This window comes from Cimex lectularius, unplaced genomic scaffold, assembly GCF_000648675.2.
Source record: "Cimex lectularius strain Harlan isolate CLEC.00 unplaced genomic scaffold, Clec_2.1 scaffold23, whole genome shotgun sequence".
Classification (NCBI taxonomy): Eukaryota; Metazoa; Arthropoda; class Insecta; order Hemiptera; family Cimicidae; genus Cimex; species Cimex lectularius.
In genome coordinates, this window is record NW_019392690.1 from 364,411 (window position 1) to 493,074 (window position 128,664).

At 36.5% G+C, this 128,664-nt stretch overlaps 2 protein-coding genes and 1 non-coding gene across 9 annotated transcripts in view; 1 reads left to right on the top strand and 2 right to left on the bottom strand.

Moving 5' to 3' along the window:
* The first annotated feature begins 29,711 nt into the window (after nucleotides 1–29,711).
* On the top strand, nucleotides 29,712–109,858 carry LOC106665949 (LIM/homeobox protein Awh). Of its 2 annotated transcripts, none has more exons than XM_014392778.2 (6): nucleotides 29,712–29,890; nucleotides 71,681–71,865; nucleotides 106,492–106,709; nucleotides 108,354–108,599; nucleotides 108,665–108,814; nucleotides 109,036–109,858. In XM_014392778.2, exons 1-6 carry the CDS (start codon nucleotides 29,846–29,848, stop codon nucleotides 109,110–109,112), a joined length of 921 nt encoding a protein of 306 aa, XP_014248264.1. In that variant the 5' UTR covers nucleotides 29,712–29,845; the 3' UTR covers nucleotides 109,113–109,858. The 2 variants fall into 2 exon arrangements, with proteins under 2 accessions (XP_014248264.1, XP_014248272.1); XM_014392786.2 differs by having other exon boundaries at nucleotides 108,665–108,802.
* LOC112126584 lies at nucleotides 68,493–68,630 on the bottom strand. The gene has a single exon (XR_002910090.1). It is a non-coding gene; the product is annotated as a U4 spliceosomal RNA (small nuclear RNA).
* A 3,928-nt stretch (nucleotides 109,859–113,786) lies between the features above and the next one.
* Nucleotides 113,787–128,664, bottom strand: part of LOC106670926 (puratrophin-1-like) — a 463,198-nt gene continuing 448,320 nt past the window's right edge. For all 6 annotated transcript variants that reach the window (XM_014401935.2, XM_014401713.2, XM_024225911.1 and 3 more), the window contains exons 13-23: nucleotides 117,166–117,348; nucleotides 116,706–116,903; nucleotides 116,297–116,637; nucleotides 116,023–116,233; nucleotides 115,785–115,958; nucleotides 115,487–115,576; nucleotides 115,198–115,410; nucleotides 114,979–115,125; nucleotides 114,693–114,906; nucleotides 114,508–114,624; nucleotides 113,787–114,450 (exon numbers count right to left, since the gene is read on the bottom strand). In XM_014401935.2, the coding sequence (XP_014257421.1) occupies nucleotides 114,140–114,450; nucleotides 114,508–114,624; nucleotides 114,693–114,906; nucleotides 114,979–115,125; nucleotides 115,198–115,410; nucleotides 115,487–115,576; nucleotides 115,785–115,958; nucleotides 116,023–116,233; nucleotides 116,297–116,637; nucleotides 116,706–116,903; nucleotides 117,166–117,348 (2,199 nt within the window). In that variant the 3' untranslated portion in view covers nucleotides 113,787–114,139. The remainder of the gene's footprint in view (nucleotides 114,451–114,507; nucleotides 114,625–114,692; nucleotides 114,907–114,978; nucleotides 115,126–115,197; nucleotides 115,411–115,486; nucleotides 115,577–115,784; nucleotides 115,959–116,022; nucleotides 116,234–116,296; nucleotides 116,638–116,705; nucleotides 116,904–117,165; nucleotides 117,349–128,664) is intronic.

Consider the following 128,664-nt stretch of genomic DNA (forward strand, 5'->3'; position numbering starts at 1 on the left):
TCTCTCTCTCTCTCTCTCTCTCTCTCTCTCTCTCTCTCTCTCTCTCTCTCTCTCTCTCTCTCTCTCTCTCTCTCTAATTCTGTCTATCTATGTATCTATCTATCTTCGGTCCGAAATCTATATTCTGTACTCTCTCTCTTTCTCTATGTATCTATCTATCTTAGGCCGTAAGTTTCTCTTCTATGCTCTTTTTTTCTCTCTCTCTATCTCTCTGTATCTATCTATCAATCTATCTCTGTCCGTAAGTCTATCTTTTGTGCTCTCCCTCTCTCAATCTATCTATCTATCAATCTATCTATCTATCAATCTATCTATCTATCTGTATTCTGCGAATATGAATATACAAAAAGCGATTATAGACGTTTACTCAATGCGAGTTGGCTATCTGAGTGGCAGGAATTTCAAATGGCGGATCACGTATCGGTCCAGATTCCCCGTGGTACCCAAGGCTCGTGGTTCAGAAGCAACCATGGCTTAAGGGGTGCTCATAAATATAAGATTGGCCTGAGAGAATCTGCCAATTGTGCTTCCTGTGATTGCACAGAGGACATGAACCATATAATTATGGAATGCCCAGAATACGAGGATATGAGACAGAATCTCATCAGTGGCATCGAATCCTTGGTTGGAGTGGCCAGACCTTTTTCATTGGAAACTTTAATAACATATACCATCTCATTTATTGTTTCATAAGGGAAAGTTGCATTCAGGTGTAATTCAAAGGTAGACATGTAACATGGGGCGCGTGCTTCGGCTCGGGTCTCTTCTCACCTGCCTCGCTAAGTGGCGGTGGTATCATGTTTAAAAAAAAATATATATATCTAAATATATATTTGAAACATGGGTAATATGTCATCATAAACCCCCCCCCAAAAAAATCTGTATATCTATCTATCTCTGCCCTTAATCTCTCGCCTATGCTCTTTTTTTTCTCTCACTCTATCTCTATCTATCTATCCATCTGTATATCTATCTATCTATCTATCTCGGTCCATAATCTCTCTTCTATGCTTGTTTTTCTCTCTCTATCTCTTTCTATCTATTTATCTATCTGTTTATGTATCTATCTCTGTCCGTAAGTCTCCCTTCTGTGCTCTCTCTTTCTTTCGTCATCTCTCTCTCAATCTATCGATCTATCTTAGGGTGTAAGTTTCTCTTCTAGGCTATTTTTTCTCTCTCTTTCTCTCTATCACTATTTATCTATCTATCCATCTATCCCGGTCCATAATCTCTCTTCTATGCTCTTTCTTTCTCTCGTCATCTCTCTCTCAATGTTTCTAACTATCTGTTTATCTATCTATGTTTGTCCGCAACTCTCTCTTCTGTTCTCTTACTTTCTCTCTCCTCTCTCTCTCTCTATCTCAGACCGTAAGTCTATCTTCTGTGCTCTCTCTTTCTTTCGTCATGTCTCTCTCAATGTATCTATCTATCTTAGGGTGTAAGTTTCTCTTCTAGGCTCTTTTTTCTCTCTCTTTCTCTCTATCACTATTTATCTATCTATCCATCTATCCCGGTCCATAATCTCTCTTCTATGCTCTTTCTTTCTCTCGTCATCTCTCTCTCAATGTTTCTAACTATCTGTTTATCTATCTATGTTTGTCCGCAACTCTCTCTTCTGTTCTCTTACTTTCTCTCTCCTCTCTCTCTCTCTATCTCAGACCGTAAGTCTATCTTCTGTGCTCTCTCTTTCTTTCGTCATGTCTCTCTCAATGTNCTCTCTCTCTCTCTCAATCTATCTATCTATTTATCTATCTATCTATCTCGGTTCGTAAGTCTATTTTCTGTGCTATCTCTCTGTATCATTCAATCAATTATTTCATAATTTCTTTCAGTTTCTGTATTTCTAGGTTCTTCATCTCACATGCTTATCTTTTAATTACTTAATTATTTAGGTTCAATGTGTATAAACGTTTTTGGTGCATTGCAACTGGGTAATTACCCATATGTAGACATTCTTTGACGCTCGATCGTTCATATTCAGCTAGTAAAGTTTCACATTTCCAAAACCTCATACAACCGTTGCAGTTGTTCTAAATTGAATCGGATCGACTTCTGGAATGATTACCATTGTGAATACGTCGTTTAAAACTCGAAGAAGAGAAGCATTAACTAGATTTCTTTTTGAAAATTGTCAACCTTTCGCTTTTCCACGGCCTCTGCCTGGAAGGCCCAGACGTGAAAATCTGCCAGGACAACAGTTTCTGCTGAAGGCTCGGATTTCTGCTAATAATTGGTTTAAGCCAGCAAGAGGGGCGGAGTGGATGGGAAATGGGAAGGGAAGCGGAATCGGCCGTAGCGGCCCCTAATGGAGCGATTCATTGTCCGCCTCCCGGGCCTTTGTCCCCCAGCCTCTGGCCACGGGTCGGGGGCTGCAGCTCCGGTGATTGAGGGCCTGCGGGGCGCAGAGGAGGTAATTGGTCTCCAATCAGCCGGCACTACGTCCTTCTCCGCCCTCTCAGCCCTTCTCCACAACACAAAGTCCAACACGCAACAAGTCATTCCCATTCGCTGTAATTTATGCCGAAATGTGTGTCGCCTCATGTTGATCGAAGTCGATTCCACCGAAAGAGTGAAGACGCAAGACTCTAAGAAGAACGGAATGGCGTAGGAGGTGGTTGCATAAAGTCAGCAGTTTTAATTAATAATATATAACAAATAAGGCTTCAAAAATAGCTAATCTTAACTGAACTAGTAATCTCATTTTCCTGATAGGTGATCTGGATTCATACAGTTCCACCAGACGAGGGATTCATTGCAGAATTTGCATGTTCGTTGGAATTAGTACAAAATTGAACTTGATTTTGTCTGGAGTGTAGAGAGGAAGATGATGCTGACGGTATAAGAGGTGGTTGCGTAAATACAACATTTTAATTAATTTCAATTANGTGGTTGAGATGGGAAGTTAGTGTCCGAGTGGATCGAAGTCACGATAGTTCAAGTGGTAGAGCAGCGGCGTATCTAGGTCGTGGGTTCGAATCCCGCTCGTGACACTGACTTTTTTATCTCAACTAAAAACCTTAATTAATTGAAAGATATTAATTGGCCAAGTGGACCACGAAAACTAGTGATTTTAATTAATAATAAATAACAAATAAGGCTTCGAAAATAGCTAGTCTGAACTGACTACTAACCTCATTTTGTTCATAGGTAATCGGGATTCATACAGTCCTACCAGACGAGGGATTCATTCTGGAATTTGCGTATTCGTTGGAATTAGTGCAAGGTCGACTCTAATGTGGTCTGGAGTGCAGAGACGAAGATGATGCCGAAGGCATAGGAGGTGGTTGAATAAAGACATCATATTTAATAACTAATCAATAACAAATAAAACTTCACTGAGGTCTTGCGGACCTCCTCTGGCCAGCGTGTCTTTTTCGTTACCCAAAATTCCTCTGTGCCTCGGCACCCAAGATATCAGGTTATTGTGTTAACCCAGGTTTTGGAGATTTTGGATGCATTCACTGATTTTTTGACATGCTAATGCTTTAATTGCTGCTTGGCTATCAGATATTATGAGGATTTTTTTGCCAGTGTAACTTCTTTTCAAATTTTCCAGGGAACAAGCGTTGATGGCATTTCTGCTTGAAAAGCCAAGTGACTTCCCAAATGAGTTTGACCGCTTATATCTTTGGCCTGTACAAAAAATACCCGATCTGGTTCCTTCGTCTGTTTTCGAGCTATCTGTATACCATATCATTGTATCTGATGCTCTCTTATGTTCTTCCTCTCCTTTGCAGTCCGTTGGGATGTTGTAAAATATGTATCCGGGATCATATAGTCAGTCTCCATTTTTAAGAATAGTGTCTGGTTTTGTTAATTCGCATTAGAAGATATGGGTGGCTGTTTCCTCCTCCTCATTACATAATCTGCAGATGGGATCATCGTTGTATACGCCCATGTTGTGTAGATGTTTTCTCAGATGCCAGTGACCGGTTAGTAGTCCTATCACTCCTCTAGCCATCTTCAACTATAGCAGTGAGTTTGTTTGGTTGAGGGTTGTTTTAACAAAATTTACTGTGTCTGCGCCGCTAGGGTTTATCTACTTCTCCTTTTGCTTTCTTTGGATTCATTCTTCGATGGAGGATTGTGTACTTGTTTTTGTTATCCCAAGTTTAGGTTCGCGGCCTATTTATGGTTTTTCAGATCCTCCTCTGTCCAGTGTGTCTGCTTTTTCGTTACCCAAAATTCCTCTCTGACCTGGCACCCCAGATATCATGAGGTTGTCGTGTTTCCCTAGGTTTTAAAGATTTTGGATGCATTCACTGACTAATTTTGATGTGATTTTTTTACTGCTGTTTTAATAGCTGGTTGGCTAATTTTTTGCCAGTGTAACTTCTTTTAGGATTTTCCAGGGCACAAGCGTTGATGGCATTTCTGCTTGAAAAGCCAAGTGTACTTCCCGAATGAGTTTGACTGCTTATATCTTTGGCCTGTACAAAAAATTCCCGGTCCGGTTCCTTCGTCTGTTTTCGAGCCGTCTGTATACCATATCATTGTATCTGATGCTCTCCTATGTTCTTCCTCTCCTTTTCAGTCCGTTGGGATGTTGTAAAAAATGTTTCCGGGATCATGTAGTCAGTCTCAAGAAAGGGTGTCTGATTTAGTTAATTATAATTGTATGCCCGAAGTGTTTAGTTCCCAATTTGAATATTTTTTAACCCTAAATGAGCTATTCCTAGCCTCTCCTTGTATAAATGTTTCCAGTGGAGGTAGCAGAGTTTTTAGTGCACTTGTACGGGTTGTTCTCATTGCTCCTGTGATAAATAGGTTTGCTAATCTTTGTATTCTGCCTTGATTGAGTAGCTAATTTTTTTTTGATCTTTGGTCCACCAGATTAATATCACACCGAGTAATTAGAGTTCATTCTAAATTTTCTAATAGTTGTACTTATGAAACCAATATAGTTAGACCTGTTCATTACAATATTTAAATGATTATCAAAATAAAATTATGTAAAATAAAATATTTTTTATTTTATCACGCTGAGATAGCACTGAACAACACTCGAGTTTGGTTTTCTTTTCATGGTTGATTATATTATATTCTAAATAAAATAATTTATTGTTGAAATGATTTTTTTTTATTGAATCAGTTCTGTGTGTTAAATTACACGGGGATTTTTGTTTCAAAAGGAAACTCCTAAAATCGTACTTTGTTCTTATCAAGTCCGAGTTTAATCGACTTGTATAAATAGGGTTGTTTTAAAGCCTCTGTGGTTTACGGAACGAGCAATTAAAAAAAAAAAGTTGAGAAAAAAAGGAAAAAGAGGCGCTGGTTATACAAAGGGAAATGGACGGCCCCTTATATCATATTGATATACTGCCGCCCCTTCACTAATTGGGGTAGTTTTCAATTTACTTTTGAATTCATTTGCTCGCTTTGTTTTTACCTCGTCCTCCCACAAGAACAGTTTGTTAAATAAGTTATTTCTGACGGGGCCGAGCAGGTGAGAAGTGAGCCCTTCGAGATAGCATCTGTTTGTTTTTCTGTAATACTTGTTAACGCCCGTTAATTGGGGATAAAACGGTTTAAAGAAAATAAGAGACACGAAACCTGTAAAACAGAAGAAGTGTTAGATGGTAGTTTAAGGTTCGATAAAGTATGACATGGTTCCATCGTTGTGATCCATTTCTTGGATGTGTTCTGATCATTGAGATTTTCATAAGGATATGGTATTTTAAAGTTCATCATAATTGTATTCACCTGTTGAAATCGAACTCAAACTGATTTTTACTATTTAAAGTAATAGTTATGAAGAATAATTATCGATGTTTACACCTAATAATCGCAAACCTATTGATATCTTGGATTCCAGGACATAAAGGAATTTTAGATAAGGAAAATGAAGACACACTTCCCAGAGGAGGATCTGCAAGACCATGTAAAAGACCCTGAACTTATTCTTGGGATAACAAAAACATAACAGATTCCACCATCTCAGAATGGATCCAAAAAAGCCAAAAGGAGACTTGATAAGGCGGATAGAGGCGCTACACACAGCAATTTTAAAAGAACCCTTTCCAAAACTGGCAAACTCTATGGAAAGTTCGAAAGGGGTAAATTCAGAAGGCTAAACCAGTCACTGGATTATTAGAAAACATCTACACAGCATGGACATATTCAATGATGATCTAATTTGTAAATTATGCATTAAAATTAATCTTTTTTTTGCACCGAATAACCTTTGTAACTTCAAATCAACCATTTCTGTCAAACTAACCCTTTTTAATTTTTAAACCATTTTTGCACCAAATTAACCCTTTATACATCCAAATTTATCATTTGTCTCAAATTAGCCCTTTTTTACACTCAAATTCACTTTTTATAACTTCATATAAATCATTTTTGTCGAACTAACCCTTTTTAATTTCAAATTAAACCTTTTTTGAACCAAATTAACCCTTTTTATTTTCAAAGTAGCGATTTTTGTTAAATTAACAGTTTTTTACTCTCAAATTAACTCTTTATAACTTCAAATAAACCAATTTTGTCAAACTAACCCATTTTAATTTCAAATTAAACGTTTTTGGCACCAAATTAACTCTTTTTATCTCCAAATTAACCATTTTTTCTAAATTAACCCTTTTTGACTTTCAAATTAACTCTTTAAAACTTCAAATACACGATGTTTGTCAAACTAATCCTTTTTAATTTCAAATTGAACCTTTTTGAACCGAATTAACCATTCTTCTCAAATTAACCCTTTTATACTTTCAAATTAACTTTTTATAACTTCAAATAAACCATGTTTGTCAAACTAATCTTTTATTATTTCAAAATAAACATTTTTTGCCTCGAATTTAACCATTTTTCTCAAATTAACCCTTTTTTACTATCAAATTAACTTTTTATAACTTCAAATAAACCATTTTTGTCAAACTAACCCATTTTAATTTCAAATTAAACGTTTTTAGCACCAAATTAACTCTTTTTATCTCCAAATTAACCATTTTTTCTAAATTAACCCTTTTTGACCTTCAAATTGACTCTTTATAACTTCAAATACACGATGTTTGTCAAACTAATCCTTTTTACTTTCAAATTAACTTTTTATAACCACAAATAAACCATTTTTGTCAGAATAACCTTTTTTACTTTCAAATTAAACCTTTTTGAACCAAATTAACCTTTTTTATTTTCAAATTAACCATTTAACCCTTTTTTAATATCAAATTAATTCTTTATAACATCAAATACACCATTGTTGTCAAACTAACACTTTTTAAATTCAAATTAATCCTTTTTAACATCAAATTAAACTTTTTTTGCTACAAATTAACTCTTTTTAATTTAAAATTTACAGTTTTTCTCAAATTAACCTTTTTTTACTTTCAAATCAACTCTTTTTAACTTCAAATTAACCATTTTTAATTTCAAATTAACCGTTTTTAACTTCAAAATAGCCATTTTTAATTTCAAATTAAACCTTTTGCACTTCAAATTTAATCATTGTTTTTGCACCAAATTGCGACCAATGAAGGGTTTTCGTTCGACCAAATTGCGAGGAGGTGGGAAGCATGCTAAATCTCTATGTATTATGTACTTTTATGTGTGTTTTTTGTTCTTTTATTAGTAATTTGACAATCCGATTGAACAACGAGAGGTTAAAGCGAGAGAAAAAAATACGAGCCAGTGAGAAAGAGGCACGTAAGGAAAATAAAATAATTTTCTAAGACTATAAGAATCTTTCGAGTGCGAAGCAACCGCCCAATGGAGACACAACCTGGTATACAAAAAACCGAGGGGGTAGCAAAGACTGTCAATGTGCTAGTACTCCTTAAAAGAAGGATCGAATTGACAGACTGAACTAAGGAACCAGTAAAATATAATAAACCAGAAGGCAACAGTAGTTAGGAACATAAACCCCCATTTCTTAGTTTCCTTTCATCATCATCATCAATGTCATTCTGGCCTGTCTTTTTTTGCTGTTTTGGTCTGACGCTTACATGTTCATCACTATCAACACCAGAAGAATAAATATCACAAAGTAAATTATGCAACAAAGATCAACATTGCTCCAAATCGTTATGTATCGGGGTCTGAGGAACCTTGTTGGGTCATCTCCGATCATCCTTGTCTGTCAATCCCCTTGGTTTTGTCTGTTCGTTTTGACCGTTTAGCCCTTCACGTTTTACAAACTTGTAATATGACAGGAATAATAAAAGAAGGCAGATGGCCCAATGATGGTGGCGAAAAGTCCGGACCCATCAATAGACAGGTGATAGGAAATAAGGATAACGATGATGATTGAGGAAACTAGAAAGTGGGAGTTTTACATTCTCCAAGCACTACAGCTTACAGGATTATAGTACTTTTCCTAGTTCCGTAGATCAGCTCAATTGAGTCTTTTTATACTTTAATGAAATAGTACGTTATTTTTTTTGTAACTTCTTCGTACTCTTCTCTTCGTATTCCAACAAAATTGTGGTGTCAGTTTTTCATTCATAACCAGGAGATCTCAATGTATCATCATTCAATCATTGAGTACACCCATGTTGTGTAGGTGTTTTCTCAGATTCCAGAGACCGGTATATAGCCCTAGCTTTATCTTCATCTTCAACAATTTTTGGGTGTTGGAATCAGGATTACGATTTGATGTTATGATACCGAAAAGTTCATTATAATCGTATTTACTGGCTGGAATCAATCTCAAACCGTTCTTTAATTTTTTTAAAATTCTTATAGTTATGGAGAGTTTTCATTGTTTTCACATAATAATCACAAACCTGTTACAACCCTCAATACATTTGTCATTGAAGGTTAGCAATTGTGGCGTCTGTTTGCTCGCTAACTGAATCCCCTATGGGTTTGTGATGTTTCCAACCCTCCCCCTATGGAAGTTGCGACTGCTTGGATACGGGGATTATCAGGCTCGCTGCTTGTCATTCCTCTCAGATCCTAGGCCTCGCGCATATACAATGCCGAATGTACGTGATGTGTTTCACCGAACAACGGTTCAAATCACCATCGATACACTTACGCGACTAGTTTGAAAAAAAGAGGGCTTAAAACAACTGGTTTTATGCTGTTCGGTTTCTTTTGGGTTTTTTTCTGTGTCGGATCTCAAATCGATTTTTAATTTATTTGATGTGTACCATGTTACGCTAGTTTTACGTTCGACGTTGAACTCCCAAGAATATTCACAGTAATTTTTTTAAAAAGAAATTCCTGTCAAGAGGGGCTGACTACCACGTCGTGGACCAGTCAGACAACGGTAAACCTACCAAATACGTAGATTTCACACAATTAAACACAAGAAACAAAAAAAAAGGGTATTGAGCATTCTTATATCAAAGTTATATTATAATCCTTAATTATTGAAATAAAGCTAAACTTTAAAACCGTCAAAATTTTCTTTGGCAGTTAATACTCGTTCATCTGCTCGCCAACCAGCTGCTGCTGAACATTTTACTGTAGCGCCCCTTACTACCTCTACCAAAACCACACCCAATTTAATTTGTCCAGCAATTTAGCTCTATGCCATCTAGCTAGATTGCCAGCTGGTAGGCTTTAAATTTCGAAAACGGAAAAGTGACTTTGTGCTTTCTTCTTCGAATGGGAAGCAACCACTCAATGGAGACATAACTTTGGATAAAGAGAAAACCCAGGGAAAGAGAATCGGAACAACGACAGTCAATGACCTACTATTTCTTAAAATCTTCTTCGGACATCTAACAGCCAAAATTTTTACAGCTCTTAAATATTGGTTCGTCCGGAAAAAATTCAGGTTTATGGTTATAAAATAAAAACAGTTAAATAAATGATTTTGAACATTTTTTATTAATTAATATAATAACACACCCTCCCATTACTCCCAATACAGTTTTCCAACGTGATGGCAACTTATCTATACACTCTGAAAATTTTGAATCTTTATTATTAACAATTCTGTAAATGCATTTTCTAACAACAATAAATATTTATTTTGTAAAACGTTGTACAGGCGTTTGAAGAAATGGTAGTCGGTAGGCGAGAGGTATGGACAAAAGGAAAAATCACATCTTAGGACTATACAGTGGACTGACGTTGAATCCCCATAAAAGTCTTAAGATACAAAAACTCAACAGAATACTTGGACAACTACGAAGACTTCTAGGACCAAAATCTGAAAAAACTAAGCTTATACTGCGACTATTTTGGATATGTGGAGTGGAACTGTGGGGTTCTGCCAAGCAATCCAACATCCAGCGTGTTCAATCAAAGTCCTTAGACAATTCGTCATACCTCGCCATCCACAACTCTCAACATTCCTTTTGTCAAAGATTTCCGATTCCAAAAGTTTCACACCAACCTTTCGATTCATCCTAACCCTACTGTTCAAGCCCTCTCTACTCATTCTCATCCCGAGAACCCATCAAGTCGTCTTAATCGACGATAGCCTCTGGACCTTCTAGCCCCTAATCCCTCACACTCTCTGCCATCATTGTCTGGTTTCTCGTGGCGTGTGTCATCCGGGTGCTGCGCTGGTATTGGCCGGTTTCTCGTGACATGTGTCATCCGGGTGCTGCGCTGGCATTGGCTGGTTTCTCGTGGCATGTGTCTTCCGAGTGCTGCGCTGGCATTGGCCGGTTTCTCTTGGCATGTGTCATCCGAGTGCTGCGCTGGTATTGGCTGGTTTCTCGTGGCATGTGTTATCCGGGTGCTGCGTTGGCATTGGCTTGTTTTTCGTGGCATGTGTCATCCGGGTGCTGCGTTGGCATTGGCTGGTTTTTCGTGGCATGTGTTATCCGGGTGATGCGTTGGCATTGGACGGTTTCTCGTGGCATGTGTTATCCGGGTGATGCGGTGGCATTGGACGGTTTCTCGTGGCATGCGTCATCCGAGTGCTGCGCTGGCATTCGACGGTTTCTCGTGGCATGTGTATCCGAGTGCTGCATTGGCATTGGCCGGTTTCTTGTGGAATGTATCATCCTGGTGCTGCGCTGGCATTGGCTGGGGTTTTTAATTATATTTGTTATACGTACGAATATGTATAGAGTACACATAAAATAGTGACTATTATTCCTAATAATAACTATTATTCAGTGTGATGGGAACAAATAATAGTTATTATTAATAACAGTTAATAATAGTTAATAATAACAATCAATACACTTGTCCAATACGTAATAGAATTTTGAATCTTTATTTTGAGCAAATTCTGTAAACGCATTTTCTAACAAATTTTGATAAATGAATTTTCATGTTGTAACATGTGAGACAAGGAGCCAAGTGTTGTTGTGTAAGAGAAACGGCCTTTTCCGATTGACCAATGAACTTCAATAATAACAATTTGTGGTACATTGCTTCAATTTCGTACATTTCGGCATTAATTGTTTCGCCAGGATTCAGCATGCTTCTTAGTCCAACGACTTGTATTATTTTTTTCTAAAGATCAGCTATAAATTTCTTGGTCTAGAATTCACCAGGCGTAACATATTGGAATTGGAAAGCCCGTTTGGAAGGAACAGTTGTCAAGGATTTACATGTTGGTTTAGAGCCTTTTAAGCACACAGAGACCTGGGAAGGGAAGGGAGACGACGACAGATGTAATCCCGGGATTAAGCCCGCCTCGGACAATTTACAATTGTAACCTAAGCGCTTCTTTAAACAGTTTTACATTTATTCCATCCTGTAATTGGTCTTATGGAACTTTCAAGGGTTGTTGGACATTTCGACAGACCCTTTCGACGGTTCATAATTTGCCACTCCTCGTTAAAACTGATCGAGGTACGATACTTCGCGACAGTACAAAAAGAGCAGATGCCGTTTTGAAAAGGGGCCACCTGATAGAGATAGTTTTGTCAATAGGTGAACACTTATTGGCCACCTGACATTATGTCAAATCTCGTTTTACGGTCGGATCAACTTTCTGTAAAAAAATTAAATACGCAAGGTTTACCGCAATTAATTAATCTCTGTCAAAAGAAATTGAATGAATTTATTTTTAAAAAAAGTTTTAATTTTCATCTAGTCTGCCGTGTATCGCAAGGGTGTGTCCATTTTATCCGAACTACAGAGTGCACATAGTAGCACGCGCTTGAGGTGATTCGAAACGTTGGCTTTCGTTGTCTGCACCGACACCCCAGCTGGGTTACTTCTGTCCGTGACGCTAAAAATGCAATAAAAAATGATTAAATTGAGTTGGAGGCGTCAGTGGGCCAGGGTCGGCAGAGAAGTTCTCACGGTTCAAGAGATCGTAGAAGAAAGGTGATGAGTGTCTACTGAGTGATGGCCCAGAAACCTACTGCGTCCTAGCGGCCTGCCACAAAAAAGGATACATCTTAAAATGGCTCCTTAATGAGTCCAAAACCTGGTGGAATGATACCATATGTATGAGGAACGCAAAGAGATTCATAGAAAGCACATCCGCAAAACCTACAAAAGAATTATTGGAAGGCAACCGCAACCGAGCCAGGATTCTGGTTCGACTCCTGATAGGACATTGCCACTTAAGAAATCAAATGCACCGGATAGGAGTACAGACAGAAGAAACACAGTGCAGCTACTACCAAGAAAAGGGGGAGACCCCTGAACACATTTTATGTTTACATGAAGGTCTATGTAGGTGCAGGTTCTTGCAACTAGGGTAAGAAAAGCCACAAGCAAGATCCTACACCAAGGAGCAAGGCAAAGCTGTGGAGGCTGGTTAATAACTTGAAGCTGGCCAGTGAGTTATAAAAAAACAGGGGAACAAATAGATCTACTCAGGTCGAGGTGTAGAATGCTTTGCGGTCGCTTCTTTTATCCCTATCCCTCTACTGATTGAGGATAGGCCATGCGATGTTACCCCGTGGCCTGTTGGGCCCCAGCGTATATGTGACCGACATGTATAGAAAGGTTGCTCAATGTGTCCTAGATAGTTGAAGGGTGCAACTTATTGGCTCTATATAGAGACCGTGTAGGATTACCACCCGAGGATATGACAACGAGTACCTGGGCCCTCTCCGATTTTTGGAGGAAACAGGGTTGTTTTATTGTACATAGCAATGATAATTTTGTGCTCCTAGCGTGAGTTGAGAGTCAATGTATTTATTGGCGGGAATGTGTAGTGTAAGAGGTTTGAGTACTCCATCGACCCAATTAGGTTAGTTTATATCATAAATAGGAAATAATTTATTTAAGAACATGTAAGACAGTGAAAGGCTTTGAATAATAGGCACGGATTAAGTGGTAGACTTTCTTCTACGGTTACATCCCAAAACACATTCCTGCGGGGAAACATTGTGCCACAGTTTGTTAGTAGGTATGTTGGCATGTCCCCTGTTGCAGAATCTACACGTTCCGGGTTTACTATACCAATCTTCTTCAGATGCCCATTCAGACTGCAGTGTACTGTCTAGAATTCTGTCAGGTTTCGAACTTTTTCCTAGCTTTCTTTGATTTGATTGTCTCTTTCTTTCCAATATTTGATAGAAGGTTTTTTAATTATTTATGTCTAATGAGTGATTTCAGCTGTTTTCTTATTTTCATTTTGTCGTTTGCTTTAGGCACTCATTGATAGTGCGCATCCGTATGCCAATTTTGTTTCTTGGTTGAGTCTTTTGCCTACCTTGATCCTACGGTGTTGTTCCACCAAATATGAATCTTTAACTTCATCTATTCGACACTTTTTTTTGGATAGTTAAATATTTAACAGAGTTTCCTATGGGTGTTGTTACTATATACTCCTTACATTTTTTCTTCACATGCAGTCTAAACACTTGATAGTATCGCGGCGCTTTGAAATCTGCTTCTCCTTCAACGTAGCTTCGCATCGCGGGCAGTTAACGTAAAAATAACCTGTTTACTCACAAATACCTTTTTCCACAATAGACGGTGTATGCATTGGCTCCATAAAGCGCGCAGAAATGCCACCCGATTTGAGAATTGTGCTTGAGCAGGGCGGCGAGTAATTTGGGTCCCTTGTTCCGATTCTTGGAAGAATCAGAATAGTTTTATTATATATATAGTAATAATAGTTGTGTATACTGTCACATACATGATTGACTCCCCACCATAGTGACGTCGTGGTAGGAAATGCAGGAAACAGAGGGATAAGATTTAGGGCATGCGACACGGCAAACAGGTCGGATCTCTCTGTACATTGGAAAAGATAACTTTTAAAAGGGAGCCGTAAGCTCAAAACAAAACGTTATTATTTCTGTTAACTTGGTGGTTGGGTATTTATGGGGGGCGGTAGGATATAAGGATATGTATGTATATATTGTAAATAAATTTTAATAAAATCTTATAGCAAAAGAATTTTTGTCTCTTCCATTGGGAACCATCCTGAATGTATTTATCAGCGCGAATGCGTGATGTGAGACAGTCGGTGGCAGAACATCGAGTACCCAATCGACCCTCAATTAGATTAGGTGTATAATATGTGTAAAGGTTGTGTTTAGAGTGAATGTATTTATCAGCGTGAATGTGTGATGTGAGAGAGTCGATGGCAGAACATCGAGTACCCAATCGACCCTCAATTAGATTAGGTGTATAATATGTGTAAAGGTTGTGTTGAGAGTGAATGTATTTATCAGTGCGAATGTGTGAAGTGAGACAGTCGGTGGCAGAACATCGAGTACCCAATCGACCCTCAATTAGGTTAGGTGTAAAATATGTGTAAAGGTTGTGTTTAGAGTAAATGTATTTATCAGCGTGAATGTGTGATGTGAGAGAGTCGATTGCGGCCCATCGACACTCACTTAGGTTGGTTGTATAATACGCGTAAAGTTTCTGCTGAAATGTATTTATTAACGTAAATGTGTAGTGGGGGGGGGTTGATGGCAAAATATCGAGTACCCCATCGACCCTCAATTAGGTTAGTTGTAGAATATGTGGAAAGAGTGATGGAGGAACATCGAGTTATCACGCCTTATTTAAATGAATGATATGTAAATATCAGTGAATGTATTTTAGAAGGACGTGAAATACATGCGTTGGGTGCTGAATTGACTTAGCTGTTGACAGCACCCCAACTTCAGTGGATGGACGGATAAAACAGAGGTCTGCCAACACCCGGGATAGGTGATTCTCGAGTCTGCCGGTAATTTACTATAAATAGCAAAAGCTGGACTTGCCAATGGACTACCAGAAACGAATTGGCTCAATACACAGGTCGGCACGTATCTGTATGTTCGTACGTACATGTGCGGCTTTGAGCCTATATAAATCCAAAACTCCAAATCCACAAGTTGAATATAAAATACACAACCGAAAATAAAGCGACAAGTTTATGTACATAATGTGGGGAATTTCGCGCCGACAAGCAACTCAGGTCATCACCAGCCCTCAGCGTGGTGTTACTTCTTTCACGCGTTTTTTAATTAAAAAATTAAATAAATTCTTTATACTGATGTAATTATTGTAATTACAAAAGCTGTAATTGCTCAACTCTGTACATGTGTGTTTACTTACATAATCTATATCCGAATCCAATCCAAATTTTTATCTAGCTTCTTGAAAAGTCTCTGGGTTTGAAATTATATTTCAAATCGGTCGGAGAGATGGAAGGAAGTGGTCGGAACGGTCAATATAAGCGATTACACTCTAATGATACGAGGAGTCGGAAAAGAAATAAATATAAATAGGAGAATCAGAAATAATTTAAAAAGTAACACGAAATTAGACGGGATTACGATAAATCGTGGGTCGGGCGTCCGATTATTTGTTCTTTGTAATTTATATCTATTATTCCTTTGCGGCCGGATGATTTATCTTTTAACATCCGTATGTCAAACATCGCTTGTTACCGTATCGGAAGCTTTGGCTTACATACAAAAATTATAATCCGACTATTTTGTATATTGCCTCGAGGCGCCAATTAGCTCGAGCAAACCACGTCCATAAATCAAACCGTAGCACGTACAATATAAATATCCTCAAACTAATTGTGCCCGTAAATAAAAGCAACAGTGGCTATTTGATTTTCTACTTCGTTTTTAAACTATCGTTCGTGGGCGATGATAATGGAGGCAGCTTGGACTCGGACTATTCCGATATGAGATTTACTAACGTCCACAACGTTAAAGAGGCTGAGAAGCTCTCGGGTATCAAGAGCACTGACGATCGGTGGCCCTAGAAGAAGGGATTCTCACACGATTAAGAATAGGCCATGCGAGGTAGACAAACGGGCAGTCCTTTGGTCCAAAGCCGCGTATGTGTCCGGCATATGCAGAAAGCGCGATATGTCTGTTGTGGAAGAGGCTTTTGTGAAAAAATTGAAATATTTTGAAACCACTGGTTCAAAGGTGGGTTTGCCGGACGCTACCAACAGATTAAATAACTGTCTTTACAGAAAATGAATTCTCCTCTATTTCCCTCCCTCTTTTACTCATCATTAACAAACCTCCTGTAGGGATTAAGAAGCCCACATAAAATTAAAATAAATAAAATAAAGTAAACCGCAAAATCATAAATTGCAAACAAAACTATTTTCGAATTTTCAATATAAAGAGCATGCACATGTATGAGGTGAAAAACATGGCCATTCAGTTTTCTTTGAAAGCAAAATATATATAATTATTTTTTTAAATTTAATAAACATAGAATAAATGAACTACTTTCTTGAATAAAAATAAAATAAAATATACTTTAATCCTTTTAAACGTACAGAAATTAAATAAAATTAATGTAATTTTATGAAGAAACAAAATGCATTGGAATACGTCTTCTTGTCCAAAAAACGATGGATCGAAGATGTCAATCCGATGAAGAAGAAGAAGAAGAGAAAAAATGAAGATAGGATGGTGAAGAACGATGTTGTCCGCGATGGTCCAAGATGTCAATCCAATGAAGAAAAAAAAAAGTTGGAGATGGGATGGTGAAGAATGATGTTGTCTGCGACGGTCCAAGATGTCCAATTCAATGAAGAAAAAGAATGGAGATGGGATGGTGAAAAACGATGTTGTTTGCGACGGTCCAAGATGTCCAATTCTATGAAGAAAAAAAAGAAAGAAAAAAGGAGATGCGGTGGTGAAGAACGATGTTGTCTGCGACGGTCCAAGATGTCCAATTCTATGAAGAAAAAGAATGGAGATGGGATGGTGAAAAACGATGTTGTTTGCGACGGTCCAAGATGTCCAATTCTATGAAGAAAAAAAAAGAAAGAAAAAAGGAGATGGGATGGTGAAAAACGATGTTGTCTGCGACGGTCCAAGATGTCCAATTCTATGAAGAAAAAAAAAGAAAGAAAAAAGGAGATGGGATGGTGAAAAACGATGTTGTTTGCGACGGTCCAAGATGTCCAATTCTATGAAGAAAAAAAAGAAAGAAAAAAGGAGATGCGATGGTGAAAAACGATGTTGTCTGCGACGGTCCAAGATGTCCAATTCTATGAAGAAAAAAAAGAAAGAAAAAAGGAGATGCGATGGTGAAGAACGATGTTGTCTGCGACGGTCCAAGATGGCCAATTCAATGAAGAAAAAAAAGAAAGAAAAATGAAGATGTGATGGTGAAAAACGATGTTGTTTGCGACGGTCCAAGATGTCCAATTCTATGAAGAAAAAAAAGAAAGAAAAAAGGAGATGGGTTGGTGAAAAACGAGGTTGTCTGCGACGGTCCAAGATGTCCAATTCAATGAAGAAAAAGAATGGAGATGGGATGGTGAAGAACGATGTTGTCTGCGACGACCCAAGATGTCAATCCAATGAAGGAAAAAAAAATGAAGATGTGATGGTGAAGAACGATGTTGTGTGCGATGACCCAAGATGTCCAATCCCATGAAGAAAAAATGGAGAAGGGATGGTGAAGAACGATGTTGTGTGCGATGACCCATGATGTCAATCCAATGAAGGAAAAAAATGAAGATGTGATGGTGAAGAACGATGTTGTCTGCGACGACCCAAGATGTCAATCCAATGGAAAAAAAAATGAAGATGTGATGGTGAAGAACGATATTGTCGGCGATGGTCCAAGATGACAATTCGATTACGCAAATTTACATATGAAGATGTAAAGGCAGCAACAACCACATGACGTCAAGTTAGGTCAAGTAGCGTCGTCAATTCTTCGGCGGTTGTCCCCGAAGGTGACGAGAACGATACAAAATCGATACAACGATCGATATGGCAAAGGACATGAAGCGGTGTCTCGTCGTCAAAGGTTGTACGAGGACTGAGACTCAATCGGTGCCAAGGGTCCAGTAATATAATCCCTAAGGTGTTTACCTTTTTTCAATCCATGATGGGTCGACGCATGATCGATAAATTAAATATTTATCACCTGATACATATGCAACTAATTAAACAAAAATGTAATGAAGGAGAAAGAGAAAAAAAGAAAAGATAAAAAATAGGAGAGTTTACACGAAAACAAACGCCGTTTTAACACCTATCTAATTGAAAAGTGCAACTCCTTGGCTCGTTGGAATAGTGTGAGAGGATCGATGGCGGAGTATTGAGTACATCATTGACCCTCAACTATGTGAGTCATATAATTGGTGTAAAGAGTGATGGAGGAATATCAATTGGGCATGCTGACAAGCGATGATTTGGTGTCACAGACCTCAACCACCTTAACTGAGTGAATGGCATGTAAATAACGTATTTAAAAGTGAGTGGATTTAGGGACTTGACCTAGCTGTTGACAGCAAGAGCCCAGTCTCTGCGGCTGGACGAGATCTGACCCCGGTCTTCCGACACACGGGTGATTCTCGATGCCTGCTGGTAATTTGTCTTAAATTACAAAGATGGAATTTCCGCTGGAATGAGAGAAGTGATAGGCTCAACTCTAAAGCTTGGAAGTATGTCCAGATTTGAGCTTATATAAATCAGTCAATTAATCAGATTGAGTAGTGGTTTTCAGAATTTCGATCAGTTATTTATATGAATACATTTTTGGGCCAATGAAATAAATAAAATGCATATAGCAGGATTTTTGACCTGAAATTTCTTTGAAATCACACCGAAACATAGGTACAGATCATAAAGTTGTACCGTAAAAAATGGTCGATATCGTCTTTCCTTAATAACCCCCTAAATATTAGCCTCAGAGACGTAAATCTGTGTCATTTTTTAGGTTGGTCAGTCAGCTCGCTAATAAGACCAAGATTCGCTCGACAGGTCGCATGGTGTTCATTGGCTCGGAACTCGGTGATTCGTGTGTTTTTGTGTAAAATTTGTAGCTATAAATCGATTTAAGAAATAATACTTGTATGTTGGACAAAATTTCTATTTTCAAAAAACTGTAGAAATTGAATAAGGTCGCCATATCAAAATATAAATTATGCTTATTGTCGAAAAGCGGAGGGTAGGTCACGCATAGGTACCTCCATTTTCGATGCTGAGCGAGCTACTTTTTAGTCTCTCTCTACCGGTGCTGATTCCGAACCAACGACATAACAAAGGAATCCACATACCACCCATACATCTGTTCGAGGCATCCCCTGATGATGGATATCAAATTCGGTTTATGGATACATGAGCATTGATGTACATGTCGTTCCCGAGTATTCGTCGTCACAAGACTAGAGAATGGTTAGCGTCCGCACCTGGCCTATTCGGCCTTGTCTTTTGATTCTCAAGATGAGAGCTGACGCACCTCCGCATATGACGGAATAGTGTTACCGCCGCAGCATTGGTGTAGAGGCGCCCCAGCCAGGGCCAAAACAACCTCGCTCTCCGCTTGTCCACTCCGAATGGTCGGGCCCGCATTGTGCATCGGGTCGTATGCCGCGCGCAAAGGGCTAACAAGCCGAAATACATCAGCCTGTTCTCGCGCATTCCCTAGATAGAGAAAGCCACTCTATCTCCCAGAGTATTGGGGGCTTCCCTAGCGTAGAAACTACCGGATCCGCCAGCATTGATGTACAGCGGACGAACGCTTCAAAACGCTAATCCATCGACTTTTGATCGACTCTGCTTCCAATCCTCAAAGTTATTAAATTATTTAAGTTAGCATACTCAAACATTCCGACTCCAAAATAGGATTGCGCGAACACTTTTCGAACTAAGTAAAAGTAAGCTTCAATAAATACAGATCGTCCGTCTATCTTGTCAAAACCGCTGCTGACGCGAGTTTCTACAACCGGTGTTCTGCAATCTACAGGAACCTACAGAGCGTCACGAACTACAGAAAGGGCAATTCTTGAGGGGAAGAAAAAAAAAGTCGGATATCAAACTTTATTTATCTTCGGTACAGTGTATACACATCACAATTGATAAGGTGTAGATGTAGATGTACTGGTCCAGTGTAGCATACTCCCCCCCAGAGCTATTACATCCCCCGTTCTTTGCCTATAGACCGGTGAGTCCTATTTCACCAAGGAACTTAATTAAGCCCGGTTTCAGTGGTTGAATCTCTTCTGCAGTACATCCCAAAACACTTTCACCTGCGGGCAAGTGTAGCACCACAGTTTGTTAATTGGTGTCTCCTCTGCTTCTTTGCAGAATTTGCATGTGCTCTTGGATTAAACCGATCTTCTTTAAATGTTTCGTTTGCGATGTCCTGTTAAGAATCCTGTTAGGATTCGCAGTTTTTTCCTACTTCTTTTGATACATTCTGTCACTTCTTCCCTTCCGAACTTAGTTAGGACTTGGATTCCAATGAGTGAATTCCATTGTTCCTTCATATTCTTTTTTGTCCTTCTGTTTGAGGTACTCATTGTGGGTTCCTATGCCACAGAAGAGCTAAGGGTCCCGATAATGTCAAGCTACATCTTAATCAATCGCTACAGCCATATTAAGCAAACTTGACAATACTAAATACAAATAAATATCACGTACCAGTCAGTTTGTACTAGTGTTTTATGTTAAAATAAAATTTAGTGTGTAGAGATTAGTGACCGTTAATCGAGAGTTATTCAGATATCGTGAGGTGCGGTCGGGTGTGATGTAGGTTTCAGAAAAACATTTTCTTTATCGTGCCAACGTTTCGATCTTTTATTGAGATCATCTTCAGGGCTCAATAAAAGATCGAAACGTTGGCACGATAAAGAAAATGTTTTTCTGAAACCTACATCACACCCGACCGCATCTCACGATATCTGAATAACAATAAAATTTAGTATGGATTTAATGTCTCGTTTTTATTTCAATTCAATGCTCTAAAGGCGACTCGCTAACATAAACGTCGGGGTTGAGGTCTTTTTTCTCCGGAAAATTAAACTATTGCTTTCTCTTGTTCGAGCTTTCGACCATCTATGCGGTCTTCCTCAGGAACCATAATTTATCGAACTGAGTGGAAAAAATTTGGAGATTAAGTGTGGGAATGTAATTTGGCCGGAGAAATGAAAGGGTGCATTCGTATTGCAATTGGATTGTGATCGATGTAAAAAGAGAGAAAGAACGAGAGAGAAAGTGAGTCGCCGGGCGTGGGTGCGAGTGCTAATGAGCCCTTTGATCTGCCGGAAAGAATTCAGGGTGCAGTCGGCTGCTGTGAGGGGCTGCACGGCTCGGGGGTGAAAGGGGAAAAGGGTGTCGATGGTGGTTGGAAAGGACAAAGGGAGGAGGGTGAAGGAATAAGCTGATTGCTATCCCCGCATCTGCATCGGAGGTAATCCAGTTTGGCGTCTACGATTTTATTATTTCTGTATCGATCCGTCGGCTCGACATAAAAAACCGACCCGGAATGAATTTGGATCTGTAAAAATTATAGAAATACAGCTCAATTTTTCTTTATTTTTACTCGTTAGAATTTAATTACCTTAGTTAGATTAGATATCTGGGAAGAAAGAGGAACCTGCCAATTTTCTTCGAGCACTTGTACATTGCCAGGTGATTCGGAGAGCCTGAGTTATGGAAGAGGTTGAACCGTTCCAACTCTGCCCTTTTTGAGACTATTTTCCACAACCTGAGATGACTCGAGTTGATGAGATGTCTCATTTATGTTGATTTCGTTATTGATGGCTAGCAAATTTACAAGATTTTAAAAGAAAATCATGTTTTCTACCAACTTGATACTTCGTTTCGTGAGGACGAAGATAATGAAGCAATGAAGAAAACGGTGAAAAAGAGGCCACACAAGTTGAAGAGTGATTTTGACCAATTAGGCGAAGAGAGCTCGCCGCTTGTTTATAGCGACTACGCCGGCAAATCTACCTCCTGGGCTCTCGATTCGCCCTCTCTTGCTCTTTCGCCGTTTCGCTCCTTCTTCCCCTTTATATAATACCGACGTTTTAATATCTTCCATTTTAATTGCAATGTTTAATTCTTTTCCTACAAAAAATCGGCGTTCAATAACAATCTCGTTCTGTTAACCATAAACAAAATTGCTAAAGTTGGCATTGCTCTGAATCAACTTAGTACAAGAAACAATTTAAATTATAAACTGTATATGACAAAGTTTATGTTTGGTAAATATAAAATCGATACAAAGTGCAGTTGTTGGAGATGAAAGATTAAGAGATGGAAATTTCAGATTGGCGCCTAAAAAATCAGTGTTGCCATTGCACGGGCATAAACAAAACAGTAACAACGCTGCGCCAGCCCTAACCTCACCGGATTTCCTGTTAACTTTAAACAAATTGCTAAAATTTACATTGAACTGAATCAACTTTGAGAAAGAAAGGGATAAATTATAAACAGCAGAAAAAGTTTATGTATGGCAAATATAAAATCAATACAAATTGCAGTTGTTTGTAAAAGAAGACTCCAAGATGGAAGTTTCAGATTGGCGCTAAAAAATCAGTGTTGCCATTGCACGGGCATAAACAAAACAGTAACAACGATGCGCCAGCCCTAACCTCACCGGATTTCCTGTTAACTTTAAACAAATTGCTAAAATTTACATTGAACTGAATCAACTTTGAGAAAGAAAGAGTTAAATTATAAACTATATACGAAAATTTAGAATCTTCTAAAAAAAAAGATAGAAGATTCCAAGATGGAAATTTCAGATTGGCGCTAAAAAAATCAGTGTTGCAAATACATGGGATAAAAACACTCCCGTCCTAAACTCACACGATTACTACGCTGTATCAAAATTTGCTCAATTGAGTGTTCCCCTTAGGAAAAGTTAAGAAATAAAATAAAGGTTAAGCCATACCTCAGACCTCAGACATATCGACATCAAGGATCGATTCGAAGATGGTACGGTTCCATAGGCTACGTACCTGAATAAACTGAAAAGTTCAGGAATTCAGCCACTTTTGAATACTTTTTAAAATTTATTCTTACTTAAGTACAATGCGAATCCAGAACCACCGAGGAAATTTCATATTGGACGCCAAAGGCACCGTGGTTGAAGATCACGCTAAGTAAAAAACACTAACTGTTATATTAAAAACTATACAGATCGGATGGATTAATCGATTTCCGTTAAGCCATGCGTGATGTGTTCAGCTTTATCAAGATCGGCCAAATTCACACGCGCGAAGGTTAATCGGAGAGGAGGAGAAATTGAGACCCATCTGGTAAAATGTTTCACACGTTAGGGTAAAAGCGTACATGGGGGTGAGTATCAAACGGTTCCTTTTTATTTTCACACTGTGATAGATATATTATGTAAATAGGGGTGAAGTCAAGTGAAGTCGGGAATAGCCTGCGGTGGGGGCACGTGGCACGGCGCGTGATTCCACTTTCCGTCTTTCACGTCCGGGGGTCGCGTGTCCATTTGAAGGAATTAGCCTCTTTTACTGTTCCGAGGCTCAATTGATTTCCCCCGAGCTCAATCCCGGATTAGTACTAACTCACTAAACTCAACCGAGAGAACAAAAGTCGTAGAACAGCATTTCCTCTACGACGGGCTCCCGTCGCTCCCTACAAGCCCTGGGGCAAGATTTCGTCAGCACCTTCCAACGGGCGTGACGTACAAAAGCTATTATTATAAAACTATAATATTATGGTACTAATCGAGTATTTATCATACTTATTCATATCTCGGAAGCAATTAGGATTATTATGAACCTATGGAACTTGTGAATTATTTAAAAAAAATCACATCTGTCTTAAGACAACCACACTCTTATTTTTGTATTTACCGAAGGTTTTATTTCTAACAAGAAAATTAATTCTGGTTTGTAAGATTTTTCTTTTCAACTAACAATTACTTTGAACTTTATAACTCTGGTTGTGAATATTGTAAAGAATCGTAATTGATAATTACATGCTATTAGGCCAGTGTTTTTTGTAAATATAATTGACCAGGGTCGAGACATGACCTCCTGAGGTTGTTAGGTAATTATAGTTAATAGGTTAATATGAAGCTATACAAGGGTATCATTTTTTTTCCGACTTTTTCAATTGGATTAATAAGGATTAGGCGTCAACTACAAGGTGGACGTTACTCGTGGATGGTCGATTGAACAATGAAATCATTAGCTTGATCGTCTCCGATTCTACACCGGTCTCGATGTAGTTATAATGAGTATCAATTAACTACATTGCGTTACTTATATTGCGCAATTAAAATTATATTGCACAATATTACGAATTGCGCAATATTTTTGACAGTTTAGGGCTAGTATTGAAGTTTGCTCAATGATTGAACAAAGATTTAAACGAGTTTAATTTTTATTGCGCAATATTTTTTCTTGCCAACAAGCGAAAACATTGACTCTAGCGGCCCATAGACGATCAATATTATTGCACAATATTTTGGGTTGTGCAATTTAATTGATCGTGTGTAGACGATATTGAAAGTTTTTGCAATACGTTGCTTGATTGACGAAAAATTGAAAATATATTGTACAACCTGGAAAATATTGCACTGTCTGTTGGCATTATTGCGCAATATCAGTCAGTTTGTGAAGTACCAACAAGTGCACAAAATATTGCACAAACTTCAATTTCGCCTTCAAACTATTCAAGTTCATTGCACAAACAAAATTTTGTACAATATTATTGAACGTTAAGAGGCAACCGTCAAATTTTTGTGCAATCTATATTGTACAATAATATTGACCGTCTATGGGCCGCTTTATATGTCGTCAATATTATTGCGTGATAAATTGGGATCAAGTTGTCATACAATACTATTGCACAATAAAGGTAATAATGCACTGTATTATTTTAGTTTGTCAAAAAATTATTAATTTAATCTAAAAACTTGTTTGTTTTTTTCACAATTTTTGACACTTTTCGTCCATTGTTTTCTTTGTAGGTTAGAGCACAATTAAAACAGATCCTCAGCATTTGTCAAACGATCGTCACCAATTAAGAGGAAATTCAGAAAATCCGATCACTGTGCTTTTGTTTATATGCTTGTAAGATAATTTTTTAAACTGAACTACTACAATCTCACCAGGAAACTTAGCGTAGTTATAATGAGTATCGATATGGTTAACGTATAATTAAAATTATATTGCACAATATTACGAATTGCGCAATGTTTTTGACAGTTTAGGGCTAGTATTGAAGTTTGCTCAATGATTGAACAAAGATTTGAACGAGTTTAATTTTTATTGCACAATATTTTTTCTTGCGCACAAGCGAAAACATTGACGCTTATATGTCGTCAATATTATTGCGTGATTAATTGGGATCAAGTTGTCATACAATACTATTGCACAATAAAAATATTGTGCAATGTTACCAATGAAACCTAGCGTTAGCGGCAAATTCCGTTATGCAAAAAGTCTTAAAAATAGCGTCAACGTTTGTTTAATAGCGAAAATGTTATGCAAAATCTCTCAACTGCCAGGCCGGTTTCTGCAATTTTTTAAATTGAGTGGTATGTGCCTCTTTTGGCGAAATGGTGAGACTGCAGACAACCTCGACCACAATATTTTCCAAACAATTGGATTATTATTTCAGCAGCAGCACCTTCACACCCATGGGATGCCCTGTATTATAACTTAGATTTATTAATATTAATGATAGTGATTGTGATTGATAATAGTGTGGGAAAGAAGATCCTATCGTTCCAGTTGATATTCTTTATTCATTTTGGTCCGATATTTGCGTTTTATTGACTATTGTCCGACTCCACTCAAATTCCAGTAATATTCTCGCAGTTTCCAGACACCTTTATCCATCTTATGGGCCTTTTTTCAAAAATACCCCCTGGAGGTCGATATGATCTCTGCTGTGATATGTTGATATGGCCTGCGAACGCCTGAAATAAAAGTAGTTGCATAGTATAGTTAGCTAAATCATCTCAGCAACTCCGAAACAGCGCCTGTATGAGATCTAATTACTGATTAGATTCTCAAGGAGTTGCCTAGAAAGAAGAAAAGCAGTCCAGATGACGAGAATCATCAATGCAGCCTTCGGTTTAAATATGTGCCAAAAATGCCATAAACATGGAAGATCGCTGAGGTCATCATGATATCTAAACCTGATAAACCACAGCATAGGCTTAGATCATGCAGGCCTGATCTACTGCCACAGTTTTCAAAATTATTCGAAAGACTACTTAAAAGACCAGTTATTGAGGGGAAAAAATAATACCCAGCCATCAAGGCTTTCGAGGAAAGCACTTATTGACCATACAAATGTTCGCAAGGGAGCATTCTAGGTGCCATTCTCTATATCATTTACAGGGTGTCCTACGAAAGATGAAAAAACGACAGGATTTGTGTTATAAAACAAACTTTCAGTACCGTCCGCTTAGGTTGAGTAGATCGTCGTGGGGTATGCTGGTTCTCAGATAGGACAGCAGTAAACAGCACGAGCGCGATTCTTCCAATCAAAAGTCCTACCAATTGTCAAAGCTCTTTACTATGCCACTAACTCCACTATCCACAACGACCTCAAAATTCATTCCATCCTAACACTACAGCTGGAAACGGCACAGACTGGTTTCTCGTAGCATGTGCCCGCGGGCTGTTGCGCTGGCCTTAGTGTTAGTGTGAAAAAAACATTGTGATCACATTTGTACTATGTAAATGTACAGGGTACGAATAAAAACATTAAAAAACAGATAGGATGATCTAAACCAGAGAGAATTGGCAACTGAACAATCAGGGTAATAAGATTTATTGTCCATTATTTTTTACGCTTCAAAATCCTCAATATATTGACATAATTATATTTTTGTTTTATTTCTAATACCTATTTTAATTCCAAATTAACCGTTTTTTACTTCAAATTAACCTTTTTTTAATTTCTACTAAATATTTTGTAACTTCAAATTTACCCTTATTAACTTTAAATTAACACTTTCTTTAAAGCATTAAAAAAGCATAGGAGATGGTCGGTAATACAGGCTTGAAAAATAAAAATCCTGCATGTTTGCTGAATTTTGATTTTTTTTTTTTTATGTATATAAAAGGGTGGGCTCTTTTTTAACTTGAAATTATCCTTTTCAATGTTAACGTTCAACTTAGGAGATGATATGAAATATAAGTATGTCAAGTAAATATTTGCTATTTTTGAATATAAAATAGTTTTAAAAAGTTTTAAATATAAAATAATTGCTCTCTTAAAACTGAATTATTATTTGGATCGTAATTGCACTGAAATTAAAATTAATTATAAAAAGAAACAGTTCTTCTATAATTGAAGATTTTTTAGAAATATAAAATAACTATTTGTACTCTATTTTATAGACCAATTATTTTATATTTTAACAAATGTCGAATCAATTATCTAAGAGCTCAATTATTTTTTATATAAAAAAATCAAAAATTTTCAAATCTTAAACAATATCAAAAGCATATAAAATTGATAAGAGGAATAGCCTTATCAGTCAAATTAACCCATTTTCCCACCCAATTACCCTTCGTACTTTCAAATTCACACTTTTTAATTTTAATTTAACCTATTATAATTTCAACTTAATATTTTATAACTACAATTTAACCTTTTTCCATTTTAACTTAATCTTTTGTAACTTCAAATTAACCTATTTTAATTCCAAATTAACCCTAAAACCTAAAAATTACAAATATGATTAATTAATCATATTATCAATTAATTCAATTAATCATGATCAATTAATTTCTGAGTAGTTCGCATGTGATGATCTGATTTAGCTCATCACTTGGCAAATACACTGACAGGCAAAAAATTCCAGCCAATTGATTTTTTTTTCCATTTTCTCGATAAAAGAAAATTCTGCACTTAATTTGTCTCATTGTTTTTACCGACAAATATTTGTTTATGCTATGTTTTAAATTGGGAATAGCAATTGGAGGTAAATGCGCTTAATCTCTAGTCCAAAACAAGGATAAAGGTGTTTTTGATGTTTACTTTTTAAGGAATTGAAAATGTTTATTTCATTTATTTTATTTCATTTGAATTCTGAAACAATAAACTGTTTAGTTTTCATATTTGTTTTCTTAATTTCAATTTTTAAACTTAAAAATGCAACTTAGTACTGAGGATGTTGCGCATGGTGTGGCACTTATTGATGATGTACGTTCCATCTGGTATGCGGCTATTGCCATCGGAGTTCCCTACGAAACTCTGCGAGACCCGATAGATATTTTCTAGCAACTGTGTGCTACCATAAAAGGCCCGGTTCTGGACGCCCTAGGGTAACAGAACCACAGGATGATCGTTTTTTGACAGAACTTTGCGAAACCCGCATCTTACTCAAGCGATTCATCAGCTCCAGGAAGTTCGAGTTGTCCAAATTTCTGAACGCACTGCTCGAAGAAGATTAAATCAGTATGATGGCTTTTCGCCCCGTAAGAAGACCAGAATTGACCAGAGCACGGCTCGCATTTGCTCGGGAACACAGCCATTGGACTTTGGACGATTGGTCTGCTGTACTTTCTACAGATGAGTGTAGATTTGATCGAGATATGAAGCCTGAAATTTTTCCCAGAGCCAACCTTTTCAACGTACTCACTGATGGTGAGGGCGGGAATTTCTATGGAGAGTCACAGTGGTTGTTATTCGTGGAGGGTCTTTGACGGCCACTCGCTATGTGGATGAAATTTTGGAACATCATGCGTCCTCGATGAAATCGGCGACAATCCTATTCTAATGCGCGATAATGCCCGTCCACATGTCGCTCGCATAGTACAAACGTACCTTGAAGAGCATAACATCAGGGTCTTAGCCTGGCCAGCCCGTTCTCCAGACTTGAACCCCATGGAACAAGGGATAACCTCAAAAGACGAATAAGAGCACGTCCTGATACACTCCACGATCCTGAAAGGACTCTTCGTGAAGAGTGGGCTAACCTCCAGCAAAGAGACATTTCCAGACTGGTAGAAAGTATGCTGAGGCGTCATCGAAATGTAATTACGGCAAGAGGAAGAAATATTGAAATGTTAATTAAAAATTTACAACAAAATTTTTAAAAAAATTTCCGTTTTTTATATATTTTTTTCATTTTTCTTAGCAATTTACATTTTTTTCTTTTTTAGAACAAGTGTCAATTATTAAACGTTGAAAAACTTGAAACTTTGATTAATAAATAAAAATATGTACAAATCAAGTTATATAACAAGTGGGTGGAATTTTTTGCTTGACAGTGTATAAACAACATTTTAACAATTTTTACAACAAATAATTTGTATAAAATGAGCAAGATAAAACAACAAAAAACAGAATGTTTTTTCTATTTTCTAACATAAGGGTGAGTTGGATCGGGGTGGTTGTTTAGTAAATGTAATTGTCGCTCTTTCCTCTTTTTTGTTGTAGAACGGAAGCCGATTCGAACCGTCGAGAGTCTGTAACAATGGAGGGTGTTTGAAATCAGTGTGCAGTGCAAACAAGGGTTGTTTACGTAGTGCGGGTTGCTGAGGAGGGTGAGGCGTTACTCGTGCAACCCCTTTTTCGACGCGGTGGATCGAGGCGGAGCGGGCGCCGTCCAATGGAGCGGCCCGGAATCCCCTCCAGGCGCCTCCAGGAACGCCTCCGACCCCCGGCGCCCCTCCGACCCACTGCGGATACCGATTCTCGGAAGTGGCCCAGGAGGAGCAGTCTTTTCCCACATCTCGCCCGTGGATGGTGTTGCCCGTTTTCCACCGGTTTTACACTCTTCCGGACTGGTTTCCAGGAGTCGAAACCTAGTTCTGTGCCCAGTCACCGAGACCCGACAAAGCCGACTCATGTTAGTTTCAGCCACGGCACCTTTACAATTGCTAGATATGAAGGTAATTAACTATTTTGTCAATAACTAATCTGCACTCGCATAATTTTTCATTTCATAACTTACTCATTCCCATAAGAACCGAATTAAGTCCAATGTTTATGTTTTCTGATCAAATTATCAACGCGCATATCCGGTATCTGACCACTGATCACATACCTTAAACAAGCTTTTGTCTTATTGTTAACTTGTGTAGATTTGTATGTATTTTGTATTTTATTTTGATAAAAATTTAAATTTTATAATGATATTGGTTTCATAAGTACAACTACACTGACAGGCAAAAAATTCCGCCCACTTGTAATATAACTGGATTTCTATATATTTTTATATATTAATCAAAGTTTCAAGTTTTCAACGTTTAATGATTGAGATTTTGTCTAAAAAAGTAAACAAAAATGTAAATTGCTAAGGAAAATGGAAAAAACATAAAAAATGGACAGATAAAATTTGTTTTAATTTTGTTGTAGATTTTTAATTAACATTTCAATAGCACGTATCTGCCTCTTGCCTCAATTACATTTCGATGACGCCTCAGCATACTTTCTACCAGTCTGGAAATGTCTCTTTGCTGGAGGTTTGCTCATTCTTCTCGAAAAGTCCTCTCAAGATCGTAGAATGTATCAGGAAGTGATGCTCTTATTCGTCTTTTGAGGTTATTTCATAAATGTTCGATGGGATTCAAGTCTGGAAAACGGGCTGGCCAGGCTAAGACCCTGATGTTATGCTGTTCAAGGTACGTTTGTACTATGCGAGCGACATGTGGACGGGCATTGTCGTGCATTAGAATAGGATTTTGTAGCTGATTTCGGGGATAGGCAACGCGTCATGTTCCAAAATTTCATCCACATAGCGAGTGGCCGTCAAAGACCCTCCACAACCAACTCTGTGCGACTCTTCATTCAAATTCCCACCCTCACCATCACTGAGCTACGTTGAAAAGGTTGGCTCCGAGGAAAATTACAGGCTTCGTACCTTTCATTTCGCCTTCTTCACACTCTTTCACGCTCATCTGTGGAGTTCGAAGTCGTTCGTTCAAAGTCCAATGGATGTATTCCAGAGCAAATGGGATCCGTGCAACTCAGGTCAATTCTGGTCTTCTTCCTCACCGGTTTGGCAAAATTCTCAGTCAAAAAACCGACATCCTGTGGTTCTCATACCCTAGGGCGTCCAGTCAGCCTTTTATGTTAGGACCCAGTTGCTAGAAAACGTCTAACAGCATTTTGCAGTGTTTTGTAAGGACCTGGCAATAGCCGCATATCTGATAGAACCATCATCAATAAGTGCCACACCATACGCAACATCTTCAGCACTAAGTGGCATTTTTAAATATAAAATTGAAATTAAGAAAACAAAAATTAAAACTAACAGTTTATTGCTTCACATTAATGAAAATGAATAAACATTTTCAATTCCGTAAAAAGTCAACATCAAAAACTCCTTCATCCTAGTTTTGGCTTAAGGATTAAGTCTGTTTACCTCTAATTGATATTCCCAATTTAAAACAGCATAAACAAATATATTTTGATAAAAACAATGAGACAAATTATGGCAGAATTTTCTTTTATCGAGAAAATGAAAAACATCAATTGGGTGGAATTTTTTGCCTGTCAGTGTATTAGAAAATTTAGAATGAACCGTAACTACTCGGTGTGATTAATCTGGTGGAACAAAGCTCAACAAGAAGTAGCTACTCAATCAATAGACAGAATATAAAGATTAGCAAACCTATGTATCACAGGGTCAAGGAGACCAAGTGCACTAGAAACTCTGCTAAACCTACCTCCACTGGAAACATTTATACAAGGAGAGGCTAGGAATAGCTCATTTAGGGTCCAAAAATATTCAAATTGGATAGTAACTAAACAATTCGGGCATACAATTATAATTAACTAAATCAGACACCCTTTCTTGAGACTGACTATATGATCCCGGAAACATTTTTTACAACATCCCAACGGACTGCAAAGGAGAGGAAGAACATAAGAGAGCATCAGATACAATGATATGATATACAGATGGCTCGAAAACAGACGAAGGAACCGGATCGGGTATTTTTTGTACAGGCCAAAGGTATAAGCAGTCAAATTCATTCGGGAAGTACACTTGGCTTTTCTAGCAGAAATGCTTGTGCCCTGGAAAATTTTAAAAGAAGTTACACTGGCAAAAAAATTCTCATAAGATCTGATAGCCAACCAGCTATTAAAGCAACAGTAAAAAAATCACATCAAAATTAGTCAGTGTATGCATCCAAAATATCTAAAACCTAGGGAAACACGACAACCTGATGATATCTTGGGTGCCAAGTCACAGAGGAATTTTGGGTAACGAAAAGCAGACACACTGGAAGAGGAAGATCTGCAAAACCATAAATAGGCCGCGAACCTAAACTTGGGATAACAAAAACACGTACACAATCCTCCATCGAAGAATGAATCCAAAGAAAACAAAAGGAGAAGTAGATAAACCCTAGCGGCGCAGACACAGTAACTTTTGTTAAAACAGCCCTCAACCAAACAAACACACTGCTGCAGTTGAAGATGGCTAGAGGAGTGATAGGACTGCTAACCGGTCACTGGCATCTGAGAAAACATCTACACAACATGGGAAATACAACGATGATCCCATCTGCAGATTACGTAATGAGGAGGAGGAAACAGCCACCCATATCATCTTCGAATGCTAAGCAACAGCTCAATGGAGATTTAACCTAACATATAGAAAAAACTTAAGGAATCAAATTGTAGCAGCGACAGTCAATGACCTGATATTCTAAGGAGAAGGATTGAGTCTATTGCACTGAACTAAGGAACTACAAGGTACAATAGACCAGAAGGCTGCAGTGCCTGCGGACCCCGCTTCCTAGTATCCTCATCACCATCACAAGGCTTTTAGGGCTGAAGAGTTCACTTGGTGATGCATCGAAACGTACTCAAATAAAAAACCTGAGAAGACTTTCAATTAATAAAATATATCACCTACTGTTGACATAATTTGGTCGTTTTTGATCATTTTGTCTAACCCCTCTAGGTTGGCCTGTCAGACCGTTTCGCCTGACACTCACTGAAGATGGCAAAATGCCGAAACCCATCTTCATATTTTCTTTTATTACTTTTATAAACAAATCCGTGATACTTTTGTCAAAAAAATCTTGCACAGCACAGTCGGTAGTTTTTAACTTAGTTTACATATTATGCATATACGTTAGCTAATTTTTTATTACTCAAAAAAGGTAAAAAAAGATACTAGTCAAAAAAGCAAATGTTCACCGGCGTATGGGAAAGAAAGGAAATGAAGCGGAATTGATCTTAACAATTTTTTTTGTAATTTGGTCGTTTTTGATCATTTTCGTCTGCCTTTCGCTACTATCTTGGTCCGTCAGACCCGTTTCGGCTGGCTTCATCTACGATCCAATTTATGATCAATTTTGAGTGGTTGAATACAAGTTGAATTTTATTTAATCCAATTATCTCGAGCCGAAAGCTTAATTTGAAATAAAATCCTTTTTGGTTTGTTTTGTAAAACACAAGCCCGACACAGGCCAAAAGGAACTTTTCAACTGAGAAAATTGCTGGAAAATTTTTTTCTTGGCGATATTGCACTATAGAAGTAAAGTAGGAAAATATCATTAGAAATTAATGTTTATAACGTGTGAACCTGTTTATAATAAAGGTAAACATAATTAGTATACAAAGCCAACCAAACAGGGTTTTTTTAAAAAAACTCTTCTGCTCGACAAAATCGGATTAAATAAACTTAAGGTTCTTTTCAACCACATAAAATCAAACAAAAATTGTCTCATCGCTGACCTAATATTAAACATGTTCACATGTTTCATACCGTCTATTTTTAATAATAATTAATTTTCTAATGATATTGCCAATGTCCTATTTAATTCTATAGTCCAATAACTAACAACGATTTTCGTGTAATTTTCTCGGCAAAAACAAAACGTCCAGCAGTTCCAAAACCTAGATAAAGCAGCCTAATATAACAACATTCTTTGAGAAAACTAAAAATTTGAACTTGGCTGATTCATCACAATGTACTTCTAACTGTGGAATTTATCTTTTTTTAAGCCCCTGATAATTTTGTTTCGTTTGTTTCGATCATGGGCAAACCTGCTGATATATGTACATGTCCAGATTGTGCCTGATTGGTATGCAGATACTTAGAAATCTGAAAAATCCGTGGTGTTTTCAAATAACCGCGGTGATGCTTCGTAAATATTCCCCGCGTATAACGGGAGTCTAAATTTTTTACAGGAATTAATTGCAAATAGATAACTTGAATATTTTTATCCAAAAGAAAGGTTTTTTATTTAAATATGCTTGAATTTTTGCAAAACAAATAATTTAATTCTAGTAGCATTGAGTTTTACTGTGATTATTCAGATATCGTGAGATGCGGTCTGGTGTGATGTAGGTTTCAGAAAAACATTTTCTTTATCGTGCCAACGTTTCGATCTTTATTGAGATCATCTTCAGAGCTCAAAGTGTTTGTTTTCTGCGTAAGTGTGCCATTCTTGCGTGTCGTGTTGAGAGTGTCACACCAAGCAAGAATGGCACACTTACGCAGAAACTTTGAGCCCTGAAGATGATCTCAATAAAGATCGAAACGTTGGCACGATAAAGAAAATGTTTTTCTGAAACCTACATCACACCAGACCGCATCTCACGAATCTGAATAATTATCGACTAACGGTCACTAATCACCACACATTTTTACTGTAATGTAAGAATACAAAAAAAATTAAATTAATTACAATAGTAAACAAAAATGGTTTTTCATAGTTTTATCATTGACAATATATTTTCGGTATCGGTATTCTTTTTCTGTCAAAGAACATCTCTATATCTAAACTTAGCAGAATTTTCTTTTTCATCCCTCGCCAATTCTATAACCCTTAAAAAAAACTTCTCAAACTTTTCTCAGTTGATGAATGCATGACCTTTTCAAAATTTCTGATTCAGAATAGGCCGTACTCGGATAAGTACTAAGGCGTTGCCAAAGCCCGCGAACTTGCCTCGAATGTGAATAAAGTTTGGAAGTGTCATGTGGCTCTTTATAGAAAGCGAGTATGTTGACATACTCTCATCCGCTACGAGAAGTATTCTCGAGCACTACCAGAGAGTTTTTGTCTCTTTTTTTGATTATTTATCAGTGTGAATCTAGTAAGCGGGTCCGTTAAGGCATTCCATTCATTCATATTTAATTAAATACTTTTTATAGTGTAGTACATGGGAATAATGTAAGTTTGAAATGACTGAAGACTTTCAGCTTATAATCAGCATGCATTGGGCACTAGTAGTCCATAGCTGCCGGCCTAGGTGTCCAAGACGGACAAGACCTAGGTCACTTTAATCCCCAACAATAAACCATGTGCTATTAATTTCGACTGAAGAATTTTTTCTTTGCGGTCTGTGGGATGTTAAACCCTGTAATTTTGTCGTTACGGATCACGGTCGGCTTATCGTCTCTTTGCCTGTCTGTCAGACCCATCATTGAAACGGCAGACCAAAAACGATAAGCTTTAAGTTCATAGCTTCGCATCTCCATCCTCCATTTAATTTTCAACTGGAACCTTTTGAAGCACTTGTCACAATTATTACTGATGAATTATTATAAAGGTATAGATTTTATTCCCGAAAATAAATGTATGCCCTTCAATTCAGACACAGGCCATTAAAAGGAAATTTTCCAATTGAGAAAGTTGCTGCAAAATCTTTTTCTTGGCAATATTGTATTACAGAAGTAAAGTTTAGTTGAATTTAGTCAATATCATTAAAAAATTAATGATTATAAAAAAAATGTGTGAACCTGTTTGCAATAGAGATAAACATATTTGTTATACAAAGTCAACCAAACAGGGTTAAAAAAAAATCTGCTCGACAAAATCGCATTAAATAAAAATTAAGTTCATAGTTTCGCATTTCTCCATTGAATTTTCAACTAGAACATTTTGAAGCACTTCTCAAAATTATTAATTTATTGAATGATTATTATAGCGGTATTGATGTTATTACCGAAAATAAATGTATGCCCTTCAATTCAGACACAGGCCAAAAGGAACTTTTCAATTGGGAAAATTGCTGGAAAATCTTTTGGCAATATTGGTTTATAGAAGTAAAGTAGGACAATATCATTAGAAAATTAACGATTATTAAAAATATACGGTATGAAATGTGTGAACCTGTTTATAATACAGATAAACATAATTGTTATACGAAGTCAACCAAACAGATTTTAAAAAAAAAGTCTTCTGCTCGACAAAATCGCATTAAATAAAAATTTAGTTGAGAGCTTCGCATCTCCATCCTCCATTTAATTTTCAACTGGAACCTTTTGAAGCACTCACCTAAATTATTAAGTTATTGAATGATTATTATAGCGGTATTGATGTTATTACCGAAAATAAATGTATGCCCTTCTATTTTATGTTTTTTGACAGATTTCATGGTTTCTGATTTAAAAATCACAATTTGCTTAATTTCATTGTTCTTTTTTTGAGAAAAACCAATACAATTTTCATCAGCAAATGATTTTTTTTAAAGAGGTTTCGCAACAGCAGAGGTCATATAAACCCTCAGGGTGCCGATGTTTTTGAAAAAAAAGCCCATTTGTAAGCATGTCGGGTTTGAATGCAGGGCCGCTGGATTCGAACCCGGGACCTTTACTTTACAGTGATGAGCGCCGTGTTAAAGACTAAACATAGCGGCCACCGACGCCCCCTGATTATGTCTACTTGATATTGCTGATTGTTTATAATATTTTTTATTTAATCGTATTGCCATTTTAAACTCAACAAAAAACTGTTATAGGCAAGTGTTTTTATAATAAATTTTTCGTAACCGATATAGAACAACTGTATTACAAATTATAAGACTTAACTACCCGGAATGTAAAGTAAATAGATGTTAAAGTCAGTTGTAAATTAAATAATTGTAAATGAATTTATAAAAAATAGGATAGGCAGGTATTTCCCAGATGTCCGAATTCAAGTTATGCCCGTAATAATTCCAGCATTAACAATGGCGGTGGAGTTAAATCGCGTGCCTCCAGCGATATTTCAATATAATGCTGAATGAAGACTTAAAAAATCATCTTTCTTCGTGGTAGAAAAAAAAAAAAAAAAAAAAGAGAAAGAGTTCGAAACGGTGAAGGGTATCGGGAAGGGTTGCAGGACCGGACCAATATATCACCGCTGGCCGTATATCAATGGGACATACCGGTGATCAAGTAGAGCTAGCCAGGGCGGCCTCTTTGCCAACTCCCTCCGACCTGTGAATATATTGTTTTGCATATTTCAACTTTTATGCTGGATCCGGCGAGTCAGGCCCGTTCCGGCTGGAACTCCTGGAATTATGGAGAGAAATCCTTCGCCGGTCAACGCGTGCCCTCTATTTTAATAATTCGTATAAACGACAGATTAAAAAAAAAGAAAAAACGGTTCCGTGGTGCATTTTGCTTCCTTTAACATCTATCTTGCAAACATCGACTTGCTCATTTTTTAAATTTATTTTAGCCATAAATAGACGGCTTTCTCATATTTGTGCTGTTACACGGATTTGTTTTATTGCCAACCTGGCCGATAATTTTTATCTCAGAGAATTTTCAACATTTTGTTATTACACAAGGACGCTATGTTTGTACCCGACCTTTAAAATTATTCAGAGAATTTACGACGTAAATGTATTCGTTATGGTCATGAAAGGTTGCTCGATGGGTCCCACATATTTGAAGTATGCAACTCCTTTGTTCTATATAATTACCACCCACTATGAGAATCGTGATACCTGGGACTTCTAGTGAATGTATTTATTAGCGTGTATGTGTATTCCGAGAGGACCGACGGCGGAATATCGAGAACCCCATCGACCCTCTAATTAGGTGTACAATATGTGAAAAAGTTGTTGAGAATGAATGTATTTATTAGCGTGAATTTACGCATTAGCTTGAAAGTGTGATGTGAGAGAGTCGATGGCGGAATATCGAGTACCCCATCGACCCTCGATTAGGTTAGGTGTCTAATATGTGAAAAAGTTGTGTTGTGAGTGAATGTATTTATCAGCGTGAATGTGTGATGTGAGAGAGTCGATGGCAGAATATCGAGTACCCCATCGACACTCAATTAGGTTGGCTGTATACTATGTGAAAAGGTTGTGTTGTGAGTGAACTTATTTATCAGCGCGAATGTGTGATGTGAGAGTCCATGGCAGAATATCGAATACCCCATCGACCCTCAATTAGGTTAGTTGTAGAATATGTGGAAAGAGTAATGGACCAACATGGAGATATCACCACCTTATTTAAAAGAATGATATGTAAATAGCAGTGAATGTATTTAAGAATGAACGTGAGTACGAATGTGCTTAGAAATGCACGCATTGAGTGCTGAATTGACCTAGTTGTTGACAGCAACCGAGCCCAACGGATAAAACTGAGGTCTGTTTTGGAGAAACTTCTCTGTTTTATTGGGTATAGTACTGGTAGATTTATGTCCCTAGCGTGGGTAGTGAATGTATTTATTAACGTGAATGTATTAATGGCGGAATATTGAGCACCCATCGACCCTCAAATAGGTTTAGTTTATGTAATGGTTGATGGAGGAATATCGCCTCCTCCCCTAACTGAGAATGGGTTTGGATTTAGGAACTCCATGCGATGGTTGCTGAATATCCTTAGCTGTTGACAGCACAGGTCCGCGACACCAAATGGTAGTTGAATGTTAAGCTCTCCTGCATGACTTCACTTTATCAACTACCTCGGGTCAATCTTTTTAATAAAGAACCTTTAGAAAAACAATATCGTGAAGGCGAAGTGCTTTTCGAGAGAATTTCGAGGAGAATGCCAGGATTCGAACCTAAGATCTTTATTGGATTGCAATTTTTAAATTTCAGAGTTCTTTTCAGTTATTGAACAATAAATCAGTTCTTAGAACGTTCAAATCAGTACGTATTTATTTAAATTCTTGCCAGATCAAGCGGGTAAGCTTCTAAGAGTAGAAAATTGTGAAGATATGGACTGAGAGTTAGTCAAAGTGTCCCATAATTGGAAGATTTGATCCAGGGGCGATGATCAAAAATAAACAGGAGGGAAAAAGCTGTTTTTTTGGTTCATTAACTTCCTTATTCTACAGATGGTTCCAAGTATGCAGTATGAGCAGAGATAAAACGGCCGATAACAAGCATGGCGATAAATATTTGTTAGCAACCATTTTGTTACATTTTAATATTTTTAGTTTACAGATAGTACTAAATGAAAAGGGTGGGAGTAAAAAATGTAAAACGATAGACAATTGGTATCGATAGTTGAGAAATAGCTTGTGTACGACAGCTGCTGGAAAAACAATCAATTGTATCGTGAAAATTGATCAATTATTAAAATGAAATTATTTATTCAGCGGTACCGTACTTTCGACACGATACACCTTCCTCTACTGTATTGATTCTATTCTTTTAAATGATGAACGTGTAACGTTAGTATGTTTTTCCAAGGGTGTTTAGTGTTTGTCTATTATTAATGAATTCAAGCGTTCAACCACGAAGAAGAACTTTTTCAAAACCTTGCACACTGAAGGCCAAATTGCACCAATTTCGGTTTAAGCTGAGTGGTCTGGAACCTCGATCATAATTTGAACCAGGTTCACAAAAAAAACCGTTCTACCGAACCTCGCGGTTTAATAAATAAGGCGATCTGATGCGTATAAATAAATATGCAAGAAAAATAGCATTATGTTGTTGATTGGAAAAACAAAAGGAGATTAGAACTATGTCTAAGAAAGAACATTCATTCATTTGCATGTCAAAAGTTGATCAATTTTCCTGATTCAAATCGTTTTCATCTTTTGTTGACCAAAAGTCAATCTTTAACAGCACATAAGTTATATTATGAAATGAACTAGTATTAACTCTGAACTAAGTAAAATCCACATTCCACGTTCAAAGTTGAACCTGGTTCATCATTTGAACTTGGTTTAAGGTGAAATGAAAAATGGCAATTTTTAATTTGAAAGGAAGCTGGAAAAAACTTCGAATCCTAACAGGATCACTGACAAGACACTAGACTGAATGGGCATCTGAAGAACTCTGAAGAACGTTCGTGTAATCGAACATGGCATGTGCAGATTACACCAAACCTACTGACAATCTGTGACAAGTATTTTGGGATGTACAACGTATACGTAGAAGATATTCAACTATTGAAACCAGGCCAAATATTTAAGTTTCTTGATGAACGAGAAGTACCGGTGTGCTATAGGTACAGAACAGGAGGAATAATATCTCTTAAATAGCGCAGAGTATTACATACCTCGAACATTAATTACATTTACTCTACAACCCCCGAAGTAAGTTTCATTCACATTCGAGGCAGTTCGGAGTCAAACCAGGTTCATCATTTGAACTCGTTTCAATATAAAATAAAAAACGGCAATTTTGACAGTTGAACTCGGTTTAGTACTAAACTGAGTTTAAACCAAGCGTGCAACGGGTCCTAAATGAACTGTTCGACAGCCGTTCGAAGTTGAACCAAGTTCATCATTTGAACTCGGCCCAACAAAGTTAAAAACGGCAATTTTTAAGTTGAACTCGGTTTAGTACAAACTGTGTTTAAACCAAGTGTGCAACGGGTCCTAAGCGAGCCTTTCGGCGGCCGTTTCATGTTGAACCAGGTTCATCATTTGAACTCGGTCCCACATAAAATTAAAAACGGCAATTTTTAAGTTTAACTCGGTTTAGTACTAAACTGAGTTGAAACCAAGCGTGCAACGAGTCCTAAGTGCACCGTTCGAAGTTGAACCAAGTTCATCATTTGAACTCGGTCCAACCAAGTTAAAAACGGCAATTTTTCAGTTGAACTCGGTTTAATACAAACTGTGTTTACGCCAAGTGTGCAACGGGTCCTAAGCGAGCCTTTCGGCGGCCGTTTCATGTTGAACCAGGTTCATCATTTGAACTCGGTCCCACATAAAATTAAAAACGGCAAATTTTAAATTGAACTCGGTTTAGTACTAACTGAGTTTAAACGAAGTGTGCAACGGGCGAACCTTTAGGCGGCCCAGAAGTCCAAAACGAGCACCGGTGGTTTATTGAGTTTATAAGTTACAAAGTCAAACATTTTAAATACCCAATTGGGCTAGTTTGATTTGGTGTAGGCGTATGATATCATCAGTAACAATCAATATTGTGCATCATCGGCACTCTCCTTGAGATTAACCGGCCGAAGGTCGCTGTGTTTTCAAATCTAGCACCTTGAAGTCCCGTTTGGAACAATTTGTTTTCAGAAAAGGATTTTACATTGAGTAAAGCTGTTGTGTACGGCATAAATTTAGTCTTAATTAATAAACTTGTGTCGTTGTTTGTATGTACGCCGAAGTGGGTGAACTCAGGTGCGGACAGTGGTCGTACAACTCCCCGTCGGGCTGCCAGCGGGGGTCCGTACGTGTCACGACACTGCCCCCGGGATTCGACGTCTCTTTTCTCACTTGGAGTTTTGGTTTATCGGCCGAATAAACATCGGCCGAAGACAGGTGGACACGATATCGGAATGCCAACGCCAGTTCCAATATGTTTATTTACGAGTTGCGAGACTACGGCTTAATAAATAACAAAACGGCCAATAGCGTTTGTGTTGTCGTGTGATGTATGAAGAATGTAGGACGCTAACAGTACGCTCCTTTTATAAATTATTTCTGACTTGGGCAGAAACGCGACAACGAAATGGAAGGCGACGGGAGAAAATGACATCAATCCGACAGAATTGGTTGCTTGAGTACACACGATATTATTATATATTATTATATTATAATATTATTATATTCTACGGTTGTGTTGTACATCCCAAAAACACTTCTTCCTGTGGACAAATGTGGCGCTGTACTTTGAAAGTAGGTGTGTTGATGTCTTTCTGCTTCGTTCGTGTTGGGTTATGACAATATTTTTCAGATGTCCTTCAGTCTGCAGTGTTCTGTCAAGAATGAATGAATGAAATGAATGAAAAAGTACTTCGTTAGATAAACAAAAGAGAGTAAAAGAAAAAAAAATTGTACATAACCAAAAAGCACATAACGGCAATGGTTATCAACCGTCTGCCGGAGTCGGACTATACATTTTTAGTAAACAAGAAACACATTTCTTCTTAAGGAATAAACAAAAGAAAGAGAAAAAAAAACTATATAAGTAAACTAAAATAACAACATATCTATTTATGCACATATAAATAACCAGGGTGTCTCTGATAAATACAGTAAACATTTAATAATTGAAATAAAAAACAAGCATTTTCCTGTGGTTCCAGGCTTCCATCGCAAACTTTATCAGATTTAAAGACTCGGGGTTATTTAATAAAGATATTAGGTGCTCTCTCGTCAACGTGGGCAAGCCTATATGCCGTGCTCGGAATTCCGCTAAAACTGGGCATTCTGCTAGAAAATGAAAACAATTTTCTTGAGCCTGCCTGTTGCAGCGAGAGCACCCATCGGAACTATTGACTCTTGTGGGGTTATAATTAAGGTACAGTAACTCGCACCTAATTTTGGAAAAACCAGCGAGCTAGCGGAATGGACGGAATTTTAGAATTTTGCGCTATGTTCAAGAAAGGTTGACTGATATTAAGGTCCTTATACAGCAAAAACCTAGAAGAATTTTGAGCATGAAGGAGACATTTCATTCTGTGAGAAGTGCGGATCGGATATTGTTAATTAATTTTGAGTGTAAAAGTGGCCACTCTTTGAAATTGTCCAGGGAAAAATTGTCATTCAGCTGAAATTGTTGAGCCAAGTTATTCCAGGAAGAGAACCATGATATTTTGGACCTTATGATTTCCAGCGCTGTATTCTTAGGAAGGCGGTAGTTAGGAAGGTTTAGAACCCTGCAGACAGGAAGTATGTAAATGTAATGTAAATTGAAACAAAAGTTCAGCTGAGGTCTCGAGGTAGATCATGTAGTTAGGCGTGAAAGAAGGTGACAAATTTTACGGATAAAATAGCGTTGTAGGGATTCAATTGTTTCATAGCGCTGGAAACCCCAAGCCTGGGAAGCATAGGACACAATCGAGCGGCAAACAGCCAAAAACAGCTTGTATTTGCTGCACACCGGGACAAGATTATTGGAAGTGAATTTAGCCCAAATTGAATTCAATGCATATTTTGCAATATGAGTTTTTCGCTTGAGATGACCAGTGAAAGTTTAGGGGTGAGAATTAGGCCCAAATATATATACTGACTGTTTCAATGCAAGAGCCTTTAAAATACCAGCGTTCATTAGCCGCAAGCCTGCCTCCCCTACGAAAAACCATAATTTTGGATTTGTTTAGGTTGAACGAAAGATTCCGTTTATTACAGTAAGTCTCTAAGGCATTAATATTTTTTTGCAGGGTAACCGGTGAGTCTGACAGAATCACAATATCGTCCGCGTACAAAAGAGTCTTTATTTCAATATTTCCATAGCGTATACCGTATTCAAGACAATCAGGGAGATCGTCGAGGAAAAGGGAGAATAATAAAGGACTCAAGTTACATCCCTGTCTAACCCCTGAGCGCACGTCAAAATATCCCGAGATATCCCCCTCCCCAACGACTGCAGAGCAAGATTGTGTAAATAAGGATTTCAATATTGAAAGAATTTTTATTGAGAAACCAAGGTTGCTGAGTTTAAGTATAAGCGCGTTCCTATCCACACAGTCAAAGGCAGCCTTAAGATCCACGAAGAAGCCATATACTTTCTTATTTTTGTTTAAATGTAGATTAATAATGTTGATCTATCTTGTCAAGAATATGTCAGCATTCAAAGTTTTACCTGCTTCCTTTGATGCATCTATTCTTTCCTACCAAGCTACCAGGTTCTTGTATTGTTTATGTCCAATTGAAATCCTCTGTTTTCCATTTTCGTTTTGTCTTTTTGTTTAAGATACTCTTTGATAGTTTGAACCCGAGGCAATAAAAGAGCTCAGGACCTATCAGCTGTATAGCAGCCTTTTTCCTTGCAAGGCATCCGCTCTATCAATGGCCTCTACTCCACCTGGGACCCAGCAAATCTCCACTTTAATCGTCTGACGGGATTATAGGGATATTGGATATGGTTTGGTTGGTGGGTTAGGGTGAGTGGAACTTAGAAACTTTGGGATTAATTTATTTATAAAGGGTATTTTGAGGAGGTTGTGGAGCATTGGAGTGATCGTTGATTGTGAGGTTTTTGGATTGGACAGACTGAATTCGATGGATATTGGTAGGTTTAGTGGTGCCCTTGTGTAGTCGGTTTTAAGGATTTGAGGGGCTTTGCTTCTGTCGGTAATTATAACATTGGTCCATTTGTTTTCGTTAATTTTCTATCCTCTACTCGGCTATTCGCTGGAGTGCCTTGATGCCGTGCATCAAGTCGATTTTTCAGTGGCTCAAATTCGATTTCTTTTTAATTGGATATCTGGCATCGTTGTAACACCTTGGAGAGTTCAATAATTGAGCTATCACGTTCGACCACAATTGGACTTAAAGCCTTAATAGGTTCGAAGTCGTGGATAAAAGCCGGCGACTTTCATTCACGATTTCCGTTCGGCAGAAAAAGTAATATAAAAGTCTTTATATCCAAGATGGTCGCGGAGGGAGCCATCGAATTTCACTCTGTGCTTTGACCGGTGTGCACATAAAAAGTAAACGAGGGTTTTTTTTATAATGGTAGTAACTTCCTATGAGGTGGGTTTTTTTCAAAAATCCGAGGGGTGGTTCGTTCCGTGTCAATGCCATGGATGCTGATGGTTGTCTTATGGCATGAATTTCAGTTAACGCTAATTGGCCGGTGTCGTTTGATTACCGTTTCAAACGAACGAATCATACATTTTACGCGGTACACCAACGGGCTCTTTTTCTATTTTCTTCGTGATCAAAGTTGACGGCCGAACTCCTAAGCGTTATTGTCATATCCGAGAGGGAGTCGCGGGAATAAAAGAGGCGGTGGCTTGTCACAGGCCGGAGGAATTCACCGGAGTCATTGGAAGACCATTAATAGAGTCTAGCGGCTTAGATGATTAGCTGACTTGATTCTCGAGCCTTATTCCTATCCCTCTCGCACGCTCTTTTTCTCCCTCTCTCCCTCTCACTCTTTACACCCTCTCTCCCACCATCGTTCATGAGACGACACGACCCGGTCTTCCTCTCTCTCTTTTCTCAAGATAGGCAATCAATCATGAAAAGTGACATATGCTTCAGACCGACCTCTCACACCCTCAAGTAGCCGGTTCTAACTTATTTTCATTATTGGCTTTTATAAAATAACCATCGGGATAGCAGCCCCTGCACCGTGGTGGGTTGACTAAAACAATCTATAGTACGAAGCATTACCTTATACAATGTAATTTTGTCAAGGTTTCTCCAGAAAGCACAGAAAAATGATTTTTCACCCGATTAAAATTGACAATAATTAAACAGTGGGATTGATTGATCAAATTCGACGTCTAGACACACAAAAAACAACACTATTTTTTTATTTAATACTTACAAAATTAAAATGTTTCTGCTTGGAATATATCAATACTTTGTTTAGAGAACCCGTGAAACCCCAGGCTGCATTGTTCTTTGCACCAAAAAACGTCATCTTCAGCAGATTCCTGTTCTTCCTGGCAATATCTGCATAGGATTTTTTTTCCGCTGCTTCAGTTTCTGTGCCTTAGGCGTCCGCAGTGTCGACAGCAGTCTAACTATTTTTCTATGTTCGTCCGAATAATACGGCCCTTGTTTTTTCCTATGGTTCTTTGATATAATAAAATCCTGTAATAAAATCCCTATGAACCGGGGACTTAGTCTTATTCGCCTGATGGATCTACGTTTTTGACAGTTTAGTATGCCGCATGTGCGGCAGATAGATGCCCTCGGACTTGCCTTGGATTTATCGGCCCCTTCGTGTCTTGGTATTCAGACAGGAATTTTGCTGTTGTCGCTAATGTCTGATGATTTAATTCCAAACTCCCCTGGTCTTTACTACCCATTCGACACTAGTGCTATCCTGGCTGTCCGAATAGCTATTCTTTTGTTAATATTATATAGCTTAGGCTCATTGATCATTAGCCACAGATACAAGGTACTGGAGATGCCTGATGACGCCATGACCCCAAAAAGCTGGATAAAAAAAGTTCAAATTAAAATTCCTGATAGAACTGATTGTGAGCAGGGGATCCCGTTTAATACTGACTAGAGAGCTTTTTCCCGTCAAATTAACCCGTTTTAACAGCAAATTAACATTTTTAATTTCAGCTTAACCTTTCTTAATTTCAAATTAACCTTTTTAACTTTGGATTAACCTTTTTTATTTCGTGTCATGCACTTTTTAAAAATTAAACGAACTTTTTAAACTTCAAATTAACCTTTTAATCAAACTAACCCTTTTTAATTTAAAAATAACATTTGTTAAATAAATTAACTTTTTAAACTTCAAATTAACCTTCCAAAACATCAAAACTAACCCTTTTTAATTTCAAATGAACTTTTTTAAATTTCAAATTAACCTTTTAATACATCAAACTAACCCTTTTTAATTTTGAATTAACTTTTGTTAAATAAATGAACTTTTTTTAACTTCAAATTAAGCATTTTTGATTTCATGCTCTTTTTAAAACTTAAATGAACTTTTTAAGCTTCAAATTAACCTTTTTTGTTTCCAATTTAACCCTTTTTAAGTTTCAAATTAACCATTTTATATTTCAAATTGACCTTTTTTGTGTTCAACTTAACTTTATTAAATTTCAAATGAAGTTTTTAACTAAAATTAAAATTTTTAAACTTCATATTCACCTTTTTTAAAGACAAATTAAATTTTTTCAAATTTCCAATTAACCTTTTTTATTTTCAAATGAACTTTTTTAAAATTTCTAATTAACATTTTAAACTAAAATTAACTTTTCTTAACTTTAAATTAACCTTATAATGTTCAAATTAAAGTTTTTTATTTTGAAATTAACCCTTTTTGTTTTCAAATATACCTTGTTTTTTAATTCCAATTAACTTTTTTAAAATTTCAGTTTTTTTGAACTGAAATTAACTTTTTAAACTTCCAATTAACCTTTCTTATTCTCAAATTAACCTTTTTTCTCTTCCAATTAATTTTTTTAGCTTGAAACAAACCCTTTCCTTAAAGACTTAAATAATTTAGGATATGTATGAAACATAAGTATCTAATTGTAATGAAATCTCACAGTAAAGAAATAAAAAAAAAATCTTTGACCAAACTTAAAGTCTCCAGAAACATATGAGGGAGGTAAAAACATGAATTTTATATATATATGTATAGTATAATTTATGTTTTTTATGTACATGTTACTAAAAAAAAAAAAAAAAAATGATTTGAACTGTATGAATGTGGTGTGATTGAAAGTAACACTATTTTCACAAGGAAACAGTCTGTCTCCTTCTGTTCAAAACTATATTTTACAATCGGTTTTATTTTTTATGTAAATTGATTGTTCATCATGTTTGGAATTAAGTCTCAACAGACTTTTATCTCCTCTAAACTCTTTATAAAGTGAAGGACGACTGTTTTGAAGGGGGTGGACGAACAAGATGTCACACTTGTTATGTTTATCAATCATAAAAATGGTACTTAGCAGAGGAACACCCAGTTCAGAGAAGAGGCATAAATCAACAGTTTAAAACCAAACCTTTTCAAACGGCCGAAACACTTTATAGTTTATTAATCCTCGTAAATCCGAGAAAAACCCACGTTCTCCGGCAAAAAGGAGCTCATCCTAAATTTAAACCCGATATCGATTGTTAAGCAGGGATTAAGATAGAGTGAAATAAAGCCCCTTGTTATTTATCAAATATAAAAGTGATTTTGTTTTGACATTTGATGGAAATTGCTCTATATAAAAATAAGGCCTACACTGCATATTAAACTTTGTTTTATGGCCTATGGTATACAGAGATAAATTTTTGAAATGAATCGGTAAGCTTATGCCAATTTACGAGAAAAACAACAAAATTTTTTTGCAGTTTTGTAGTTCGATAGGTTGTGGAGAAAATTTGAGTTTGTATGTAAGCGTTATGCCAAGATCTTTACATGAGGTTATAGTTTGTAATGGCAAATTTTTTTTCAAAATAGGAAGAATTAGTTTTTTTTAATATCAAAACTATAAAAATAAGAAGTGGCGAGTTTGACAGACGTAAATTTAATTTTGGGCCTTCGGCAAATAGAGAAAGCTTGTTCGTTATGTCCCGCCTAGTTGAAGGGTGCAATTCCTTGGCTCAATAAGTGCAGTGATGGTGGAATATTGAATACCCCGCCGACCCTCAATTACATTATGTAATAGGTTTAAAGGAATATTGCATTGACTGCTGGAATGACCTAGAAATGGTAGCCAATGGAACCCAACCTCTTCGGCTGGAAGGATCAGACCGGTGTCTGACTCCGGATTACAAAAGCTGGAATCGACCTAACTTCCTATTCAAGCGTTGGGTGTCTCGGAAATGTGGTCAAATCTCTTAACATATATTTTTTATACTGTCCAATTAAAAAACTAAGTTGAAAAATTTCAAGATGTCGTGGTTGAATAAAGGAACGGAGAACTTGGAATTTTTCAACCTATCAATAGAGAAAATAATCAAGCGTTTAACAATCCCAGTTATATTAATTGTGGCGTTACACAGGGAAATGTTTTCGAGCTCCTGGCCCATCATCAGAAATTAAACATAGAGAAATCTCATGGTATAATTCACAATCTGAAGGCACACCCTTCAGTAATTTCCAATTTTTTAAATAAAAGTATTTATACCTGGACTATGTCAATGATACATATATATTATTTGAAATGATAAATGATGGAGTGAGTGTGGTGTTCAATCCTTTTAAAAAGATAGTTCCTACTCACAGTTGTTTTTCAACGATCCGGATTTCGAGCCTTTTAGCTCATCATCAGGTTGAAGGACTTCTACAAACACGTCTCTCGACATCAATTGCAAAAGTGAACCCGCTGATACCTCCGCCAACGCGACGTTCCAATTAGCAGCTGATCTTTCTAATGGCGCTCAATTTGAACGTGCGAAAAGCGGAAATTATAACACAAATAAATATTAGAATAATAAATACTTAATATTACTATAAATTAGTATAAAAATAATTAGATTAATTATTTGGATGTTTGATATTATTTATGTACATATTTAAAATGGCAGGTAGATCAAAATCTGTTATATTATTAATGCATTTATCACCATGTTCAATTTTATATTTTTTATTTCACTATTTTCGTGGTCCGCTTGACCAATTAATTGTTTTATATTTTTTAATTTCAAATTTCTCAAACCAATCTAATTCTTTCCCTTTGTTGAAATTGGATGTTCATGTCGAGAGACGTGGTTGTAGAAGTCCTTCAACCTGATGATGAGCTAAAAGGTTCGAAATCCGGATCGTTGAAAAACAACTTACTGTGAGTAGGAACTATCTTTTTAAAAAGGATTATATATTATTTTTCCACCCCCTTTATTATATAGCTATTTTTATTTAAAAAATTGGAAATTACTGTTGGGCGTGCCTTCAGATTGTGAATTATACCATGAGATTTCTCTATTTTTAGTTTCCGATGATGGGCCAGAAGCCCGAACGTCCATGTAATTTACTAAATTTAACAAAGGTTTTCAACCACGGAGATCTTGGAATTTTTCAACCTGGATACCAAGGAGAAAACCGGAACCTGACGCAGTCCCAGGAGTGGACGCAGCTAGAACGGAACTTGCATGGAGAGATTTGCGGTATTTTTGGGAATTATACCATGAGATTTCTCTATGTTTAGTTTCTGATGATGGGCCAGGAGCCCGAAACGTCCATGTAATTTACTAAATTGAATAAAAGTTTTCAACCACGGAGATCATGAAATTTTTCAACCTGTCTATAGAGAAGATATGAACCGTGGAGTTGGTAATATATAAAATAAGAGGATTTCATCCCCGGGATACCAAGGAGAAAACCGGAACCTGACGCAGCCCCAGGAGTGGACGCAGCTAGAACCGAACTTGCATGGAGAGATTTGCAGTATTTTTGGGAATTATACCATGAGATTTCTCTATGTTTAGCATCTGATGATGGGCCAGGAGCCCGAAATGTCCATGTAATTTACTAAATTTAACAAAGGTTTTCAACCACGGAGTTCATGAAATTTTTCAACCTATCTATAGAGAAGATATGAACCGTGGAGGTGGTAATATATAAAATAAGAGGATTTCATCCCCGGGATACCAAGGAGAAAACCGGAACCTGACGCAGCCCCAGGAGTGGACGCAGCTAGAACGGAACTTGCATGGAGAGATTTGCGGTATTTTTGGGAATTATACCATGAGATTTCTCTATGTTTAGCATCTGATGATGGGCCAGGAGCCCGAAACGCCATGTAATTTACTAAATTTAACAAAGGTTTTCAACCACGGAGATCTTGGAATTTTTCAACCTGTCTACAGAGAAGATATGAACCGTGGAGTTGGTAAAATTTAAAAAACTAAGTGGAACGCTGGTATTCCAACTCAGGACCTCTAGAGTGGCAAATACAAGTCGGACATCCTAACCCCTAGGCCACTGCGTTTTTATTTTATTCATATAGCTGTGGCAATAGCTTTGGAAAGTTTTCGAGTCGAACTATCAAACTTTCGCCTTTTGTTTTAATTGAAAAGCGAATAATTTGAAGTTAGTTTTTTAATATATAACATGAACGCTTGAATACAGTTACGGTAAATAGGATTTAGTTCAAAAGTAATATATTGGGTATCAATTCTCGTTTAGAACAGTTAAGAGGCTGTGGTCCGTCCCTCCCCGCAAATTTGCAGTAGAAAGACATGTGTTTCTAAATGTGGTAAAGGTGTGATAATCTCCATCGCCCTCTCCTTCTTTTCCGTTCACTCCCCTTTTCATTGGAGTCTGTTTGTTACCGGTGTTTGTTACCTCCCGAGGGTGTGAATAGGGTTTGAGCCATTGTCATCCCCCCGGGCGACAATGCGGTTCGGATCCGACTCGCCGGTCACAATGAAAAGTCGACAAAGGCACTCCATCTGACTCGGAACTTTAATGTACTGCCAAAATCCGATCCCCTCCGACTGACTTCACACTGACCCGACTGTTTAAACGGCTTCTTAGCACTCGTTAAAAACTAATTTGCCCCTTTTCGACACTGTTTTATCCGGGTTAAAACAGATTCTTAACGATCGTGTATTTGCCGAAGCCCACGCGTTTGTATGCCCGGCCGAACTATCGAACCTGCAAAGGATACATGTCCCTCAATCAAGTCCCTACCCACCGAAAGTAAACAATAACACCTACTTGGTGATTTGCATGAACCAACAGTGCTCATCACAAAGAAAACACTCCATAGATTTTAAGGAAAAAGTGAAGGGCGTATAAATTCAAGCATGGGATTTATTTACGTCATCCATTTTTATGTTTGTAAGGATGTGATCTGATGTATGCTGTATTTGGAGTGTATCAATTCTCGAGAGAAATATCATCAGTTTTTATTTATTCCAACCATTTAAAAGAATATTAAAAATGATCACAACGGATATTTTTATTATACATTCATTAAACGATTTTTAGCATAAACATTTCAAACTGTTTTCTTTCTTTTTTGTCTTTCTACATTAGTCATCGCCAGCCCTATCTTTCTTAGCTTTTGTTTACGTGTCTTTCTCGTGTTTTAAATGTTCTTTTATTGTTTCTCCAGCAAATTTATGATGTTTTATGATATAATAATACTATCTGTCTCACTTTTTTATTTTATTGCTGGCCTCTCTGCACTCAAGGCCTCGTCTATTGTAGATAACATACTACGCTATAAGTAATACGCTATCACGGAGTACTCCATATTCCTCGGGATAATTGGGGATAAGGCCTCTATTCACGCTAATAAATTACATTCAGATATTCGTTGACACTACCCCAAAATAATCGACATTCCTCAGTGTAATTGGGGGATAACCCCTTCATTCACGCTAATAAATTAAAACCATACATTCATTACCACTAACCCCAAGTTAATTGAATTTTCCTTAGTGTAATTGGGGATGTCATCTATTCACGCTAATAAATTAGATGCACGCACCACAAATCATTAACATTACTCCAGGAGGAGTACTCAATGGTTCTCGTTGTAATTGGAGATAAGTCCTCTATTCTCACTACTCCATAGTATTACGTATTGCAACGGAATAAGTATAATAAATAGGAATAAGTCCCCTATTCGCGCTAATAAATTACATTCAGATATTCTTTAAAACTACCCTAAAGTAATCGATCAGTGTAATTGAGGAATAACTCCTCTATTCACACTAATAAATTAAATCCATACATTCTTTAACACTACCCCAGAGTACTCGCGATATTCCTAGGGACTATTTTATGATATACCCTGCCATTCACGCTAATAAATTACACGCACCACAAATCCTTCACATTTGTACTCTATAGTCCTCGTAGTAATTGGGGGTAAGTCCTCCATTCACGCTAATAAATTTCATTCTCACTACTCCGTAGTATTAGGCACTCCTAGGGGTAAATATGGATAAGACCTTTATTCGCGCTAATAAATTACATTCATCCATTCATTTACACTACCTCAGATTATTCGATATTCTTCCTGGTAATTGGGGGTAGCCCTTCCATTCATGTTAATGAATCGTTCCAATAAATAACACCTATCACAGACACGAGGTACAAACATCTGTATACAATTAAAACTAGCTGAGCCTGAGATATTCGATTAGCGATCTGTGCCTTCTAGATCGTCCGTATAGCAGGAACCGATGTCTTTTTTTACCATTTGTATAATTTATATGTGTTCCTTTCATTCCATTGCTCGATTCATATGTTATAGCATTTACAATCGTTCTTTGTAAAAATCGATGGTCGTATAGAGGGGGTGGGCTCGTGTGGTCGCATAGTGACTTACATCGCTGTCTTATCGCCTTGTTCCCAGTTATACCGATGTGACCGTCCCATGCCAGGACGACCTTTTTCTAACATCGATCCATTTATGTTGTATTTTGCTTGAGATGCTCTCCCCCGAGTTCCTGTTTCGCGCTTAGGGAGTCTGTTCATATTAAGAATGTATTTTCTTTTACTTTCTACAATCCCTGAAATCTAAACTAAGTATTTATAAGTGCATTTATAAGCATTTAAAGCATTATAAGTGGTTTTTATTATGTCCTATATAACATTTAACGTCGTGACATACCTTTTATGGAAGGGAGACCATCTTTTTATATCATAAGAGGAGGAAGGTTTTCGTGATGTGTGCCCCGACTTGTAACACAAGGGCGCCAAGTCCTTCACAATGATTTATCCCCCGGTGGCCACATTGCGTTTTGGGGTCAGCGGTCAAACTGCAAATCGTGTCAGAACGGACTATTGTCACTAATTCCGAACGAATGGTTCCCGGGCCTTTTTGACGGGGGGCACGTGAATTCCTATTGAAAAACCGCAGTAGTCGACCCTCTCGAGCCGATTGACTAATAAACAGCTCTACTTCTTCCCGGCTCTTTGGTGCGACAATAGGTGGAAAGTCTCTTTCGACAATAAAGTGGAAAGGTCACGTGGGCGTGAGACTCCAGGTGCGACTGAAAGGGAAACTCGGCCTGACTCTCGAGAACCACCAGTAGCTCAGACCGTTTAATTGGACAAAAAAAACTAGAGCTCTACCATCGTAACACAATTAATCAGGTTCTTTAAAGAACTCAGAATGAATTTTTAATCGGTCTTTTTATCCCTTTTGGTTAAATCCCATATGAAGCACATTTTGACTTTTCTGATGGATGTGACTGCTCAGCAATATTAAACAAAATATTAATGATCTCAGCCTATAGATTTTTAGAATAATGCCCTTGGACATAATAAATATCATTTTTGGCCGAAGAGTCTTAATTTATCTATAAATTTTATTATAGGCACTCTCGACACGACACGCAAGAATGGCACAATTACACAGAAGACAAACACTTTGAGCCCTGAAGATGATCTCAATAAAGATCGAAACGTTGGCACGATAAAGAAAATGTTTTTCTGAAGCCTACATCACACCAGACCGCATCTCACGATTTCTAAATAAATATCGATTAACGGTCACTAATCACCACACAAATTTTATTACTTTCCCCAGCGCTGTAAACGCAATTTCTGCTCAGTCTGCCAGTTATCTTCAGTCCAATGAATGTGCAGTGTGCTGTCGGATAATTTATGCTGAGTTCTGAACCTACGCTGATATTTCGTTGCCAAAATTTAACAAGGAATCTCTTGCATCGTCTCGGTCGACAAAATAGACAAATTACAAGTAGGGTATTTTTAAGCAACTTTACCAGTTAACCACAAATAAGCCGAGTTTATGCAAGGATCGAACTTGAGCCCGTCACTCTTCAAGCAGTTTCATTGAGCATATTTCTCTGTAGGGTTATTTTTTGTGAAATGCTAAGTGATCTTTGTGAGCGGAATGACGGGTTTATTTTCCAGGGTTGTTTTTCCCCCCAAGGTAAATAAATGTCGAAGATCGACTGCTCGACGGGGTCCTCGTCCCTGTGGGTGTTACCGGCCGAGCCTTCTCCCTTGGGATAAAGACGTTTTCCAATGGCCCATCAGTCATCCACGGATCAAGCCTCTCAGCGGGGTCCTAACTCGAAATCACTACACACATTTCGAACCCTGCTCCCCTGGAAGACGTGGCACCCACCCCTTTGACACCAAAACGTTAATGGTTTTCTCTCTAGACTGCTCCCAAATCATTCAATTACATACCTGTTTGAATCATCGTTATAAATAAACCTGATGTTGGTTTGGTGAATGGATGTCAATACAAAATATGACAGCCCGTTACATCATACCATTAAATTTTAAAAATTCATAATACGTAAACTTAGTCCGTGACAAAATTCTCGACTTTCCTCCCTGTTTTAAATAAGATTCCGACGTAATATTTGAATAAAAAAAGATAGTAGGTATATAGTATTTATGGTCTAATGTTGTCTTAGAGCAAGAAGAACTTTAACAATTTTGTTCCGTGAATTTAGATTGGCGCCAAATAAATCAGTGTTGCCAATACACGGCAGGAACAACACTGCGCCCGCCCTAAACTCATTAAATTACCTACTAACTTTTTCAAAAACAATTGCTAATGCTGGCATTGCTCTGAAGCAAATGACCTAGTGAATGGGTGTCAATACTCAATATGACAACTCGTTACATCATACTCATAAATTTTAAAAATCCGTAATATGTAAACCTAGTGCGTAATAAAATTCTAGACTTTTTTGCCTGTTTTCGAATTCTGCATAAACTGTCTGAAAGGATTGAAGTTTTTGCATTTAAAAGTTGGAAAGTTCACTTGGGCGAAATAGGGAAGGATTTTTGACGTACCACTCCTTCCTGATTTTATGTATAGGCTAATAAACCAATAAATAAACAAAAAAATTTTGTCTGAAATGTCCATTGTCGAGAAAATTCCAAAATCATTCATTATTCTTTTTGAAAATTATAATTTTTAGTTCAAAAATGTAACTTTAATGTTATAAATTTTATGGTAAAAACATAAAACGTTCACCAGGAATTGCTACCTGAGGTTAAATGTTAAGTATTAACCCTTTATGACTTATTGTTTTCTTAGACCAAGTCGAACATTAATAATTTAGTTAAAATATCGCTAAGAAGTATAAAAACAGAGAGTTAAGCGCCAAATAAATTAGTGTTGATTAGGTTAGTAGATATAAGAAATAAAGGTTAATAAAGGCAGATAAACCGCCGAATTTGGAATCGGCATCCTTCAGTTATAAGATTCCGACGTAATATTTGATTAAAAAAAATAGTACAAATCGTACTTATGTCCTATTGTTGTCTTAGAGCAAGGGATTTTGTTAAAATTTTAGCGGGAAATCCCGTGAATTCAGATTGGCGCCAAATAAATCAGTGTTGCCACACGGGCAGAAACAGAGCAGGAACAACACTGTGCCCGACCTAAACTCATTGGATTTCTTACTAACCTTAAACAAAATTGCTAAAATGGGCATTTCTCTTAAGTAAATTTGGGCAAGAAAAGAACACCTTATAAACTGTATACGAATAATTTTCTATTTGACAAATATATCGATGCATGAAGTAATGGTGGCGCCAAAAGCGGTCATGTTGGAGATAGAAGAGTCCAAGATGGAGATTTTACATTGGCGCCAAATAAATCAGTGTTGACAATACACGGGCAGAAACAGTGCAGGAACAACATTGCTCCCTATTTCAACTCATGTGATTTTCTGTTAATCATGAACAAAATTGCTTAAGTAGGCATTGCTCTGAAGCAACTATGTGCAAGAAAAGGTTAAATTATAAACTATATGTGAAAAATTTTATGTTGCCATATATATCGATGCAGTGGTGGGGTGAAGAACTATGTTGGACAGAGAAAATTCCAAGATAGAGATTTTAGATTGACGCCAAAAAAATCAGTGTTGCCAAAATAAGGGATGAAACAGAGCAGGAATAACACCGCGTCCTAAACTCACGGGATTTCTGCTAACCTGAAACAAAATTACTGACGTTGGCATACTGAAGCGACTGACCTGATCATGGGTTAGTGAATGGGTGTAAATACTCAAAATGATAACCCGTTACATCATACAAATAAAATAAAAATCCATAGTATGTAAACTTAGTGCACATGGAAATTTGTACGTTGAGCAACGTATAACAATCGGTACAATTGAAGTGATGACCTGGTGAGATTTGGTGGAAGGAAAAGAGGTAGTTTTGAATTGGTTCTTTTTCTACGGTTTCTGTATGTTCAGGATGTATATTATGTCAATATGGAGCTGAACATTTTGGAAAGGTGTTGAGCAAAGAGTGAAGCATTTCTTCACTTTTTTAATATAAACGTATTTCTAACAAAGCCTGCATCGAATGGTCAACTAGTTGCAAAATGATGAAAAACTCCAAATTGTACAGAATACATTTTAAAGAAAGGTAGGTACATTTCGTAGGTGAACTGTCCGCTTTACTAAAGTGCCAAGCATTTCAACATACATTTACACGTTGTCTTACTTTTTAAAATCTTGTGAGAATCACCCTCAGCAGTATATAAATAACATTTAAATTATACTACTGCCATGCCCTTGAGTTGAAGCTTGTCTCCTGGACAAATCCCAAGCATTTGATTGGATATGACACCAGGGCTTTTGTAGAAGTTCAAGGATATCTGTAATTTAATTTAAACCTTATGCTAAAATTATTTCCGCGGTAGCCGAGTGGTTAGCATGAGAGACTCTCACGCCGCGGTCGTGGGTTCGATTCCCACCGTCGCCTCTGGCTCTTTTTTCACAATAACCCCCCCCCCCAAATTTGAACACACATATACGAATTGTCACATTTTTTGCACATTTAAAGTGCAGTTGTAAATAAAGGCGAAGAAAAATATTACACTTTGATTTCACATTATTATAAAAATTCAATTCATTATACGAGGATGGAGGATATCACATTTTATGATGAATTTAAATTTTTTTAGTTCTGTTTCTTTTCCAAAATTTAAAATTGTTTCATTTTAATTTATCCGTTGTTAAGTCCGACGCCAAGTGGAGTTCGCCAAGTAATTGACCACCATCAGCTTTTTCGATACGATGCACGGGCCCCGGCACTCGGATCGATAAATCAAACGAATTGATCAAACTCTGAGTGAATTTAATTCCAGGTTTCGCTCAGCGGAGAGGCGAGGTTGATATTTGTCGAGTGGGCGTCTGATGAACGTGGTATTCTTCAGAACGGCGGTGGGAGATTTATACCGGGTGAGACCTCGTGTAATGAACCTTCGGGCCCAACGCCCATCCACAGTGTCGCGATCCTTTAAAAAATATTCATATTAAGTTTTGCCATATAAGAACGATCAAATCAATTGCTATTAAAAACGTGTAATGATTTTTTATATATAAAATATATGAAATTGATTAAAGTACAGGTGTACTTACTGGACTAGAAGGGAAAGATTATACTTACCAGGTTGTGCAAAGCTTATGCGGACACAACTAATGGGGGTGAGGTCATATAGGTGCCCGATTATGGAAACCTTATCACTGTAGAGCACATAATAACATACTGCAAAGAACTAAGTCGCAAAGAAAGAATTGCCGAAATGACTTGTGCGCAGCCTCGAGGCACGGGAGCAAGCACAGATCGCTGATCGAATATCTCAGGGCCATAAATATTTTGAATTGTACATAGCTCATTGTATCTTCATATATGTGCTATGTGTTTTTCAAAAGCCCATTTGTAAGTATGTCGGGTTCGAAGAAGGGCCGCTGGATCGGAACCCGGGACCTTTACCTTACTGTGATGAGCGCCGTGTCAAAGACTAAACCTTGCGGCCACCGACTCCCCAATGTGTGTTATTAAATTAAAGTAATAGGGGTATTCACGATCTTTGTGTTAACCGTGTTAACTCTGTTAGGTCGTGTTAGATGGAGAAAAATGATGACTTAGGCTTGTAAGAATCGGCTAGTTAACATTGCTCGGCCAGGGCCAATGTTAGATGTTAGGTCGAAAATGTAGTGACAATGCTATCCGTTAGGGCGTAGGTAACCAACATGGCAGCCATGAATTTAACAGCTGTTTTTACACGATTGTTTTTTCTTAAACACGCATGAATTAAATCAGACCAATACATTTCTTTCGTTAATTTCTGACCTGTCGTTATTCTTTCATTCAAAAAATCCTGTAAAGTTGTAGGTTGTTAGACCTTAGTTAGGCAAGTTAGGTATGTCGGCACGAATTGAAGCGTATCATATGTTAGTACTTTTCGAGTGCATAGCATTTTAAATGAAAGAGTTCATTATTATTCATTTTTTATTAACTTCTGGCATCTTACAATTTAACACAAAAGAAAACCAAAACAAACAACAAGCCTTCAAGGACTGTTATAGTTTTATATTTTTACCAATCGCCACGCGCAGCATTACGGAAAAATTAACGTTTAGCTAAGAAAAGAAGGGGGTGTTCACGATCTTACTGGACATTTCTCTATTAAAGTTAACACGAGTTAACATCTTAGAAACATCGTGAATACCCTTTTAGGTTAGTTAAATTCATGGCTGGCATGTTGGTTACCTTCGCCCTAACGGATAGCAGTGTCACTACATTTTCGACCTAATATCTAACATTGGCCCTGGCCGAGCCATGTTAACTAGCCGATTCTTACAAGTCTACGTCATCATTTTTCTCGATCTAACAGGACCTAACAGAGTTAACGGGATTAACACAAAGATCGTGAATACCCCTATTACTTTTAATTTGTGTTAAGTGTTAGAAAAAGAATTTCAGACAAAAGCTCGTTCATTTTGTGATGTTCGATAATAATAGATTAAAAGTAAAAATGACTGTTTCTTAAAAAAATATATTCAACCGGCAGAACGTTTGACGTAAAAATTAATAGTAGAGATTAAGCCCTGTCGGTTCTTTTGTTCGCGACGTCGGTATCGATATTTTGTAGACGTCCCACGAAGAAGGCAAGGGGTGTGAGTTATTTCGGTATTGTGGGTGAACGGTCTGTGGAGGTGGGACCGGAAACAGAAAGAAGTCCGGTGACGGGGTAAAAGGTACACCCGGGGACCGACAGCCGACCGTGGCGGATTAGAGGAGATATATCATCGCAACATATATCTTGTGTACCTTGAGAACCTTCTATTGTAAGGCCCCACCTTTTGAAACCCTTCCGATCCATTCTTCATCCTACTATCATCTATCCCTTATTCTCCCCTTCGGCCGACTTATTTTTAATCATAATTCAATCACGTTTTTATATTTCGGTCACTCCTCCGTTCTAGGTCCTTTTTGGAGTCTGCCGCGTCTTTGTCACGAGAGATCCGAGGATAATCCTGCTAGGAGGTGGTTTCCCTTTGAAAACGCACTTCGGTGAGTTACGATGAAACAGGTTCCACTGAAATAGACGTGAACATCATCGAGTGTACATCCAGTCTGCGTAGATAATTGAGTTTATGCGGCTTACTCTTTGTTCCGCCGAGGGGGTTTGAATACACACCGCCTAAGATTTAGGTAATTTTGGTTTTGAACCGTCTCAACGATCAAAACGTCTTAAATTTCAATTTAACCATTTCTAAAAATGTTTGTCTTATTATTACTTATTTTGAGAAGAGGTGCGACTGTTTGTGGAGCGGAATTACGACGAATGGAAGGAATATCGTCATTAAGAAAATAAGCTGAAAGAAGGAAAAAGGGATTAATTATAGTCTCAAGTTTGATTGGAGAAGAAGGCCGTATCTAGTTTTTATGATAGGAGCCATGAAATTATCGATCAAAAAATCAAAATTTTCATAGGCTTCAGCAGAATTAAGAAAAGGAGCCAGCAAAAAAACGTTATATGACGGAACTTTTACTTAGCAAGAAGTATGCGTTACGAACTCACAGAAACTGCCAAGATTTGGGACGTACAGACTACTCAAAAAATATCAACGGACAAAAAGTGCCCAGTCGTGCCAATGGTGATTTGGTGGCAATACTGCGCACTCAGTTTAAACCGGGATTAAAAATTAAGGGAATGTTCGACAAGTTGTCCACGCACGACGCCACTTGCGGCGCATGCCATGAAACCCTTGACACACAGCAGCATCAAGAATCCATCCTTGGGTGATGACCTGTAGAGATTACTGGACGTACAGCGGGAATGAAGGAACTGGCAATTTTTCTTCCTCCGATGTCCGGTATTCCTCTTCAAAAATTCAAACACCACTAGAATCAATATTCAAGATTATTATAAACTTTAAATTGGTTCATAATTTTTATTATAAAGTAGTTGAGATGAAAAATGCGTGTCATGAACAGGACTCGACCTTCTTGATCTTCTCCTAACAAGCCGTTCCTCTAACAACTTGAATTATCGTGACGAAGCTCCCCGGAAGCAACAACAATTCAACCTACTTTTTCAAATTTCCCTCTTTTTATACATTCATGCCTAGCCCGGAGGTCGTGGGTTCGAATCCCGCTCGTGACACAATTTTTCATCTCTACCACACTTTACATAAAAATTGTAAAACAATTTAAATAATCATTTTGGTTAACTAAGACCCATTAAAAACATCAAAGATCTTACAGATCATAAGGGAATGTAAGAATGGCCAATGTTATGATTTCCATCCATGTAGTTATTTTTGTAAGATGTGTTAGATGGGATAGTTCTCACCGAAGATGGCGCCAGGCCGAAACGCGTTTGAGCAATTCAACAAACCTTCGAGCGAAGACGGACCCAACATGTGACCCTATGCCCGTTCGGCATAACGTCAATTTCTCTTCTTTCAGGCTATTAGAACATTTAGATTCGATGTCGTTATAAGTGAAAAAAAGCATCAACAACACCTCCAACATTTTATATCGTTTTTATCTCAGGTTCTAATATATATATACGGAGGCCAAATGTGCCTTTCGCATGCAGCATACAATTAGACCGTTTCAAATCGAAAAGCTTTCTGAATTGGGCGAGGTTGTTCCATTGTTGCCATTTTTGTGATTTTCGGCAAAAAATTGCAAGGGGGAAAATTTTTTAAAATATTTTTTCATTTTACTTTTCTCAAGCGACTATGGTCCTCAGCCTGTCGTTTATCAGTTAAGTCTTGGGGTCTTTTTTCTTATACGACCACGCAGCTTAAATTAATAAAGCTACTTTTATGTAGCGTAATAAAATTCCTGGTTCTTTGTCATAAGTAGTGCAACTTTAGAAGTCATTGAGGTCATTGTTGCGCCGCATACTCGAGTTTGACTTTGAATACAGACAATTCGGTTTGAAACATGAAGGAAAAAGCAGTTGTTTTCTTGAGACATAAAGGCATTGTGCACAGTACGCGTTATGATGTTAACGGGCTCGATAAAACTCTTGATGATGATGGTGGGTACTAGGAAGTGGGAGTTTTTGTTCCCCAAGCATAGCAGCCTTCTGCCTTACTGTTTCGTACTTCCTTAGTCCACTGTGTCGATTCGATTCTTCTCTTAAGAAGTTCTAGGTTATTGACTGCCCTTGCTACCTATTCTTGGGTTTTCTTTTATATCCCAGGTTATGTCTCCATTGAGGGGTTGCTTCGCAATCGAAGATGACATGGGCAACAGTACCTCCTCATTGCGTAAACTACAAATTGGATCATCATTGAAGTTGTCCTTTTTAAGGAGATGTTTTTGCAGATGCCAGCACCGGTATACATAGTTCTTTTCATTACTCTTATTTTAACCTTTCTAAGTTTAGCAATGATTTGGCCAGTCTTGGTGAGGGTTGTTTTATCACAGGTTTACTGTGTCTAGCGCCACTAGAGTTTATACAGTTCCTCTTTTATCTTTTTTGGATCTATTTGGTGAAATGACTTTTAGTGAAGTAAGTGAAAAGAATGCCGAGTAGCCATAGGAGTAGGAAAACTTACGTGGATTAAAAGTAAGTATATTATCGCGACAAACTACAATTTCATATCTTATTAATTCATGAGCAAAAAAGACTACAAATTACCGTGCTGATGAACAACTTGGGTACAGATGGAAGGTTTCAGATATGTTATACCTAACCAAACATCTGCAATGCTTTTAAGTGTAATTAAATTTTGGTTTTGGAGATATCGAATTTTAAAAGTTATCAAGGTACTTTTATTTTAAGCTATGTTGTCGAATTACTGAAAAGACCCCAAGTCTTGGTAATGAATTCTAAAGCATATTTTATAAGCCTACGATCATTCATGTTTCTAACTCGCTTTTACTTTACGGTTTTATTTTTCAAGAGATGGCAATTTAGATATCTAGAATATTTCAATTTGCATTTATTACACCGCGCTTTCTTTGTTTATAACCGTCTCCCGGTTAAACCTTCCTTGGCGAACCTTGCCTCAGGGCAAGATCAAATTTAGCCAATTGATCAGCATCAGCTAATATTTGAATTTATGGCAGCTTTGCTCTTCAATGTCTCATCCCGATATCTCGTGTATTGGCAACACTGATTTTTTTTGCCTCAATTTAAAATCTCCAACATTGGTCATATACAGGGTGAATTGCTACTCGTGCTACAAACTTCTCCAGTAGATTCTTCACCCTAAAATGAACAAAAAAGTTCATATTGTCCATGGTCCGATTCTCAACCATTTCAGAGTAATTTCGCTTTTTATCGATTTTGAAAGATATCACGTCCTGGCGTCGGAAAATCGTGATATCTTTTAATCTAAACATTTCTCTGAAAATCTAATAGCACCGTTGAAATTCCCGTTAATTTTTCAATAAGAAGATGACGGTGGCAAAATGTTTGGGCTAATTTTTTGTGTTTTATTTCAGCCAGAACTACAAAAAGAGTGGAAAATTGTGTAAATCGGAAAGTGTATAAAGTAATCCAGAGTTTCTAATTTTAGTCTCAGAAGGCAGCAAATTTGAGGAAAACTACCTGATTTAATAACGCTTCCAACGCACTCGTCATTTTCTTATTTAGTGGTTGTGAGACCAAGATGTTGATGACAAAAAGAGAAAAAATGGTGGTTCAAGGATTGCTAATGTTTGAGAGTGACTTGCTACTCGTGCTACAAACTTCACCAGTAGATTCTTGACCCTAAAATGAACAAAAAAGTTCATATTGACCATGGTCCGATTCTCAACCATTTCAGAGTAATTTCGCTTTTTATCGATTTTGAAAGATATCACGTCCTGGCGTCGGAAAATCGTGATATCTTTTAATCTAAACATTTCTCTTAAAATCTATAAGCACCGTTGAAATCCCCGTTAATTTTTCAATAAGAAGATGAAGGTGGCAAAACGTTTGGGTCTTTCTTCCTTGACCTTCTAGCTGTTTGTAAACTTCTTAAGCATTACATACTAAATGGGCATTAAATTAAATTAAAAAATTTCAATGGAATTATGATTTTGATTCTCTCTAAAAATTAACGGGGATTTCAACGGTGCTTATAGATTTTAAGAGAAATGTTTAGATTAAAAGATATCACGATTTTCCGACGCCAGGACGTGATATCTTTCAAAATCGATAAAAAGCGAAATTACTCTGAAATGGTTGAGAATCGGACCATGGACAATATGAACTTTTTTGTTCATTTTAGGGTGAAGAATCTACTGGAGAAGTTTGTAGCACGAGTAGCAATTCACCCTGTATATATATATATATATATTTTATGTATAGTTTATTTAACTCTTTCTTTTCCAAAGTTGATTCAGGGCAATGCTAGCTTTAGCAATTTCTTTAAATTTTGCAGAAAATCCCATGAGTATAGTGCGGGCACAGTGTTGTTCCTGCGCTATTTCTGCCCGTTTATTGGCAACATTGATTTATTTGGCGCCAATCTAAATTATCCATTTTGGACTCTTCTATCTCCAACAACTGCACTTGGTATCGATTGTTATATTTGCCAAACATAAAATTTTTCATATACAGTTTATAATTTAACCCTTTCCTGCGCAAAGTCGCTTTAGAGAAATGTCAACTTTCACAATTTTGTTTAAGGTTGTAAAGATGTAGTAAATCCCGGTGAACGTTTTATGTTTTAACAATAAAATATATAACATTAATGTTACATGTGTGGTGATTAGTGACCGTTAATCGGTAATTATTCAAAAAACGTGAGATGCGGTCTGGTGTGATGTAGGTTTCAGAAAAATATTTTCTTTATCGTGCCAACGTTTCGATATTTATTGAGATCATCTTCAGGGCCTTGCATTTTGCGTTGTATAAATTCACTTTTCCACATCCTAAATGTATTTGTTAAATGTAAACAATGTTTGTAAATCCCAGGCCCTGAAGATGATCTCAATAAAGATCGAAACGTTGGCACGATAAAGAAAATGTTTTTCTGAAACCTACATCACACCAGACCGCATCTCACGATTTCTGAATAATTAAAGTTACATTTTAAAACTAAAAATTATAATTTTAAAAAAGAATAAAGATTAATTTTGGATTTGTAATGAGAAAGGACGTCTATTTTAGACCAAAATCTCTTGTTTATTTATTGGTTTATTGCCAGTACATAAAATAAGGAAGGAATGGTGCGCCAAAGTTCCTCAACCCTGGGAATGGCGTTTCGTCCTAGTGAACTTGCCGACTTTTAAATGCATAAACTTCATTCCTTTCAGACAGTTTATTCTGAATTTTAAAACAGGCGAAAAAGACGAGAATTTTATCACGCTCTACGTTTACATATTATGGATTTTTAAAATTTATGAGTATGGTGTAGCGAGATGTCATATTGAGTATTGACACCCAATCACCAGGTCAGTTGCTTCTGAGGAATGCCAGGATTAGCAATTTAAAAAAAAATAAAGTTAGTAGGTAATCCTATGAGTTTAGGGCGGGCGCAGTGTTGGTTCTGCCAGTGTATTGGCAACACTGATTTATTTGGCGCGAATCTAAATTCATGGGATTTCCCGCTAAACGTTTAGCAAAATTGTTAAAGTTTTCCTACTCAAGATAGCATTAGACCATAAATACTATATATCTACTGTTTTTTTTTTTAATCAAATATTTCGTCGGATTCTTATGACGTAAGGATTTAGGTTCTAGTTTCTTATGTTTATCTGCCATTCTCGGGTTAACTTTTGTTTTACCGACAAATTTATCCCATGAAAATCTTCGATTCGAAGGCAGATGGTGGATGTCGACAGGGAAAAAAGATGGTAACACGAAATAGTTGTTTTACTACCCGATCTCAAGAAGGGGGGGATCATTGCGTCAAACTTTTGTTCTCACCCTTCCAGGATGTCAACAATGACAGTGACAATAGGGACAAAACAGTTTTTATTTCTCAAAACGGTGTTTAGTCATTGGTTCGTTCGCGTTTCCCCTCCATGTCCTCGATGTACAATATGGCCGGCATAAGGTTCAAGTGAACCGGTGCGAGTATCCCCGGTATGCCCGATTCGTAAAAAAACGTCGGTCTTGAGTTGGAATTGCAAATTCAAACTGACGGGAAATACATCGGACTCTTTAGTAGATCCATTTATTAATTCCTCCGTTTATCTTCCGTGGCGTAAATAATACTAATAAAACGGGTGAAAACCGGTAGAGCTGTTCCTCAACGTCTTGGACACTGTCCAGATGTGATCCGACATTATTTATCCAGGCAATTTGTATTCTCCGACCCGTTGTCAGTCTAAGGCAGTGTATAAAAACATCGATTTATGTATAAACACATTGATTGTACTTAGAAAACACCGAGGGCATTAACTGTTAAAGCAGTGTAACAATTTACATCAAAAAGACTTACAAGTTTTCAGCACATTGAATAAAATCATACTCAAAAGAATCTAGAAAAAAACATGTTTTATTCATACTTCATCGAGTCTATTTAGCCCCACTTCACAGATATGGACTTAAATTTTTGTTTTTCTATTAAACTCGCAGGTATTTTTTTATAGATCTGGAATTTGAATTCTGCGAGGTTGCTGACCATTTTTGTTAAATGTCGTCATTTAGTTTTTCAAGAATGATTTGCTAAATTGATAACTGTCTTTCATCCTCAGTAAACAATATCGTTAAATGTGATATAAAACCAAGTTTAAAATGTTAGAAGTTTCGACCAGTTCTTAGCTCAAATGATCTGGATCTTGGTATAGTGTGGATAAAGAAACAAAATGTTACTGTCAAGTTTCGACCTGTTTAAAGGTCATCATCAGGGCAAAACAATCTTAAAAGATTTACAAATCGGCGTAAATTTTTAATAGTTGGTTAGAAATTACTTTGAACACTTTGTCCCACTATTGCCCAAGACTGAATTTGAAAAATGCTTATGTCAATTTATAGGCAACTTTAAGATTCTTTTGTCTTGATGACCTTAAAATAGGTCGAATAATTGAATTTGATTTTTTCATCCCTTTGGAGTAAACATGTAGTTGATCTTAATTATTCAGTGTATCGATTAACCTATTAAATCTAAGCAAAAAGACAACAGAAAGAGATACGAGAAACTTTATAGAATGAAGTTTTGAAAGTCATGTCCTTGTTTTAGTCGGCCGTTGGATAATCATTTGTTAATTTTAAACTTATATTGAGGTGAGCGGCCCCAGAAGAAAAGTCCAAATGCTTCGTTCAAAACATTTATTGACAACGTTTCGGACGTCTCACGTCCTTCATCAGGTACATAATCATTGTTTTTTTTGTCAGTAACACCTTTTCCGGCGTCCCAGACCAACAGCAATTTATTGTTGACAATAAATAAATCAACGACAAACAAAGACAATCAACAATAAATTGCTGTTGGTCTGGGACGCAGGAAAGGGTGTTACTGAAACAAAAAAACAATGCTTATGTACCTGATGAAGGACGTGAGACGTCCGAAACGTGTCAATAAATGTTTTGAACGAAGCATTTGGACTTTTCTTCTAGGGCCGCTCACCTCAACATAAGTTTAAAATTAGCAAGTTTTGAAAGGTTGAAGTAACGCGAAAAAGTGAAATTCAAAACTTTGGACAATAAGGATTTTAATAGGATTTGATATCTAAGATGACCTGAAGTATCGACGTCTGTCTACGAGACACCCTGTATAACTATCTGACAGCATCGAAGGAGAATTAAGATCTAAACAAAAATATTATAATTAATTAAACGATCTAAGTTAATGAAATTCGCAAAACAATACACCAACTCATCTTAACCTACAACCTTTCGAATTTTCCCTCTTTTTGCCATTTTTCAATTGGTGGGTTGAGATGGGAAGCCCGAGTGGATCGCAGGCTCGATAGCTCAAGTGGTTAGAAAAACAACGGCGTATTTAGCCGAAGGCCGTGGGTTCGAATCCCGCCTGACTTTTTTTTCTCAACCAATACAATAAACAATACTTTATTAGAATTGATAAAAAAAAAATGATACAAAGTATAATAAACATGGCTAGTAGACGTCTGCTGAGTTTACTGCATAATAAAGCTTACAAATACAGAAATACTAAAACAAAAGAAATTGAAAGAGAAAATTGACATATAGCAGGTGTATGAATTAAAATAGATGGACATATAAGAAAAAAGAAGAAAACAAAAAGAATTAAATAAGAACAAATTACCTCTTGGGAACTGATAGAGTACTAAAAAACAAAGCAGTAAAAATAAAATTATATGTTCAGGGACGACAATTATTGCATATCTGAAAGCCACTCGTATCTCACTCTCCAGGCGTGCCGAGCAAAGGAAATTAGCGGTAAAGGGGATGATACTTGGTTAGAAAGATATTCCAGTATTTCGACTCTGGAGATGACTCTTTCCCAAGTAAGGTACCCGCAATTCTGAGAGAAGAGAGCAGACTCAAAAGAGATTTGAATTTACCAGGAGATATTCTTAGTTTGAATAGCCAACAAGAATCTCTAATTAAGGTCCTGGGAAAGGCTCAGTTTATATGACAGTATGTGTTTATTGAAAAGTTCCTTATACAAGTTGAACCTCTCTGTGCTTTTCGCCTGATTCACAGCTTCTCGATGAACTTCGTTTATTTTGTAAAGAAGCACTAAAAGGACCGAGAGATTCTCCCGAACACCGGAGTTTTGCCAGGGGCATAAGTATTTCTGGGCTAGAGAAGCCCATTGTTATACCAGGAGATAAACTTTCTAGTTATCTGTAGAGCGATTATTTTAGGCAGTCGATCATCTGGGAGGCTCAGTATCTTTGACTTTTAGGTGGAGGGAAAAGGCATACGAGAATAGAGGAGGCAAACAGGATTCTAGCGTTAACATCTCAGTTTTCAACTAGCAATAATCGCATCTCAGTAGAACTTCATTGATTACGATATTGCCACTGCGCAAGGGGGCCTAACCATTCTAGCGTTAACATGTAATTTGGTAAGAAAGATGGTAAGCTGAAAAGTTTTTTAACAAAAAACGTTGAAATTTTTCTACAACCTCGTAGGACTGGAAACACCATACTTGAGCGCCGTAACTTACCACTGTTCGCAGGACACTGTTATAAACTTTTAGTTTGGTTTCATACGGTACAAGCTTGTTGCGAAAGAGATTTACCCAGACACAGTTTAAACATGTTTTTGTAACCGAAATTCTTGCTTCAAAATGGTAAAAAGAAGCGGAGTAAAAATAACACCCAGGAATTTGTACCTATTCACCACTTGGATTATGTTACCCTTATAAAATTTTTCAGAGGCTGTCTGTTTACCCCCATTGCGGAAGATCATCATTTTTGACTTTTTTAAATTTTCAGATAAGTTCCAAAGATCACAAAAGGACTCAAAAATTTGAATATTATTTTACTTTATTTATATTGAATCCACGGTCCGTCTCAGCTATCTGGATGGGTATAAAAAGAAACTCCAAGTTTTCCGTGGTTGAAAATTTATTCCAATTTTTTAAAATTATATTGGCGTTCGGGCTCAATGGCCCATCATCAGTACTAAACATAGAGAGATTTTTTATTATTATCAGTTAGAAAGTACATATATCCATGATTTGAATTTTTTTAATATAAGTTTTATATACCTGGACTATGCCAATAAAACTTTTATATAAAAATAAAAAAAATAAAATCATGGATATATGTACTTTCTAACTGATAATAATAAAAAATCTCTCTATGTTTAGTGCTGATGATAGGCCATTGAGCCCGAACGTCCAATATAATTCAAAAAAATTGGAATAAATTTTCAACCACGGAAAACTTGGAGTTTCTTTTTATACCCATCCAGATAGAATATTATTTTGCAAACTAGCCGGACTCTCAGCAATTAGGACCATATCATCCGCATAAAATAATATTTTTATTCTGGCATTACCAACAAGAATTCCTCCTTCTAGTAGATTAACAATATCGTCCACAAAAAGGGAAAACAACATGGGGCTAAGCACACACCCTTGTCTTACTCTGTCTTACATTGTCTTACTTCAGTCCCTATTCTGAAGTATTTAGAAATTCCTTCTGAGGTCCGAACCGCTGAAACTCTCGAGGCATAAAAGCATTTAAGTATAGACAAACTTAGACGAAATGTATACGAGCTTTCGGAATAATGATGAATGATTGACTGAGTCAAAAGCTGCCTTTAAGTCTATGAAAAATCAATACACTTTTCTTCGCTTTTCTGAGAGCTTCAGTTGTATTAGGTTAGACAAAACAAAGATGTTATCTATTGCAGAATAACCTTTTCTGAACCCGGCCTGAAATTCGCTAAACAGATCATTCTCTTTGACATACTTTTCTAAACGCCGGTGTAACATGGAAAAAATTACTTTAGCTATTGTGTCTACACATTAACTGCCTCCATAGTTGAATACGTCGTTTACGTCACCATTTTTAAAGAAAGGGAAAATAATTGATTTGCTAGATGAGGATGGGAGTTGGCCGGTATCAAAAATATAGTTGAAAAATTCCAGAAGTTTCTCGATAAAAGAAGAGGAAGCATATCTGTAAAATTCAAGTGTTATGCGATTCATAAAGTAATAAAAATAATTAAATTCACTAATTTCGTGATCCACTTGACCAATTAATATATTACAATTAATTAAGGTTTTTAGTTGAGATAAAAAGTCAATGGCACGAGCGGGATTCGAACCCATGATCTTCGGCTTGATACGGCGCTGCTCTACCTAGCTCAAGTGGTAGAGCAGCGGCGTATCAAGCCGAAGATCGTGGGTTCGAATCCCGCTCGTGCCATTGACTTTTTTATCTCAACTAAAAACCTTAATTAATTGTAATAAAAATCATGTTTCTTCCATATTTATTTGTGACCTTCTTTAATCTATATATATTTCATTCAATCTGACATTTAAATATATGTATATTCAATTGTATTAATTACATGGAGTATATTACATATATCTCTCTAATAAAATATATAAAATATAATATAAATATATAAAATAAACTTCGCAACTTCAATTCTACTCAGGCTCTGCTTGCTGAGAGTTGGCTTCATAACTGTACGATAAGTAATATATCCAATTTAACACCACGTATGGAATCCAATTTCGGGCAAAAGAAAACCCCCCAATTATGCCAATACTTCGTGCAGAAGACATGTCATAACAGAACCGTTTCAAATTGCTGAGCCAATAGCTCGTCATTTTGAATCTGTTTCTAATTCCCAGGTATTCGGAGCGTTTCAGGCAGATAAAATAGGAGGAAGAAAGACACGATTTAAATTTTGCAACTGATGAAGAAAAAGTTTGGAACACTCTGGCTGAACTGGATCTTGTTCTGAGTTCGGTGAAAGAATCTTCTCCGGGAAGTGATGAAATCACATACTCCATGATTAAAAATCTATCTCCAGAAGGAAAAGTCAAGCTTTTGGAGTTATTTAACGAACTAAGGGTTGGGGGATATTATCCTGAAAACTTGAGGGAGGCGGTCGTGATACCCATTGCTGAACCGGGTAAAGATCCTAGCCTCCCAGAAAATTACAGACCTATTTCTCTAACATCATGTCTCAGCAAAAGGAAGCCATAATTAACAATAGGTTAAATTGGTTTATTGAGAAAAAATGTCTGTACAGCCAATACCAGGCTGGGTTTAGAATGCACTTTTGCTCTGAAGATCATGTAGCGCTCCTTGAAAGTGCTATTCAGAACACTTTCTTTGAGAGAGCATGCTTTAGCTGACTTCTTCGACCTGGAAAAAGCATACGATACGACCTGGAGATTTGGTATTCTTAAGAAACTCTATGATTGAGTTGAGGGAACATAGTTAAATTTTTAAAAAGCTTCCTTTGCATTTTTATAAATTATTATTAAAATAATACTAATTATACTTGTATTTATATTTTATTTTTATTTATTATATGTAATATTTTGTTTGAAGCATCTAAATAAATACAAATACATGGGAAGTTAAAGTTGTATTACGTTGTTTTTTTTCAGACGGAGGGCGGCTGTATCTGCGCCGGATGTTGTGAACCTATTACGGACAAGTACTTGTTACAGGTATCCGGAAGATCGTGGCACTCCTCCTGTCTACGGTGCTCCGTCTGCCAACTGGCACTGGACAGAGAGCCGAGTTGTTTCGTCCGAGACCACGCCGTCTACTGCAAAGCCGACTATGCGAAGTAAGAAAATAACGTTACATTTTTCTTTTAATTATGAATGAATTTTCCACGATTCGGATTTTCAGGAGGAGAGTTTCTAATCTATTTTTTTTCTATGATGTACCATTTCTAATCGTGAGTTAGAGTGATTCTCCTACTTGCCACGCTAACGTATGTTACTTTGGAATTTTTATTTTAATATTTTGTAGAAAAGGAATTATTGTAAATTTACCTGGCCCCTGTGCGACAAATAACAAGTAGTTGGACATTAAACCCTTCTGATAAATGACTGGATTTTTTAAAAATTTATTTGGTCGTTTCCGTTTTGCTTGTCAGACTATGTTGGCTCTATATTTTAGGGTCCCCGTCGCTCACCAAAGGGCAACCAACGAGGGGATTGAACTGATTAACTAACCTCATAGTCACTAAAGTTACCGAACTCGTGTGGGAGAAGACTAACAAGTTCCGGAGTGGGTGTAGGAACAACCCTTGAGTAGTAACAGGCACCTGCGGGAGCCTGCGAGAGCTCGACTGGGCTTCCGAACCCACGAAGGGCTATTACGAAGAAAGGGAGCCTATGACGGCGGGTAGTTTCGGCGGGTGCCCCGCGCCCAGTTGGCTATCTGACCGCTCTGGGTCTCACGAGAGGCAGCGGAAGGCGTNTCTTCCACGGCCCTGTTTCTCAATCCGAATTCCTTCATTCTATCCTGTGACCCCTCCTAACCCTTGGTTACAAGGGGGGTATCCGGGCACAAAATAATGGTGCAGCCCAGAGGGCGTGGCAACCTCTCTAAAGCACAAGCTGTGTACACTACACCAATGCTGCGGCGGTAACACTTTTCCGTCGTATGCAGAAGTGCGTCAGCTCTCATCTTGAGAATCAAAACGTCCGATAAGGCCGAATAGGCTAGGTGCGGACGTTAAAGATCCTCTTGTCTTGTTGACGATGAGTAATCGGGAACCAAACTGTCAGACTATGTGACGTACCGAACTAGCGAGTCTGTACAGCCCAAGAAACTTCAGGTTTAACAATCTCAGAACTCGATGAGAAATCTAACAAAAATAATATTTATTCAATATTGCTATTGCATTAGGATTATTGCTATTGTTCCGAACCCCTTAAAAAAAATTTTAATTAAAAAATGCTTTCTAATTTACTTTAAATTAAGTTTACCTGCTATCTAATGCGACCAAAATATTTTTGTTGATATTATTGATTGATTTCTGCATGCAGACTATTTGTACAATGTTGGGGCTATTTAATATTATTTAGAAGTGCTGTTTGACTACATGTTACATGTGGGGTATTGAAGAGAAAGCAACCTGGCGCGTATTAATTAAACGTCCAGGCTGCGCAAAACTCTTCGGGGACGCGTGAATTTATTTTTATTTACATAAGTTTTTATTATTATTTCGCATCCGAGGTTCGCCATCTTCAAAGTTGTGGTCTGCGAGTGGGATGCACTCCTGGACAGCACCACAGTGGTTGGTTGTAGATGGCGGTCCCCGTCTCGAACAGCCTTGGTTGTCCTTCGTTGGCCTGTGGTTTGGATACTGGATGGCTGCAAGTGGATCCGGAACTTTCGCCTGTGATTTTTTTTTTTGAAAAATATACAGCTCTCGAGAATCTGAAATGAGTCGTTAGTAGTAATGTTAAAAAAAAATATTTTTATTATTATTTTATATATATATATATATCCTGAGATTTCTCGAGCAGCAGCCGATCCATGCGTCTGAAACTTCAAATTTATTAATATTATTTTAAAAAAATGAATTTAATTTAAACTTTTTTTTTATAGTCGCAATTAAAAAAATTACAAGAATCAATTGTTCCACCAATCAAACTTAAACTATGCTTATTATATTTGTCTGGGGGGGGGGTCGTTTTGTTTAAATTTTATTTTAAAGTCGATTTTTTATAATTTATTTATTTGTTTTTAATTAATTAATTTATTTTTGATCATTATTTTTATTTTGCCCCTTTTTCTTTTGGTTGGATAGTTTTCCGCCTTGTCCAGGGCGAAAGATGGCCCAAATTTTTTTTATTTTTTTTTTTTGACACAATATATATAAAAAATACATTTAGTCATATAGTGTATATAAAATAAAATAATTATGTCGCTATAAGTCTGTCTGACTAATCCACGATTCAGAAATCGTGAGGTGCGGTCTGGTGTGATGTAGGTTTCAGAAAAATATTTTCTTTATCGTGCCAACGTTTCGATCTTTATTGAGATCATCTTCAGGGCTCAAAATGTTTGTCTTCTGTGTAATTGTGCCATTCTTGCGTGCCGTGTTGAGAGTGCTCCCTCTGAGAGGAGACAAACACTTTGAGCCCTGGAGATGATCTTAATAAAGATGGCACGGTGAAGAAAATATGTTTTGTGATGTTGACCAGACCGCATCTCTTCTGAATAATTATCGACTAACGGTCACTACTCACCACACATTTATTCAAATATATGATATTAGTGGAATTGCCTGGTTTTTGATTGACGTTTTTATTAATCTGTAGATGGTAGATAAATCCGTCGGAGCCAGAAAAGAGTCAGGGGCTTTTGAAGTTGAGACGTCATGAAAAGGTATGTCGGATGCCGACTGTAGCGTCAATCAAAGTGACCGCGTCACCTAAGACGGTGACTCGGCTATAATTGTAGCTGTTTAGATACCGAAGTCAATGTTTACCGTGGTCTGCACCTCGTGGGAAAGGGGTGACTTATTACAACCTCACTCCGGTCATGAATCATATCCCTTTGACGTCGGAAAATAATATTTCGTGATTTTTTTTGTTTAAATACTTTTTAGAGCGGTAATTGTAAACGCGGACAACCGAGGAGAAATAACTTTGTTTAGGATGTGACCTGGGTCGTAACGCCGGTCCTTGGCGAGGATTCTGTATTCAAACGGCGTAAAGTAGACCGACAGACCGCCTCTCCTCCGTTCACAACAGCCCTCTTGAATATTCATACGAGTCACTGGTTTCCTAAATGTACCTCTTTCGACTTAAGTCCGAACCAAAGATCCACAACTGTAACATTTTCGTAAAGTGTTTCTAATGGGGAGATCCTGTTATGAACCGAGTCTCAATTAAATATAACCTAAGAACATTTACTGATATAATTTGGGGATATTGGTCTTCGTTTTACACCCTGACAGGCAAAATATTGCACCCAATTGATTTTTTTTTAAATTTTCTTCATAAAAGAAATTTCTGCACTTAATTTGTCTCATTGTTTTTACCAATAAATATCTTCTTCTACTACGTTTCAAATTGGGAAGATCACTCATTCCTTAATCCAAAACAAGGCTAAAGGATTTTTCAATGTTTACTTTTTACGGAATTTAAAATGTTTATTCAGTTTCGTTTAAATTCTGAAACAATAAACTGTTTAGTTTTTACTTTTGTTTTGTTTTCTTAATTTCTATTTTTAAATGTAAAAATGCCACTTAGTGCTGAGGATGTTGCGGGTGATGTGGCAATTATCCATCAGATATGCGGCTATTGCCAGATCCTTACAAAACACTGCGAGATGCCGTTAGACGTTTTCGATAAACTGGGTCCTGCCATAGAAGGCCGGCTCTGGACGCCCTAGGGTTGAGGACCACAAGACAGTTTTTTGACTTTGAGAATTTTGCGAAGCCGGCTCTGGACGCCCTAGGGTATGAGGACCACAAGACAGTTTTTTGACTTTGAGAATTTTGCGAAGCCGGCACCTTACTTTTGTTCAAGTGGTTCATCAGCTCCAGAAAGTTCGAGGTGTTCAAATTTCTGAACGCACTGCTGGAAGAAGACTAAATCAGTGTATATATATATACCTCTTGGACCTATTCACAAACCCCATGATTTTGGACCATTTAATCTCGGGGAGTGATTTGGTGATGTCCTCTCCTTCAAAGATTTCAAATCTAGACCTAGCATACCTATCACTCTCAGCGAGGTACGGAGAGGTGTCAGGATACCTATCAGCCTCGTAATTCCCTTCCTTGAGTTAGAGAATAGCCATTTCGATTCTGCTGGTTTGATCACCTTAACAAACTCTTTCGATTGCCTGTGTCCGGGGGATAGATTCCCCTCCTTAAGGAATTGTTTCATACCCCAGTTTTTAATACTCTCTTCCGCTGTGCTCATAGAGTGAGGTAATATGGTAGTGGTTGTGGCCCGACAAACGCAGTATCAGGGCTTTCTTTGGCCGGGCTATCCGCCTACTAAATCAGTATGGACCGATGGCTTTTCTCCCATTAAGAGGACCAGAATTGACCAGAACACAGAGCTGCACGACTCGCATTTGCTCGAGAACACAGCCATTGGACTTTGGACGATTGGCCTGCTGTACGTTTTACAGATGAGCGTAGATTTGCTCTACGATCTCCAGATGGGTGAAAGAGTCTGAAGAAGGCGACAGAAATATACGAAGCCTGTAATTTTTCCCAGAGCCAACCTTTTCAACGTAGCAGTGTTGGTGTGAGCGGGAATTTCAATAGAGATTCTCACAGAGTTGGTTGTTGTTCATGGAGGTTCTTTGACGGCCACTCGCCACGTGGATGAAATTTTGGAACATCGTGCGCTCCCTATCCTCGATGAAATCACCTATTCTAATGCGCAACAATGCCCGCCACATGTCGCTCGCATAGTCAAACGTACTTTCAACAGCATAACATCAAGGTCTTAGCCTGGACAAGCCATTCTCCACATTTGAAACCCATCGAACTTTTATAATATAACCTCAAAAGACGAATAAGAGCATCATTTCCTGATACATTCTACGGTCATGAAAGGACTCTTCGTGAAGAATGGGCTGACCTCCAGCAAAGAGAGATTTCCAGACCGGTAGAAAGTATGCCTAGGCGTCTTCAAGATATAATTAAGGCAAGAAGAGGTAATACGCGATATTGAAATGTAAATAAAAATCTAAAACAAAATTAAACGAAATTTTATCTGCCCGTCATTTTTTCCATTTTCCAGCAATTTGCAGCGTTTTACTTTTTTAAACAACGACTCAATCAAACGTTAAAAAAAACCTGAAACTTTGATTAACATATAAAAATATATACAAATCAAGTTTTATTACAAGTGGGTGGCATTTTTTGCCCGTCAGTGTATAACATCAATGAAAAGGATAGTTGAAAATTGGTCTGAGTATACACGTAAACTGCCCGATGATAGACGAAATCATAAAAACACAGCAAATTATTTCATCGATAAGGAAGGACCCGAAATCACCCTAGTTACGTTAAGCCATCAAGCTGCAAAAGAACGGCAAAGCAACAGGTCCCGATGAGTTACATTCTAAAGTAATTAAACTCGTAGAAGCTCAGGAGGGAAAGGGCTTAAATCTGATTCACAGCTTCTTTACTGAAATAGATTTAGATCGGGCAAAATTCCAGAGGCCTGGTTGGCACATACCTAAAAAAACAAACCATATTTGACGACTACAAGTTGCTTAGGCTCAAGTCGCACATGGTCCAAATATTTCTAAGAATAATGCATGTAGATTTATATGTAGATGTTAAGAATCGTTTTTTCGTCAATGCAGTAACCCAGGTCGTTTATTCTTCTTCTTTTCCGTACAAAGATTACAGAATGTTCGTACTTATTTACAATACTAAAAGTATCAACACTTCACAATCATTTTTCTATTTACGCTCTTGAAACAAATACAAAATGAATATAACTCATAACGAAGGAGCACTTGCTAAAAACTTACACAACTCAATTATATATTTATTGATTAACGAAGCAATAAAAAAACAAATTAGATTTTGATGAAATGTTGGCCATGTATTTGACATCATTACCTTCCTGATCAATTTGGATATTGAGTTTTCTAGTCATAGTCATAGTCATAGTGATCACATGTCTGCAATAGTCGTTGCAGGTGCAGTTTGTCCGCATATTCCAAACCTCATGAAATATTCGCCCACTCTTCCATGGACGCTAATTAGCTGAGTGAGTTTATAATTTTGTTGTATTTCCGGTTTCATTCGTGTTTCGATATCGGGAAAAAACTTTTTCGTTTTGAAACTCTTTTTCCATTCGTCATTCCATTTTTTCTTGCTGAAGCTCTCTGCCATATTGTTTGTGTGCTGCGACCTTATTTTTATTTCGGAGTCGAATGCCGCTTTTTTGCTGATGCACCTTCCTTTTCGTTTCCTTCCATTCCACTGTGTATTTTTACTTTTTACGTATTTGCCACCCTTGTTCCTTAATGTTCAATATATATTTTCTAATTTCCATACTATTTATTGTCATTACAGTTTTTTGTAAATAGAAACCTCTTCCTTATCAGCACTTTTTTATTAGATCCTTTGAAGCATTGATTCTACCAACCCACCATGCTTTTCATAAGCTACTTTCCAAATTACTGAAAGTTTTAAAACTCATCTATGTCTTTTTCCCGTCTTTGTAACTTAAAATTAATCATTTGTTAGTTTAAAATTAATCCTTTTTAATTTAAATTTAACTATTTGCATTCAAAATTAATAATTTGTTAATTTAAAATTAACCATTTTTTAAATTTAAAATGAACCCTTTTCACATTAAAATTAATGATTTTTTAAATAACTAACTCTTTTTAACTTAAAATTTGCCCTTTTCAAAATTAGCATTAACCATTTTTTAATTTAAAATGAACCCTTTTCACATTAAACTTAATGATTTTTTAAATAACTAACTCTTTTTAATTTAAAATTTGCCCTTTTCAAAATTAACATTAACCATTTTTTAATTTAAAATGAACCCTTTTCACATTAAACTTAATGATTTTTTAAATAACTAACTCTTTTTAATTTAAAATTTGCCCTTTTCAAAATTAACATTAACCATTTTTTAATTTAAAATGAACCCTTTTCACACTAAACTTAATGATTTTTTAAATAACTAACTCTTTTTAATTGAAAATTAGCCCTTTTGAAAATTAACATTAACCATTTTTCCTTAAAGTTAACCTCTATTTAATTTAAAATTAACCATTTTAACTTAAAATTACCTTTTATTACTTTCAAATTAGCCCTTTTGAAAATTAACATTAACCATTTTAACTTAAAGTTAACCTCTATTTAACCATTTTTAACTTAAAATGAACTTTTTTACTTTCAAATTAACCATTTTGACTTAAAATTAACCATTTTAACTTAAAGTTAATCTCTATTTAATTTAAAATTAACCATTTTTAACATAAAATTACCTTTTTTTACTTTCAAATTAATCATTTTGACTTAAAACTAACCATTTTAACTTAAAGTTAACCTCTATTTGATTTAAAATTATCCATTTTTAACTTAAAATTAACTTTTTTTTACTTTCAAATTAACCATTTTGACTTAAAATTAACCATTTTAACTTAAAGTTAACCTCTATTTAATTTAAAATTAAACATTTTTAACTTAAAATTAACTTTTTTTACTTTCAAATTAACCTTTTTTAATTTGAGAATTTTTTTATATTTTAATAGAAAAAAAATACCCAAAGAGATTATATGAAATGTAAGCACGTAAACTAGTTGGGCTAAAAGCCAAACGAAAATTAATTACAGTTAAAAATTAAATTTATATAAAATATAATTAAAGGATTTTTATTTAAATTGAGATATGTGAGATTTATGGTTTTTAAGAGCTCAATTATTTTATATTAAAAAAATCAACTCGAATTAAAATTAATTTGTTTTTACATTTAATTTGGTATTAGTTTATGTTCAATTGTAATTAATGATGGTCTTCTAAGGGCCCAATTATTATTTTTTTCAAATGCAAGAATTTATATGTTGAGATTTCATACATTCATCATCTTAGTTTTTTTATATAAAAAAAAGGTTTAATTTGAAAATTAAAAAAAGTATATTTGAATTTAAAAAGTGTTATTTCATGCAAAAAAGGGTTAATGTAATGCAAAAAAGGTTAATTTCATGCAAAAAGGTTAATTTGAAATTAAAAAGATTGTGTCGATCAATCTTTATTGCTCTCGTTACTTGTTATTTATTTATTGCTCTATGAATTTCTAGTTGTGATAAAAAATGAAATTTGATATTTCATAGGTCCCTACTCTTGCTGAATGTTCCAAAACAAAGCAAAAAGAAAAAAATTAAAAAGTGTAAATTTGTTGGGAAAAAACTTAGAGAGACTTGTAGAAAATTGTATGAAATAAGAGAGAAATTCCATTGATTTAAAAGATAAAATAACTAAATCATTTGGACATAATTAGTTATTGATTTAAGAATTATTAGATTTAAGGATAAGGGAGGTAAGGAATTAAGCCCTGGAGGAATAGTTAAAATCTGCAATAAAGTGTGCAAAATTTATACAGAATAAAATTCCTGACGGAAAATAAGAGATCGGCTTGTTTCGTGACGCTATGGAGTCGTCAAATTTGATGCTTTCCTTGTGTCAGTAATTTTATGTTTTCCATCCGATACAAAGATTTTAGGGGTGCTATTTCTTCAGTTTGCAATGGCTACCTGTCCAAAATATCAATGGGGTGGAATAAGTCTCAATCGGGGGTAAATAATCTGGAAGTTGTCTGACGTTATGTGCGACTTGCTTAATCGCAGGTTGAATAAACAAAGTTCCAAATTTAACAGACTTAATCTTACATAGATCAACTGGGTAGACTTTTATTTCAGTCTTTTGCCATATGTAGAAAAACAAATTCTCGGCAGGTAACAGAAAAAGTTTGTGTCCTGCTTGGGTCGGTGATCGATGACGGGACATTACGCCTAAGTTGAAGGGATTGCAGTTGGAAGATGATATCGATCAGTTGGACGGTGATTTGAATGCCGTTTGATTCAATTAAAACGGGAAAAACAAACAAATAAGTTTGGCGAAGGGGAGGCTGTTATGGATTGTCGTGATGCGGGATTGCGCAGGGCCGCCACGCCCTTGGATCGACCATAAGGGCTCTCCCGTTCTCCCCTTTCCCCCTTTACCGAGGGAGGAGGCGGTTATTCGATTTGTCCCAATCAGAGCAGGGGCCGACGGCTTTCCCCCGAGGGGAGAGAAACACCGACACAGGCTTGGAAAACTCGAAGAAATACAAGGTGAAAAACTAGAGAAGTGTGAGCTGAATTGATCAAAGTATTCCCCAGGCAGAGGGGCCAGGACTTGATTAGGACGGACTCTCTTCGGATACAATTGGAAAACATCCCTTTATATTCGACACCCCTTCGGTGTTATTAAAGGGTTTTCCTTTCGTTGACAAACACTTTGATGTTACTAACCGAAATTACTATGTTCGTCGTGTACACTTGATCACATCATGCGAGATCTAATGTTGGCAAATGCATCACAAAAAAAAACTGATGATTTGAATGGAAAACCTCTTACAGTCTTAGTACGGCTACCCAATCAACTCTTGACATAATTTTCGAATATACATTAATAAACAAAACATACTCCTGTAATCTCTTGGTATGTGGTGCCTTGAGGAACTTGCGTTTTGATCGTTTCCCATCATTTGATCTGACATCCAGTAATGTCGTCGAGGGTTCGCTAAATGACCTGAAATGTTCTTTGTATTTTTCGTTTATTTCATTCTTTTCTGGAACGTATTCTACTCATTGAGGCGCCAGTGCTGACGATTTTTACTTCCCCAAGAGACAACATGAACAAGATAAATTCACTAATTTCGTGGTCCGCTTGACCAATTAATATATTACAATTAATTAAGGTTTTTAGTTGAGATAAAAAGTTTTTAGTTTTAGTTGAGCAGCGGCGTATCAAGCCGAAGATCGTGGGTTCGAATCCCGCTCGTGCCATTGACTTTTTTTATCTCAACTAAAAACCTTAATTAATTGTAAAGAACAAGATATTTGAGTTCAGCCAACATTTTCTCAAATAAATCAGTACCAAAAAAAGAATGGGAAAAAGGATAAAACTCTCCGTTGAGAATGGCACCATCTGCTGGTACACTGTTGGCAAGGGCGGATCCAGAGTGGTCATCAGGGGGGAGGGTAAAACATTTAGATTTTTTTTAAGACACAAAAGACCTAAAAACGTGCCAAACGAGAGAAAACTTTACACACATCGTTTTTCGCCCCAACGCAATACTTTCTCCTCCTTCAAAGGGGAAAAAACTTGATTTAAAAGTTTCAATACTTTAATTTCAAAACATATTACTCATACATTTCCAAAATGCTTTTCCGTCATAGTCTGCAATGTAAATGTTTTTAGTCACTCACACGAATATAAAAAATTAATGACCAAATTGGAGGTTATCACATCGAGAGTCAGAATAAAAAGATTAGAGGCAGAAATCAGAAAAGCACTAGAAGGACATGTCAAATCACGAAAAAATCACGGTCTGCAATGTAATTTTTTAGCACAAAACATAAACGAACAAAAAAAAACCTCCCGACAGTAAGGAGTGAGATTTCTTTCTTTTGCGGAATCAATCCAGCGGTGTTAAAAATTTTCTACTTTAAATATTATAGTATAATTTGAAAACCATGGGTTTATATTATTATTTGTTTTATACAAAACGTAACATCATAAACATATTGCAATACGATAAAAAAATTAATCAAAAGTTTTTGTTTCTTATTAACAGCTGGCGTTAAATTTAATTATATTTCGGCCATTCTTTCCTAGACTACTGAAAATAATGAAAATAAAATAATGCTTTACTAGTTAACTACCTCATTTGAAATTTTATTTAAGCTATTTAATTAATTATTTTCTCGCGTTGATGTGAGATTTGACGGCCACACCATATTTTTTAATAATACACACAATTAACAATTAAGAAACACCTATGGTTTCATTTTATTATAAAAAGAAAAAATTAAATTTTTTTTTCAAATTATGTACATTTAAACTGCTTGGATTTGAGCCAAACCAAGCATAAAAGTTACAGGAAGAAGCCAGTTTAAAAACGGCACAAAAAATGTGAAAATCCAATAATGAGGGGCTGGGAGGAGTGAAGTTAAACAAATCGAGCTGGTTGATGTGCGAGAGGAAATGCAAAAATGGCAAAAAATTTGTTTGATTTCTTTTACTTTCTTGGCCTATAACTCTGCTACCTCTGGTCGATTTGGCTAAAAAACAGCCACAACCGTCCTTATGGGATTCTTTACCACCCTGCCCAATTTCATTGCAATGCGATCAAAAATGCGTCCACTAGAAAGCGCTAGATTTTTGACAGAAATCTACCTAAAATTCAACATCAACTAACAGGTTTCTTGATATAAAATCGAGTGTTCGAAGTATCGAACCGGGGGAAAACAAAGCCAAAGCGTGGCCAGTTAAAAGGAAACTGATTTAATTTATGGAAGGCCACCCTTTGGATCCGTCACTGGACGCAGGACGGCACCGGGTAGGAGTGTTCGGTACTGGAACCAAGTAATCAGAAACCATGGGAAAATACTGCTGAAGTCCGTGCAATTGAGAGATGTACTCACTTCAATTTGAAAAAAAAAGGTACAAAACCAAGAATATAGCAAGCATGTCAGATAACCAAGCCAGCCATTAAAGCACGTAGCTTAAACACCATTAGCTCAAAGTTGGTGCTTCGCAAAACTAAACTAAACAGCATAGACATACAAAATTAACCTATGTGGGTGTAGAAGGCAACGAGAGAACTGACACCCTAGCAAGGTAAGGGACAGCTATACCGCTGGTCGCCAATTCTGTGGCGTAGGTGTTCGCATTATCAATCATTATCTTAGAACGAAAATGAGGAAACAGTGGAATTAATTGGACGTAACATTCAACAACCTTCTAGCAAATTTTGGATGGAAAGAATAAACAGAATGCAGAAAGAAGCAGGAAAAACTGTCGTGACAGGATTCTTGATACTACAGAATGAATGGGAGTCGTAAGAAGAATAGTATAACATAACATGGCACGTGAAGATTCTGCAAAGAAGCAGAGGAGACACCAAACAGACAAACTGTGACAAGAGTTTTAGGATGTACAACAGATCCTAGTAGAAATTCAACCATTGAAACCGGGCCTATTAATCAAATTCCTTGATCTATTTGTTTTTTAGCTGGTCCTATTTAACCAAAGTAATGATTTAAATTGATTTATAAGTTTTTTAATGTAAAGTGTGGAAAAACGATTTAAATTTAGACTTTCAACTCAAACTGAAAGTAACACATTATAATATCAGATGAAAATGTCGTAAAACCTGGATTAATTATTTAAGGCCGAGATGTTAGCAGGTGATTTGAGCGCTTCGGAGGACTTCGGGATTCGAGGGGGAGGCGTAAGAAATTCCTTCGTGACAATAGGATTTCTTTTAAGACCCTCCACAACCTCAACCTATGACAAATGTGACTTGCCGCTGACGCGCATCGTCTGTCCGAAAAAAAATCTCACGATTGATAATATTAATTTTTAAGTTTTTTTCTTTTTCAAGGTTATCCGTTTGTTGTACAATTATGGCCGGTGAATCGGCAAATCCGTTTTTTTAGCTTTTTCGATCGAGCATAAATTGTTGGCCAGACAGTTAGAAATGTGGTAATTCATTTCATAGATTTTTTACACGGCTACCACCCTGGGACAGACGGTAACAGGTGTTGCCCACGACGAGGATGACATAGTGCGGCTTTAGAAGGGCAGATCTATTACATTCGATGACAGCTTCTGTCGGATAACGGTTGCAAAAAAGCCAGACAGGTAAAAGGGAAAAACAAACAAACCCGACCAAAAACGGTCCACGTATCAAAACCAAGTCGAAGCTGCTATTATAAAAACGTTCCCTCGGGAGATTTTAAATTTTCACTATTTATTTACGATCCCGATAACATGAATCACCCGGATTGGGAAAAAAGGGTGATTAATTAATTGGACAATCTATTTTCCGGAACAAGGAGAATGTAAACAGTGTTAACGATTTGGGCTTGGGGTGAACTTCATCCCCTTCGCATTCCGGCTAACAAGTTGACAAAGAGCCCTATTTGTAAAACTAATTCCGACACAAATTACCGAACGCCGCCCCCACGATTCACTTTTTACCTCCCCAAGGGGTTATAAAACACCAATATGAACAAATCCTACGAGACTACTGCCTCGATGGTTTATTTGATTAACCGGTCTTCACATATACCCGTAGGACTACCTAACCTAAAACTATCACGGCCTATGTTTTAGGTGTATAACCCATATTTTTTTTAATGTATTTGTTACCTATACATGATCGTATATTGTAAAAACACATGATTAATGAACCACACAGCACAACACTAGCACTAAAGACAGGTAGAACATGCTTGGAGGAGCCATTGCTGCCACTCAATGTTTAGGAATCACTCAAGGAGGTCTCGAGGACAGTCTTTCCCGTATACTTGGTCGTCCTTAAAAGGACAATGAGGATCTTTAACGTCCGCACCTAGCCTATTCGGTCTTATCGGACTTTTGATTCTCAAGATGAGAGCTGACGCACCTGCACATATGACAGAATGGTGGTACTGCCGCAGCATTGGTGTAGTGGCAGCTCAGCCCCGAAGGGTCAACACAACCTCGCTCCCCGCTTGCCCATTCCGAGTGGTCGGGTCTGCATTAAGCATCAGACCGTATGCCGCGCGCATAGGGCAACCTAAGCCGAAATAGATCAGCCCGGTCTCCCGCGCACTCCCTAGATAGAGAAGGCCACTCTATCTCCCAGAGCATGGGGGCTTCTCTAGCGTAGAAACTACCGGATCCGCTCCGGCCGCGGTTTTCTTTAAAGTGGAATTGCTAACCACCCCCTAGAGGAGTACCGCCTACGGTAAAAGCCTCCATTCGAGCTCAGCCTTCAACTACATACAAAGCATACTCGAGTAGGAGCAACCGATTCATCACCAGTTCCCATCCGCCACTACTTACGCATTCAAGGGACTTTTCAGCATAATCATAGCGTCCTCAACGTTTATACGCTGCCGTCCGATACGCCGTATCCCGTGAGGCCGGATGTATAACGGTGGTCATACGCATGTTTCCTGCGAAGGTCACAGATAGAAGACAGCCTCTTCTCTAAGTTCCTGCCAAGGGCGTCGCCTCGTACCACTACGGATCCATTCCCAGTGTAACAGGGGCTGGGGTCCTGAGGACACCGTCGGTTGAGGCGACGTGGTGGGTTTTCAGGATGGTTCGAAAGGTTGTTGCGGAAGGTTTGGAATCTGGACCGAATCAGTTCTCTGACAAAGTAAGATTGAGGTCTTTGAGGACAGTAAGGTTAATGACAAAATAAGGTGCTGTGACAATTTGTCCAAGGACTTCGATTGGAAGGACCCATAAATAAAATATGTAGAAAAATATTAAGGGAAACACACAAGAATAATGTTTCCGGTTAGAAAGGAAAGCTAGAAAATACTATTTAGGAATTGGGGAGTCCGATGATGATGACGGGACAGTAGGAATCGAGGGGATTTTATATTTCCAAGCAATGCTGCTTTTATCCTAGTTTTTTAGTTCAGTTCAATCAAATCAATCCTTTATTTAAGAAGTAGAAAGTCATTGACTATCATTGCTGAAGTTCTTTTTCCCTGGACCTTCTTGATACCCTACGCTATGTTTCCATTGAGTGGTTTTTTTCTCATTCGAAGGTAATATGTGTAGAAGTTGCTCTCACATTGTACAAATACAAATGGCGTCATTGAATATGACATGTGGTAATGATGATGATGTTGTTGGAAATATAGGAAGTGGGGTTTTTATGTCCCCCCTAGCACTGTAGTCTATCGGCTTATACATCTTCTTAGTTCCTGCGTGCAGTTCAATCAACTCGAACTTCTTTCCCCTAGAGTTATATGTCTAGAACATCGGAGGTCAACCATTTCTTTGGGTTGTGTGTAGTTCTGAGATGGAAGAGTTTATGTTTGATCACAACAGTTGTGCACCGTTGGCCGCAACAGTTGAGGTGTTTACACGGTACTCAACTCTGAAAAGTAAAGGTGACGGGTTCGAACCCAGGAGCCCTGCATACGAACCCGACATACCTACAAAGGGCTTTTTTTCAGATACAGATCCTTCATGGTATAGTATTCGCAAACACTGCACCATTTTGGCCTATTACAACACTTTTCCTTTGCCTAGTTGATTAGTTCAATTCAATCGACACAATCCTTCTTTTAGGACGTAGAAGATCATTGTCATTGCTGCAATTCTTTTCCTTGGGTCTTTTTGGGCTCTAGGTTATGTGTCCATTGAGTGTTTTTTTCGTATTCCAAGTTAATATAGGTGGCAGTTTGGTCCTATTCATTGCAAAACCTACAAATGAGGATTATGTTAACGATACCTATGTTGTGTATCGCCTATCACTCCACTTTATCCTATATGTAGATTGAGTTAGCCAATTTGGGCTGTTTAATTATGCGTTTACGGATTCTGGCACCTTGGAATTCGTCCATGCCTTTTTGTTTTTTAGCGGTTCTTAAGTCTAAGTTCAGGTCTTTATATGGCCTAATAGATCCAGACTATGTTTGGCACCTCTACATTCGTCTATTTCTATAGAGGTGTTTAGGTTCGATCTTGCTATCTCAATTATAGATTCTGGTCTATATATGGTCTTACAAATCCTGCCAGTTTTTCTGCTTTTTTATTACCCAGAACACCTTTGCGTTCTGACACCCGAGATTGTCGAGTTGTTATGTTTCCCCAGCCTTTGGCGATTTAGGATGCATTATTATTTCGGATCTGACCATTTTACGCTTTAATGGATTCAGTTTTCCGGTTGTAAGTTTTCCATGTAGTTCTAGCATAGTAGAAATATACGTCTACGTTTCCGTTGTGACTTTATACATGCGAGCTTTCAAGTGATGAGAGGAAAGCGGCCCGATTCATAGATTTCGCCCCTCGTTCATAATCTCAGAGAGGGCGGCTGCATTAATGAGAAAACCTCGGCTAATGTGTGTAATGTATACCACTAACCCATTGAATACTTACAGGGCTTGAGACAGGCCGCCGGTGTATAAATCAAACTGGACAGTCCGTACAAAAAAATAGTGTGACACTAAGCTCAGCCTTCCTCTACAAACCAACAAAGGAGTATACACTTATCAATCTTTTCAACCGTAGCATTTTGATTTCTGTATTTTTTTCTCTTGTTTTATTATTGATGGTTTTTCTGAACCAGAGAGTCGGAAATGTAAACGAATATATTTCAGCAGATACCACCACCGTCCGCATCTTTCGCTGATGGGGCTGGAGCACTGTCCTCTGATTCTACAGGGCTTTGGAAAATTTCAAGACATAATGAAAAATTAAGATTAATGAAGCATGTCTATGTTATGTTCACTCTTACAATCTTCCCTAATGTGTGGTGATTAGTGCCGTTAATCTATATTTATTTAGAAATCGTGAGATGCGGTCTGTTGTGATGTAGTTTTCAGAAAAACATTTTCTTTATCGTGCCAACGTTTCAATCTTTATTGAGATCATCTTCAGGGCCTAGGATTTATAAACATTGTTTACATATAACATTACATTTTGGATGTGGAAAAGTGAATTTATACAATGTAAAATATATTTTTTTATATATTCAATCAAAGTATTTCTACTCACTGAAAGTGTTTGTCTACTGTGTAATTATGCCATTCTTGCGTGTCGTGTCGAGAGTGCCAGTGAGATTTTGCTATTTTGTGTTTATATACGTTGGATTTTGAAGGGATGGGGAAGGATGTCGCTATAGAAAAGATATTTTTGTATAAGGCGTCGGCTTCTTTGAGGTGAAAAGAGCCGACGAAGGGAAAAAATGTGTTGGTAATGGTTCGGTGAGATTATCCTTTCAGGATTATATAGAAAGGGATAAAATAGGAAAAGGAAAGCTAAATTGTTGGGAAATTAGACTATGTGAAAAATATTTGATATGTGGAATGTAATGTGATGATATAGGTATGTTATCTGTATTGAATTTGATTAATGATATTGGCGTAGCTGCGACTGAGTTTACATGTATCTGTTCTGTAGTTGATGCTGTGTTTATCTCTGTTGATATAAACCATTTCTAAGAAAATACGTTTATGTTTGTTTTGTTCTGTGTATAATATTTTTGGATTGTTGAAGTCGAAATTGTCTTGGTGTTTAAAATGGTGCTGTAGGATTTTGCTTAGGTTTTTTGCAATCATTGATATGTTGCTTTACTCTCTTGTCCAGATATTGGGATGTAAGTTGCCGGACAGTTTAAACAGTTGATCCTGTAGATTACGTCAGATTTATGTGTTATTGGTGTGGGATCTTTAATTTTGGAAAAAAGTGTTTGAATTGTTTTATAATTTTGAAAGCTATTTTGAAGTTATCGGTCAAGAGAAATGTGTTTAATTTGTGTAATAGGCCTTGGATAAATGGTATGAAAATGTATGCTGGTTTGTTTGTATTCGATAGACTTAATGTAGTATTATTAATAATAGTGGATGGTTTTAGTGTTGAGTTGCAATTGTTGATTATCCTAGGCCCTGAAGATGATCTCAATAAAGATCGAAACGTTGGCACGATAAAGAAAATGTTTTTCTGAAACCTACATCACAAAAGACCGCATCTCACGATTTCTAAATAAAAATCTTCCCTAACTTAATTGCCAATATTAAATCTTTAGTTGCAGAAGTCTACTATGCTACCCAAACCAATTTGAGAAAATCGCTGAACCTCCCAGCACCCAATATTATTATTATTATCCACCCAATTCAATCCAAAGTCCTTAGATCGATTTCCCAATCACGTTTCGAATGATAACCCTCCACAACGGCCTTTCCTTTTATACAATTAATATTTCAATAACTTTCGAAGATCCACATAGGAGTTCATAGTAAAAAAGAGCTCCGTTTCCAAAAATAGTCTTCAAGCTGTATGCAAAAATGGTCAGACATCTGGTTGCATATTGTGCCCAAAAATCATTTTAAAATATAAAGTTTGTCGTTTTTTAAACATTAGAGAGTGCCAACAGACTTCTGGAATACAACGAAATAAAACCAGACCTAAGGAGAAGCCATCAGAAAATTCTGGACAGAATCAAAATAAACGAGATGACTAAACGACAACCTGACAAAACGAGAGGATTTGAACCAAAACTTGACAGACTCTTCCAAGTGGTCGTAGATAACAGAACTGTTTGAAAGGAAGGCAGTTCTAAGTTTGAGAAAACGGCCCTAATACGGTACCCTGATGGTACCATCTTCCAAGCTGAGGTTTATGCAATCCAACTTTGTGCACAGAATACGATAAAGAAGAATATGAAACGTATTGTCCAACCTTGTTAGCCACCTTTGCAATTTAGGCATAAAAGCTTTTAACAGTGTTACTCCTGAGAAACAAGGACATACAAACTAAGGATAAGCGATCACAACATTTTGGAGATAATTAAAATAAATGATATTTCTATAACGGTATCTGCCCAAAAAATCTACTTTGGCTGACTCTTTCAAGTGGTTAAAGACATTTTCAGGCGTTTGCAAAGGGCTTTAATATGGTACAAGGCTGAATTGTACCATTACACAACCTGTCGGACTGATCCCAACAATTCCAAGCTCTAGATGATGCAATCTAACTGTGCAGGAGTTAATAAAGAAAAATATAAAAGGATATACTTTCGGACGATCAGGCAGCATATAATGGGACTAAATGAGCACGCTTTTGGCTCAAAATCTGGAAATAGACAACTTGCCCAATGGTCCTAGGAAAGCACAACAAGGTTATCTTGAGGTAGTTCCGGGATATGAAGGTGTGGAAGGAAAAAAACCGGGTGACCAACTAGACAAAGAAGAGGTAGTCCTCTCACCTATGACCAGAAGCACAACCACACGGAAACTGTGATAAACTTCGAGCTGAAAGAATGAGAAAGAAAAACTCAAGTACTGCACCAGGGCATCAGATATGAAGCGACCCAAGAGATTTATAAATCTCACTTAAACGAAGAATTTAAAAAAGAGGCGTCTATCCTAGCCACTGCCCTCTAAACTACGAATTACTGAAGACGGACAAAACAGAGAAAGAAGCATGCCGACTCAGGAGAAACCAGAGTTGTATTAGTTACAGTTTAGCCACTTCGATAAAGTCATTCTCACACCAAAAAAGTGCACGAAGAGGCACAGAAGAAAGTGCTTAGTTTTGTAGGAAAAACATACTTTTCATGATATGGTCGTAACTCATAATGGACGTGGCACTGGGATCGCCATCATTGCACACAAGAATATGAAAACGCAAATAGACTCTTAGGAATAAAATAAAGCAGATAAAAAAGATCTGTAACGACTAATGACTAAATTACATCCTTGCTACCAACGGCAGACCGCACAAAGTAATCAACATATAATATTAGGGGCAACATCAAATTGAGAAAAAGCTTTCTTTCCTAAAGCTCATTACATTACATGAGTTTAGGGAGGGTGTAGTGTTTTTCATTCAATTGGACTGAATTTTTTGGCACCAATCTAAAAATCGTGGAATCTTTTATCTCCAACATGCCTCTTCAGCCCACCTTGTATTGATTGTTATATTCGACAAACATAAATTTTCCATATCCAGTGTAAAATTTAACCCTTTCTTGCCCAAAGTTGCTTCTGAGTGAAGCAAAATTTAGCAATTATATTAAATGTCAGTAGGAAATCCTGTGAGTTTTGGGCTGGCGCAGTGTTGTTATGGCTCCGTGTATTGGCAACACTGATTTTTTTGGCGCCAATCTAAACTCACGGGATTTTCCGCTAACCTTGTAACAAAATTGCTAATGTCCATCTCCAAGACATTAAGTCGTAAACGGTTAACACTTAATTCTATGATTAAACAATTTCGGTTGCTTGGATTGTTAAAAGTCAATAAACAGTAGTGTTAACAAATCGTATTAGAAAGTATATTAAGAGTAGTATAAGAGTAGTAACTGACAAATTCGACAGTCCGGATCTTTTCTAAAGGCACACAGTTCAAAACTTCATCCCACGGTGACGATAAGTGGAAGTATAAACTACTCGAGACTATCAAACCCCACGACTTTTGTGTAAAGGGAGAAAATCTGGAATTATCGTCCCTACTTAAGGGGTCCATACACGAGGACGTCCCGGACTTTTGGCGACTCAGGCTCCTGAAGTTCAGGAAGTTCCATCTTCCTCCGACCTGTCACTGTGATGCCAAAATTTCGCTTTGGTTTACATGAGGTTATGCAAGTTGGTTCAACTCAGTCGGGTTATGAATCTGCTCGAATAAAATCAAGCAAATTTCTCAGGATTGATTTCTTTTTCTCGAAAACAAAACTAATTCACCCCATGCCTTTTCCTTTAATGTATTATTTGAGTAACCTTCGGATTTCACTTTCCATAGGAAAAAAAAAAACATTTTTTTCCTTTACTCCAGGTGTTTGAGACGCCAAAAGTCCGGCATCTCATACGCCTGGAGTCCCCAGGAGTGGGTACTTTAAAGGTGGCGACATAAATTAAAAAGCTCGCCTTTCGTCCGGGCTCGTAATTCGACTCGTAGCCGGAATATGATGAAGGACTGAAGTAAATCCCCCACCGATCTTCTATTAGGGTTTTAAAGCCTTTCCATTCAACACGACTTCAATGGCCGGGCCGATATCACTCATACTCACACCTACTCACAATCAAGTTGCGCGTCTCCGAGCAACAAACAAAACCAAAAAAATAAAGCCGCGCCTTCTTTAATCTCGACTTTTTTTCTTTTTTAACGTAATCCCCCCCCGTCTAAGTCAAAATATTTTATTTACCCTTCCAACAGGCTGTTTAAAGGCAGTTTCGCCACATTTATGGGCCTCACGTTTCCAAAAACGGTTTTACCGTATAGTCAAAGCGCAAACGGAAAAAAAAGCCAACAAATCTTAACAGGATACTTTGTTCTGCCGTTTTTATTTGTAAATGAACGATTAATTAATTTGATAATTAACTATGAAGTTTCCTATTTGTAATTCTTAAGAAACACATGCTCACTCGTTAAACTAACGATTATGTTAATTATTCGAATTACATGGCGATTTATCATTACACTTTTCACACACATCTCTCACTCTCTGTCACCTACCTCACTCTCTCTCTCTCTCTTTCTTTCTATCTCTTTCTCTTTCTCTTTTTCTTTGTCTTTCCTTCTCCAACTTTTTCTTTATCTTTCCACTCTTTCCCCTCTATCTATCCAGCTATTTATTTATCCTCTTTCTTTCTGCTTCTCTTCTGTGTTCTCTTTATTCATCTCTCTTACTATCTCTTTCTTTCTTTACTTCTCTCTCTTTCTCTCTCTCTTTTTCTTTCTCTTTCCCTCTCTATCTCTTTTTCTTTCTCTTTCCACTCTCTCTCCTCTATCTATCCAGCTATTTATTTATCTGCTTTCTTTCTGTTTCTCTTCTGTGTTCTCTTTATTAANCTTTATTCATCTCTCTCTCTCTCTCTCTCTCCCTCCCCTGTCACTCTTTTCTATCTATCTATCCAGCTATCTATTTATCTATCTCTATCTTTATGTTTCTCTTCTGTTTTCTCTTTAGTTCTCCCTCTCTTTCACTATTTCTCTCTCTCTCTCTCTCTCTCTCTCTCTCTCTCTCTCTCTCTACCCTTCCACTCCAAATAATATTTCATTTGTTTCTTTTAAAATTCTCCCTTCTTGAATTGTTTTCCAGTTCGGATTACTGGGAGAGAGTGCTGTATTATATGAATATAATGGTTGTACGTATTGTACGTCTTCTTTACCTTTTTCTATTTTATGGAATAAGCAGTATTTCTTTACATCAAAAATGTAAATTTTTACTATATTTTTATATGTGTATGTTCATAAATAGTTCGATTATAAGATAAAATGCATTTAAAAATACAATATTTTTAAAATGATCAAACAAAGACTTTTTATGGGTAATAACATAAATCGTTATGTAGAAGTCTCTTGCCTGGAAATTCCTTTCATTCGGTTTAGCGCGAAAAGGTACATGAGAATTGGCACATGGTAATTCCATACGGTGATGATTTTATGGAAAAAAGTGGTGAATTAATTACAATTTTAGTACATACGTCCAGTCACTAGCTGGGAGAAGAATGAATTATGAAAATATTAACTTTGGACTTATTAATTATTACAGCTAAACAAGTTACAAATTTTCAGTATGCGATCATTTGACAATGTCAATTTCTTTGGATTTTTATAAAAGTATGCGTGACATGCTGTTCTCTGACAAAATTGTAATGCATAACCACCATTGTATCAGTATTAGGAAAAAACTAAAACTAGGACAATCTGTCAAAATTTGCAAAAGAAAGCCAGCGGTGACACGGAATGTAAAATAGATTAAGTAGTGTTTGACAGGTTCGAGAAAAACATTTCGCTACTTTGAATCGTTTTAGAAGAATGGTGGCGAAGAAGCTTCCAACCGATTGATCACTGTCACACTTCAGGCTACCACGTTCACCGAAACCGTCATCGTCCCGGGTCCCCATTCATCCTGGAATAACTCACCGAAGGACAAAACACCCGAATCTTCCTTCTTGCTCCTTCGGCTCCCCGTTCCCCTGGGAGGGGTCCAAAGGGGAAATAAATCATTCAGTCCTGAAGTCCTAAAACCGCATCCTTTACCTTAGCCGGAGACCGAAACTCAAGAGATAAAAAAGAATACTCCTACGATACATCAAATATTTCACCCGAATCTAAGGTGGAAAAAATATTAAGACTTTTTTATATATGTCTTAGATGTATAGATTTTTTTATAACGTGAGAAAATTCACGAGTTTTAATATTTTCTATTTAAAAGTTATGTCGTTGGAAGATTTTCGGCCTTTTTAGTAATCGTTCAGGCAATATTAATATATTATCTTACTAATTCTACAATAGTCTTCCCAATTTCTCTATTTATGATAATTTATGATCTCTTAGTTTGATCATTTTCAACTAAGTTATGTATACATGTATATTTTTGATCCTTTGGCATCTCTTAACAATTCTCTTCTAAGAAACGGAAAATAGTGAAGAAGATCGACGGACAATGGACTCTTTTTTTTGTAAAGCAAACTTAAATTACCTTTTTATATATGGCTTAGATGTATAGATTTTTTTTATAACGTGAGGAAATTCACGAGTTTTAATATTTTATATTTAAAACTGATGTCGTTGGAAGATTTTCGGCCTTTTTAGTAATCGTTTGGGCAATATTAATATATTATCTTACTAATTGAACAATATTTAATAGTTTTTGAAGAACAATTCCATTTTAGTCTTTCCAATTTCTCTATCTATGATAATTTATGATCTCTTAGTTTGATGATTTTCAACTAGGTTATGTATATAAGTATATTTTTTATCCTTTCGCATCTCTTGACAATTCTCTTCTAAGAAAAAGAAAATAGTGAAGAAGATCGACGGACAATGGACTCTTTTTTTGTAAAGTAAACTTAAATTACCTTTTTATATATGGCTTAGATGTATAGATTTTTTTTATAACGTGAGAAAATTCACGAGTTTTAATATTTTCTATTTAAAAGATATGTCGTTGGAAGATTTTCGGCCTTTTTAGTAATCGTTCAGGCAATATTAATATATTATCTTACTAATTCTATAATAGTCTTCCCAATTTCTCTATCTATGATCACTTATGATCTCTTAGTTCGATCATTGTCAACTAGGTTATGTATATATGTATATTTTTTATCCTTTGGCATCTCTTGACAATTCTCTTCTAAGAAAAAGAAACTAGTGAAGAAGATGGACGGACAATGGACTCTTTTTTTTCTAAAGTAAAGTTAAATTACCTTTTTATATATGGCTTAGATGTATAGATTTTTTTAAAACTTGAAAAATTTGTCGAGTTTTAATATTTTCTATTTAAAACTTATGTAGTTGGAAGATTTTCGGCCTTTTTAGTAATCGTTCAGGCAATATTAATACATTATCTTACTAATTCTACAATACATTATAGTTTTTGAAGAACAATTCCATTTTTGTCTTTCCAATTTCTCTATCTATGATTATTTATTTATTTTTTAAATAAAAGGCAGCGACAGATGATAATTTATGATCTCTTAGTTTGATGATTTTCAACTAGGTTATGTATACATATATATTTTTGATCCTTTGGCATCTGTTGACAACTCACTTCTAAGAAGAGGAAAATAGTGAAGAAGATCGACGGACAATGGACTCTTTTTTTGTAAAGTAAACCTTGATAATTTATGATCTCTTGGTTTGTGCAACGACATTTGTGCAAGGGATGTTAGACGCCTGTCATCATCAGAGTACCGAAGTCCCAGGACAAGATGAAAGCGATTCGGCTTAAAATTCTAAGTCCGGAGTACATCTGTAATTTTTTTTAACCTAAAACCCTTCCTTTTTGAGAGAGGCATTCGGATTTTCGCCAACATGCCGTAATTTATTCAGCTCCTGGTCGAAATGACGCTGCTGATTTCTTTTTGCCAAAACTGTGTCCTTTTTTGACCATTTTCGAATCCGTTCCATTGTTTTCAGCGTAGAAAGTTCTTTAAAACTTTAAGGATGTATAGGGTCGTATTTGAAATTTTGAAGTTGAACTGAGCCTGAGGTAAATTTTTTTCCAAAAAAAGCTAAATTTTGAAACTAAACTAAAACATATTAAACACATGTTTTTTATATCGGCTTGGTCTCAAACTTTGGAAATGAAGTCGAAAGAATGCAACAATTCAAGCGTGTCCTTCATGTTCCTTTCAACACTCCAGGGCATTAAAGTTTTGGTACGAACTACTCTCACCTCATGATGGCAGCCTTGAGTTGTTACTGCCGGTTAGTCCAATTGTCTGAATGCAAAACCGTTCCTTCTAACTGGGAACAATATTTTAATGATTGGAGCAAATGATGTGTAGCAGGTACGAGATGGGTGATCTTATTAAAAAAAATTACAATCATCAACTTTCACTTGACATTGACAAACATAAAATTTAAGCATGGACCCTATTTTCAGATAAATTAGAAGGTTTGGCCAAGAAGACCTTCAAAATAACTGCATTAATAAAATACGTGTCTTCTGTCAACTCAGGATGTTTAATGTTAAAAACCCATCATTTTCAATAAAAAGCTTAAAATATAAAATCAAACCCAAGCATTGTTGCCGATTTTGTTTAAATCTAAAATTAGATACTTTAGGTCACTCTCTTTTTGAAAGTGAGTCCACGATTCCAAACGTAGAAAATATTTAAAAAATACTCAAGATTGAATTTCACTCAGAGGTAAAAACAACCAGGAACATCCAAGTAATTTCTGCTTATCTGCATAAGAAAAACGACTTAAAATGAGAAACTATCTGTATGATTTAGAAAATTGATCATTTTTGTTATTGTGTACTTATTGTATTTTTATTTTGTCTATTAAGACCAATGCCAATGTAGCCCGAACGCCTTTTTAAAACTGTTAGGTCTCATCACAAGAAACACCAATGACCAGCAAAATGTTAATTGTATAAATTTATTTTATACAACTGTGTCAATACTTCAGGTTATCCTAAAAAGTCCCTGTTATTTTAACCTTTCACAACTTCATACCGTAAAGTCCCCCGTATTACATAAAATGTTAATCTCATTACAATTAATTAAGGTTTTTAGTTGAGATAAAAAAGTCAATGGCACGNTAGATTATTTATTTAATAAGGAGCTAATAAACCATTATTCAAAATAAATATTTAATAAAAATAAATAATAATAAATAATCTTTTTTTATTGGTTTATAATATGTTTCATTAGTTCTGTTTCATAATTGAAACAGTGAAAAAAATTATTGATTTTCTTTTAGTTTTTTCTTCTTCTTCTTTTTCCTTCTGTTTCTTCCTCTTCTACCTCTTTTTCTTCTTCCAAGTCATAGTCATTTATAAACCGGCCTTATTTAGGGCGAAGGCCTCTCCCTTTTCCCTGAGGGGAGGGACCTCCAGCTAACTCCCGAAAGTCGTCTTCCCCTAGTGGATAAGTGTATGTCCAATTGGTTGCCTTTTTGTTCCATTTACCATCTGTAGAACGAATCACGTGACCTGCCCAATTCCACTTCATTAGTCTAATTTTCGCAGTTACGTCTGTTGCATTTGTTTTCTCTCTAATATCATCGTTTCTCCATCGGTCCTTCCTTTTCATATTTAACATGCTTCGCTCCATTGTCCTTTGAGTGACAGACATCCTATCCGTAGTATGTTTTGTTAGAGGCCAGGTTTGAGCATGATGCAAGTGTCTAGTATTTTTCCTTTTTTGTAAGGTGTAATTTTTTCGTCTTTTAATATGTATTTCAGGCTCCAATACTTTTTCCACGATAGGGAGACTCTTCTTTGGGTTTCTTTTGTCCTTATTTCTTTGAAGCTCATTAATTGTCCTATACCGTTTCTTCTATATAATTCAATTCTCTATTCGATATCTTTATCCATTCTCTTTTCCAGTCAGTAGTACTGTCTTGCTATCGTTTATTTTTAGTCCACCTTTATTCCTTTCTTTATTTAGCTCGTTTAGCATATTTTCCACTTTGGCAGCTGTCTCAATTTTCTTTGTTCTGTAAATACTGACAGATATGGCGCTTACAGAAAAGTTGCTCGTACTATTTGGCTATAACACTTTCTTGCCCTAAGTTGCCCTAGGGCGACACCAAATGTAGAAATTTGATAAACCTTAGCTAATTTAATGAGTTTACGTGCAGTATTTTTCCGTCTCATCAAGTGTATTGGCAACACTGATTTTTTTTTTAAATCATTCAGATTCTCGCTAATAACTTACTTTTAAGGGGCATCGGTGGCCGCAACGGTTTAGGCGTTGACACGGCGCTCATCAACGTAAGGTAAAGGTCCCGGGTTCGAATCCAGCGGCCCTGCATTGAACCCGACATACTTACAAATGTTTTTTTTTTTCAAAAAAAGAAAAAAAAATTAACTTACTTTTATTCTCCAGATGTCACACATCGACCGTAGAATACTCGATAAACTGAGGACATTCTATAAACTTTTCACATTTCGACTTGGAAATTGATCTAATTAATGATTAATCCAGATTAATTCATAAAATAAATTCACTTAAATAATACATGTTACAACTGGAGGAAGATTTGATCATAAAATTAATCTTACATAATAGGATTATCTTTTTACACGTCGAATTTCTAGACGATTAATTAAATCCGAGACGAGTGATTTTTAAACAGTATTGAAAAAAAGAAGTTGAAGGGACTTTTATCGAAGAATTCCAAATCAGTCTGATATAGGCATATTTATCAGAAGTAAAAGCTGGATTTGTCCTAAACCACACACAGCCACCTTGTTTCCAACTCAGTTTGAATACTAATTACAACTCACCACTTCGAATTAATTAACAGTCTCGCTTTTCTTTTTCTGATTATTCTTCCACCTTTCAGGACACGGGCTGACCCTGGCTTATTTATGAATATTCACTCGTTCCCATCTCGCCTCTTCGGTTTATGGGCGTGTATCGGGCTGGCTCTTCTTCCTTCATTAGCGGTAGATTTACTTCCAGATTTGTTCCTATTTGTTTAATTCGGATATATCATTCTCTCCTGTCAATTAATTTCAACCGGTGGAATTAAACCAATCAACTTTTTGTTCATGCTGACATCGATTAGTTCAGTTCGGAGCAAATTTAGAAGAAAGGAAGGACTGAATCCTCCGATTGACTGAATTTCTATCAAAATCGATTTCAGACCTCTCCAGGGGTTAATAAACTTATGTAAATTGTATGTACCTCAATGTTTGGATAGCGTGAAACAGGGGACGAGGATGAGAAAGGATTGATTATGCAAACTAGACCGAATCCGACAATTTACGCCGATTGTCCCGTGGTGAAAGGAGCGAAAACTAGGGGTGGTAACAGGGTTATCTGTACGGCCTAGCGCCTCGCCCGTTCGCTACTCTATTCCTCGTCTATTAGAATAGACAAAGACGTCGAGATGAATGAATTGTGAACCCTGCTGAGTCCGTCCTCGATCGTGACGTCTTAAGAGCGTTATGAGATATCTGCTACTTAGCTTGACCGCCTGGTGGGCCTGGCTACCTCCTGCTGATCAAGTGCCACCTAGTGAATGAGTTCTGCCGTCCCTGGGACAAACGCATTTTTTCACGGTTCATTTTTTCCTTTTCGACGTCGTCCATTTAAAAAAATATTTTATTTTCTACTGGCGATAAAAAAAAATCAATACCCAGTGTTAATACAACTAAAAGCTTAATTAAATTAAAGTTAAATTTGAAACGAATTTACATATTATATAGGATATTTATTTACTTGAAACATAAAATTCCCAATGGCTTGACTTCAAATTAAAGTACTTGAAAAATAGAAAATTTCACTCGACCATTCACAAAGAATACCTGGCCGCTGTGCAAAGTTTGTTTATTAATTCAAAAACCGAACTGTACAGATAAATATATTATCGTTTATTATACATTTGCAAATATATATTCATAATGTATTTAAAATATTAAATTACTATCGAACTTTACATTTTACCCAAAGACACATTTCAAAGTGTATTTCATCAAATGCACCACCGACTCTGGCTAACATACCTGATATTCAGTGGGAAACTAATAATTTCTTGATTAATAAAGCAACTAAATGTGCTTTAGTCAAACCCGATGATTTCATGTTGCCAACCCGATGGTGTCAGCAAACTGTTTAGGAAAAGATTAATTTGAAGTTAAAAAGGGTTAATTTAAAGTTAGTTAATTAAGACTACAAATTGTTAATTTTATTTAACAAGCATCAATTAGAAGTTAAACATGATTTATTTTGTTACTTAAAAAAGCGTCATTTTAAAGTTAAACGTGTTTTTATTGATAGTTAATTAGGGTTAATTTGAAATGAAAAAGGGGTTAATTTGAAGTTAAAAATTATTAATTTGTAATTAAAAAGCGTCATTTTAAAGATAAATATGGTTTATTTGTAGTTAATTATGGTTAATTTGAAATGAAAAAGTGTTAATGTGAAATGAAAAAAGGGTTAATTTGAAGTTAAAAATGATTAATCTATAATTAAAAAGCGACAATTTAAAGTTAGTTAATTTAAATTAAAAGTGGTTAATTTGTGGTTAAAAAGCGTCATTTCAAACTTAAATATGGTTTATTTGTAGTTAATTAGGGTTAATTTGAAATGAAAAAAGGTTAATTTGAAATTAAAAATGATTAATCTACAATTAAAAAGAGACAATCTAAAGTTAGTTAATTAAAATTAAAAATGGTTAATTTGTAGTTAAAAAGCGTCATTTTAAAGTTAAACGTGTTTTTATTGATAGTTAATTAGGGTTAATTTGAAATGAAAAAATGTTAATTTGAAGTTAAAAATGATTAATCTATAATTAAAAAGCGACAATTTAAAGTTAGTTAATTTAAATTAAAAGTGGTTAATTTGTGGTTAAAAAGCGTCATTTCAAACTTAAATATGGTTTATTCGTAGTTAATTAGGGTTAATTTGAAATGGCTTGGCAGCACCCCAACTTCAGTGGCTGGACGGTTAAAACAGAGCCTACACCCGAAATGGGTGATTCTCGAGTCTACCGGTAATTTACTGTAAATAGCAAAAGCTGGACTTGCCAGTGGACTACAAAAAGCGAATAGGCTCAACTCGGCACATATCTGTATGTTCGTACGTACATGTGCGGATTTGAGCCTATATAAATCCCAAAATCCAAATCCACAAGTTGAATATAAAATACACAACCAAAAACAAAGCGACGACAAATTTATGTACATAATGTGCGGAGGTTTGGGGCCGACAAGCAACTCAGGTCATCACCAGCCCTCAGCGTTTTTTAATAATTTTTTTTTTTAAATAAATTCTTTATACTGATTTAAGCCCCTAAAAAGAAGAATAAATTAACTCTAATTTAATGGTTGAATAAGTAATTAATTATAACACAGGAAATAAAAAATATACCATAATATTGAAAGTAATGTGCACTTTATTTGATTAATAATAGAAATAAATGCTCGCGAATAAATCTATTTTAAATAAGAAAAAGATAAGGAACAGGACTCGATTTTTTCTTTTAAAAGGGTTTAGTGATCTTATAATAATTAATTAAAGAGTGGTATCTCCTGGATGATACATTAAATTCTCAACAGACGGTTTTAACATTTCCCTAAAGACCAGTTCGCCGAATATTTTATTTGTATGTGTGACTAGAATAAAGATCTAAATCACTTCGCTTATCTATAGATAAGACTAACGATATTCGACCTTGTGTTTTCCAAAATTTCACATTAGTTCCTGTTTAAGAATAAAGCCTGTGAGCTTCTTTTTCTTTTTTTTTTTCTCAGCGAGGCCAATTAAAATGTGTTACTCCTCAAGACATGTCGACAATTAAGAAGGAGGTGGGTTCCGTTCTTATCTCCTGCCTTTTCCGTTTATCAATCCCTTCTTGAGGTCGGTGGCGAGGCCTTGGCGTTGTCTGCCATCATCAATCCTCGCCAAGGGGGCTGCCACCGACCCACCGTCCACGCTAACTGACTGTTTAAAAGATAAATCCTTTCAACACGTTCCTTTTCTTTTAACGTCTTTATTTCGTATCTAGTGATCTTTTTTCGTTCTTCTTTCTCGCCTGTTATTTCGCGGTTGTTTTTTTCACTAGATCAACACGAATCAGTTTCAAGTTGGTGCATCTTGCTATATTTAATTCAGCTAATGGAGGAACCCCCGCCGAAAAAATTAAGATCTTGTCTAATTTATTTAACCCTTTTTAACATGTTTAACTTTCAATTAACGCTTTTTAACTACAAATTAATCATTTTTAACTTCAAATTAACCCTTTTTAAAAAAGGTAATTTGAAATTAAAAAGAGTTAATTTGAAGGTACAAAATGTTAAAAAGGGTTAATTTAACTACAAATTAATCATTTTTACCTTCAAATTAACTTTTTGTTAATTTCAATTTACCCTTTTTAACTACATATTAACCATGTTTAACATTAAATTGTCGCTTCTTAACTACAAATTAACCATTTTTAACCTTAATTAACTAACTTTAAATTGTCGCTTTTTAATTATAGATTAATCATTTTTAACTTCAAATTAACATTTTTTCATTTCAAATTAACCCTAATTAACTACAAATAAACCACGTTTAACTTTACAATGACTTTTTTAAACTACAAATTAACCATTTTTAATTTTAATTAACTAACTTTAGATTGTTGGCTAAGTCAATCCAGCACCCAACGCATGCATTTCCAAACACATTCATACTTACGTTCATTCTTAAATGCATTCACTCCTATTTACATACCATTCCTTAAAATAAGGTGGTGATAATTCTATATTCGTCCATCATTTTGTATACATATACAACTAACCTAACTGAGGGTCGATGGAGTACTCGATATTCCGCCATCGACTCTCTCACATCACACATTCACTCTCAACACAACCTTTACACATATTAAACACCTAACCTAATCGATGGTCAATATCGAGTGTCCAATAGGATACTCGATATTCTGCCATGGACTCTCTTACATCACACATTCGCGGTGATAAATACATTCACTATCAACACAACCTTTATACATATTTTACAAACAACCTAATTGAGGGTCGATTGAGTACTCGATATTCTGCCATCGACTCTCTCACATCACACATTCACGCTGATAAATACATTCACTCACAACACAACCTTTACACATATTATACACCTAACCTAATCGAGGGTCGATGGGTTACTCGATATTCTGCCATCGAATCTCTCACATCACACATTCACTCTAATAAGTAAATTCACGCTAATAAATACATTCACCCTCAACGCAAGCTAATCATACAAAACTATTATTACTATATTCAATAGAACTATTCTGTTTCCTCCAAGAATCGGAACAGGGAACCCAAATACTTGCTGCCCTGTTCAAGCACAATTCTCAAATCGGGCAGCATTCCTGCGCGCTCTCTGTATGGAACCAATACATACACCGTCTATTGTGGAAAAAGGTATTTGTGAGTAAACAGGTTATTTTTACATAAACTGCCCGCGATGCGAAGCTACGTTGAAGGAGAAGCAGATTTCAAAGCGCCGCGATACTATCAAGTGTTTAGACTGCATGTGAAGAAAAAATGTAAGGAGTATATAGTAACAACACCCATAGGAAACTCTGTTAAATATTAAACTATCACAAAAAAAGTGTCGAATAGATGAAGTTAAAGGTTCATATTTGGTGGAACAACACCGTAGGATCAAGGTAGGCAAAAGACTCAACCAAGAAACAAAATTGGCATACGGATGCGCACTATCAATGAGTACCTAAAGCAAACGACAAAATGAAAATGAGAAAACAGCTGAAATCACTCATTGGACATAAATAATTAAAGAACCTTCTAGCAAATATTGGAAAGAAAGAGACAATGCATCAAAGAAAGCTGGCAAAAAGTTAGAAACCTAACAGAATTCTAGACAGTGCACTGCAGACTGAATGGGCATCTGAAGAAGATTGGTATAGTAAACCCGGAACGTGTAGATTCTGCAACAGGGGACACGCCAACATACCTACTAACAAACTGTGTCACAACGTTTGCCCGCAGGAAGAAGAGTTTTGGGATGTAACCGTAAAAGAAATTCAACAACTGAATCAGGGCATACTGATCAAGCTCCTTGATGAACAAGGACTCACCGGTGTGGTTTAGATACTGAAAATAGCAATAGCTCTTAAAGGGTGCAATATACCACATGCGAATGATACATCTACATCTAAGTTCTTGGCATTATATACAGTGTATAATATACAAATGTAACTTAATTTTTAAGAGCAAGTTTATAGTTATAAAAAAGTCAGTGTCACGAGCGGAATTCGAATCCACGACCTTCGGCTTGATACGCCGCTACTCTACCATAGCTCAAGTGTTAGAGTAGAGGCGTATCAAGCCGAAGGTCGTCGGTTCGAATCCCGCTCGTGACACTGACTTTTTTTATCACAACCAATACCTTTCATAAATATTAATAACTACGAAAACTAGTGAATTTATCTTCATATTTGTCTCCATATTCGACGTATATAAAGAATTAGAGAATGTTGAGATATTGCTAGCCGTTGTCAACTACCAATTTTAACGTTAAATTAACCCTTTTAACTACAAATATACTGTTTTTAACTGGACATTAATCATTTTAAACTAAGTAATTTTNTTTTTAGTAAGGGTTAATTTGAATTTAAGTAATAATTTGTAGTTAAAAAGGATTGTTTTGTAATTAAAAAGGGTTAATTTGAAGTTAATTTACCCCTTTTAACTACAAATAAAACAATTTTTACCTTCAAATTAACCATTTTATCATTTCAAATTACCCTTTTTAATAAGGGTTAATTTGAATTTAAAAATGTAAACATCAGTTATTTTATATTAATTTTTTACAAATATACAAGAATTTTATTTTACATGCTCATATTTCTACCATATCCTAAGTTTTTTTAATACTTCAAAAGAAAGGGTTAATTTGAAATAGTAAAAATCGGTAAATTTGAAATTAAAAGGGTTAATTAAAAAAAAGGTCAATTTGAAAATAAAAATGGTTAATTTAACGCGAAAAAGATTTAATTTGACAGGAAAAGGTTTAATTTTGACGAAAAACAACAACTATCAATGATACAGCAGGGTCAATAGAGCTTCGAAGATCAACAACCCCTTTTCTCCAAACTACCAGAATCTTTGTGACCTAAAAGTGTTCAACTTTACATGAACACTATTTTCTCCTCATCTTTCCTTAAATTATTAACATTACGATAAAATATTGGTTAGTGGATATCACTACATCAATTCATCCAAAATGGTTACATATTTATTGTTAAATATTTAATTACACAGTCACTATTTTATTAATTTATGAGTATGCATTTATTTTTCTTTACTAAAATGAAAAATAATGAATGTAGTAACAAATAAATTGGTAATATCACATTCATATTAATTGAATTAATTAATCTTTTTATGTAAGCTCTTATTTGAGATAAAAATGTTAGTGTCAAGAGTAGGATTCGAACCCACAACCTTTGGCTCAATTCGCCGCTGCTCGAACCACTTGAGCTATCTTTGACAACTGGTTATAGCAGCAGCGTATTGAGCTGAAGGTCGTGGGTTCGAATCCCGCTCGTAACACTAACTTTTTCATCTCAACCAAGACATTACATAACAAGATTAATTAATTGAAATAAGTAATTTGGTCAATTACACCACTAAACATAAATGGATTCATACTAATTATTCAGAAATTGTGAGATGCGGTCTGGTGTGATGTAGGTTTCAGAAAAACATTTTCTTTATCGTGCCAACGTTTCGACCTTTCTTGAGATCATCTTCAGAGCTCAATAAAGATTGAAACGTTGGCACGATAAAGAAAATGTTTTTCTGAAACCTACATCACACCAGACCGCATCTCACGATTTCTGAATAATTATCGATTAACGGTCAAACGTTTCGACCTTTCTTGAGATCATCTTCTAAACGTCCTAATTTGAAATTAAAAATGGCTAATTTGAAATTATAAAGGGTGATTGGAAGTTAAAAGCGGTAAATTTAAACGTCCTAATTTGAAATTAAAAGGGGTTAGACATTTAGAAGGTTCAATTTAAAATTAAAAAGGTAATTTGAAATTAGAGTTAATTTGAAGGTAAAAGCGGTTAATTTGAAATGAAAAAAGTCTTTTTGAAGTTGAAAACGGTTAATTTTGTGCGAAAAGGTGTTTTCGCGGAAAAAAGTCTGTTAGCACCTTCTTCCAGCGGCCCATTTTGGCCTTTTGTGTTGTTTTTTGCCTGATCATATTTTTAGAAGTTTGTTTTCTTCTGTTTCAGAAGTTTTGGAGCGAAGTGCAGCAAATGTTCGAGAGGGATCTCGTCAAGGGACTGGGTTCGTAAAGCTAGGGACCACGTGTACCACTTGGCCTGTTTCGCCTGCGAGGCCTGCAAGAGACAACTGTCGACGGGTGAAGAATTCGCCCTGCACGAAGACAGGGTGCTTTGCAAAGCTCACTACATGGAGACAGTGGACGGCGCCACGACATCCTCCGACGGTAAATCTCAGCCACACGTAGTTCAGCCGGGATTATCTCCGGGGTGGGTAAAATACGAGGGTACAGGTTCAATTGGCCGAGTTAGCCGGATGGATTACCCCGGTCCCGGATTCCCGGCGTCAAACACCCGTATTTCCCTTACTAACAGCCTCTCGAGGGGTTGGAGTCGGCTCCTGATTGTTTGATTTGCAATTCAGATGCGGGGTCTCTGCCATCCCCATTCTAATCACTGCCGACCCTCCTTCGTCCGTCTCATCCCTTTTCCTCATCTCCTTTTTTATTTATCTCCGGAGAAAAGTATTCAAATTCACGTCCCGCCTTTGATAACTCCTAATTTGACCATTCAACCCTTTTTTGAAAGTAGAAAAAAATCATGAAAGACTTACAATGAGAGAGGCCTATGAAATTTAAGCCGAGGAGGGTTTTCCAACATTGTTTTATTTTTCAACATTTAAAGCCTCCTTCAAGTTCTACACGTTTTTTCATAACCAAAAGATTTTCGATGCTAGGCATTTTCTTCCTTGGGGAAGTCAACACAATGACAATGTAATAAATATGATGGCATCCCACGCCAACATAAAACGTCATGTATTTTAAAAAATCACAATGGATGTGACGGAGTACATTTTACGATTACAACCTTTATTGACCAAATGGTCCATCGAACTGTCTTGAGATTTGAGTAGCGCGTGCCACATTTCCAAATCCACGACCGGTCACCTGCAAGCTGTGAAACGAATTTTTTTTAAAATTAACATATTTTACTATAAAATAATTGGTCTCTTAACAACCACAATGTCACACATATCTTTTATATTTAATTTTTCATTTTAATTAAATCGATTATTTTATCCTAATTTTTTTTTACAAATATACAATAATTTTACTTTACATGCTTATATTTCTTCCATATCCTAAGTATTTTTAATACTTTAAATAAAAGGTTAATTTGAAATTAAAAAAGGTTTATTTAAAATAGAAAGGGGTTAATATGATGTAAAAATCGGTAAATTTGAAATTAAAAGGGTTAAATAAAAAAAAGGTTAATTTGAAAATAAAAATGGTTAATTTAAAGCGAAAAAGATTTAATTTGACACGAAAAAGGTTCATTTTAATTAAATCAGTTATTTTATATTAATTTTTTTTACAAATTTTGAAGTTAGTTTAATTACAAATTAATCATTTTTAATTTAAAAATAACTAAATTAACCTTTTTAACTACAAATTAATCATTTTTACCTTCAAATTAATCATTTTTTCGTTTTAAATTACCCTTAATTTAATTTGAAGTTAAAAATGATTAATTTGTAGTTAAAAAGCATAATTTAAAATTTAAACATGGTTTATTTGTAGTTAATTGTGGTTAATTTGAAAGTAAAATGATTAATTTGTAGTTAAAAAGGGTTAATTCAAAGTTAGTTTGCCCCTATTAACCACAAATTAATCAATTTTTACCTTCAAATTAACCATTTTAACTTTTCANGCACGATAAAGAAAATGTTTTTCTGAAACCTACATCACACCAGACCGCATCTCACGATTTCTGAATAATTATCGATTAACGGTCACTAATCACTATACATTCATATTGATATTAATTACTGGTTCCGCTTTTATTAAACAATATTTCTTGTTGTACTAAAGAGGGAGGCGATTCTGAGTCATACCACAACAAGAGCAAAGCGAAGAGAGTGAGGACGACATTTACCGAAGAACAACTCCAAGTCCTGCAAGCCAACTTCCAGCTCGATTCGAACCCGGACGGCCAAGATCTTGAAAGGATAGCCCAAATCACCGGTCTTTCGAAAAGAGTGACACAAGTTTGGTTCCAAAATTCAAGAGCCAGACAGAAAAAACACATGCACACAGGGAAAATGAAAGGCTCCCAATGTAAGTTATATATTTTTTTTTTCAACCTGATTGAAATGATTTTTCTTATCAATTGGCATTCCCAGGCCATCAAAACAACGGACAGAATCAGTTGGCAAGAGAGCTGGGGGAGTCTTTCGGAAGGCACAGCATTAACCTGCATCTAACGTACTCATTCCAACAGCACACAAAAACTTCCCCAGCGTACCAGCCACAGCACACAAGTGAGTATCAAGGTAATAAAAATTGCTAAATATTTTTTGTGTTTAAATAATAATTCAATCAATTTAAAAACACATTTATTCTTTATTTACAATATTTTCATGATTCAAAATTGTTTTTATTTTATTTTAATTTTTTCCCCATAAACTAATATGACTGAATTCTCATGCTATAGTAAAATTTTTTAAATAAAATTTCTTTATACCATAAGCGTCATGACATTTTTTCAAATTAGTTTCAGAGCCTTCTTCACTGGACGAATTGTCTCAAGAATCAATGTTAATGTGTTCTATGCGAGGCGAGGGCGTATGAGGACAGGATGGGGACGATTTGGATTCGTCCCACCAATAAAACCTTTGTGATGTTGAACTTCGTAATACAAAAACTAGCTAATTAAAATTTGAGTTATAGATTTCTATAACTGATTTTAAAATTCATCGAATGAATCGTTGAGTTTCAATGTTAACAAAACGCTGCAATATTTATCCTTTGTGAAAGTCACGATGTAAATACACAATATTTATACAAAAAACAAATGTAAATAATTATTTAATATAATAACAAAAGCACAGCTATTAATACCTTAACTTCTTGGTGGATAATTATTCATTGATTTTATAATATTTAACTCAAAATACAAAAAGGAAGTGTAAAGCGGACGTTAAACAAAACCATTTCTTAAAAGTAACGATGGAGTCTGCTGAATTCTACTGTGTATTGCTAGTCTTTTTTTTATATTGTTTATGTACAATTATTGGTTAATTTGATCGTTAAACAGAAAAGTAGATGAAAGATATTTTTGCTCAATATCTCTAAACTAGCTGTTAAAGTAGAGTTTAGGTAAGTAAATATCATAAAAGCAATACATTGTAAAAAGAAGACAGAATAGTTATTCACAGCTTTTATTGATGATGGCTAAAAGGGAAAAAAATATCTAGAGTCTTGATGAATAGATCATTTGTGTATATAATTCATATGTGTAAATTTGTATATATTATTGTATAAGGAATGAAATGTTATCCTTTAAAAAATAGTTGTTTGTGTAAATCCAGTGTATACATGTGCAATAAAATTGTTATTAAGTTTATTAATTAGTTATTTAAATTCTTTGCTTCCATTTTACAATAATTCATTAATTTTATTAATTATAAACTAAGGAGCTAGGAAAAGTGCAAAAAGCTATAACCAAACCACTGAGGTTCAGTAAGACCGACTGCAGGGCAAGAACCTGTAACTGTGAAACAAGAGCAAACATAACCTCATTCTCAGAATGGGTTCACAAAAGATAAATTGATGAACTGTGGAGTTGGATTACAAAATAATCACCAAAACTGGCAAACACAATGCCGACAGGGTAAAAACCAGGGTAGTGAAAGGGCTACCAGTCACAGGGTGATAACACCTACAACGATGACCACATTGTAGGTTATGTAATGAGGTCAGAACTGCCACACATATTATCTTCGAAAGTGAAGCAATTGCTCAATCGAGACCTAACCTAAGCTAAGGTATCAAGAAGATCCAGGAAAAAAGAACTGCAGCATTGACAGTCGATGACCATCTACTTCTTAAAATAAGAATTGACTCGATGGAACTGCACTAAGGAACAAGGAAAAGTGCAAAAACAGTAAAACCGAACCACTCAAGGTTCTGCATGACGAACTGTAGGTAGGACTAGAAACTAAAACTGTGAAACAAAAGTAAACATAACCTACTCCTTCTCAGAAAGGACAAAAGATAAATTGATGAACTGTGGTGTTGCCAGACATATTAAACTCATGATTAAAAAATCCACACCAAAACTGGCAAACACAATGCTAGTTCGATAGGGTAAAAACCAGGGGAGTGATAGAGCAACAGGTAACGGGCATCTGAGATAACATCACAACAAGAGTATCTTCAACGATGACTTCATTGTAGGTTATGTAATGAAGAGGTCAAAACTGCCACGCATATTATCTTCGAAAGTGAAGCAATTGCTCATTGGAGACATAACCTAGGGTATCAATAAGGCCCAGGGGAAAAGAACTGTAGCATTGACAGTCAATGAACTACTTAAAAAGACTGATTCAATCGACTGGGTCTAAGGAACGAGAAAAAGTGCAAAGAGCTACAACCAAACCACTGAGGTTCAGTAAGACCAACTGTAGGGCTAGAAACTATAACTGTGAAACAAGAGCAAACATAACCTCATCTTTCTGAGAATGGGTCCACAAAAGATAAAATGATGAACTGTGGAGTTCAGATACTACATGATTACAAAATAATGACCAAAACTGGCAAACGCAATGCTAGTTCAACAGGGTAAAAACCAGAGTAGTGATAGCGCTACCAGTCACAGGGTGATAACACCTACAATGATGACCACATTATAGGTTATGTAATGAGGAGATTAAAACTACCACGCATATTATCTTCGAAATTGAAGCAATCGCTCATTGGAGACATAACTTAGGGTATCAATAAGTCACAGGGAAAAAGAACTGTAGCATTGACAGTCAATGAACTACTTTTTAAAAAGACCTGGTCTAAGGAACGAGGAAAAGTGCAAAAAGCTATAACCAAACCATTGAGGTTCACTAAGACCAACTGTAGGGCTAGAAACTATAACTGTGAAACAAGAGCAAACATAACCTCATCCTTCTCAGAATGGGTCCACAAAAGATAAATTGATGAACTGGGGAGTTGTCAGATACTACATGATTACGAAATAATCACCAAAACTGGCAAACGCAATGCTAGTTCAACAGGGTAAAAACCAGGGTAGTGATAGCGCTACCAGCCACAGGGTGATAACACCTACAATGATGACCACATTATAGGTTATGTAATGAGGAGATTAAAACTACCACTCATATTATCTTTGAAATTGAAGAAATCGCTCGTTGGAGACATAACTTAGGGTATCAATAAGTCACAGGGAATAAGAACTGTAGCATTGACAGTCAATGAACTACTTTTTAAAAAGACCTGGTCTAAGGAACGAGGACTGTGCAAAAAGCTACAACCAAACCACTGAGGTTCAGTAAGACCAACTGTAGGGCTAGAAACTATAACTGTGAAACAAGAGCAAACATAACCTCATCCTTCTCAGAATGGGTCCACAAAAGATAAATTGATGAACTGGGGAGTTGTCAGATACTACATGATTACGAAATAATCACCAAAACTGGCAAACACAATGCTAGTTCGACAGGGTAAAAACCAGAGTAGTGAGAGGGCTACCAGTCACAGGGTGATAACACCTACAATGATTACCACATTGTAGGTTATGTAATGAGGAGGACAAAAGTGCCTCGCATATTATCTTCAAAAGTGAAGCAATCACTCGTTGGAGACATAACCTAGGGTATCAATTAGGCCCAGGGAAAGAGAACTGCAGCATTGACAGTCAATGAACTACTTAAAAAGACTGACTCAATCGACCGGGTCTAAGGAACGAGGAAAAGTGCAAAGAGCTACAACCAAACCACTGGGGTTCAGTAAGACCAACTGTAGGGCTAGAAACTATTACTGTGAAACAAGAGCAAACATAACCTCATCTAGACTAAGGATCTAGGAAAAGTGCAAAAATGCATGACCAACTGTAGGCCTAGAAACTACTACTGTGAAACAAGAGCAAACATAACCTCATCTAGACTAAGGATCTAGGAAAAGTGCAAAAATGCATGACCAACTGTAGGCCTAGAAACTACTACTGTGAAACAAGAGCAAACATAACCTCATCTAGACTAAGGATCTAGGAAAAGTGCAAAAATGCATGACCAACTGTAGGCCTAGAAACTACTACTGTGAAACAAGAGCAAACATAACCTCATCTAGACTAAGGATCTAGGAAAAGTGCAAAAATGCATGACCAACTGTAGGCCTAGAAACTATAACTGTGAAACAAAAGCACACATAACCTCCTCCTTCTCAGAATGAGTCCTCAAAAATGATAAAACTTTGAGGTGCCAGACATAGTAAACTCTTGGTTAAAGAAGTTCGAGTAGGCCATTGATCTGAACTAATGAACTAGGAAAAGTGCATAGTCAAATAGTTGAATGTTTGGGTAACATTCTCTTCCTCCTCGTCATCATCAACAGATCGATTTTTCATTCTTATTATTCTTTCATTATTATTCTTATCGTTCTTTTACAAACGTATTCTTGAGTTTGTTTTATTAAAGCAATAAGTTTTAAAGGTTAAATTTTTGTAAAATACAAGGCCAATTAAGAAAAACAACAGAATCTAAAGAAATATTTGTTTATTTATTTTTTTGACACATAAATAATATAGCATTACAATAAAATTGATTGTTACTTGTACTCTAAAGATGGTCCATTACAAAATATAATTTATAAAATAAAGTTTTACAAATAGAAACACCAATAAAAAAAGAAAATCTTAAATGCAAAAATATATTAACTGCCATTACTTATTGATGAAAAAATGTATAATTTTAAAAAAGATTAAAAAGATTACAATACCAAAAAAGGGGGTTAAAATTTTTACGTTTTAATTAGTTTCTCACTAAGTTTGTTAAAGTGCTTTATATCTCAATTTAAACTAAAAAAAATCTAAATAATAAACTAGAATTCGAAGTTATATTTACAACAATAATATTAATTTTAAAAATTTTACTTAATTACATTTACAGACAAAATATAACCTTAAACATACAGTATTGGAGTGTCTTATACTCACTCTATGGCAAAATTTCCTTCGCGATTCTCTTTTCCACCTTGTAATTTTCAGTCTTTACCTTAATAACCTTCATTTCTTCCCCCATAAAAAACTATATCTTTTAAAAATATTTTGAATACAAACAGAAGTACACAAATATATTAAATATAAATGTGTAAAAGTCGGTCTTTCGTTATTATTTGTCTCATCATAAAATTGACAACATTTAATATGTTTCATCATCTATATTCTGCCAATTTACGATTTTTTTTGCAATATTTACAAAGTTTATTTTGTTAAATAATTTTCTTTGTAGTTGGATTTTTTTTTTGTGCATAAAGTTATGTACAAGTTTGTTACTAGGTACGGTTAGCTATTTACAAAATCTTTGCGTTTCCTTCTTCAAAGAACCAGTTATTTCTTTAAGGATTTGATATAAAAGCAGAGTCAATTGTTCTGTACAATTATACATTTTTGACTAGGAAATATAATTTTTGTCACATTAAAAAGTAGGCCAAAAAAGCGGATAAAAAGCAAATAATTTTTTGAAATATTGATGCTATAAAAAATAAAACAGACTTTATATTTTATTAATAATAATAAAATAATAAAACAAGAATAAAACTTATGTATAACATATATACAATGAAATATCAGTCAGTTTACTTCTTTTGTCACAGTTTCACCGAGAGGTGACCTGACACCCGGTGAGGTGGAGAAGATTCGTTTGACGTCACCGAACTTGATGTGTTCCAGTCGGAAACGATACCGGATTCTGCGGACGAGCATTGGGACGAAGACATCTGCCTCGTACCTTCCACGCCTTCTCGGCTGCTCGCCGTGCTACTGCTGATGCTAGCACTGCTGCTGCTGCTGCTTCCAGCATCGCTGCTGCTCGTCACGGAAATAATTGAATGAGGACGTCCGGTCCTTTGATTTTGCTCTTGAGGCGAGACGGCTATCGAGTTTCTGAATCTCGGGGCCGCTGTACAACAAACAAATCAGTCAACTACAAAAACGCCTAAAAATAAACCACACTTACTCTTGCTTAGTTGAGCAATACTAATCGACCTGTCGCTAATCTGATTAGCACTTGGCCTAATATCCAAGCAGGGTTTGTTGCCAATTCCCATAGAGTTCATCTCAGCCATCCTCATTTCTGATTATAAAAATATTTTAAATTTTAATCAAGTTTTAAGATTTATTTAAATTTTTCATTTAATTTACCTCGATTTCTTAAAGCCTGTTTCCATAACAAGTTTGACAGTTCTTCAGTCCATGCTTGTTTTATCTCCTCAGAAATTGACTGCAGTGTAAAAGTATCATTTGGCTTTCTCTTTCTAAACCAAATTTCAAATTTTGTATTTGAATCTCCGACTTTTGCGGTTAGGCCAATGTCGCTTGTTTTTATGCTGTGTTTGTATATGTATATATCAAGATTCTGTAAAGAAAAATGAGTAAATGTACATTTTACATAAGGCAATTTTTACATTATAGTCGAATCATTCAGTACCTTGTGGTCTGGAAACCGTCTCGCTTTACTGAATAATATCAGTTCTTCAAAAAGGAAAACGTGTCTGTAATATTTTTTACTACCTTTTCCTTGCCAGACTAGAAATTCATTTTGCCTCAATAACCTTCCTTGTTCTTTCACGTTGACCTAATAAAATCGCAATTTTAGACAAAAAGTTTTATTTTTTGCGCGTTTTAACGTATTATGTATTTTATTTACATCGCAGTCTTTCAGTGAATCCATTGCGAGAAGGTCATTTCCGTGTCTAAGTTGGAATCTGACCATCGTCTCCGCTTCTTTCAGTTCTGCGGCTTCTTGCCTCGAAGCCTTCATCAGCTGCTGAAGAAGAAGAGCGTACTTTCCCATTCTCTGTACTGGTTTCAGTAGGTAACTTGCTAAGTCCATTTTGTCCCCGAGTTCCATTTGTTTTGCCTAAAATAAAAGAATTTTTAGTCTCTCAAAAACAAAAATGAATGAAATGAGATGATGATTATTAGACACGACTTACTTTAAAAAATTGTGTTCCATATTCAGACATTAAAGCATCTGACTTTGGTTTATTTTTATTGTAAAGAGCATATAAGTAAAACTTCTTTTCCTGTAAATAACAAAAATATAGTTTATCTACAATAAAATACAATAAGTTATCATGTTTGAGGATGTGTCAGCCTTTGATGATAATTTTTTGAACGTTAAGAGCATAGTGTATTAAAACTATACCCAACACTAACCTCAAACCTATAGTAACTAACCTCAAAAGTATAGTAAGTTATGTTCAACTTAATCCTGAGAAATCAATTACTTACATGTCTTAAGAAGCATTGCCCAACTTGAGCTGGACTGTGTTCACATTTTTCCAGTTCCTGAAGAAAGTGTTGACTATGAAACTCATAAATCTTTTCAACATTTCCGAATATGACATTTCGTTGTCCTCTTAGTGCCTGTGGTATATCTTCCCTCACTAATTCTGGTATGTAATTCTAAAAAAAAAAAAAATTAGATTGAACCAATTACTGAAATTTGTTACTTCTAATAACTACGCACCTCAATGACGTACTCCAGTGACCTGACATAGTCACGTTCAGTTTGAATCATTTCTTTCATGATTAACAACATGGTCTTTTTGGTTTTTAAAGTTTGAGCACCACATTGTCCGTCTACATCGACGGACAGATCAGAATGAAGATGACTGTTGACTGGAATCGGGCTGATATTTTTATTGCAACAAGCTTCACTGTCTTCTATATCGTCGCAACTGGGGAAAAGAATTTATGATGTAAACAAATCGTAATTGTTTCGAGGTCGTTAGTTATTATACCTTTTGTTGCCTTGATCGCTTCCTTCGGTGCGATTGTCTGCTGAAAGCTTGTCCTCGTCTTCTTCTTCGTCGTCGAATCCGTCGGCAGAATACTGCCAGGTGTTCGACCTTTGTATACCCGCTCGTCCGACAATCCTTCCTTCTTCCGGTATATGTCCCAAGCGTTGGTTTTGCTGATGGCCGGGAACGTGGCAAACGTGAGACGACCACTCGGCGGATCTGCCGCAAGGCAGAGATCTCCTCCTGGGCGAACCTGGCCATCTGTTTGTAAAGCTGTCCTCTTCCGAATCAAGCAGATCTCTTATCTGTTCTACCGTCTCTTGACATCTACATTGCGCCAGCTAGGAATAAAATATATCAATAAAAATATGATCAGTGAATGGAAAAGAACAAGTTTTTTTTTACATACTTTGCACTGTTGTAACAATTTATCATTATCAAGTTTTGTTGCAAGCGCTATCATTTCTGTGAAATGATCCTCTGTCGGTGCCGGATGGGCCATAAGATATAACCTCAACTGTTTTAGACTAGTTTCTGGATTCTGCATGTCTTCAGTCGGTTTTATCCGTGACATGTACTTCATCGCTTCCAATGCCCATTCGTATGCCTATAAAAATACATTATGAAAAAAAAGTTTGTTACTAAAATATTGTATTTTAGGCATTAATGTGATCTTTAAGACTTAATGAAATAAAAATGGTCGACATAAAAACATTAAACATGATGCTTACAAAAAACTCGAAATAATTTGAAAATCGACAAACTTATATATCATACAGTTTTATAAACACCGAGGCTGGATTCTTTGTATGAAAATACAATGTGTTAAGTTTTACAAGTGATGAAAACTGTTTTGGAGTTAGACTCACCCTGTCCAAGAGGCAGAAACACCTGGATGTGTCCTCAAGGCGTTCCCTGGTGTCTTCCAGGCGGTCACTGAATCCTCTAAGGTGGTTTTTCAAGGTGCGAGCCAAATCCCTCAAACCATGAGAACCTGGGCTCGAACATTGAACCGCCTCTTCCAATAGGTCGCTACCTTTCTCCAAATGTCTCTGTAAAATAAGAAAAAAATAACGTTATTAGAAAATAATTTCAATGATAGAATTTTTTTGTTTAAATAAATTAAAAGCATACTTTCTTCATAAATCTTTTTAAAAATTTTGATGCCTCCGGTGACATTTTTTTCTTTTAAAATCCTACTGTCTTCTAATCCCCGAAAGGTCCACGTAAATCCTTAACTGAGGGGCAGCTAACAATCGACGAAAATAATCAAAAGCTTATCTTGATGTTTTGTTTATTTTCAAGCGACTTTTTATTTGATAAATACTTCAATTTTGACTCACCGAATCAAAACACAGACTTGTAACTGACATCTCTACAGAACAAAAAGGATTTCTTGGCGTTTAACATTTATTTAAATAATAATAATGATCCTAGTCGGGCGTATATGGAGATAGGAAAAGATAATATTTGATTTAGATATTGACTTTATGAGAGAAAAAAATTGTTTACGGGAAAACACCATTGTATATAAATAGAAACTATTTTGTATTTGAAATTTCATCATCTTAATTGTGTCTGTCAACTGTGATGATGATGAAATGCCAAAACGCAGACCAGATCTCAAATTCATTACTTGCCGACAAACAGTGAAATCTTACAGTTTTATATTTTTTAACCCTTTTTATTATCCTTCCTAGAAAACATTAAGCAACAAAATTTGCTTTTATTTTACAAAAACTTTTAATTTGAATGACTCAAACTCAGCGTAGAAAAAAACAAAAAACCTTGATATCGTCTCTTCAAATTAAAAATGTGATTACATTTATTTTACATTATGAAAGAGCCAAGTATTAACATAAACATATTTTTTTAAATTAGCAATTTTTAGTTATTCTGGCCTTGCCCAGGGGTCGTAAACAATGTTATTTATGATCTTTTTTCCCCAGGGGTTTATTAAAATTGTACGCATATTTATTAAGAATGTTGCAACATTATAATCAATACTGTGATAAAACAATCACAAAAAGAACCACATAGAAATAAACCAAATAAATGTCTTGGTAAAGATTTATGTATCTTCTGTTTATCCCAGTTTACAACTATCCACTCAAAAAAATAAAAGATTAACTGAAATATATTATTTGTTTGACGTCAGTTTCTTTAAATAAAGTTAAAACAGAAAGACCAGAAGTAAATGTAAAGCATTTAGAATTAAATCACCCAGCTTTTCGGATCCGTTTGGCTTTGTTTGCTTAAAAAGGATCTTAATGATTCAGGGGCTGTTTGAAATGGCAGGCATCCTTTCTGCCCTATGATTAATGATTTAATGATTCAACTTGTTGCTGTGTAATGATGGCGAATTCAGCACACATTCCTCTCTTTATCTTGAAAACCCCACATCATCAAGAGTACAATTTGGCCATTGAAAATGGTTTTTATGAAATAAAATGGGTTTTATCATTTAAAGTGTTTTAGAGCGGTTGCTATAAAATGTCCAAGTACAAATCGGAACATCCTTCTTCCGTACCCATACTGCCAAAGCGGGTGTACCGCAAGGCAGCACACTCGGTCCCATTTTGTTTTCAATGTACTGACATTCATATCAATCCCGAATATTCCAATCAAAATACACACCTCCAGGACTATCTTCCTGTTTGGAAGAGTGAGCCAAGAAATGGAGGATTATACTTGACGAAAACAAATCCCAGAAAATAACCTACATCATTACCGAACTAACGATTTATAAAATATTATTATAATTAGTTAATTTTTGAAATTGCACAAGTTCTAATAATAAAACCTAGTTGCCTAATAGCTTTATTATGCATGAAATCTATGAATAGAAAAGAATTGAAATTTAACATTTATTTACATTAATTTTTAAGTCTTATCAGCACACCACAGTAAAATGAGTTAAATTTTCTTGAAGTGCATGTCATTAATAGATTAATTTGGCCGATAGATGTTTATATAATCTGTGAGGAGTAATAAATTCACATAGGAAAAAAAATCCGCAATATCATTTACATAAACGACAAAAAAATAAAGGACCGAGGTGAGACCCTTGAGGTATACCACTTGTTTAGAGTATGAATTGTTATGGATACTGATAAGTATATCTATTTGTTAAATAGTTGTGAATCTATGACAAAATAGGTTGACCTATTCCATGTTACCTTAACTACATCAAAAGTCTTGAAGACTGGGTCGTCAGAGTGAACTGCTAAGTTAGTTTAAATGGAACACCCCTTTGGTAACACCATACTGTTGAAAAGATGATGTTTTTGAAGAATGGGGGAAAATGATATCTGGGCCAACAGTATATTTAAATTCTAAATTTAGTTTTTTTTAGTTTTTCAAGGACAACACTTTCAGATTAGAGAGTATTGAAAAGTCTTATAGTCAGAATTACTATTTAATTTAGGAGGATCAAAAGGAAGATGGAGTGAATACACCAGAAAACAAATCAGCAACAAGATTATATATATATCAATGGTTGAATTAGCTGTTTTATTTCTCAAAATGCATATCACTAAGATATCCATTATCATTTTGCCTTAAATAATCCGTTTAGTTACAAAAACTGCATAGGTCATGTTGTCGGGAACTGGTTTCATATAAATTGGTTCCTTCAGTGTCCCCTTCAGAAATGCTGCTTTTACATCAAGCTGATGAAGTGCTATAGTGAAAAAACTAATAGTGCTCGAGGTGTCACCATCCGAGCTACTGGTGCAACCAGTTCTTGAAGAAAACCACGTGCTTTCTTAATTGGGACATTGGATATGGTCTTTTCAGTAAAAACCCACTTTGAATCAATTAGTTTTACACCTTGAGGTTTAGGTACATTTCCCATGAGTTTTTTAATGATTCTGTAGCTCAGGGTGCTCAAACGGTCGATCGCGAGTGCTTTTTGAGTAGATCTAGAGAAGAAAAAAATTTTTAATAAGTAGGTAGGTAACTAAACTACAAAAATAACACTGCTTGCGGCAAAAGGTGGCTTTATCAAAGGAACGCGCGGCACTTGTCAAAGAAAAGCCGCGTTGTTTCTAGACTAGTAGACAGTACAGTCTAGTCTAGAAACAACGAGGTGATGACACTCAGATTTTGAAAAACGAAAAATGGCTGACTGATTTGGCATTTTTGACTGACATCACAATGCACTTAAACACCGTTAACTTGGAGCTTCAAGGTAAAGGAAAAACTATTATTGAGATGATTAGCGCAGTAAACGCATTCAAAAGTAAATTGCAACTTATGATAGATCAACTGAAAAGAAAGGATCTGAAACATTTTCCGTCTTTAAAAGCAAGGATTCCTCAGTTGAATTATGATACGTATGAGGCTGAATTATCAAATATTTTGGGACAATTCGAAATGCGTTTTTATGATTGCAGTAAATTGGAAAATATAGCATCATTTATGAGTTCTCCTTTTTCATGTAAAAACATTGAGGAATTAGCTACTGAAATAGCAAGTCAGTTTAATATGAACTCATGTTCTGTTGAAAATGAGTTGGTGCAGATTATATCAGATATACATCTCAAAGCTACAGCATCTGATACAAATTTCTGGTGTTTTATATCTGAAGATAAATATCCGAATGTAAGGCAAATCGCCCTTCAACTGACGGCATTTTTTGGGTCAACTTACTTGTGCGAGTCTGCATTTTCTGAAATGAAGATAATTAAGTCAAAATATCGCAATCGACTAACTGACGACCATATGTCATCATGCTTGCGATTAGCACTCAGTGGTTACGTACCATCTTATGAAAAGTATGCTGAGGACATGCAGTGCCACGCTTCAACATCCAAAGCCACTCCTTAGTTAAGTTTAACACCATATGTAACTCTTTTGTTTTGTAACAACCAATAAACTCGCAATTTTGAATAACTATGAGTTTTTTCATTGATATTGTAGAGAAGAACCTAACTAAACCTAACCCAAACCTTGACTAAAATAATGTACCTATATTGTGCAGAAAGCTAATATCTATATATGCTACGGTACACCCTACCTAGGTAGGTAGGGTGTACGTGTATGTACGACAACCCTGCATCACACACACTTGCAGCCTCTCAGAGTCGATCGTAAGTAGTCTAAAAATATTGAGGTAGATCGCCAGCAGTTCAAGTTTGAGCACCCCTGCTGTAGCTCCTCAGTAATGGCTTCATCCCATCCATCACCTGAGTTGATTGCTTCATTGTAAGTAGTAGTCACCTCAGAAGGTAAATGCCCCGCAGTCAATGCCATCATTAATTCTACTTCAAAATCATCTACTTTTAAGTAATCTCTTTACTCTTGAAGATTATTTTTGTCTTTTATTAGTCTGATCCTCTTCTTCAGCTTCTTTTTCTGGTGTAAGTTGATCTTCTTCTGGTATAGGGTGAAGGTTCTGCAGAAACTGGTACTTTATCTTCTTCAGTATTAATGATAGGTCGATTTTGCGATTCATCAAATCATTTTACAGAACAAGCAGTAATGACTTTGCGCTCATCAGGATCCCATAATCGATAACCATTTGCTGTGTATACAATCATTATAAGCTGTTTACCTTTTTAATAATTTTCTATCTCGATCCTCCTTGTGTATATGTGCAAAAGCCAGACTTCCAAATGCTCTAATTTTTTCTAGGTTGACTGGCCTATTGAAACAAACTTCAGCTGGTATCTTCCCATTTGCTTTTGTAAAAAGTCTGTCAATTGTATATATTGACGTCCCCATAATTCCCATAATTTCCCATAGCTTCTCCCCATAATTCCTTATTTTAGCCATATCTAGTATTGTGCGATTCATGCGTTCGCATATTCCATTTTGTTCTGGATTACGTGGTATGTTGTATTGCGACTTCTACGTTACAGCGATGAGCGCCGTGTCAACCCTAAACCGTTCTGGCCACCAACGCCCCACTCTTTGAAAATTAAGCCCGATTCTTAAGCATATTGGCTTTTTTAAAAATAAAATAAAAAATTGGGCGTTATCACAGATATCACATGTTCTATCATAATTTCGTACCAATTTCATGTATCAATCGAGACCTCAAACTTCGTAACGTTGATCCATGTTAATTAATAAATGAAAGGGTTAAAGGAGAGATCCTGCGAATCAAAAAAACTCGTTGACCGGAAGACATGACTGTACTTTTTTTAAGTACGGTTTGCATAAGATGGACAAGGACACTTATCGAATGTTAAAGTTTACGTAACCCTTCCGGCCGACTCAGTTTCGCGTGATAAGTTTTATAAAGTGGAAGTGGTGTGCTATCGATAAGAAAGTTTTATATTGTTATTATTATACTTCGTACTCATCGTCGTCCCACTTTATGTGCCGGATGGAGGGTGAAATAGGCCGATATTGTTAACCGGCTCGAAGCCGCAACGATGATCTTTTATAAGACTGGATTATTGGTCTTTCTCCTTGAAGGGTTGTCGCTCCCTGGTGTATTGACCTAGAGTCAACTACTCCGTTATGAGGCTGGAGGAGATAGAGCAGTTGGCTGAGGTCCGGGGACATAAGTGACATGGTTGAAGGGACTCAGATGCAGCAGTTGGCCGAGTGCAGCGGTTTGCCTTGAGTCGGCTATGTTGAGAAGGCGAGTTCGAAGCTAACACTGAGAGTACTCTTGTCATCGTCGTAGGTGCTTCGTTAGTGATAGGCAAGAACTCGTCGGGTTGACGGGCTGTCGTTGTCGATTAGAGATTGGTGTTTCATTAGTGGTTAGTGAGAGCTCGTTGAGGAAACGAGTCACCGACGAGTCTGGTTTCAGTGAGGCAATGCCCCTGCTTATATTCGGAAGGGCTCTACTCTGATTGGCTGCAGAGCGGAGGGCGAGAAAATTCCATAAGCGGTAGTGGCATCTAGCGGTAACTATTGGGTTGTCCGGAAAATAATGCAGGATTTTAAGTTTTCATTAAAAAAAATCTATATAAAATATTCTGTTTACGTTTACAGGATTACTCATTTGTATGAATGTCAACACTTATTAATCCTCTTCCAAATGATATTGTTTGTTTACCTCTGTAGCATTCCGCTACTTGGAAATAATTCAGTCATCCTTATAATGTCAAAGCGAGAATTTCGTACGATTTTCTTTTACGAGTTTAAACTCGGCCGAAGCGGAGCCCAAACGGCTAGAAACATTAACCAAGTCTGGGGCGAGGGTTGTGTTAATGAGTGCACTGTGCAAAGGTGGTTTAAAAAATTTCGGGAGGGAGATTTCAGCCTTGAAGATGAAGAAGGTCGTGGAAGGCCTTCCTCTCTTAATGATGATGTTCTGCGATCAGTGGTGGAAGAAAACCCCAAAACAACTGTTCGAGAACTTGCAGAGCAACTCAAAGTCAGTAAAACGACCGTCGCTGACCACCTCAAGGCGATTGGAAAAGTGAAAAAACTCGAAAATTGGGTTCCACACTCATTAAACGATCGCCAAAAAATCAGCGCTTTGATGTTTGTGCATCACTTCTTTGTCGAAACAAAAATGACCCATTTCTGGCCAGAATTGTTACATGTGACGAAAAGTGGATTCTCTACGATAACACTAGACGTTCTGGACAGTGGCTCGACAAAGGAGAAGCTCCAAAGCCCCCAACTCATCAAAAAAAGGTAATGGTTACGGTATGGTGGGCTTCATTTGGTTTAATACACTACAGCTTCTTAAATCCTGGCGAAATCATCAATGCTGAATCATACTGTAACCAAATTAATACCATGCATCAGAAATTGGCAGTAATGAAGCCCTCTTTGGTCAATCGGAAAGGGCCCATTTTGTTGCATGACAACGCTCGACCACATGTGTCACGTGTAACGTCACAAAAATTATTGGAGCTTGGCTATGAAACTTTGCCTCACCCACCCTACTCTCCGGACCTCTCGCCTACTGACTACCATTTTTTTAGACACCTGGACCACTACTTACAACACATAATATTCAAAAATCAAACGGAACTGGAAAATGCATTTATTGACTTTATCAATTCTAAAAATTCTGAATTCTACTCAGACGGAATTAATAAGTTACCAACACGTTGGGAGAAATGTATTGAGAGTATGGGAAATTATTTTGATTAAAGAACATTGCTTTAAAGTAACTAGTTTCTTTTTTTTTGTTTAATACCAAAATCCTGCATTATTTTCCGGACAACCCAATATATGTGGCCACCACACAACAAACGATTTAGGTTCCAAAGAGGTTTTTTACAGCTAGGTCATTTCAGCATCCAACTCATTTAAAAGATAATCCTAAAACTAACTTCTCTCATACAGTCACACAAATAAATACATTCACACTATGCACATTGCACCCATTCTAATTGGGGTGGAGTAAGGCTGGATTATTGATGCATCAATTGGCTTAAGCTTAAAATGAGTTTTGATTATACATTGGCTTTTAATGAAAAAATTCTGGACTTAACATACTTTCGAATTGTTTCTTTGTGAAAACATTTTCCTGATGTACTTACAGGGTCTCAATGAGGGCACCTATTGGCCCTGAACACTTTTGTGACATACCAAACTACCAAAAAGCGGATCCATTAGACAATGGATTACAAATCCGGGACAGAGGCACGCAAAAAAGTTTATCAAAGGACCGTAGCAGAAATTATCGACAGAACTCCTAAATCTAGGGCTAGAATAATAGTTGGACTGCTGACTGGACACTGCATTCTCCGAAGGCATATATATAGACTTGGTGTGGCAGAAACAAGCCTGTGCAGATATTGCCAAGAAGAAGAAACAACGGAACATATCCTCTGTTAGTGCGAAAGCCTATGAAGGAAGAGATTAATCCTGGGAGTGGAAAAGCAAGGGCCTGAAGGATACACACGAGAACTTTAGCCTTAAGCTTTACCAGGAGCTGTAGATAAAATGGAGATGGAACAATACAAGTCGAGGTGCGCAGGTCGTAAAGAGGCCGGGTCCTATTTAGTCTATCTATGGGAAGGTCCAAAGGAAGAAAACCCATAAATTTCAAGATTCAAATATTTCAAAAATATACCATGTGTTTTTTAACAATCAAGGCAAAAACATTGAAAAGATTCTGATCGATTTATTTATGTTTATTTTCCCGGCCGACTACTCTGTCCAACCCTTCCGGGATTGTTAGTCCTTTTCAGGGAGACTATAAACTGTTTGTCGCTCACTTTGGTCACGTCGAAAAAGTTGCTCTGTCCGAGCAACTCGTGAAAATCGTTCGGTAGGGTCTCGGAATATTTCTTTTCGTAGTCGGCGATGATTTTGAAGGCCCAGATGCCGTAGTTGGACTCTCGGACCATTTCCGCGACCCTGCGTATTATGAGAGCTTGTTCCGAAGTTTCTCGATAGTGGACTGTGCGCTTTTGGGCTATGGCCCGGAACGCCGTAGATGCCACGTATTCCGTCGCTTCCCTGGCATCTTTGAACTCTTTCGAGGCGTAGCTGGTGAACTCGTAGCTCTCCCCGTTGTCCAGAATCAGGCTGACACATCCGATCACGTTGACCTGCCCGAATCCGTTCCTCGACAGAAGAGCGGAGAATTTCGGCTTGCACCAACCTTTGACGTACGCCAAATCGGTCAACCTGGCAACGAAAGAATTTGGGGGGAAATCGTCTGGAACGTCGGTGACGATGAACGCGTACTTCTGCCGATTCATCTTGGTACTCGGTTTGACCGAGTTCTGGACGAATTTCGAAAACGACGGTTTCGAGTTTTTCCACATCTTGTCTAAGCTGACTACTTTTAGACTTTTTTAGTATTACAGGTAAATCTATATGTAATAACACAACAGTGACAGTATTCAAAAATCAACGTAACAAAAGAAAGGACAACTGATCGAATTAGAAAAGTTTACTTTTTGAAGCCTTATGTTATTGAACATACATAAGTCAACTGAAAATAATTTTATTTTATCGTTTTCTACAACAAATTGTACATTTAACCAGTTTTTAGGATTGTTGGTTGAGGTGTTAGGTCACGAGACCCCTAGTGGCAGGGTGGAAGATTGCAGGTCGAACGATTAGTTTAGAAAGAGAGTGTAGTGGCCACCTGTAGTTACCACAGCACCCGCTAGGTGCCACTACCAGATATGGAATGGTCTCGCCCTCCCCTTTGCAGCCGGAGTAGAGCCCTTTAGTTATAAGCAGGGCCACTGCCCCACTGACTTCAGACTTGTCACCTGGACGAGATCTCACTAATGACTAATCGAGCAACGACGGCAGACTCGTCTACCCGACGAGCTCTCGCAATTCAGTAATGGAGCACTGACTTCGACAACGACGACAGCAAGGGTACTCCCAGCATTAGCCTGGATCTCGCCTTCTCAACACAGCCGACTTGGTTATAATGGCCAACAGCTGCACTCGGCTAACTGCTGCACGCGAGTCAACCGCAGCAGAGTCAACTGAAGGCCCCAGACCTCAGAAGGCTCACGATTCCGGCCTCGATTCATCGTCCATGACGCCTCAAAACAACACCGGCCCTTTTCATGGGCACCAAAACATCCCAGTCACTAAAGAGAGCTTGGAATGGAATTTGTGAAATCGTGATTGGATCATGTCGATCACGAATGGGATGTCTATGTTGATGGTTGGTTAATGACGTAGAAAGGAGCATCGAGGATGCGACAGAGGACTTTTGATTCAAATGATTCTTTGGGTGTTGGATAGCTTGGCTGAACCCCACATTAGACACCGACCAAATCGGTTTAATTGTTAGTTTACGGTGCGTTATCATTGTGAATTTGGGTCAAAGTTGACGTCTCAGTAGTCCGTATCTTCGATTCAGTCCTCGTCTTCGTTTTCTGTGTCTGTTCCCTGTCTGCTGTCGAAATAGAACCCAAGGTAGCGAATTTGGTTGGATGGATTACCTTCTGTCTGATGGCTGGGCAGGTATGTCTAAGTGTGAACGTCACGTGCCGGCACTTTAGTTCATTTAGCTTAATCGAGTCGGTGATGAAGTTTAGGTGATCTTGAGCCAAGGATTGGGTCAGAATGTGAGGAGAGGATTGCGGTCGTGATGTGGGTGTCAGGGGTATAAGTATGACAGCGGTGTACTCCGAGTAGAGGATTGGTCCTGGGATACTCTCTCGGGGAAGAGGCCTTGATGTAAATTACTAGGTACTGATGAGTAGAACAATCTTTTTTTTTTCAATTATTGACTTGTCTGTATATTTCAAATTGTTTTAAAGGATGTTTTATTTTAAAACCTTCGTTCAGGCGGATATTTTTCGAGAGATTTGGGAGAACTGGTGATATTACTCACTGATGATGCCTGCTTGGCGGGCTAATGGCATCAAATAATGATTGACTGTATTCGAGATTTAATTCACTAGTGGCTCTTGTGCAAAAATTCTAATTCGGATTGTTGGAACGACAGACTCCTTGAGTCCATTTACACGCGCTGGTGGTTTATTTCCAGCGTAAGATTAGGACAGACGCCTGGATGTTTTTGAAAAGCCGATTGGCTGGAAGAGCGATGGTGTAAACTGATATTTAAAGTTTGAACTTCGTTAACAAGACGGCCCTCATAAACCAAATGGTATCTTTGAGATGAAAGCGAAAAAAACCAATTCATGCCTTTTTATATCCAGCGAAGGCGGATTAGGTTTATAAATACACGCGAAGGATTTTGTTTTTCTTTGCAGCCTGGAGGATTCGAAAGATAAACTTTTTTATTTTCACTTTTAAAGCAAGTTTTTTAAAATCAAAGAAAATTTTGCGTACATAATAAAATTCACCCAAAAGATGGAAGGATTTAAATAGTAAATCACGTTAAAAGTTGGGGTTTTATTGGACATAACGTCACTTTTGTTCTAACCATCGTAAAATTGTATATAAATTAGAAAGGTTCAGTTTAATTCCATTCCAAAAACTGGAACTGATTATAAAATTATTAAATAATAAATTTCAGCCGGTTAAGAACAGGTCTGAGAGATTGCATTTCGTTCGATATTTTCATTATTTTTTCTGGAGAACTGGAAGAGAGAACTTGTTTATTTTAACTTCCGTATTTCTAACATGTTTTTTAAACCATTTTACTGATTATAAGTTCATTTACTTTTACTCGATAAAATTTTTATATCTACATCTCGAATCTTATAACTTTTATGGGCCTCATGAGAAAAATAGCAAAAGAAGACAGTAGTTAACATGGTTAAAATTATTTTAATCTTTATTGCTTTTAGTGGGTGGAAAATAACTACTGAGAAGAGTTAATCTATTGGGTTGTCCGGAAAATAATGCAGGATTTTAAGTTTTCATTAAAAAAAATCTATATAAAATATTCTGTTTACGTTTACAGGATTACTCATTTGTATGAATGTCAACACTTATTAATCCTCTTCCAAATGATATTGTTTGTTTACCTCTGTAGCATTCCGCTACTTGGAAAT

Coding starts and splice junctions, on each gene's coding strand:
- LOC106665949 (XM_014392778.2), top strand. CDS start 29,846: ATGTTAGTTTCAGCCACGGCACCTTTACAATTGCTAGATATGAAG. Junction 71,866..106,491: donor TGCAAAGCCGACTATGCGAA/GTAAGAAAATAA, acceptor CTTCTGTTTCAG/AAGTTTTGGAGCGAAGTGCA. Junction 108,815..109,035: donor GCACACAAGTGAGTATCAAG/GTAATAAAAATT, acceptor TTTTCAAATTAG/TTTCAGAGCCTTCTTCACTG.